The sequence below is a fragment of the Dermacentor andersoni genome, chromosome 5 (genome assembly GCF_023375885.2).
Source record: "Dermacentor andersoni chromosome 5, qqDerAnde1_hic_scaffold, whole genome shotgun sequence".
Classification (NCBI taxonomy): domain Eukaryota; kingdom Metazoa; phylum Arthropoda; class Arachnida; order Ixodida; family Ixodidae; genus Dermacentor; species Dermacentor andersoni.
In genome coordinates, this window is record NC_092818.1 from 35,963,719 (window position 1) to 36,107,897 (window position 144,179).

General features: G+C 45.5%; 1 protein-coding gene across 1 annotated transcript; it reads right to left on the reverse strand.

The window, feature by feature from the left end:
- Window positions 1-51,051: 51,051 nt before the first annotated feature.
- On the reverse strand, window positions 51,052-118,617 carry LOC126519921 (uncharacterized). The gene is made up of 3 exons (XM_072288304.1): window positions 117,976-118,617; window positions 52,235-52,345; window positions 51,052-51,960 (listed from the first exon to the last, which is right to left on the reverse strand). The coding sequence occupies exons 1-3, from the start codon at window positions 118,615-118,617 to the stop codon at window positions 51,052-51,054; spliced, it is 1,662 nt and encodes a 553-aa protein (XP_072144405.1).
- Between the last annotated feature and the right edge of the window lie 25,562 nt (window positions 118,618-144,179).

A 144,179-nucleotide genomic window follows, 5' to 3' on the forward strand; every position in this document is an offset into this window, starting at 1 on the left:
TCCTTGATTCGTATATCAGATTGGATTGGAAAAACTTTAATAGAAGTCCTGCAGGACGCACGTCAGCGCGCAGTGGGCGTCTCCCACGCAGGGACCGACAGGGAGTACCTGGCGGCCGCTGCGCGAGCCTGCTGGACGGCCCATTGCTGATCTTCTAGGAGCGGACTTCGTATCGTCCTCTCCCACTTGTCGGAGGTAGAGTCGGGCGGAGCGTTTCTGCACTCCCAGAGCACGTGTGCGAGTGTCGCCGTGACCCCGCACGAGGGGCACGCATTGTCTGGGTAGACGTCCGGGTAGATGATGTGTAAGGTGGCGGGGTTCGGATAGGTATCTGTCTGTAATAAGCGTAGCGTAAGCGCCTGTGGCCTGTTTAGTTTGGGGTGCGGGGGCGGAAAGAGACGTCGTCCCAAGTAAAAGTGTTTGGTTATTTCATTGTAGGTTACTGGGGCGTCCCTGTTCGCCTCCAACTCATCGAGACGTGGTTGCCCGGGGGTGACGGCGCGGTCGGTAAGCGCGCGCGCAGCGTCGTGGGCTGTCTCGTTGAGGTTGGGCGGGGCGCCCGGGATCCGACCCAGGTGGGCGGGAAACCAGACGACGGTGTGGTGTTTGAGGGTGCTTGGATCAGCGCCGCGGAGAATGCGTAACGCCTTGACGGAGACGACTCCTCTCTCGAACGCTTTGATGGCCGGTCTCGAGTCGCTGAATATTGTTGTTCGCTTATCGTCGAGCATTGCCAGGGCTATGGCCACTTGCTCCGCCACCTCGGGATCACGTGTGCGTACCGTTGCGGCGTTTAAAGTCCGTTGCGAGGACGAGACGGCTACCGCGGCGTAGGCTCGGTTGCACCGGTAGGCGGCGGCGTCCACGAAAGCGACGTCGTCGGCTTTCTCGTTTATTCGTTTGAGGAACGCGGTGGCCCGGGCTAGGCGCCTGCCTCGATTGTGTTCCGGATGGACGTTTCGCGGAATGGGTGCGATTGTGATCAGGTCGCGGAGCTCGCGGGGAACCGGCGTAAGCTCCGGGGGATCCTGGGTGTTCGGTGGAAAGTACCCCAGTTCGCGCAAGATGTGACGGCCAGTCTTCGTCATCGTCAGACGTATCATCTGCGCTCTCTCCTGAGCCTCAGCGATCTCTTCGAGGGTATTGTGCACACCGAGCTCGAGGAGTCGAAACGTCGGCGTCGTGATCGGGAGCCCAAGGGCCCGCTTCACTGCCTTTCGTATGAGTACATTGAGCTTGTCACGCTCCGATTGTTTCCACTTATGCATTGCTGCGACGTAGGTGAAGTGGCATAGGACGAACGCGTGTACGAGACGCAGCAGATTGTCTTCTTTGAGGCCGTGGTGACGGTTGTATTGCGTTGTCCGTCTTTGTCGTCAGCTTGTGGACCGTTTGGATGTTTGATCCGCCCGCCTCGATAATCATTCCCAGTACTCGGATGGAATCGACCCTGGGGATTGGGCGACCGTCTCTGGTATATCAGATGCAAATGATGCACTATTTTCCGCGCCATCGTCGTGCTTGGATTGCTATATTCTTTTCCAGCGCAAGCCCGCCTTATAATAAGTTATATTCGTGACTCACTCTTTTGGAACAGCCTTGTTCTTCACATCACTACGACTTGACAGTGTAGACGTGCTACATCTTCAATGAGTGAATACTGAGAAATCCAATAGGATTTTTGTTGCATGTACGTTTATTCATTTATACAAATAATCTAATATTCACATCTGACTTCTTAATCTAAGAAGTTGTAAATGACAGCAACCTGGACACTCACAGAACGTCTCGAGAATAAAGAAAATTTAAATGCTTATTAATCTGCTTTCGCCTGATGGCAAGAAAGAAAATTTCAATAAAAATATCCTTAGCATAAATAAAAGCCTGTCTACTTGAAAACGGTTGATCTCACTTACTCCTTTGTAAGCTGATACCCAGTTGGTTTTTCGTATTGTGGGTCCTTGGTGTACGTGCAACCTTCGAACAAAGGGTCATTCCAAATTTTTCATTTCGGGAAGTCGTCTTACCATCCTGTCCTTCACTCCGATTCACAACCATGCAAAAGACAAAAGTTCTCCCTGAGTAGCGTCGTTAGTCGAAGCACACTAGGCACCGTAACTCACCTAGCCTCTGTCGCTCTCATTTAGGCTTGGATAGAAAATGTATCTTTTAAATAGAGGCATCAGGAATCCGAAAAAAGCTGCCCTCGAATAGCGCAGCTAGGTTGCTTTAATTTTATGCTGCTTCCTGTGAGAGATGAGGGAGGCCACCGACAAAAAAGATGTGCACCATACTAAAGAAAAGGGAGCTAATGGAAGTGCGAAAGGCAAGGAGTTTAACTATGGACGTGCCCGACTGGCTACCGTATATGTGGGGAGAGAAAAACTAGGGTAATTTAGCGGTGAATGCATGAGAAATGAAGTAAGCATTAAGTCGCCCCTCTGTGAGTTCCCGGATCCATGATTTATGCCAAGTTTGCTGAATTACAGTGTTGTTCAGTACCTCACTCGACACACGTCCTGCTTCTTCTAGGAGCGAAGTGTAACCGATGGCGGGGTCTGGAGCGTACCACCATATATATGTCCCACCTCCCCTTTACCTCTCACACGTGACCAGCTTGCCAAATCGCAGACGCTTACACTGTTTGCACTGTAACAATCCTAATGCTACGTATTAAAATATAAATAGAGAAATAAGGGAAAAGAACGAAGAGATAGCGAGAGTGAAGCCTGCAATAAACACAGTGCAGGCACTTTCAAGAAGCACAGTTGGTGTTTTGTGGCCTTGTGAATGGAATAATGCTTCGACCAAGTTCCCAGGATATTTTTCTCCAATAGTGGTCTGCCTTCGGACTGGGTAATAGTTGCTCACGGAGCAAAGCGCTGAGTGCGGAAGTGGCAGAAAACTGACAGAGAAGTGACCGAGAAGTGGCATGCGCGCTGCTGGACATTTCTAGAAAATTGTATATGTGACGCCCAGCCATATGCAACACAACAGCACTGTTTTGCGATGGCAGATTTCACGTGAGAGAGAGCAAGATTATGGAGATGAAGAGGCGCTATTTTCTGCTGCAATTTAGGATTAAATAAATGAGTGGTCGAATTCATTAAAAAAATGAGAACCGAACGTCGGTGGAAGCACGTCTCCGTTCATTGGGAAAGGAGCGAGGTACCAAAAGAGAAAAAAAATAAAGTCCAGTTGGCAGGGGAAGTCGCAGTTAATGGTCGAGAGAATATAAACGGGAATTTCCGAAACCAGTTTCATTTTAGTGTAGATGTGTGATGTAGCGAGTAAATGATTCGAGTCACCACCCAGCATGAGTCCTTTGCGGTAGTATAAGCACCCACCGTTCTTGTTAATTAACGTTTACCAAATACCTATCTTGGGAATTACTTATCCATTGGCCGTACCTCGCCGCGTATCCCTTCGTGAAAGGTTCTGTCAACTAAAGCTGCGCTGTCACGACAACTTAGGACCATACTGTGACCCTTGCGGTTATGGTTGCCATACTCGTGACCCGTGCGTTAGCGGGAATACTATAAATATCGGTTTACTGCACAGGTTAGCGAAGAGACAGTTTAGAACAGAGTTTTTCGCCTTACATCCGCTCAACGCAAGCACCTTTGCAGTATGTTGGACGCTGTCCCTTCAAGAGATAAGAGAGATATAGCTCAGCGAGCCAGCAGACCAGCATGCCCAGTGGGCTAACGTAGACTACAGTGCGCATGCGTGGTACAACATGCGCAGTGGCGTCTACGCTCGCCCGCTGGCCTGCTGTACCCGGTGGCTTAAAGACGCGAACATAAGAGCGCAAGAGCGCGTTAGAAGACAGGGTGCCACCTTGGGCATCATGTCAGACATATCCAAGCCAACAATCTATTAGCAACCATGCTGTCGTTTCTATGCAAGGAGGTTGTATACTTTAACTTCTGGAGCGCCAGTCCCAGCCGCCGCCTGCGGGAGTGCATGAAGCCGCCGGCGACCATATTCCTAGAAGAAAATGAGCGCGGCTCCACCATAGAGACCTCTCCACTGGAGCCCACTTGGACACCGCCATACTGCGCCGCTAGCGACGTCTGACGGCGATGCCATCTTGGGCTCTTTACTCTCCAGTCTTTCCGTCCAGTCACGCACGCTCAACGCAACGTGTGTCTCCAACCTCTCGTTTTCGGTCTATGTAAGCCTCGCGGAAACGTTGGCTTGGTTAATTTGCGCATCTCTTGGGCCTAGATCACTGACACAAAGGCTAGCATCGCCAGTGTTTCGCGTGTTCTGGTGTGGGTGCACGTACGGTGCGCGCTCTACGTGCGCGCTCACGTTCCAGATGGCGTCTTCATCCGCACAGTCGGCGATGCCTTGCGCTGGTGCGTCTAGGGAACCCATTGACTTGGGAGATAAGACCACTCACTATGTTACCGATTTATTTCACTGGTTTGATGTTCACGACAGCGTCGTATTGACAATTCTCCAAGCGAGTACGATGAAATGGCATGCTCGCACTCTGTAAATGTCTCATTACAAATTCAACATTGCGCCAGGACAGTTAGCCAAATCCCGCTACTTCGACGCTGTATAGCCGTCCGGTGGCACAAGAAAGTTTTCTGCTAGCTCTGGTAAATCTTGATGCGCAATAGCGCCGTAATTCCAAGGCGAGCGCTCGCTGTCTTCCATGAGATTAGTTCGGTCTACCGTTACGACGCAGTGCTTCGTGTGTTTTCGTACGCGGTCAAAATTGGTGGTTTATTGAAGCTAATGAAAGAAAGCTCACCTTTGACTCGCAGCGATCTGCTCCAGCATGAGACCGAGATATCCCGTCAGATTTTGCTCTCCTGCCGGCGTCGAATTGCTGCTCTACGGTGCAACGATTTGGATCGCGTTGGCCGAGCTCACAGCTTGATTAGGGGAGGTAGGCGACAGCCCAGAATCGTGATCGATAAGCTCAATCGCGATAGACGGATCGTGAATGAATGTGTCCGTGCAAGAGCGATAGAGTTGCAATCATTATGTCACGATTTATGACACAGTTGTAACCTATCGTTGCTGTTATTGCCTTCATCACTTCTCACCATTTGTTATGTGCAATTAATGAATGCAAATTGTTATCCATCGAAGAAAACCAGCAAGCCTAGCTTAAGCTTCATTTTGTTCTGGCTTTATTTGTATATGCCGGCAGTTATGACCATCCTGGCCTGGTAAAGATATAGCCAGAGGACATGCGAGAGTGGCCTGCTGTGAGAGCCCCCGATATAATTTTTTATCTATTAAATTCCAAGCCATGCAACCTGCAGGCTGTAAGGAGTTAGAAATCACTGGAGTCATACAACTATTTCCAGGGTGGACGGGTTGGAAAACTGTTCATACTCCGCATTGACCTAGAGCTCAGCTATGTAAAAGGGGAAGTGTCTCCATCGCAACCTATCAGTGGCACACCCCGTAATGCATGGGTTTGTGCAAAAAAAAAAGTGGGGAGGCAATCACAGCTGGCTGCAAATGTATGGCTGGCCGAGGTAAAGTCTGCAGCCACGTTGTAGCCATTTTATGGAAAACTGATGTGGTAGTTTGTCAAGGGTGGACAACCAAGACATGCACTGACCAAACCGCAGCCTGCAACTCAGGCACAAAGTGAAATTTTCAGCCTGCTGTGCTTGAAGATATAGACATTCATCTTGAGCAAGGTATTGTGGATCCTCAGTCTGCGGGGTGTTGAAGGCCAACTGTCGTGCCACCATTAGAAGACATACGAAATCTGCATTAAGAGTTGCCATTTTCCGACCGTTTCACCATTCCTGGTAGGTATTACAGATGCTACCGTACTGTCATATAGCAAACTACAGGCGGGAATATATAGAATCAATGACTGGCAGCACTTTGAATTCATGGAGGATGGGCATGGACAAAAGATTATGCCGTCAGCCATATTACTGTGATCAGCAGTGATATGAAAGTAGTAATCTGCTTATAAATTATTAAGAGCTTGCTGTGCACTTATACTCGTACTTACCGTAAACGTGTTGACATTTTGTAATGCAGGTGTTTATTGTAAACGCGATTATGAAGAAAGAAGGTGAACAGCTCAAGTTATTTTGTTACACAAGCAGCGATAAAAACGCAGTATCTCGATGAAGCACTGCAAAGTGTCTGCGATTTGCCACCTTCATCATAAGATAACTTGTAGTAAGCATGGATTACATTTTTAATGCGCAGGAGGACACTTGCTATCTCAGTGCTCTAGAAGTTTTGTTAAAGCAACAGAGGTATTGAATATGTCTTGTGCGCTGTGTGATACAACGTTTCTGTTTTACTGAGAACAATATTTTGGAAAAACGAGTGTAATGGCCCTGGTGTAGTTACTGGAATATATAATTTGAAATGGTCATCTTTTAATTGAGGGCACTGCTAGCAGTACAGCTACAATTTCTGTCTTTCAACAGCAGCAATATCTTAAAGCATAGAGCTGTGCAAACAACTGCTACCTTATAGTAGCATACCTTAATAAAAATCAAACTTGTAGAGCATCTAGGAGCCGTCGCTCTGCAATAAACTTTCAACAATGTTGTACGATATCCTTCCTAAATTAAAATTACCTAAAATTGTGTCATGCCTTTGTATTGTTGATTGTTTATCTGCATAGCATAGTACATTTGCCTAACTCACTAGTTCGTGTAGTGGTGCTGACAGAACGATGTTGGTTGGTTATATAATACCGTTATCTTTCACTATGTATTCATGCAAGTACACTCCTATATGAGACACTGAACGCGCCTCCAAGGCAACAGCATCTTACAGCGGATATTCTTGTGGACAAGGCGCATGGTGACCACAAAAAAAATTAAATTAAATTATGGCGTTTTACGTGCCAAAACCACTTTCTGATTATGAGGCACGCCGTAGTGGAGGACTCCGGAAATTTTTACCACCTGGGGTTCTTTAACGTGCACCTAAATCTAAGTACACGGGTGTTTTCGCATTTCGCCCCCATCGAAATACGGCCGCCGTGGCCGGGATTCATTCCCACAACCTCGTGCTCAGCAGCCCAACACCATAGCCACTGAGCAACTACGGCGGGTCAAGGTGACCACATAGGAGACAATGTTCCAAATGGCTGTGTATTGTGCTGTACATATTATGATAAGCATGTATCCTGATCTACAGCAGCTGCTGCTGCTCTCAGCTTGAACACTACCAACCAGATTTCTGAGCTGTGGATGTTTTCTCGCAGACTGCGCCTGACTGCGTCAAATGTGGTCAAAGTGCCAAAAAGGGAAACCACCGCAGGAAAAAAAAAGCTCCAAGACGAATGCTTTCCCCAGTGTTCTCTGGCAGCGCAGCCACAAAACATGGCAAACAAATGGAGGCAGTTGCCCATGTTCAATTCTCGAAGAAAAGAAGGTTTTCTTTTTTTTAGTTAGAGAACTAGGCACGTCAGTACACCAACAGCTTCCGTAGATTTCGGCTAGTCCTGATCGCATGATTTACCATCCAAATGCCATTGTTGAAATAAAATGTCCATATGTGCGTGACATCACACAGCTAATTAGGCATGGAAAGTACGATGTCAGGCTTAGCCAGGACGTGGCATTTTTCCTGGCAGAAAATGGGCCAAATGGCTATTACAGCCAGGTGCAATTTCAGTTGCTATGCACTGAGAAGCCACTTTGCTTTTTTTATGCATGGAGCGCTCAAAGTGATTTGCTAATTGACGTCCCTTTTGACCCTGCCTACATAGCCAGAAATATGCCACGGCTCAAGAAATTCTACGTCGCTGAATTGCTTCCACGCATGGTAGACATGCACAATAATGGAAATCTAGATGTACCTAACCAGTACTCAACAATTAGTCAAACGTAAACCATGAAAAATAATGAATATGTGTGTAAGTACTTTTTAATACTGCACTGGAGTACATGAAAAAGAGCATGGGGCATTGGCCATGTTGCGAATGATACAGCCATGGAGATTTGCAATCCATTTGCACTGTGCTCTTCTATCTCATTCAACACTTCAACTGCACCACAGAGTGCAAGAGCAGGATGCAATGGCATAAAGTAAAACCAATACAAGCAAGTCTGTCTATTTTCCTAAGCACTTGGCTTCTTGATCAATTCGGACTTCATGTTGTAGAGTCCTGCACATACAGATACAATTAAAACTTCTTTCTGGGCGAGTTGGTGCATACTTGACATAAAAATTGTAGCAGAGCCATCACATGCATCCATAAAGTAACAAAGACGAGACACACAGAGCTTGTGTCTCGTCATTGTTACTTTGTGGCTGCATGTGTTGGCGCTGTTACAATTTTTATCACAAATACCATGTTGCTAATGGTTTTCATTGACCATATCGGAGGTGCTTGCTTAAAGATCTTGTAAGTCTTAATCCTGGTGATTGCACGTTCGACATGAATTCTAACAAATGCAATGCGCCTTGAGCTCGTCACCTCTTTGTCACTCAGTTGTGCTTTTCCTGCTATGGTAATGCAGAAGTTAGCACTTATGCAACATGCCCAAGGATCAGTGTTCTCTATTTTTTTTATAATCAGTGTATGTTAGTTTTACACATGCGCTCGTTTTTATACAAGAGTGATCTTGCAGAAAGGGGCCCGCAGACTCAGAAGCATGAGGAAGCCCTACTATTGTTTCCTTCTCTCTGCATAGTGTCTCTCGAGTAATAAGTAAACCCTCCATCTTTCCTTCGAGGTAGCACATGTAGTGTAGCTTCAGAGTCGTCTTTCACTCCTCCTTTCTAGAAAAGCCTGAGCTCATTTTTAAAATGCTGTCGGGCAAGAGGCTACAACTTCTTAGTCTCAGCAATGTGGATGTCATAGTGTCACTATTTTCACATACATGCCAGGCAGCCTTAATTCAGAGAGAAAACTAAACACGTTCTGCTTTCTCTGCTCATGAAGTGATGTTTCATCATTACTTTTCAAATAAACAAGTGGTTGTTGTCTGCATCCAGGTGACCAGCTTAAACGAAACTGAAGATGAATCGACATTTAACAGTCGCTCAGCCTTCCTAGAGAAATTTCTCGTCCCGATATGTCACAACCAGTACGGCCAGCGACACATACATTACATAGATGTCAAAATATGGAACTCGTTTCCTGCAAACATTAGGCAGTCCGTAAATTTTAATACTATTGTAACATAATTCGCTCTTTCTGATCAAAACTGATTAGACTTTCCCAAAAGTTATGATGTCAACAACTGGATACAGCGTTGATGTTATGCTTTCTTGTTCTTTCTATGTATGTGTTTATGGATGTATAGTAACGTGAGTGTAAATGCCGGTGTACCCTTGTTCTTACTCGACACACCGTGCATCAAACGCATATACAGCATATCAGTGTACATTCATGCTGCGCTGAGTGAATAATAATTACCTGTTACCGTTCTGCAAGCAGATAAAGCCACAAATCTTCAACCAATTCTTTTCTGTAACGGTTTCATGTATTCTTATCGCAAGCATCTATGTGTGCGCGCTGCCGCGGGAAGCAGGTCATGAGTCTGGTCTCGGATGCGTGCTGCCTCACTGGTAGTATGGGGCTCCTGTCGTGGGCCGCAATTAGCAGTTTGGCCTGCAACTAAACCTTTTCGTTTCTGGGTGCCGATGGCTGTGTCGTCGGCATGTGGGGAATGGCGCGCGCCCTATTAAGTGGGGGCCATGGCTTTTTCGCTCCTGTGGTGGTATGTATCTTAGTTTATTGGTTTTTGTTTGGTTGCATTTCCTTCTTTTCTTTTTCTTTGTTTGTTTGATCCAAAACAAGAAACGATTGTGCCCGTGTCTGAATCGTTTGCTTTTCTTTGTATACCTGCATAGATCCATAACTAGCCTATGCCTAAGGATCGAGATGTTGTCGCATACCAGGTTTGGTTATATGAATTAAGTTACTATTGTCGTTTTGCCATGATGACACACAAAAAGGGAATTTAAGTGTCAAAGCTAAAATATTCGGGAAAATCTTAAGAGCCACTTCTATTCCTTTAAAGGTTTGAATAAAATGGTCCCACACCCTCAATATGTATATTACTTAAGTAGGCAGGGTAGAGACGGCGAGAAAAAAATTGGAATTTTTCCTGAACCTCCAGGCTTCAGTGATTGCTTAAACACATGGAATGCCTTATGTTATATACAAGGCTTAGACCTATTGAAATTTAGTGGCATGTCTACTGGTACCAATATACCACATGCTGTAATTGTGGTGTTACATATTGTGCCAACGCAGAAGCTAAAAATAAATTTCTTCACATCTTTTTACTAAAACCTTAAGCAGCACAACAATAAAGCATGTAAAAGGTACAAAACAAGCCAAATACATTATAATATATAGGTAAGCCTCAGTTTCCTTGGGCACTAAGGCTGCAGCTGCTTCGTGCAATTGCAGTAAAACATGTATAGGTATAGTATTAAAGCTGCAACAATTCACGTCAAGAGTTCTGAAAAAAAAACGACAGATCAGGTTATCATTATAAGGTACAGTACTTGCGATTTCAGATGGTAAAGGACCCTGAAGCAAAGAAAACATGCCCCTAGCTTTTTGAGCCGTCTTTGTTAGGTCGCACCTAAACCGGCAATGCCTTGCACTTCTACTTACTATCACTCCTTCATTCCATCCAGCAAAGCACTATAGCTCTAATTAACAGCACAGAACAACAGTGATGAATAAGAGCCCCCATAACTTTTGGAAATGCCCGTGTGTTCAATCGAACGCCTTCGAGTTGCATCTCATCTGTGAGCTCGAAACCCCTGTCTGCCATGACAACATCGCCATGCACCAGGTAGTCGCTGATGTCACTGCTGTTAGCCAATAAATTCGTCCGACGGACGCCCTCCTTAAGCTTTGGACACAGACATTATAGACCCATTTGTGGCAATCGCTACAAGAAAGTTCACGGTGTTATGTGCTATGTAGCTGCTGAATGTTTGTGCCCTCGCCATCAGCTTTCTGGGGCGCTGCAAAAACACCTCTGTGCAATCGAAAATGCATGTGGTGTCCTCATGCTTATTTTCGATGAAGGAATCTAGCATGCTGTTTTGAATGTGGGATTTTGGGAGCCAGATGACAACCTTCTTCGGGATCTTGCAGAACAGGCTGAGTATGTACGACACGCGGTTGCCAACACTCGACACAGAGGTTTGGAAAATTCGTGCAAAGTTACCATACAACAGCTGAAGAGGAAGCCTCATGGGGCACATTAATAACTGGGCAGCACGTGTGAGAACACTTAGTTTCTTTGCCAGGATAGAAACTGCTCTCATAATTCTGTCGAACAGTCTGGGATTGACCAGTGTAAAATAATATGTTGTCCCTTTTTAGTGATTCAGCAAATGATTTTTCTTTGAACCAAATGGGGAGATGCTGGACATATGTGTGGTCCTCATATGAATCGTCCTCCCACTGTGTCCGCCAGCCGCATATTTTCACCAGTGGGCAGTGTACATAAGCTTCAGAACCCCGCAGGCTCATTATGTTGAGTACACGGTTAGTACGAACCACATAAGTAGGCATCAACTCCAAAATTTAAAGATATTTGTCACCATAGAGTAGGTTTTGCTAGGATGCAGATTTTACTCTCAGTGGATATTGACACGTGTATTTATATTTGTCGGGCGACCAGGTTTCACCGCCTAACAAATCTTATCGCACAGCGCGGGACGCGCTTGCACGTATCCGAAGTTTCTGGAAAGCTATCGATGCTTCTATCCGCAGTCTGTTGTTGCCGAACCTTGTGTTATCTGATTTATTCGCCTGACGCGAATGATGTAGAACTTTATGGAAGGCACGCGGGTCCCAACGATTAGTTTGGAACATTCGACGATGTGTATAAAAGCCGACGCGCTTGAACCGTTGATCAGATTTTCGACGATCGCCGACCGTGTTCGCCGCTATCGTTGTGCTATAAGTGTAGCCTGTTTTGTGGGCACAGGTTCGCCCAATAAAAGTTAGTTTTGTCTATCACAGTATTGCTACTGTGTTCTTAACGTCACCACCACGTGACATCTGGTGGAGGTGCTTTTGGTCCATGTACCGGACGCCCCCGACAAGCCGTGATCCAAGCCCGGAACGCAAAGACAACACCAACGCAGTCCCGGACCATCGAGCAAGCCGCCGTCTTCAACAACTGCCCCCGGAGCACGGACTTTTGCCTGAGACGACCAGAAAGATTGCCACCAAGTCCACCCCAATGGCAGCCCCGGCATCGCCCATCGTGCTACAGCAGCCCAGGGAGCCTCCGACGTTCCGTGGTTCAACTTTCGAGGACCCGGAAGGCTGGCTTGAGACGTACGAGAGAGTCGCTACGTTTAACAACTGGAACAGCGACGACAAACTGCGATATGTCTTCTTCGCATTGGAAGACGCGGCCAGGACGTGGTTCGAGAACCGAGAAGCCACCCTAACGACCTGGGAACTTTTCCGAAGCGGCTTCCTGCAGACATTTGCAAGCGTCGTACGCCGAGACCGAGCCCAAGCGCTATTGGAAACCCGGGTGCAGCTACCTAATGAGACGACCGCGATCTACATGGAAGAAATGAGCCGTCTCTTCCGCCACGCCGACCCTGAAATGCCCGAGGAGAAGAAAGTCCGCCTGCTGATGCGTGGTGTGAAGGAGAAACTTTTTGCCGGAATGGTACGAAGCCCACCGAAGACCGTCGACGAGTTTCTTCACGAGGCCACCAGCATCGAGAAGACACTCGAGATGCGAAACCGGCAATTCGACCGCCGCACGACCTCGACAAACTACGCCGCAGTTCAGTCACTGGCCGCCGACGACCTACGCGAGACTATCCGAGCTGTCGTGCGGGAGGAGCTACAAAAGCTGTTCCCATCATCACAGCCTCAAGTGGCTTCGATTGCCGACGCCATGCGTGAGGAGCTCCAACAATGACTTGGGAGTAGCCCCTGAATCGCCGCAGAGTGAGCCGCAAGCGATGACCTACGCCGCCGTCTCGCGCCGTGAAGGACCCCCTCCGCGACCGCGCCAGGGCCCTGTCACGCCACAGTTTCGTCGCCCGCCGCCGCCGCCGCCATCACGACCACCCGTCACCCAGAGCACCTACGTGAGGAAGACGGACATCTGGCGTGCTCCTGACCACCGCCCGCTCTGCTACCACTGCGGAGAAGCGGGTCACGTCTACCGACGATGTCCGTACCGGGAGATGGGACTGCGAGGTTTCGCCGTCAACGCGCCGCGTCCACAGCTTGGCGAGCGCCCACGTGACATCGCCGATTACCTCGCCGCTACTCAGTGGAGCCCTCGACGGCCTTCCCGTTCGCCATCACCAGGCCGCTACCTGTCGCCGCAGCGCCGACCATACACTGGCCCAGCCCGGGGCCGGTCAGCGTGCCCATATCCGGAAAACTAAAAGCAGCAACCGATGGAGGTGCGGTTGCTGTTCGTCGAACTGACGAAGATCCTCCGCCGCCGATGAAGACGACGACGAAACGATCTCGACGACATAACAACGACACGCCGCCGTCCCGACGAAGTCAGGAAGGCGAGACTACACCGACGAACGACGACTTGACGACGCGACGTTCCAACTTCAGTACAACACGACGCAGCCGTGATCCGACGCCACGACCTAACTGCAACGCCAGACAAAGAACCACCGACCTCGACGTGCTTCTCGACGGCCACGCAGTCACTGCCTTAGTCGACACAGGGGCTGATTACTCCGTCATGAGTGGACACATCGCCGCCCAGTTGAAGAAAGTTAAGACTACGTGGGAAGGCCCTCAAATTCGAACCGCTGGAGGACACCTCATCACGCCGTCTGGAGTCTGCACGGCAAGAATTAACGTTCATGACCGGACTTACCCTGCCACCTTCGTTATCCTCCAACAGTGTTCACGAGAAGTCATTCTCGGCATGGACTTCCTGAACCAACACGGCGCAATCATCGACCTGAAGTCGAAGTCAATAACGTTGTCGGAAGATCAAGCGATACCGCCGAAGAGCCCTCGTAGTCACCACGCCTTCAGGGTGCTCGAAGATCAAGTGAGCATCCCGCCTCGTTCCAGCATTGTCATTTCGGTCGGCCCCGAAACACCCGTTGACGTCGAAGGCGTCATCGAAGGCGACCAACGTCTACTGCTCGACCGTGAAATTTGCGTCGCAAGAGGGATCGCTCGACTGCACGGAGGAAACACGAAGGTGTTGCTGACAAACTTCAGCCAGGAGTTCAAGCACATCAACAAGGGCACGACGATCGCATACATCGAGGAATTTCAGGAAACCAGCGATGCGTTTGTCCTCTCGGATTCTGTTGCATCTACCCCGACGACCGTAGTTCCCGAGCCAGACTTCGACATAAATACAAGTCTCCCCGTGATTAAGAAGCAACAGCTCAGAAGTCTGCTTCGACGATACAAAGACTGCTTTTCGACGTCATCGAGGATTCGACAAACCCCAGTCGCAAAGCATCGCATAATAACCGAAGAGTGCACTCGACCACACCGCCAGAACCCTTACCGAGTTTCGACGCGAGAACGCGAAGCTATAAGACACCAAGTCGACAAAATGCTGCGCGACGACATCATCCAGAAGCTCGAAAAGCCCGTGGGCGTCTCCAGTTGTTTTAGTGAAGAAAAAGGACGGAACCCTACGTTTCTGCGTCGATTATCGTCGATTGAACAAAATCACGAAGAAAGACGTATACCCCCTCCCACGGATAGACGACGCATTGGTTCGGCTCTGCAATGCTAAATACTTCTCATCGATGGACCTCAAGTCTGGCTACTGGCAAATAGAGGTCGACGAAAGGGATCGCGAAAAGACCGCCTGCATCACGCCAGACGGCCTCTACGAGTTCAAGGTTATGCCATTCGGACTGTGTTCGGCGCCAGCAACGTTCCAGCGCGTCATGGAAACAGTATTAGCAGGACTGAAGTGGCAGACCTGTCTCGTTTACTTGGATGACGTCGTCGTCTTCGCCGGCAATTTCGACGATCACCTCCAGCGGCTTGCCACAGTACTAGAAGCCATGAAGTCGTCAGGGCTTACTCTGAAGCCGGAAAAATGCCGCTTCGCTTACGAGGAGCTTCTGTTCCTAGGCCACGTAATCAGCAAATCTGGTGTCCGTCCAGACCCGCAAAAGACAGCTGCAATCGCACAGTTTTCGCAACCCATCAAAAAGAAGGCAGTGCGTAGGTTCCTTGGCATGTGTGCCTACTATAGGCGCTTTGTCAAGGACTTTTCACGCATCGCAGAGCCGCTAACACATCTAACGAAATGTGATGTCGAGTTCAAGTGGAAAACACCGCAGGCCGACGCATTTGAAGAACTCAAACGACGCATGCAGTCGCCGCCGGTACTTGCGCACTTCGACGAGTACGCCGATACAGAAATCCATACTGACGCCAGTAGCCTAGGCCGCGGTGCCGTTCTAGTCCAGAGGAGAAACGGAGTCGAACAGGTGATAGCTTACGCTAGCCGGTCGCTGTCAAAAGCGGAAGGCAACGATTCTACGACCGAAAAGGAATGTCTCGCCATCGTTTGGGCTACAGCTACATTTCGCCCTTATCTTTATGGCAGGCCATTCAAAGTTGTCAGTGACCATCACGCGTTGTGTTGGCTAGCGAATATAAAGGATCCTTCAGGACGACTCGCGCGGTGGAGCCTCAGACTACAAGTATCCGACATCACTGTCACCTACAAGTCCGGACGAAAACACTCCGATGCCGATTGCCTATCACGCGCCCCCATTGACCCGCCGCCGCAAGACGACGAGAATGACGACGCCTTCCTCGGAATGATAAGCGCGGAAGACTTCGCTGCACAGCAACGGGCAGACGCGGAGCTAAAAGGCCTCGTCGAATATTTGGAAGGGCACACCGACGTTGTCCCCAGGGCATTTAAGCGCGGATTATCTTCCTTCACGCTTCAAAACAATCTACTCGTGAAGAAGAACTTCTCCCCAGTCCGCGCCAACTACCTTCTTGTTGTCCCGTCAGGACTTCGTCCAGAAGTATTGCACGCCCTACATGACGATCCGACCGCTGGACACCTAGGATTTTCCCGGACACTATCAAGGATACAAGAAAAGTATCATTGGCCGCACCTGACCGCCGACGTCGCCCGTTATGTCAGAACATGCCGAGACTGTCAGCGACGCAAGACACCGCCGACAAGGCCAGCCAGATTACTACAGCCAAACGAGCCTCCTTGCCGACCATTCCAGCAGATTGGGATAGACTTGTTGGGACCATTTCCGCCGTCAACAACCGGAAATAAGTGGATCGTTGTGTCGACGGACTACCTCACCCGCTTCGCTGAAACTAAAGCACTGCCGATAGGTAGCGCAGCCGAAGTGGAGCAATTCTTTGTCGAAAACACCCTGCTGCGACATGGTGCCCCAGAAGTCCTCATCACCGACAGAGGAACGGCCTTTACAGCGGAGCTCACCCAAGCTATTCTGAACTACAGTCAGACAAGGCACAGGAGGACAACAGCCTACCACCCGCAGACGAATGGTCTTACGGAGCGGCTGAATAAGACCCTTGCCGACATGCTAGCGATGTACGTCGACGTCGAACACAAGACGTGGGATGCCGTCCTGCCGTACGTAACATTCGCTTACAACACGGCGGTGCAAGAAACAACACAGATCACGCCGTTTAAGCTGGTTTACGGCAGGAATCCGACGACGACGCTCGACGCCATGCTGCCCCACGTCACTGACGAGGAAAATCTCGACGTCGCTAGCTATCTCCAGCGCGCCGAAGAAGCCCGACAGCTCGCCCGCCTGCGGATCAAGAACCAGCAGAGGACCGACAGCCGACACTACAACCTCCGACGACGCTTTGTCGAGTACCAGCCCGGTGACCGTGTTTGGGTTTGGACCCCTATACGGCGACGAGGACTGAGCGAGAAGCTTTTGCGCGCTATTCTGGGCCGTACATGATCATCCGACGTATTGGTGCACTGGACTACGAGGTCGTGCCAGACGGCATTTCGCTGTCACAGCGGCGCCGCTCACGACCTGAAATTGTCCACGTTGTGTGGCTCAAGCCGTACCACCAGCGTTGACGAACTTTGGGACTTCGCGTAACTAACCTTTGGACTTCATTTCTTTTCGCTGTTTTGTTACTTATGTTTAATAAGTGTCCCTTTGTGTTTCGCTCTTTGTAGCATCGGGACGATGCTTTTTAAGAGGGGGGTATTGACACGTGTATTTATATTTATCGGGTGACCAGGTTTCACCGCCTAACAAATCTTATCGCACAGCGCGGGACGCGCTTGCACGTATCCGAAGTTTCTGGAAAGTTATCGATGCTTCTATCCGCAGTCTGTTGTTGCCGAACCTTGTGTTATCTGATTTATTCACCTGACGCGAATGATGTAGAAGTTTATGGAAGGCACGCGGGTCCCAACGATTAGTCTGGAACATTCGACGATTGTGTATAAAAGCCGACGCGCTTGAACCGCTGATCAGATTTTCGACGATCGCCGACCGTGTTCGCCGCAATGATTGTGGTATAAGTGTAGCCTGTTTTGTGGGCACAGGTTCGCCCAATAGAAGTTAGTTTTGTCTATCACAGTATTGCTACTGTGTTCTTAACGTCACCACCACGTGCCAATATCACACCATTATGTGTCTGCAGATAAGAGACACTTCACGCTTATGCGCAAGCATGGTTGTTTTGCACCTGGAGTAGAAGGCAAGGTACAAAAGCTTGTTCCTGGCGCAGCAATGTCTGCATGTGCTGTTTGCTTATGCCTAGAAGTACAGCTAGGCCCGTGTTTAGAGGAAGCAATACATCTTTGTGCCAGTATCAAACTTACCGCCATAGCAAGCTTGCAAGTGTATGCCTGCAGCTTATGACACAGGCTTCTCTACCTCCGTACTTTATGTCTATACATTGCTTAGGCGCTCCTTGATCCAACCAGAGCTGGAGCCCTCTGAAACTGCTGGTCGCGCACTTGTGTGTTCCCTTATAACAATGGAAAAATGTACAAGGTAAACCATTCTTAAAGGAAACACAGAGTGCAAGCGTAAACTCGGTGGACAGCCACACGCTGGCGCCGCGATCAAAACTCGCACAAAGACTGAGAAATACAGATAGCTCATCCTGTGCGCTCTCTCCTAGTGGGTACGTTGTTGTTAGCATCACCGAACCAAACAACACTCTGAAATGCGAATTGTGTGAAGCAACAGCTTCAGAGTCTGTGCAAATTATTTTGCTTCGCAACGACTTACGCACACAAAGTACAGCAATGACTACTTTAAAACATCGATGGTATAAAAATAAACTAACTGATCAGCCTATTGTGGCCCTTGCTCACGTTTTGAAAGGATATATTCCTGAGCTTCCGATTTAGTTTTTGCATTCCTACAATGTAAACATAAATCTTGCCACAAGTAATCACAATCGTGCATTTTCAGAATGCTTTCTGACCACAGTTGCTTACACACCTGACCTCCTGACGCTGTTATATCTAGTGTATTGCCCGTTCTACGAAGACGGAGGTGTTCATTTTGCTGAAGGCTATAAAAATTGCATATGGCAGGTGATTGCGGTAGGCGCTGGTCTTTGGTGCCAGCATCGACTGGAATAACCTGCCTACATTAGAGCTCCTGCATCCTTCAAATGTACAATTGCAGACATTTTGTAATAAGTGTACCTGCTACATTACTTTTCTATTGTTTACCTGCTTTCTTTACTTCTCTACTGTTGAACACGTTCCCACTACTCTATAACTCTTTGCGCCCTTGAGAGTACCAGAAAAAATAATTACGTAGACATACCGGTGCTGCAGCATTTCGACTTGCATTCCATTCCTGCTGCTCACCACATGTGTGCTGCAAGTCTTGCTACTCACTCCCAGTGTCCTGCTCCCCAGAATTACTGCATGTCTAGCTGCTCCCTGCCGGTGTCCTGCTCCCCGGAAGGAGCAGCGTGAATTGCCTCATGATTCTGCAGTAAAATCACTAGAGCGATTTTTATTGCAGTGCTCCCGCTTGAACGTGGTGCTTCAGTTACAAATATAGCACATTTAGTGCTAAATACGTAGACGTGTGCCCACCTTTATGGGATGAAGCTGTACTACGGCCTTGGCAGCAGTGATTACAGCATTTTCATCTTGTTCCTGAAACAAGTATATTCAGACGTGGCATACACACTTTGTGTGTGTGTGTGTGTATGTGTGCGCGTGCAAGAAAAGTAAGACATTCAAAGATCGAAAGGACAAGGGAGGTCTCTAATAATGCTAAAGAATATATCGAAGCGCTGAACCGCAGTGGTGAGGGCAGTTATTTGTAAGTGGAACCTCGTGGCCAGCGAAGCTTGCTGCGTCGCACGCACCAAAGTACAGTGTACGCCGCAGTACCTGTGCGATAAGTAGCAACTGCACAATTATCTTATCAGCCATCGGCACGGTTGCATGAGCGGCAGCTTTTTAATCACCGCCTCCGTGTCGCAGTTAGCTCTTTGGAGATAGGAAATACAATTGAAAACGCGGGAGTGCAGTGCAGTGTAGTGAAGGGATCGTTCTATTAGACGCTAACCCCTACGTTGGTTTATTCGCAGTAGCTCTGCGCTAGTCACTAGCACGAAAGTAGCCTTCCCTCTTAAGAGCAATGTGTTCTCTTGAACCTCGAGGATGCATACCTTCATAGAAGCGGCAGCACAGAGCAGACGCAAACCTTCGCTGGAGGCGTCCTCCTGTAAACGCGCGATAAGAAAACGTTACCTCGCGAAATTACGCTGTTTCAGGAATTGCACAGCTCTCGAGTAGCAGAAAAATGAGTTCAACATTTTCCCCGGAAGCGTCTTCCAGAAAATCGGCATCCCCAGTGTCGAGATGGAGACTGCATGCTAGCGAGGTCGGTGGTAGGTTCTCGGCAGTCCCAAGAAAAAGCGCCGCCAAATACTGAAGTTTCGGTCGAGAAGGAGTCTTATTATACCTTTTTCTCCGGCTGTTGACGATCGTACTTTACTAGAAGTCGTTGTCCTTTAAGCACTTGTAACGAATAATTTTGTATCATTCCGTAGGAGACGTTTCGGTACCCATATATACAGGCTTTACCTTTCTCTCGTATCCGAGGCGAAGCATAGGCACGGGGTTTTGGTCGCTGCGCTTACCGTCAACAAAATGCAAAGAACACACACGTGACGATAACGAAGGGACGAAATCTTTTCTATTCACTGCTGTGATCCACTGTCTCTTTAAATCCGCATCAGCGGGAAACCCATGGGACAAATAGATGTTGCAGCCGCACTACTCTTGCACCACATTGTGCGCGCCGCACAGCTGTTTTCTTGGAGTATTCCTCTTCTTTTGATTGTTTCTACAACCGTAAACAGCGCAGTGATGCCCTGTTGAAAAACTGTTCATAAACGAAATTCCCAAACTCGTTAGTAAGCACAACACAGCGCCCGTATCGCACACGATAACAACACCTAACCAAGCAATTCGCTCATGTAACAGCCCAGAGGCCTATTACTATCGTTGCCAGGAGACAATTACCGGCTCCCGAGTAGCTGGTTTGAGGTTACCGTTGGAAATGTGCAATGTAAAAAAGATTGCCTTACTTTACAGAAAATCTGCTGGTAATTTGTGACAGAAAACTCTTCTGTAAATCAAGAACGGTCATTTCCGTAGAACGGACAACTGTAAAAGAGAGACCGTAATAAAAGATACGAGTGCTTCTGTATCTACAAAACGGAAGACTCTGTAGTATAAGAATCTGTACTATAACCGTTAAAGTACAGTGCTTCTCGTATTCAGAAAACGGAACACACTGTATGCTGAATTTGTACTATAACCGTTAAAATACAGGTGCTTGCCGTATTCCGAAAACGAAAGACTCCGTATGCTGAATCTGTACTATATCCGTTAAAGTACAGGTGCTTCCCGTATTTCCTCTTGCAGATCATATGCATTGTTCGCTGAATGTGCCATCGGGGACAAAATTGCCCAGGTCGTGCGACAGTCGACCGAATTTTATGGTGCACTATTTGATGGAATCAGCCGAGCTAACATCTGCGTTCGGAATGTGCATACGTGACCCACTGTTTTCAGAGGTCTTGAACAGAAATGCAATTTGGCCAATGCTCGCACTTCCAGGGTACTTTTGTCCACGATAGTACATCTCCTTTAATGCAAATGTCATGAAGGCCGCTCATAGCCGAAGCTGCAGGTCACCATTGAGAAAATTGTCTTGCCAATACACAGACATGGCTGAAGAGATAAAACACTTTGCACTTTGTGATATGAATGCATTGTACAGCACATATATAAAAAGGTGCAACATTTCAGTCCTCAAGGTCTTTGATCACAGAAGCAACTTTATCTTCTTCAATCACATTCTTGTACCTTTTCCTGGTGAAAGTTGTTCTTGACCCCAAACGCTTGCAAGGATAAACTTGCTGCTGCTAGGAGAAACAAATAGTATTCGTGAATATCCATCCTAAAGAAAGCGCCAAAAAAGTATAATCACAGAAAACGACAAAGCAGTAATCTCTGTGTTAGAAAAACATGTAAGCAGACCAACATTGTTGGAACAAGGGATGTTGCTGTAGCCAACATTTTGACATAGGTGGTTGTCATCAGGGTAGCAAATGGTTTCCTTGGCTGTGTTGTTTTGGACTGTGCATATCTCACTGGCCCCTAGCCTCGCTGGGGGAGAAGAAACTGTTGCATATAATAGGTCAAGAGAAGCCAAAGTGTTAAAATAAAGGAAGGAAGGGTGTGCTCAGCAGTGGTGATTGTGATGGAGCGGGTATGAGCACTGCTGTCAGTACTTGCTAAGAGTAGGGGTGACCAAAACAGAAAACGATGTACACATGTAAGCAGTCATTAATGCAGTAGACATTATCGTCCCAGAAGACAAAATAGGTATCAAGATAAACAGTTTGCACTTTTGGAAAAGGAAACGAAGAATTAAGGAAAATAAATTTTGTACCAAGATGCATCTGGTTAAGATCACTGTATATGGTAAATGAAGGCACATTATGAACACATATTTTGTTGAAAGCCGATTAGGAAAGATATATTAACCAAATATAAAACATAGGGACAATAAAATAAAACTGGGTATGACCATAAAAGAGTAAAGAACGGCCTTTGTAAAAACGGGGATGGACAATATGATAACCAAGTGCAAGACTGCAAAACGACGAGCGCTGCTTGTATTCATGCTGCTGTTGACGGCTTCAAATTCTGTCTTCCTGTGGAACCCTTGTCTTACTTGAACAAGGAAATGGGTAATTTCTTAAACAAGTCAGTTCAAATGCAGTTCAAAGCTTCAGCATTATTATAATGAAAGAAAATATTATGGGCAGTTCTCTTGGGTGTGCTTTCATTCACCAGTCATTTCCACCGGTGTAAGCTCAAAATTTAATGGGCTAAATGGAACTTAGCTCTTGGCAAACCATTATCTGGTCTTTTTTTCAACACAGATGCCTGCACATTATAAGTGTTGGCAGGAGCGCTAGCGAACTACATTATACTTGTTGCCACAACCAAAGTGAAACTCGGTAACAGTGAGTGAAAAAAAACCATCATTCCACAATACTTATTGAAGTCGTCTGGAAAAGTTGCTTAAGTTATTGTACACCCCCACCCCACCTTAGACACAATTATACACCACACTGACTCTCATGGTGTCAACCATGCTATTATAACACCAAGCATCAAGTGAGGAGAATTAGGGGATAGGAGGGCACAATTCTTTTTGTTGGAACATGAAATGTGCGTTACATTATTGCTACTTTCCAACTAACAAAGGAGCAGCAGCTTTGTGAGAGAGTGAACAATGCATACGAAGGCTAATGCCATTCTGTGCAGCAGCATGTTGCTGATGACGTGTTGTGCGCACAAATGCACTCTTTCACACAAAATGACATCCTGCAGTGAAACCTTGCACCAACATCAGAGTTTTAAAAACACTACAGTGAAAAGCGAAGTACTAAATTTGTTGAAAAAACTAAAAATGATCCGATTATTCATTATCCTTACTGTTCGTTAAAGATTCACAGACTGTTCCCTACGGGTGCTGTAAACAGGCACCCTGCTTTTACAGTCATAGCAACAAGAATCTGTGGCACAGACAAGAAGAAATGCTCATGAAGTTTATGCAAGAGTATACCCTACAAATTACACCCCATTTCACATTCCTATGTGGTAGAAGAGGAAGACGAAAAAAACTATATTCTCGTGGAGGATGCATACCCCAGAATATAAGAAACAAGTGTACCCTAACCATTGCTGTTGCCGATGCCTATGCACTAGCAGTTACACATAATATGGCAGTTACAATTGTTTTTCCACAAGCACTGCAAGCTGCTGCCAGTTTACCAGTACACAGCTGTAATAAATTTAGGGCAAGTTAAAGCTCTATGATAGATTCATCTCATATGACACAATTGGAATGCAATATTCTGCAAATAAGTGAAGCGCGATGTGCCATCCCATAAAATGAAACACCCTTGAAGAATCTAAGTCACCATCTGCACTCTTAGGCAAAGTTACACTCTTTGGAGTGCCCCTTCTGCCACACAATAATAATCGTTATCTGCCTTGAAGCGTTTCCTTTCTTGAAAACCAGGAATGCTATCATGCTGATAACGTGCTTGCTGTTCGTTACTGGAAAGTACCGGGCTCGCTGCGTTAAAGAAAGGAAACACTTCAAGGCAGATGACGATTATCATTGGGCGGCAGAAGGGGCACTCCAAAGGGTGTAACTTTGCCTAACAGTGGGGGCAGTGACGAGGTAAAAGAATGTGTTCTGTGTTGTGTTGTGCACTTGTATAACCTAAAGCTGTGGAGAATGCATTTAGTATCAGCTGTGAAGGTTTCTAATTTTAATTGCACACAGTAAAAACATCCATGCAGTTTTGCAAAACGCAAACCCCCTACCATCTTGTTGTTCAACGGTGATGACACATAGGGCCATAACATGTACGTTATGGGTTTCGTTCCCAAACAATCAAAGTGAATAGCACCACCCTAAGTGTTATGTGCCTTCTGTCTCCCATTTTTTGTCAAAAATTGTTAGTGTCAAATGCTGCGATCGGCAGAGAAACGGATTTCTGGAGCAATATAAAGTATTAAGAACTGTGATCTCAGTTCTTTCACTGCTGTTTAAGCATTGTCGGGTCAAAGTAAAAAAAAATGAGGAATAAATACAAGATGTATATTTCACGTCACAACCCTCATGAGGCATTTAGTAGTCTGGATTATAAAAGATTCCAGATTTACAATGCAGGACAGATATTATCCCACTGAAAGAATGACATCATATGAGCCAAATGATTCTGCATTTGGTTCTATATTTATTTGTATTTAGTTCAGTTGGAATGCGTGTGCATTGTCAGCGATATCGCTTGACATGATTTAGATTGACTGTTTTCCCGATTTAGGCAAATTCGTATTCGCAAATAAGCTTGTATGACACCAAGAACTTGCTTAGCAGGAGTATTTCTAACATTTGCAAGACATGAGGCTCGTGAATGCATATCTAAGCCGCCCTCTAATCTCATCAGCAAGTTTCTGGAACTCATGTACAAGGTTTCTTATGATGAATGTAAAGTTGCTTGCACGGGAGAAATAGGGAATTTAAACAGGTGAATTATGCAGCATAAGAATGGTGTCAGCAAGAAGCAAGCCACAAGAAGCACTGTCGCCCAATGTGCATAGACTATAAAACGCAAGAATTATTTGGGATGATTTAAAATTCTGGCATTCGAATGAAATGCCTTTTAATCTATATATAAACTTTGATTATTCCCTCTACTACCCCTACCTTCACCAGAGACATTCATAATCATTATCATGTCTATGCCACATCATCCTAACCAATATTCAAGCCTTCATAAGCTGCTTTTTTTTTACTGCTAATTCTCTGCGGGAAAGAGGTGTCCGTGTGAAGACCATATGTTATACTTATTACCCATTTTGTGATAAATGATAACGGAAAAACTTCACACCAAAAACGCATTGAGCTTGAGCAAGTTCTATGTTTGAAGCTGTTGATTCTTTTTCCCCTTTGCCATGTTTGACTCACCTGGTTAGCTAAGTAGACAGAAAAGCTGCAGGAGTAAGGTGGGGGTGCCAAATTAGACTTGTGCCACGGGGGCCTTTTCACGGTCACTGGAGGAACTGCCTGTGGCCTCGGCATCTTCCTTGAGGGCCATGGCCATGTCTAAGAAACCTTGCCTCTACAGGCTGCACAAAGCAGGATAATTTTGTGAGCTAAGTCTTTTTCTTGAAAGAACCCATTTAAGTTGTATTCGTGGCTTTGCACCACAAAACTGACACATGACTGGCCACTCGAGACACTTCACGTGTATTTCCAGGCTTATTCTATGGAAAAACACTTTTATGTAGCACACAATGAGTAACAGTAACAGAAATGTGTATCGGGAGGCTTTCATATTGCTCTACAACTTTTCATTGACACTTTTAATTTAATTATTCTAGATGTTTATAAACTAATTAAGAATTATGTAATCAGGCAGAATGCAAAAAATAATCCAAGTATCTCCAAGCGGTGACAACATTACCTTCATTCTGTCTAGTTACAACGCATTTACATATTTCTAAATCTTAGTGCATGATAGATAGGACACCCTGTCGATCAAAAAACAATATTACAATCTTCATATACATCTCTTGCGTATTACTGGTGGCGGTACAAGCAGCTTTGAAGCAAAATTGTTCTGCATCAAGAGCGTGTAATCTAGAAAATCAGGCAAAAGGTCAAGTTGTGTTAACTATACAGATGCTTAACTAAGAAGCTGCAGGAAAAGGAAAGAAGACACAACAGGTAATAAACAGTGCAAAATTTGAAAATCTCAACTGAACAAGAAATCAGTTTTTGAAAACGCAGGATAATGCCACCAGCTTACGCCGAGTACACCCTTGCTATGTACGCCAAGTAAAGTCGCTGCCGCAATGCTTGGTCACCATATGAACGTAACAATCAACAACTTTGTGTAGAATATTGGCCTTTGAAGATTCTAGATCTGAAATCCTCAACTTCTTCTGGCGTTTAGTATGTCGAGCTCAATCTGCATTCTCAAAAGCTGACTCTCAGCCATAATTTCTCTAAACGCAACATCAGCTAAAGTGTCAAGATAGGGTTGACCTGTAGATAAAATGGAAAATCCATGGCGAACATCATGAACACTCTTACATGTTAACCAGAGGGTTCACTCATGCAGCGATCAAAATATGTGATGCAGACACATGATATATTGAAGCGGGTTTTGTGAAGTGTTTCATGCTTTCAAGGCTTCTTCTCCAGTTATGAAAGCTGTCTCCACTAGCTAAATAAGCGATGAGAATAAAAAAAGAACTTCAACATGCTCACAATACGTTGGCCATTTGGAAGTAACCAGCAGTCTTTTTGGGCTTCTAGGTTGCCTGGTGCAAATCTACTATGCCACAGTACTTGCGTTACCCAGTACCAGCCACTTTAAAATGCAATGTGGTCAGAGCCCTTTCCCTCTGTTTTTCTGCTTTGGAAACAGTTTACCATGTGTTCAGTAGGTGCCGAGAAAGGGGAAAGAAAACACTGTGCACCACTGATTTCTAATATGTTTTGCTGGATGCAGCACACCATACCGGATGCAGGTGAAGCCAGTGGAAATGCGGTGTCATGCAGTCGCTTGCCCTGGAAGCAGGGCATACGGTAGACTAACGAGTGCGTGCGATAAGATAATATTGCTGCCGGAAAAATTTTCTTTGTCGTTTTTCACATTTTGTGAAGTCTCTACATGTCTGGTAAGCATATTTATGACAATCTGAATTCGTATACAATAGTGTTCTCTTACATCAAGTTTTTTCTCATTTACCAGTGTTTTCATTGCACGCCACTTATGGTAGCGACACTGTGGACGCTGCAATGGAAAAATTCTGGACACCTCGAAACACTGCTTGGGTAGTTTATGGCACATCAGGCAGGCATGTTAGGCAAGAAATGCCACACACCCGTGCAAACGAAGTGCTGCTGCAAAGTTGTGAAGCACCAACTTCAGGGACAAGGTTGGCTTCAGTCGAGGGCGCTCGATGTGCTGTCCATCGCCTGTAGTAGAGATCAGTGGTGTGGACCCTTTTATACTGGCTTTCTTTTCTGGTTGGAACCTTGGCAACAACTTCCACCATGCTTTTTTGAACGTGTAACATGTGCAGAGAAAGTCACATCACTGTGCGTCGATTGTATGGCTTTATTGTTCTACACATTCTATCAAATCATAAAAAAACAGTTCACACATTTTTACTACTGTATATAGACAGTCTAGTTGCTAGACACGCGAAACATTACGACCCCTTTGACAAAATGCAACAATAGAAGCATACACCGTAAAGCTACACTAAAATTTAAATTGACGTGAAACCGTATGAGCTTACAGTGCCGTGAAAGAAATGCCGTGATAATCTTCCACATTTGCTGAGGGCAGGAGCAATGGCCAATAGCATGTGGTTGAAGCTACATAAATACTCAGTTTTCACACAGCCTAATTGTTCAGCAAGTAATAAAGAGGTACGCTGTGCGTCTCTGCATGACCAATAACATCTGACTACTTGACACTGCACTAAGGCTGCTGCTTGGTACTGTTCGGCAGTTCGGCTTTGGTTTTCTGATATACAGAACTGTTTAGGTACCAGTAGTTTACTTTGCGATAAAATTGAACTTGGAGCACTGGTCATTTGCACATAAATAATGCGACAGCAAATATACCACAAGGATAGGAATATGGGTCTCTGAGAAAAAGTTCATACACATTATGATTATAATGTGATGTGATGCCACAATGAAACAGAAAACAACGCAAAGAAGTGGACGGCACTTCCATGCCACCAAGGTTATTGGACAGACAGTACTTGAGAAGTGCCCGCAACACAGCCAAATCAGGCAAAGCCGCATTTCTTTCCGTTCAACACAATGCGTTGGCAGGCTAGTTGGTGTGAATCCATACATACTTTGTTTAGCACAAAATAAAGGACACAAGAAAGACGACAGCACAAGGCACTACTCTCAGCAGACATCCCTTTATTGCGTTACTCCTTTATAGATAGCAGCATCTAGAAGAACATGCGCAGTGAGCACCATGTGTAGGAATCACCAACATCTGATCAAAAGAGCGCACTCATGCGACGGAATTCCAAAAAACCATACTGAGCACTGCACAAGGTTAAAGAAGGCACACTAATGCACTGTGACTGAATGATGAATGCTTCGGACAACCCTCGGGCGGTGGTATCACAGCACTTTTTCAAAATCGTAGTATCAGAAATCATGGCTGTGCACTTCCATATTTCAGAATGGTGAGCCAAATGGGAACCTGTGCATGTTGGTATGCATCGCTAATGTTCGCAATGTTTCGCGATACTACGATATTGAAAAACAGCCGTGATACCACCGCCCGAGAGTTATCGGAAGCTTTCTTCCTACAGTGATTGGGGTCACAGTGCATTAGTGTGCCTTCCTTAACCTTGTACAGTGCTCAATATGTTTTTTTTATGGATTCTGTCGCACGAGTGTGCTCAAGTGATCGGATGTTGGTGGTTCCTGCACATGGTGTTCAATGGTGTTCACAGCGCATGTCCATCTAGATTCTGCAGTCTATAAAGGAGTTACGCAATAAAGTGATGTCAGTTGAGAGTAGCATCTTGTGCTGTCTTCTTTCTTGTGTCCGATGTTTTGCGTTAAAAAGGTAATTATGTATTCCTTGTGTGTGTTTGAAGACAACTCCACACACAGCAGCGATTCCAGTATTGCTGCCCAGTGGTTTACCTCGCCGCAGTTTGAAGTGCCACAAAATATAAGGAGAGAAAACCGCATTATAGTCTTGTTGCAAACAAGAATATAACGTGAAGTGCATTCTGAGGCCAGAAACTATAAAAAAAATTTCATGATGCACCAATGTGCAAGGTTTTATACAAAGTCAAGTACATTTAGTGCAAATATCACGCAACGATGGTACACAATGGTGGTAATCGTTAATAATATAAAAGGCGCCTTAATGTTACAACAAAAGTTTACATAATAATAGCCCTGAAAGTTTTCACATGCGGGGGCACCACTTGGTTAAAGAATAGTGATGTAATGTCTTATGTGTACAAGTATTACCCATGTATTTCTGCCATTGCCATTGTCCAAATGGCAGAAATGAATGGGTAATACTTGTATACATAGATATTACATCACTATTGTTTAACCAAGTGGTTAAACTATGTCTGCCTCCTACGAGATTAGAAATAAAGCACAAATTATATATAGTCACCTTAACAGTAACAACTCATTTTCACTTCACAGTAAGTACACGCCTGTTGACGCCAGCCTCCCCCAATGCTAAACTGTGCTGCATGCTTTATAGAGAAATTATAGTGGTATCACTTACCTCTGAAACTCTTCAGGACTGCAGCATTGTAGAATACATCTACAAATGTCCCATTTCGTGTATAACAGCCTGAATTGCTTGCACATCTTACCAAGCGCAAATTAAGATTACTTCTCCTTGTTTAGCATTTTTCCTGCTAGACCACAATCCAATGACATCAATATAATATATTACCTCAAAGAGCCTAATTTGGCTCATGGATTAACACCTTCGCATACTGCCACAGCTGCACTCTGTCATAAACGTTGCAATCATGAAGGACTGCTTGTCCACCAGCACTCCAATGTCACTAACAGTGATCACCTACACAGCTGAGTAGATGGTCACGATTTAGGTAGCAAATAGCCAAGAGAAAAAAAATTCACTCACTTTGAGAGCGACAGTACTGCGATAACTTGAGAGAAATGGACCCATTGCAGGCAGCAGACCCCTTCTCAGCTTCTGCGGAACAACAGAAACTTGCCTTTCAGTAAAAAAAGGATTAAATAGTAATGATAAGTTACCTTGTTTTTTCTGAGTATCAATACAATCTGACTATCCTGCACATCCACTTTCCCCTTTAGTAATACAACTGAATTATTCGTAAAATAGAGTCTATGATGATACCATTCGCTTCTCTTGTATGTCCAAAATTTTGCACTGATACACCGTTTACTGCTTGCTTACTGACACGAATGCCTTGACTGCCCAGACATCATTCGAAGAAACACGTCTTGCTGCACCGCAAAACGTTGCACCAAGGAAACACGGCAGAGCAGCCAGAGCGAAGAATTTTTTTATCTGGTCACAATTAAAACGTGCACCCAAGCAAGAAAGTAACGATCACAGGCAGTGAGCCACTGCTATTGCCTCGAACGTTTATTTCCATATTCTAAGAGAAGTCCTGGTATCGGATACAGTATGCTCTCAAACCAATACAAGCGTTAATACAAGTGCGCAACTAAACGCAGTTTTATTCTATGCTTTTGACGAGAGTGAGAAAAAGGTTATAAGTACCACACGGAAATTGCGATCGAGCCGATCGCGCTACCACTGGAATCGATCCCTAAGGCGTTGCATAGTGGTCTTTTGCAACAAGATTTCTGTTCGCGACGCCGGCTTACCACACATAATTTTAACACCTACGTTATGCAAACCAAATAAGATTAAAATGGGCTTACCTCATGAGCAAGTTACGAGCGCGCGTAGACTGTTGAACACACGTTGAGAGCAAGCAGGCTATCCGTGTCCAAGCGCATACGTGCACACAAACACAGGACAACTTCTTCGATGCCGCAGCGTGCAGAGTTTTGTGAACGATCCAGCGCAAATATCCCCGCGCGATGACGGCAAATTACGAGCGCACAAGGGTACACCACACAGCGACAAATTCGGAACTTTGCCAATTCGAACGTGCCGAGACCCAAGCAGCGTAACCATCCATTGTTTCTGTTCTTCGCTCCCGATGCGTCAATCTCTCTTCCTTGGGGTCTTGCTTCACTCTTGAGTACAAATCAAGAGATATTTACGGCAAATTAACAACTTTTACAACACGACACGATAAATGACGGCTGACCACACATGTGCTGCTCCGTCGGCCACTCCTTACGGAAGCGTAAGGTCCCTCTATAATTTTAAAGGTAGCGCCATCTGCCGCGCGCGCCACCTAGGAAGTTCCTGTAGCAGACAGTGCCCACGTTAAACCGCAGCGCTCCGGCATTCATGAGGTGAAAAAATATCTGCATACGCGCGGAAATAAAACCTACTGGTGCCTGACTGTGGAGAAAAACGAAAGAAGGACCCGAACTGCTAAATTTAATCCTTTAAATTCAAATGAGCGCTGAAAGAAAAACGATCAAGAGAGCGCAATGAGCGGTCGATCGCCTCGATTCCCCATGTTTACATTTCGTTCGTTTGCGCTCTTATAAAATTACATCTTCACAGCATAAATTATCTGCATATATTTAAGAAGAGCGTGAAGTGCTGATTTACTTCCATTTCATAAAATATTCAAAGTACTTGACGGGGAACAACACGGAGTCAGAGCCGAAGACAACGCGAGACATGTTTCGTATGTGTTTCGTGTCTATCCGCGCGAGCCTTGGTGATTGCTTGCGCTTAATTCCGTTTGCTATGCGACTTCTTTTGCTTCTATGTGTGCTGCGTACACATAGCGGTTACTTTGAACGAAGAATGCGTGTAAAAAAGAAGGCTGACAGTCGCTTGGACTGAAACTTTCGACTAACGTCGCTGAAACGTGCGATCCTCACGGCGACTGAACAACATCCTGTGTGTGAGTGGAAACGAGTGCGCCAACAGTCTTCTTGCCGCAGAGTGTGTCTGTCGTGTAGCGATTACTCGGCGACTGTTGTGCTTTGTGGTTCAGTGTTACGAGCCAGTGCAACAGTCGTGACATTCTAAAGCGGCGGCATGGATCGTGTCAGCGAGTCTCATCGATCGTGTTCGGGCTGCCAGCGCAATCTAATCTCGCGGCACGCCAACATCGAGCGTAGTGTGTGCGCGTGTGTGAATGCGGTTGACTGTTCTTGTGAACCGCGCGACGTCGCCAAGTAAAGTTGAATCATGACGGGGATTGTTGTGCTTATACCTTTTCGGCTTGCCTTTGCACTTCCGTGCACCGCTAAAGCCCCTTGAGAATTAGAGGGACCTTACATGATACGCACGCGAATTGGCCTAGCTATTACTGCATTTTGTTTTGCTGGCAATCTGTGTATCGCTTCTGACGTATTTCTTATGTTATGTTGCAGTTGCGCGTTTTTCATCAGTAAAATGGCATCGCCGATTACTGAAACGTCTTTGAGTGTAAGGGAAACTTGAAGGAACCAGCTCATAGCTCTATGTAATGTACTTTTTTATGTTGTATACTTTATTTTTTGATGGCCAGTAGCAGTGGCTATGCAGTATTTGTCTTTAAAAGCAGAGTAATGCAGGCACTTTGGAATATATTTATTCACATATGCAATGCACAAAATGTGATTAGGATATACTTGCAAGTGAACAAAAAAATACGAAATGATGCTGACACAGAACAGTAAGGATGATTAAAATAAGTATTACAATGCAAAAACAAAACAGCCAGACGGTTACAGCGTTAAAGAAAATGCCATATATTTTACACATCAGACTTTCTACCAATCATTCCAAATATAGTGAAGAATCAGGGGGTGGGAGGGGTGGATTACCTAATGCTATTTGCAGCAACATGCATTCCAATGCTTCGGCTGCCACATTTCTGTGAGCTTTGCATTTTTGTCAGAAGCAGATGGTTTTTTTTTCACGAGAATTGAGATTCTAGTTCTTAAAAATGTGGCAAGGAGTGTGTCTGAAACGCAGTGGCATGTAGGAAAGCAGTTACCTAAGTACAGTGGACATTGAATGGTGCTCTGAAGCTTAGATGCCGACACTCTGTTTGTAATCAGGCCATCCTCATTTAAGCGCACGTAACTTTCTGCAGTCTCTAATAACTGCAAGACAGCTGGCGATGGAAATGTTAGTGCCGGCTTCTCTTTGTTGTAGCACTTCAGCATAGTGAGCTTGTTGCGCTCAGCTGAGCTTGTGATTGCTTCAGTGCAGGCTTGGCAGGAGTTTGCCTTCTTCACTTGCGCGACAACATAACCAGCAAGGTACTCCAAGGATTCATGTTCTAAAACTTCAATATCAAGGAGGTCAGATGGGCGAACAACATACATTTTGCTTTCATCTGATTTGTTGTCGGCCAGACCAGTTAAGAGAAAGCAGTCCTCTTCGGTGTAGCTGCCGTCCTTACTTGGCCGCAGAAACTGTGCCATCGTTGCAGCACGAAGTGAACACTTGAATTCAAGTACACGGGGCACAGGGTTCTTGCACCTTAGTGTCGAGAAAAGATTCTCTAGGGCATCTTGGCCAAGCCTGCTCAGGAGCAGGAACTTGAAGTTGTACTTTTCAAGAAACAGCGCCTGCAGTAACAACACAGATGTTGTCGCTAGTATGACACCAGTCTGCAGTGGCTTCCAGACGGCTCTTTTTCCATCACCAATGGAAATTTGACCAAAAAGTGCTATTGTTTCTTCAAGAAAATGAAGGGCTTTTCCGTACTCAACATCATCAAAATGGCTCAAAGCAAGTTTTGTTGTTCTGGAAGTCATGAGTCGGAACCATCGAAACATCATCTCCAGAAACCATGCAGTTGTTAAGGCTGATTTATCTAATGTTCCGTTATGTACAAGCAAGCGTAATGCAGCAGCAGTGTCACTGTTGATGAGGCTGAAGGCAGGCCCCACCTTCATTTTGTCATAATGACTGGGGTCAATTGAAGAAGGCTTCAGATGGGGTGCTAGCTTTAACTCTGCATTGTTGTCGATCTCAACCAGCTTCTTGATGGGCTCGATGGATACTTCATTTCCTGGCAGGTTGTGTTTTTGCACCACTTCTTCGGACAGATATATCTTCTGGCCCCTGGTTAAGTGACTCCTCAAGTTTTTAAGGAGATGAGGAACGTCAGCCATGAAAAAAAGCTGCCTGGATGCATCACATGGGTGGGGACAAAAGGTTTTAGGTTTGCTGTGCTTGCCTACAACTATACCAAACAATTTCCAGATGGCTTGGTTCCCCCCTCCCATGTCTGTCACTACGACATCTACTTTCAGAGAAATTGCCTGACATGCTTTTATGATGATAATGATTATATCCTTAACTGTTTTGGCATGGAATGAGTTCCCAGTTAAATGGTAAGCAACTGTCTGCTTCCAGCGGGTTGTTATGCCACCGAGCATAAATACCAGTCCATGGGTGGCCAAACAGTCAAGTGGCAGTGTTGCGTCTGCAAGCGGTATAGTTGGGGCTCCGAGCACTGTACCTGAAGATGAGCTGTATACTAATCCTGGTGAAAGCTGCATCTCATTGAGCATTAAAGTGGCGTGCCGCTCTTCAGGTGACATGAGGCTGACCTGTGCAGAGGAAAGGTTTAGTTAGGTGATGCAAACAGCGCTGCTGTGTAAACAAGACAGGCCAATGGGTTCGGGCATCTGCCTATGTACTTACCTTTATTGCGAGGGACTCCATGATTTCCTGCAGCAAACCTGGTGCAAACTTGTACCCTTCCAAGTGGCGATGTAGGGTCCGTTCTGCTGACAAAAGTTGTCCAAGCTCCTTGACTGCGTCATAGCCACGTGCTCCACAGGAAAGTCTCACTTTCAACGCCTTTATAATGGTCTTCTTCGTCCATCTAGTTCCCTTCATTGTTGTCATCTTCAGGCATTTAACTTGATCTTCATTCAAGAACCTTTTCAGGCCTGATACAAGGCGCTTACTTGCAGTTAGCGCCTGCAGCCGCTGCTTCTGAGCAAGCCGAAGCTTCCGTTGTGTTGCCTGAAGTTTAGCTTCAAGCTGTGTTATCCTCTCCTGTAGAGCTGCTTGTATCGATTTGCCTGTAAGAGTGCACCGAGATTTGGTCCAAAGGAGTTGTAAATGTTAAAAAGGCAATAACAGGGGCTAGTTTGTGTTTTATAGTGGACATGTGACACTAACTGATACAGAGAACACTTGTACAGAATAGTCTGCTTGCTGTTCCGTGTATGTGTTTTCTGTATCAGTTAGCACCATGTCTCCGCTAGTTGTAAATAGCATTTTTAAAAATACATTGTTGACAGCAAATGGACTGCTGAAAGAAGACAGGTTGAACACAGGAACATCTCGAACAAACACAGGGAGATGTGACATTCACGAATGTTTCTTCTCCCTTGCTTTCTTCATGCAGTTCATTTGTTTTCATTTTGCACCAATTGTCTGCAAATCAATGCTGTTAAGATGTATTGCTATTTGCAAAAACGGGCAGTCAACCCATATATGGCATGGACACTTGCCGTAGAAAGGTTGTGTCAGCTTGCACAGGTGCAAAGAAACACTGGCTGCTGACGCACTACAAAAATGAAACAAACAGGTTTAACTCACCAGCTTCTGTATTTTCTGGCTGGAATGTGACAGCCATCTGCGAACTTGATTGCACGTTTGGAAAATCTGTGTGGAAAACATGGCAACATGACAACCCGTAATGCAGAGAAGCATTATTCTCGCACATAGGCTGCTACACGCTTTGGCCCATACAAGATCTCTGCCTGTGAGCTTGAATAAGCTATATATGTACATCTTCATGAAATATACGGAAGCAAGTTGGAACCATACATGGGGACAGAAAAATATTTACAAGTACAATACATAAAACTTACTTATCTCTGTGCTGCGTGTGCCACATGTCTCGTCTGCATCTGTGTTGCCTGTGCCACATGTCTCGTCTGCATGTGAACACACAAAGAGCATGAAGACACTAAGTACAAGCAGGTCGAGAGGAAGGAGTTCAAAGACGAGAGAAACTTACCATTGTCAGTGTCCACTGGCTCAGGTACGACATCCACCGTTTTGTTTTTCTTGACTATGGTGGCATCTGCGCAGGATACATGAGCACCATGACAAGTGGTAACTAAAGCATGGTCTTCATTGCTATAATCCAATTTGGCTTGCAGGCTGTGAATCCCATTCAAAAACATTTCTTCTAGTTAACACTATGAACATACCGGTAGTGTCTTCTGTAGTTCTTTTAAAGGGTGGCTTTCGTGGCTTTGCGGTAGCTCGATGCAAAAAGATGCTTGGCGTTGCAAACGGCCTTAGCTTTTTTTCACCAGTATTCTTGGGAATAATTGGCTCGAACTGGTCTTCCGTGAAGTGGTCCTGCAGCAGAGTTGGAAATTACTTTTTAGGCATATTGTAAATCGCAGCAAACAGCGCGCGCACAAACACAGGAAAGGCTAAAAGCAGAATTCGCTGATGAAATTTATGAATTTTAATCGCACGTAACGCAATGCGGATATTTGTCAGCGAGTTAATGCGCTTCTGCCCTGCTATTGCATGCTAAGTCAACAGGTTAATAATGCACTGAAATCAATAATCTCGACAAACTTCGGCCGTCAATACTCATGCGCGCGAGTGAAATATTATCACAGCTCAACACACGCATGTGTATACTTTCTATCGCACCTTCGTATCGTTCTAGGTTGCTTTCCTCGCATAGTCATGCACTTACCGACGGTTCAAAGACATTGCGTCCAATTCTATGCAACCACATTTATCTTCTTGTTTGGTTCTGTTTGCCGCGCGGGATGCAAAATAAATTCTTGCCGCCCTTTGTCTGATCTCGGCACCCGCCCGTACAGTAACACGGTATTCAGGCCCTTCGCATGCAAGGTCATACTGAGCTATTCAGCGGGCTCATGACGAACTAAAATGAATAATCTCCACAAACTCCGGCGATCAACATTCATGCGCGCGAGTGGAATACTATCACAGCTCAACACACGCACGTGTATACTTTCTATCGCACCTTCGTATCGTTCTAGGTTACTTACCTCGCATAGTTGTGCAGTTACCAATGGTTTGAAGTCCTTCCGTCCAATTCTGTGTAGCCATACTTTTCTTCTTGTTTGGTTCTGTTTGCCGCGCGGGATGCAAAATAATTTCTTGCCGTCCTCCGTCCGGTTTCGGCACCCAACCGCGCAGCAACAAGGCATTTCGGCCCTCCCGCAACGAAAGTATCGCAGCAATGTGCATAGCGCAACTAAGCGCAACTAAAGCCCCTAAGCGCAACAGGCGAAACACGCCCTCTGTACGCGGCGCGCAGGAACTTTCATGGCGGCAAAGGGGCGGAGCAAGGTCACATGTCACCGATCAGCCTATCGCTGGCGTCGTCGGCTGGATCAAAGCCTGTCTGTACTTTGGAATCATTGAGGGGCTTTACGGAAGCGCAGCGCACGCTGCCCCCTGGTGCCGCACTCTGTGAGCGCGGAGAACAAAACAGAATTGGTTTCGTTTTCGCATTTGTGCTGTAGTTGGTGGAACTGCAAAATAATCGCTTGGCAATTAATTGAATTCTAAAAGAGGAGAACGCTTTCTCTCCTACAAGTTAGTGCGTTTTATACAAAGGGAGAGAGAATGCAAGAAGCAGAAAGGTAGGGAGGTCAAGCAAACCATTCGCTACTGGGGATAGCAAACCCCTGTGCTGCAATGAAGTGCAAAACAGTGCACTGCGATGCGTCCATAAGCTCTAGTATAGTGATAATTTGGGCTGGTTGGTGCATGTAATGAACGGGTAAATAATGAGTTGTGTCATAACATTTACACATGTATAAAGCACATGGAACTAATGGTGTTGCATTCTAGGTCAAAAAGAAATAAAGCTTTAATCGGTACAACTCGGCACTGGGCATTCTTTCTTTCCGTCTTTTTTTTTTCTTCTTTTTGACAGTACACACAGTACTAGCACGGTAATAGATCCTTCATCTTCAGTCACCTTCCAGTAGTTTGCACACATGTCGGTGCATGTTCGCGTTCGTTATTACGCCGTACAAGAACAAGCACGCTTACCGGTCTTGTTTCAAGATGAAGTGCCAAATGTTTGCGATTACATCTTACCGCAAGAATTAACACATGCACAGTGAAGATTATGCGTAATCGATTTGTCTCAATGAATGGACAGAGACGAGATATTTTGTAAATATTATGGGAATGAGTTAAACCAACTATATACTGCAGTTCAGCAATGCCATTTGACACTTGGGCTAATTGCTTGCCGCATTCGAAAATTTCATCTGACCGTTGTACTTGGATCTATGGGCCACCAGTCCCCTTCAAGACCATTTTTTGCCAAATCTAAACGCAGTTACGGTCATTATACCGCTCCCTGCGTTTCGGTACTGATTTATAGTGCGCACTATTTTTGGCGTAAAGAGCACCAATGTCATTCCCAGTGCACCAGCACCTGAGTGCCGCAAACTTGTTTACATATGCACGTATGTCCACGGCTCTTCATTCACTTAAACATATATGCTGTGTTATTAGCTACAAAGCGCGTAATTTGAGAACATTGCGAGAACACGCAAATATTTGCGCATATGATCAGCGTTACAAGGCCCATATGCGCGGAAAACTGCGACCGGTATAGAAGATGCGTATATATATTTATACGATCTGTTATTGCAGCTTTTGGTAGAAGGCTAGCTCTCACATTTTGTACGGATCTTCATAATGCGTACAGTTTGCATGTTGAATAAAATATTGTTAGCTGAAACTTTATGAGTACGAGCGCTCATTCAGACAGCTTAAATTTTCTCACAATAATACGGATGTTGGCATAACAAAAATACGGAATTCTGTCTGTTCCGTCCAAAACAAGTTTATAGCCGTTATATGATTACAGTGAAAATGTCCGAAAAGCTTAAAGCGGAGAGCACTTTCCGTATATTAACGGCAGATTTTGCTGCACTTTTGAAATATGACATAGTTTCCATATTTTTACCTGCAGTTCTCCGTATAATGACGGAAATCCTGCGTATATTGAGGGAAATTTTTTACAGTGTGTATATATGGCCGCGGTGTACGCGCGTCGCTCCCTGCACTTGTGGTTCCGCGATGAAAACTGAAATTAAAGCCGTTTAAGGAGTATTTAAGAAGGAGTCACGAAGTGTATTATAAATATCAGGCCTGCCGTTGTGCGTCACTGTTGTATAACAAATGTGTCGTGCTTGTAGGTGCATTGTGTTTAATAAGTTGCGAGAACTGAAAAACAGTCATAACTTTTCTTCTGATCAGTCAGTAACCTGCCGCTTGCATCGGCAGTGTGAAGTCCTTTCGTCGATACGTGGTACTGGCCCGTATTGGTAGCGACAACACCTCGAAATATACTATCCTTAGGCTATTTCTTAAAAATCGCCGTTTGTTTAACCTTTTACTGCACCGTGTGGCGTTTACGCAACATTTTGATGAAAGCCGTTAAAACAGAAGCAAAGTCCGTTTGGGGATGCCTGTGCACGTTGTTGGATTTCCGCAACATTCGTCTAAAAAACGCGCTACCTTGTGCTGCAATCTGTGCTCGACCAAAAGAAATGTGGCGGAGTTTGCGCGCGCTCGCGAGCAGTGGTACAGGTAAGGTTTGCCAATTGTAAATGTATTTCTCCATAAAACAAAGCGCAAAAAAATTCTTACGCTATGTTCCACATCCTCCCGACTCTGTAGATTAAAAAAAAACATTGTTATCTCGCAATAGCTTCCTTCTGGCGACGGGACGTTGCTATGTTGCGCAAATACAACGTGCACATGGTTTATTTTCTTCGAAAACGTGAAATGGCTCCCACATTATATGGTGGAGCAATTAATCCTGTTAGTATAGGCAGCGACCTTTCCAGGAGTGACGACAACCACGAGTGTAAGTCCGTTTCTATTCTGTACGTGTGCAAGAAGTCTTCAGATCGAATTTCCTTTTTTTTTTCAAGAGGATTTGGTTCATCCGGACGCTGTCCTGTCGCATCGTCACGGGCACAGGCTTATGTATGCGCTTGTATGTTTTAAATTTTCAGTATGACGCGAAAACACTGCAATTATTTCCTGGCTGAACGGGAATCTGCATGAAGTACTGCACGATGTGTGTGAACCAACTGTGCTGCACAAGCAAGTGAAATCGCTTCTTCTTGTTCCACACTAAATGATAGGTGCGCCAATGATTGTCACGTGCAAATAAACATCTCAGTATGAATTGCACTAAGTCAGTATTTCTCCTTTACATTCTTCTTTACCCTGCACGTTGCTGCAAGTACGCAACATACCTTTTTCTGTAGATTCAAACCACAATGATTCCCTAAAGTTCGCTTCCATGGGAGCACAGCTACTGTTATGCTTCCTTACAACTCCATGAATATTATTCTGAGGAAACAAAAAATTGCGCAGTAAAAGGTTAAATGAGCGTTCAAGTCGCTGATGATGAAGCTGCCCTTGCAAAAAATGTTCTTGGAAAGCCATTGGTTTTCCATCGATATTTCATTGTACCATCAACAGAAAAATTGTGGAAATTCCTTTGGTATTTCATGGAGGATTTGTTGGAGTCATGTAAAAGTGGCCACCGTGAATCCATCGTATATCCATTGGAGTATTACTGTGTTGTTTTACCATGTGGTCTTCATTGCATTTTTATTGCGTTGTTTTTTCATGGGATTTTCACTGTACTATTCTTTCACTGGGTTGTCGTTGTATTGCACTGTATCTTCATAAAGTTGGCATTGCATTTAGTCCTCAATGCAATCGCTTCATGTAAGATAATGCTTACTGAGGATGAATATCAGATGCAGCCAACAGTAAGAAACAAGAAGGCATATGAGAAGGCATGGTCTTCATTTTATTTATCGCGAAAGAAGCAAGGATGGACTGTTATATGTACGGAACACTGGCTCCCAAACACTGAGTCTGTGTGTCCTGAAGGACATGAGTAAATGAAACAATGTGCAGCTTTAGCAAATTAAATTAGTAGGCAATAATGCTTATTTAACCGACAATAAATATTTACTACAGGCTTTCATGTTTAATCAGGTACTACTGATGTTCTGTATAAGGAGCTATACCAACAGTATAATGAGTCATGGCAAATGTGGCAAGAGCTTTGCACCAGCTGCTAGACAGAAAGTACACATCTAAATGAGCTTCTATGCAGATTAAACTCGTTTCATGCTCGAAATATTCTGTAATATTCTTGTGTTATCCTTCAATAAATGATTATTACAAATAGCATTACTTTTTAAATTATCTGATGGGCACAATGCAAGGCTTGAAAATAGAATATCAAAACATTGCAACTGCAATGCAATACTTTCTGTCACTGTTTCATTGGTTTAAGAGAACACATTCAGCATTTCTACAGTAGGTGCAGCCTGCTGCATACACATCACAGCATTGCTGGTCAGACATGCGGCAAATGGACTAAATCGGCTCCATATTTCAACGTGACTGTCACCTCAATGTGATGGGGCTTTTACTCTTTGTGCATTCACTAAGGTCCTGCTAGAGTGGGCCTTTCATGAAACATATACGTATTTGATACTTCGTAATTGCAAAAAGCGCTAAGTTAATCCAAGTCGTGAAAAATATTGCAGGCTTTTCTTAGGAAAAAAAAGGACTATAACATAGGTAGCACATAGCAATTGGCCGAGCATGTTTTAAAATGTGCAATCAGAAACAGCTGGTGCGGAAGTGGACCTAAGAATATATGTGTGCTATGTGGCCAGCTGTTACCTTGAAGCAGCACACTTAGATCTGACACTGCCACTACTGTTTTATTGCTCAAAGACCCCTCTTTTGTAATATCTCTTCAGAAGTGCGCATGCTCTGATGGCAGTGAAGCGTGTCAAATGTCAGTGTAAAACACAGAAAAAAAGCACATATAAACATTACATGTTTACATTTCCACTCTATGAATAATCGAAGTCCAAGATACCGGTGTGCTTTTTGAGAGAATGTTACCGAGGGGAACTGATACACCTATCTTTCCATTTGTCAATTCCTATTGCTTCAAGAATTACCTTGTTTTTTTTGGCACTCTCTGCACACAACTTCCGTATCTTTCAGGATGGGTTTGCAGCCACAATGCTTGCAATGAAACGCTAAATGATCTGAATTTTTAGCCCTGTAGTTATAATTGTGCTTAGTAAGACTCGTATTCAAGGACCGGCCCGTCTGCCGAATGTATATGCTGTTACAGGACAGAGGGATCTTTAACGCACTATCTCTGGACAACTAGCTTAGGGCTTTCGGTGGTTTATTGCACATGGACTTGTCCTTTTCGTTGCGCCATTCACCTTTTTGCACAGGCTCGACAATCCAAAGGTGCAGAAAACACCACATCAACGCCGGGCATTTGACCTATCTTTCGCAGATTGTGGGAACCACCTTGTCTTGACAGTCCCTGTGAGTGCGTGTGGATTCACTCGCCTTTTTGTCTTCAATAGCAAGCATTCTGCAACTCATATCATTAGCTTTGATGGATACCCGGACCTCCTGAGGCAGGTTACCTGGTTCCCTAAGCTTGTTTCACATTTCTGGTGGTATGTTTATTGCAGAGCGTTAAGAAAGCAAGAGCGGACAATTGCCCTCTTCACAAGGTCTGAAGGGGCCGAGTGGTAGGCAAGGACAGCTTTGTTGCTCCTTCACTCATAAGACCAACATATTGCTACGGAACAGCCGCCACAGTGTGGCTGCACTGAGGACGACGAATACGACGTGTGTGCCGGCTTGATATAGCGTCGCCATTTTGGCCTCCGTTAGCTTCCCCAGTAAATAAATTGTAAATAGTATTCGGCTTCAGCAACACGTAACATTATTTGGTGGAGGTGGACGTTCCCCGTACCCGTCATGGAGCTTCGCAGCGGTCGCAACAGCGACAATGCAACTTCGGCTCCTGCTGGCGGCACTTCATCTACGCAAGCGTCTCCGCCTGTAGCCCCGACCTACGTCGCCGTTTCCCCACCTCGGGATCCTGGTGTTTTCAATGGAGTCGGCAGTCCTGATGTTGACGACTGGATCCGCTTATACGAACGTGTCAGCACCAGTGACAGTTGGGATCGGACTATTATGCTTGCCAACGTTCATTTCTACCTCGGCGGATCTCCACTGGCGTGGTTCCAGACTCACGAAGAGGAGATCTCAAGCTGGGATCTCTTCAAAGAAAGCTCCGCGACCCTTTTGGCAATCCGTTTGGTCTACAAGTCAATGCCAAAAAAGCCCTTGCCACACGGGTACAGTCGTCGACCGAGTCCTACGTGTCGTACATTCTCGACGTCTTGGCCCTTTGTGCCAAGGCTGACCCGAACATGTATGAGGACGATAAGGTTAATCACGTCCTCAAAGGCATTGCTGACGACGCGTTCAATTTACTGGTGTTTACGAACGTCACCAGCATCGATACCATCCTCAAGGAGTGCCGCCCTCTCGAGCATGCTAAAAGCCGCCGGGTGTCGCACCACATCACGCGCCTTCCCAACACAGCTGCTACGTCATCCTGTGACGACCTCTTCTACCAGCCGCCGCGATGTGACAACTTGACCCGCATCATTCGTCGTGAAGTCGAAGCGGCACAACCGGCGGCCCCTTCATTCCCGTTACCTGATCATTCTCCGGTGACAATCTTCTTGATCCAGTCCGTCGTCCGTCAAGAGTTGTCCAACGTCGGCCTGCAATCCATTCGTTCCTTGCGCTTGGAACCTTTTTCTCCCCGCACGTCACCACGCTGCTCTTACTCGTTTTATGGACAGCGCAACCCCTCCGAATGGCGAACCGTGGAAAAGCCGATCTGTTTTAACTGCCGACACATTGGACATGTCGCTCGCCACTGCCGCAGCCGCGGGACTTCTCCGACGGGCTATTCTCCTGATTGCCACCCTCGCCCCTCTAGCGCGTCCTTTTCCTTCGCTCCTTCTATGCCCACCCCATCATCTGACCCTGCGACACCTTTAACACGAGCCCGCTACACCCGCTCGCCTTCTCCCTCCAGCCGCCAATCTCGCTCGCCCCCGTCACGCCATGCTCCTTCTGCGACCTACTCGCCGCACCCCCGACGAGAAAACTAAACAGTGCAGCTTCTGGAGGTGAAGCTGCAATCACGACATTGACACGAAATCCTGGCTTCACCTTACGCACGAACAAGAATCGTTTCGACGTTCTCATTGACAATGTTCCTGTGTGCGCGTTGATTGACACCTGGGCGCATGTGTCAATTAAGAATGCTGCTCTTCGCCGTCGGCTCAAGAAGGGTCTGACGCCTGCCCCGAACCGAGTTGTACAAGTCGCCGACGGAGGGACTGTCGCTATTGTTGGAATGTGTTCTGCCCGACTCACCATTGCTGAGAGACACACCATCGTTCTCTTCACCGTCATCGAGCATTGCCCTCACGAACTCATTCTTGGTCTGGACTTCCTTGCCAATCATTCTGCCCTCATTGACTGTTCGGCCGGCTCACTTCACCTTGACTTGCCTCTTCTTGCCGACCCTGTGGACCCACCTCCAAGCCATTTGAGCTGAACGGATTTCATTCGCCTACCGCCCCACTTTGTGACACACGTCGACTTCTCCTCACCAGCTGTACATGACGGCCATTACGTGGCCGTACCAATTCCGGCCGCTATGCTTACACATGGTGTTACCGTGCCGCACACTGTGCTGAAAATTACTGGCAACCGCACCTGCCTTCCCCTTGTCAATTTCGCGCTAACCGCACAAGCTACTAAAGACAGAAGAGTGAGCCGATCCACTCGCTGTCACAAGGACGGTCAAGACAACGCAGTCGTACACACAATTTTCCACAATCTGCGAAAGATGGGTCAAAGGGCCGGCGTTGATGTAGTGTTTTACGCACCTGTGCTGTTGTCGATCCTGTGCAAAAATGGGGAAAAAAAGGAAGGAGTCCCTTTCACATCAACCATCAAAAGCCCTACGTCACATGTGAAGTGAGAGTGGTTTATAAGATCCTTCTGTCCTGTAACAAGGTATACGCTGGGCAGACAGGCAGGTGCTTGAATATACGAGGCTAACTTGACCACAATTATCACTGCACGGCTGAAGATACAAGTCATTTAGCCCTTCATTGCAAGGATTGCGGCTGCAAACCCGTCCTGAAAGATACGGAAGTTGTGTGCAGAGAACACAAAAAAACAAGGGACAGCTCTTGCCACAAAGAGCGACTTGCCGTGGAACTCAGCATCAGTAAAGACGGGGTGCAAAAGTGCCCCGGCAAATTTTCCATGCCCACTGCTACTGTCACAGGCCTGGCTCAGCTGATCACGAATGCTCTTATCAATCAGCGTCCCGCCGCCAATGTCAACTTGTACACCGAAAATTAAGTGACACTTTAGAAGCTAACTTTTGATCACGCAGAGCCTAAAAGTGAATAATTTATCATCAAATGGACAAGCCATAAATGACAGGAGAGCAAACCTAAGTATCTCGCAGCATCGTTGCATGATTTGTATTGCAGAGGCATTTCTTTGACAGTTACTTGCAGTTACTGACACTGCAGCATATGTGCAGTGTGAACTAAATTGTTGAAACATATTGTTCAGAGGTGGCCTTGTTAGTTGCTGGCTGGTTGTTCATCGATACAGGAGCTGTTGTGAGCGAGGGTGCTCTCGTACACGATCATTATTAATGACTGCTAAATAGCAAAAGTAACTGCAACTTTCCTGTGACGGCTTGGTACCTGCCACCATGCGGGCCAGATATCAATTTTAGTCATATTCACACATCGCAAGATCAACTGCAAATCATTAAGTGATCCACACAGATCCCTTTCCCCATCTCAAGTGATTCCAAGGGCCAGGAATTAGGAAAACACTGATATAATTTTGCTTTGCCCACGAAATTCCTTCAAATGCACTATATTGCCAAAAAAGAAAAAAAAAGAACGGGTAATAACTGGCAGCACACAATAAGCGTACCTCTGTGCAAGCAATTACTGGTTCTTCTGGCTTGCTCTCAACGTTGTTGAGGATATTTCGTAGCCTCTTCGCCCTCTTGCCAGCTTCTGCATAATAAGAAAGCAATACAACCTCTGAATAAAAGTGTATAAGTACTTCAACCATTTCAGCGAAAAGCCCCAAATGCCTATTCTTTATGCAGCGAAGTATCTCCCACGTAATAATAAACTTTGCGACACTTCGGTTCTTTTTGTGCATCAGTCACTGATGCGTGATTTGGTGAGCCTGGCATTTAACATGAGTCGGGTGCGTGACACTTTGGGATAGCTGAGTGAAGCCGAGAAGTTTTCTTATAAAGTGTTGGAGGTCTTCCCACATGCTGCACAGATAAATTTTAAATTTAAGAATAGGCATGTATAGTCAAAAAATTAAAACAAAAAATTCACAGGTGAAAAGCAGCAAAAGGAATGCAAAAATCGGTATTCAATATTCCTAATTAATTCTTGTACGGATTCAAGACCAACAGGCGCAAACACTGCTGCAGTGTGTTTTCTTCCCAGAGTTATGGAGTTCCTTCCATAAGCCATGTTAACAATGTTTCTGTGTGACTGAATGAATTCGTTGAATATTTTTATTGTTCGCTGCATATGTTTTAGATATATTGAAACAGCAAGAATCATACTATTTTACCAACAGTTTTTCACATAACATTTAAGAAAGAACTTCAAAAGAAAGTGCCTGATATTATGACATCTTTATGACAAGGCACTTTTCTGTATGTAGAACATAAAAGAAATTTGGGTGAGTCCTCCGAACGGAAAAATAACCCAGGTTTGGTGGAAAGGTTGCATATTTTCTTTTTTTTTTCGGCGCGAAGGCATATATTTATATTAACACCAGATGTATTTTCTGTGTGTGATACGCCACAGCTTTCCGAGCAAAATCTTGTTTTCTAAGATATCCAGAGTACGCAAATTATTTTTTAGAAATAATTTTGCCACATGAAAAAGATATGCAGGGCTGGGATAGAACCTGGTGGCGGGATCACATGCGCTTTGGGCAATTTTTTTCTACTTTTTTTTACAATACGGTGGCATTCGATTCGCGAACGATCAACCAGCCTGTTTTATAGGGCCATCCGCCTTTATTAGACATGACACCATATCGGCCACAGCATTTCTGCATGATTATTTTATGACGATACAAGAAAAAGACTGTCCGAAAACTTTGTATTCATATAAACGGCTCTGGCATGGGCCCTGCCTCAACGGTAACACTTAAAACAGGGTCAAGCACCAAGTCAAACATTCAATATCTGTGATTTTAGTAGCCAAAGCCACGAATTCATTACAATGCACGCCGAAGTGCATGACTGAATTAAAGTTGACCATGACCACGATCTTTATTAAGCACCCACGTCCAAGCACGATCGTTTTTTTTTTTTTTCATTTGGCCCCATCGAAATCCGGCTGCCGCGGTCGGCATTCCACCCGTGACCTCAAAGACACTAGCGCAACACAAACCTAGCGCAACGGGTGGGGAAAAGCATGAGCACACAGGAACAGGTGCCCTTGTTTTAAGAGGTTCCGTGTATTTCAGTTCTTAAGTCGTTCGATCGCGATAAACTTGCCTACCCTGCCGTACAGATGAATAGGCCAGGATGCTAAATACACAGACGACATGAACCCACCATGGCGCTGGATCGACCGAATGCACATCCATGATCGAACACCCTACACATGCACCCCGGTCCGGCCCGGCACAAAATGTTTTGACACCGGCGCTGTGCACCGCGCGTGAATCAGACATTCAGCTCGGAGGGGTCGTGACTGAATCAGGTCGTACGAGCGCCGCAGGCGCAAGTCTGCCCGACGTACACCCAGCAACGAAAAAAGTGCCCCGCGACTTCTACAACAGCAGTCAGAACATTTCTTATCAGTTATAGAAACAATACGAGAAACGGGCTTACCGTAGGGTCAGCCGGCTCTTCATTCTTCCTGCACGCTTCCACGCAACGCAGTCGGTGGCTGCCATAGGCTACCCAAGCACCGCGAGCGGCGCCACTGCTCCTGACGAGTAGCGCCATTTCTGGCAGAAAAATCAAAACTGGGAATATCCACTGCACATTTCTGCTGCGCCGCGCTGCAGCTGATCGCTTTTTGTGCACTTGCGGGGCTCTCTCCTCGCGTTGCACGTGCGGCGCGTCACAATGTATCGCCTTCAATGCGCCTTCAAAAAGATCGGCCAGCTGGACAGCTATTTCAGGAAAGCCAACTTGTTAAAAGGAGAAAAGCTCGTCAGTCACGTATACTCGGTGGAGCAGACAATCAACGGCAACGATGCACAGCTCAATGCGAAATGCATTTTTCAAGTCAGCGACAACATCGTGTACGACGTGTACCTCGAGGTGAGTGTCATTCTGTCACTTGTTAAAAATACTGATTGTCTATGCACACTACGAAATGGAGCCCCGCCCTGTCGATGTTCTTCTTTGTCGAATATGAAGCATATAATTTAGTTGTTTTGATATGGCATCCTTACTGTGGCGACGTGGTCGTTTTTTTTTAATATATATTTTCAGCTACTGGGTGATTAGACCAATAATTCATAATTAATCATCCCCAGAAATTAAAGAAGAAAGTCCTGCACCGCACGCAAATGCGGAGGGCATGGGTTCGGTCCCCAATAGCGACGTGGTTGTTTTTTCTTCTACTTTCTATTAATTAGTTTTCAGATACTAAGTGATTAGATCAATAATAGATCAATAATCGTCCCCAGAAATAAAACATCTCTTGTGCTTGCCTAGACTTCGATGACTGTGGGCTTTCTGAACATGCACCATTACTAAACATTTTAGATGTTTTCTGGCCTGTAACAGTTTAGTTAACTTTTTTTCATTTCTTAACACACAACGTGTCACACCTTGAAGTTGTAATTTGGTATTTTTGAGCAAAAAATCTGTTTGCCTCTTGTCTGATCCTCCATACCAGGCCAGGACGCCAGCACTCCCAAAACAATATCCGCTGACCCAAATGCTGTTTTCAACTATCCGGAGATAATGTGCCCTCTGAAGGAGATTTTGGAGCTCCAGAACAGAGCACATGAAGATCCTATTTGTGCGGATGTGCTGAATAACATTATTGAGCAAATATCGGAAAAATTGGAAATGGAAATTTTAGACGAAATGTTCCAACTAATGAGCCATCGACCTGTGTACAGGTACCTGGATGATCTGGAAAATAATAGCACACAATTCAAAAACTTTTTCACCGAAATTGGCGATGAAAAGGCCACAATGTACTCTACAAAAGTAGTTCTTAAAGAAACACCAACTGAATTGTGCTTTCGACCCATATCCAGGCGAACTGCTCACGGTATGGAACCAAACTAAAAATGATAGCCAACAGATCTCATATACATTTCATGGCGTCATGTTGCAATTTTGACAATTTGCAGATGGCATGAGGAACGACAAGCTCGAATCAGCAGCACCAGAGCACATGCCATCCGCACAAAAAAGGATGAAGGACTAGAGAGAGCTGCCGAACAGCTTTGCAGGAGGTCGTCATACACGAGTGCTGCAATGCGTTATGGGATGTTTTGCAGCGACGTATAACTTTATTTAAATGAAACATGCAGTGCTTAGTCACATAGTTACGACACTGGTCTCACTTGCGCCATAGCAAGCTTGAATGCAAACCCTTTGTTCATAACTCCTTTGAACTAAAAATTAATAAGCCAAAATGTTTTACCAGGCATCAAGACAGAAGCCCCAGCACGAGAAGAGCTCCAACAAAAGCTTGGTATCCGCATAGTGCAGGTGACTTTGCTTACTATTTTACATTGCATGAGGTGCTTCTTGCATGCCTAGTTTTCTATCTGTTGCCCATTTCAATTCAAACACTAATTCTAATTATTCATTTTCTAGGCAGGACTCATCGTGCTTCCAGAGCAGCCGTGGTCGTGCTGCAGCCCAGATGGCCTTGCGAAAATGGGCGGTGAAACTGTGCTTATCGAAATTAAGTACACATACAAGTACAAACAGGAACCTCTCATCAAATACGAAGAAAGACTAAGCTTGCTTCCCTATTTAGAGTTCAGCGGGTGCCTGATTATTCTCAAAACGACGCACAGCTATTATACACAAATTCAAGTACAAATGTACGTCCTGAATTTGCACAGGGCTCTTCTTTATGTGTACAGTACCAAGCACTCTGTAATAGTGCATGTAAATCGGGACGATGCTTTTCTTTGGGACCTTATACCCCAGTTGGAACGTTCTTATTTCAAATTTTTTATTGCATCATTGTTATAAGTTTCTGTGCTTTCTTTCCTGAACTGGTGCATGATATCTTTTTGAAATTGGACTTGCGCATTTGTATAAATTAAATTCTTTTGTATATTTGATTTCACAATTATCCTGTAGTCAAACCAACTTTTGCATCTAGCATTTAAGCATGAGGTTATATGCGCATTTGAGCGGTGTACTAGCCCCATTAAACAATACCTCGCGAAATCACGTCTGTGTGTCTGTGTACTCTGAAATGGCAAAAAAGATGGTTGGCAGTAACATGGGACGCCCCACAAGCCCCGTGGGTGTTTGTATAGGAAACAGCCACCTTCCAAGGCAGGGATGTATCGCTTAACCACTGCACCACTCCGCTATGAGGGGCATGATGTTTTCACACGATCTGTGAGACTAAAGCAGAGAATGGATGGAGACGTATGCGTTGCCTTACAACTATGCTAATGCTTTCGCGTTCATACACGTAAGCAGCTTTAAGTGCCTATCATTTTTTTATTTATTTGTGGCTTTAGCTGCCTTACGGCTTCAAGCACTGATTCGTTTTTTGTCGTCTGTGTTGTAATACTGATCTCATTTAGCTGTGGTATGGTTATTTTATAAGTTCAAATGCAAATCAATCACCCGTACAGTCTGTCAAAGATCCTGTCGAGTATTTGCTTGCCTATTGGAGACAGCTTTGTCTGCCATCTGCCACGAAGGGTAACTCTCACAAGCCTGCATTGCTAATGATTAATATTTATTATCATGTACTTTCATTTTGTATGTTGGGCTGCTGGTGCAAACTTTGCACATCATAATTTGCATTCAATAAACAAGAGCTAAATGCTGTGTTATAATTCGGATACCATGCGTTGGCTTGTATTCAGTGCTTCCATTTTAGCATTTTGCTGCTTTGTAAGCAAGACAAGAAGGCAAATGCATGCATCTGCAGCGACAAAACACAAGGTGACAATTGTATAACCTCTTGCCACTAAATTAATTTCAGCAAAGAACACTTACTTCTGCAATTATTGTAGACATTTATTCATTAACCAATACATAATTGCACTTGTCAAGTCACTTTGACGCTAACATGACACTGCAGAAAATGAATGCAAGCAAATAAACCAATTTACCGACATCACGGAAAGCAAAGCACTTATTTCTTGAAAATGGGTGCCTGCATGTTCACAAGGGAGGCACATACTGAAACGACTTTGTTCATGTGTGGGACCAGGCTTAGCGGTACTCTGTTCCTTAGAATATGATAAATCTTCAACTTTTGGATTACTCTTTCTACTTGGATGCGCACAGAAGCAATCTTGTATGTAATCTCCATGTCGTGTGCAGACAGTTTACCGCCTCCTGAATTAAAAGGCGGCATGAGCAGCACCGCACCACTCCCCTCTACAGTTGTTCGGATGCTTGAAAATCCTTTGTCACTTAAAATGAAGTCCCCTGGTTTGAGAAGCTGCAGGAAGCCAGCGTCTTGTGTTATGAACGAATCAGTGTGTCGTCCTCCGTATACCTTGGATATGAAACTTATCACGCCATTAGGAATTATACCTACTAAGACCTTCAGTGTGTATCCTCCTTTGTATTGTGAATACAGCATGTGCTGACAATCAGGATTTGAGGGTGTGTTTGTGCGGATCTCTGTGCAGTCTATTATTAAGGTGCAATTTGGATAGTTCTCTTTCAATGGGTCAGGCAAAGAAAGCTTGATTATTTCCCGAGAAGGCATGAAGACCCAGTTCTTCAGGGCAATGCTCAGAATACCAAGCGTTTGCCTAAACACCGTTGATGCTGTTGTGGCTGTAACACTAAATACTGCTCCTAGGGCACTGTACGTTATACCAAGATGCAGCTTGGCCAGGAACAAGCACAGCTTGTCTTCACTTGACATCGCATTGCACCTGTACCTTGGTGATGGCAACATGTTCAAAAGAAGGGAGACGACTTGCAGGGTCACACCACACAAATCTTGCAGTGCCTCTTGCTTTCCCTTTAGAGACTCAAAGCCCCGAAATCCACAGTCTCGCTTCCAATTCCCATCCGTGCTTGCAACCTTCAGGATGAAAAAAACAGCATGATGAAATAAAAATGAGAAATAGGTACGAGAAATAAGAAGTGAAAAAATTTATTTGCACTCAAGTGCAAATAAATTCATTCATTCTGGAAATAAGTAACACCACTATAAAATGAGTGTTAGGCAGGACTAACAAAATGAAGTCTGCCCAGTAATGCACGTAATTACTGTTAAATAAGAATTTGAATACTACTAGCAAGACATCGTGACAATTCAGCACAGCAGATAATGACCAACATCATTATTTTCCAACCTTGTGACTCATTTCTGTGTGCACAACTTGAGTAGACGCCTCCGTTCCGTTTGTCGCTGAGAGAAGTATGGACAGCCTTGCCGGAGTCGTGAATCCCTCTGTTTGGCATGTCTGAAAAAAAGGGACACAGACATTGTTGGGGTATTCAGACAGCTTTTTGGTGCTTCATTAAGTAACTCGAAGACCAGTATTAAAATCAAATGTGTCCTTACAGCGTCTTTCCTTCGAGCACAATTACTTTCTTCTGCTGCATCATGCACCAACGGATTTGAATCAGGGAGGCCGTTATGCGAAGGACTAGCTGAGCATGTTTTCACAGATGCATCACTGAAATCCGTTATAGGAGGCACATCATCCAGAATGGAGGTTTCTGAATCCTGCATTGTTTCTCCATCAGCTGTGCTTTGGGATAGATCCTCATCTCCTGCATGAAGCTTCCGAGATGAGACTGCCCTGTTGAAACGTGTTTGCCACCTGCATTTAACAAACGCCAAGATCAATGCCAATCTTGTACAGGCTCCAACCAAACCTGTAATGAAATAAAAGCACCGAGTGCTTGTCCATGCAGCCTTTGCACCACGCATGCAAACTTTTCATGAATCAGGCAAGTGTGACGACATATCTATTAGAAAACAAACTGCTATAGTTTCGATTAAGAGCTTCACATTTTCGCTTTCCTACCTTTGCGCCCTGTTCCTGTCAGGTGCCTTTTTTCTGCAGACGTGCGGAAAAATGGACGGGATGTAGGATGGGTGCTGTTTAATGTCGCTCTTGCAGTTGCCCACGAAATGAGTGCTGCAAATTCGTGTATGCTATTTGGGCAACCACGGAGTTCCATCGGGACTGTGTAAGAAAGAACCGCAATTGCTTGTTAGCCGCCATGGCACACGCAAGCGCATACACACATACCCGCGCACACGCTCGTAGACCGAAGAGAATCACACAAACTCGGAAAATGGCAACTGGAAGAACCCACGTGTTCCTCAAGCATAGCACGTATTAAGTGCCAGTGAGATTCGCAGTCCTAAATATCGCCTTAATAAAGCCACAATAACAAAGCAAACGATAAATTTTGCTGAAAGGAAGAGACGTTCATTCCGACTCGATAAAGCTACTTTCCCGACGCCTAAATTTCGAGCGCCGAACATTTCAAAACGTGCGTAGCTTAGTTTGATTAAAGGAACCCGGCAACGCTTACCGCGCGACCACTTTGCTTGGGAACTTTGAAACAACGAAGTCTAACAAACACTAGGAATGAAAATGCAAAGTTGTTGCACCACACCGCCGTAGGTGCGCTTTCACAACACTAGCGATGCGAGAAGACAACGAGCATGCCATTACTGTCGTTGCGTGCATGCGCTGCGTTGCAAACCAAAGCGAAGAAGTGAAACGGTCGAAACATCTTTCAGCTAGGACTTACTTTATTCTCCTTACGGCGGTGATCAATGCTTGTCGCCTTTCTTTCTCATACGACCTGCCCGGGAATCAATACAGTTTCACAGGATCAGCGCGTTCCTTGGTGTTGTCTGCACTGTTGTGGCAGTCCACAACACAGCAGTACTTCGGACCGCGCTTTCGCTTCGGCGGGGCTACTTTTGCCATTGCGTAAACGCAACTTCGCGCAACAAGCCTTTTGACAACGTACCCAGCTAATGGAGCGACACCCCGGTGCCTCGTCTCGACTGAATAGCGCGGGCGCGCACGTGCAGTGGCCGCCTGCAAAATGGTTGTGCCTGCAGATGCGCGGGCGCCATCTATCCCTAGATTCGCACGGCTCGCCCGCTGGAGCAGCTGCGCGCACTCTCGTCGCGTGCCCTAACTTGAGCTTGGGTTCCCTATACTTCCGCTTCAGCCAACGTACGGACGGGTACATTCAACTTTTCGTCTCCTACGCTCTTCGAAAAATGCCTCTTGTCGCGCATTTAACAGCAGATGACAACGCAGACACATGCTTACAGCTCACGACACACACAACCCCCACACCGAGACTCCTAAACAAAGTAAAATGGCAACAAATACGCCAAACGAGCAAACAAGCAAAAAAAAAAATTACCGACGATTACGTAACTTCCTAATGCGAAATTTGAGCGCAGCAAATAAGCTGTTTCACCTTTTCGATAGATTGAGGCAAAGAAATCGAGCAACACATGTATGCGCTATCACAGAATTTTTTTTTTTATTTTTCACACGTATTCCTTTAACAAAGACTCCACTAACAGTTCTTGACAGTCATGAAGGAAGCTTTGTGGTCGGAGAAATAGACTGATATATGTTCGACTTGGTACACCAATGCTTGATTCTCAAAGACGAGATCTATACAAGTGCCTCGCGAGGTTGTCACAGCCGTGGGACGCGTTACGAGCGAGAGGAACGGGATGTTCTCCCGCATAAGTGTTAGGAAATTGCTGTTTGTCTTTATGTCAAGCCGCCACCGATCTGGCTCTCTGATTGCCACCGCACAGGGCGAACGGCAGCGGCAATTTCGGCTCGGGCGGTGCACATATACAGATCCGCCGCCACCGATCTGGCTCTCTGATTGCCACCGCACAGGGGTTGCATTGGAGGAGGAGCGAAGAAAGGAATTAAGTTCGAGCCGGCGCTTTGACAACCGGAGACTCGCAGGAAGAGGGGGGAGGGGGGCGGCGTGTACACCCAGCGGCAAACGATGGGGGCAGAAGCGCGCGCAGCAAGCGGACAACACGATAAAGGGAGGAGGGAAGAGATAGCACCGACTGACTGACACCTCCTCTTTCTGCATGGCGGCGACGGTGTTCTATGCAGTCACGTTATCTTGACTCTCTAGCGGCGTCAGCGGCATCCAGCGGTAACAGTCGGTCGCTGCTAGCGCTGGGGGGATGAAAGGGGGGCGGAGCTGGTTACGAGGCCGACGACAACGCCGACGACGACGCGAAACCCAGGAACGGACGCCAAAGAGCTGCGCTCTAAAAAAGTACCAGTGTTGCTTGTTAACTTCTTAATGTTCCGCTAGGTTTGGTGAAAAACTCAAAATTATGTCATTCGGGAAAAGCTCCTGTATTTTTTTTTTTGCAAAGCTGTCAGCTATACACACAGAGTAATAGAATAAAGTACGTCGTTGCGCAATTGGCAATTGTTAGCGTTGAAACAAGGCTTTAGTATCAACGGCAATGTTGAGGCATAGCCTTCGAGATCTCCTCAGTTACGTCACGTCGTTGCGATCCCGAAGGCCACAGTTTCATCAAGTTGGTCACGGAGCCAATGGAGCAACTGGCCGCGATTCACCACTGGTTTGGCTCATTCACTAAGTGCTTGATTTTTCAGTCACGCGAAGGCAGTAGCAAAGCTAAGCTGCCTAAGCAATGCGCTGAAGGTTATTATACGCGGCAACGATGGCGCGAGAAGAGGTGAACGGCATCAATCGACAAATCTTGTGTTGTGGCGACGGGAAGGTCACCCTTGCTGATGCGAACATGAGTCTGCATGAGTCGCGTCTCGGTCGCGATTTATAGATGAATAAATCACGCAAACAAGGTGACTATTTGTCTTCGCCCTGTTTCAAAGATTTTTGGTGGTGATAATTATCATCATCATCATCATCATCATTGTAGTATGTCGCATAACCTCTGCAATGTAATAGTGTAAATTAACGCGAGGTTGCCTTTCCGCTGGCTGTGTACCGGTGTGGTAGTCTGCGTTGCACGTAGTAGACGTTTTGGTAAGCACCAATAGAATCCGTACCCCGACGTACCGATAGGCTCAAAACAAAAGTTCAAAAACCAGTTACCTGTCAGTATTCTGGATGCTTCTGCATGCATTGAGAAAGGCATGAAGGTACGTCGACGACACAGTCGCTCCTTTTCCAGCCAGTTTCGGTTTCAAGGAGCCTGTCAAGGCGAACAAATTTTTTTGCGAAGCTCCCACATGAAATCCGCTATTCAATATTTGATCGTTGGTTAGGTAGTATCGAGCACGGGTACCAAAGTACTCATTTCCTGTAGCCACCTATTGCTGATAATAAGAAAGTTAATTACCGTAACTTCGCTAATTACGCACGTAAGTGCGGCAATCGCTCTGTACCCAGAGGCCGCCATTCTGTACACTCGTATGCCGTGATTTATATTTTGCCATTTTGAAAATTTGGTACAGCTAAAAAAAAACATCTTGTACTTCGCACAGTGGGATGAACCTCTTCCCTCCTTGGTAGTACAATGTTCAAGGTGTACAATGCAACACTTGCACTCAGTTCTTTTCAGGTCTTCCATTGCAGTTATAGCATGCATTGCAATAACCGCAATAATTAACATAAGGTGAACCACTCCGGAGATTGCGCATTTGTGGCTGCAGCGGGTCGATACGGAAAGAGTGAATTATTTTGCACTGGACATTATTCTGCACTTGAACATACAACTGCCTGTGAAACAATTTTCTTTAATAATTCGTTCAAGTTCTGGCTAGCTTAATTACGCCGTTTCAGGATGTAGCCTAAACTGAGGAATTTCAGTGTTTTTTTCGTGTAAATCGTATGTCGCCTGATTAACTCGGTCCAGTTGTTGGCACTTCACAATAGAGAATCAACATTATTTCATCAATAAAAAAATTTTGTGCAGTTATCAATAAACATATTGGTAAACTATCATTGCGCTGCCTCAATGAATGTCGTAAATTTGTGGAGTTTCTGTTTAATCTATGATAGTACAACAAATCAACAATGGAAATGCAAGAACCATGTTTCTAAGGGATGTTAGGTTGTAATGAGCGTTTTTGATTTAAACGTAGTTAACAAGCGAAAAAATCTATGGGCACTTTGCTGAGCTAACCGGCGATAGCCGAAATCCTATCTATCACTGCCTCTCTTGCTATTGTCTGAATTGTTCAGCCAACGGACGCCACCGTGGCTACGAGCATGGGATTCAATCACAGCCATATGGCTGCAAGATTGGTCGCCAATGTGCGCGCACCCCCACGTGCCCACTCTCACAGCGCTACTGGGATGGCACCGCCTCTCCTTGCTCCCTTCGCCGGTGATCACACCTTTCCTGCGTCTACCACAGACTGCGCCAGGACACTCATGAGCCACTAAAAGCTTACGCCTTAATACAAAGGTATGTCTCATTTTGTCCTGCGTTTCAGTTTTAACGGAAGACTCAGTGAAATAAAACTTACAATAAAGCTAAGGCGATAATCTACACACAGCCGTAAGTCCACATGCGCCCTGATCAGAGTGGCCTGCCAAAGTTAGTCATGTGTTACCTAGCAGCTCAAGTAATCTTAACTTTCATTTCCGCGTCCATTGTGCCTACGTCAGTGAGGAAAACGAGAAGTGCGAAGGCCGACAAATTGAAGGGGGCGGGAGAAGGCTGTAGCGAAGTGGTTAGCGTGTCCAGCTCTCAAACGTAGAACGCTGCGGATACAGGGGCTCGAATCACGTGGCTTGTTTGCGAAAACACTTTTCTGTGCTCTGTAATGATGACGAAGCTAAGAATGAGGCGGCGGCTTGACGACAATGGTCTCTGTCGGAGTAAGAGAATAAGCGAGCATGCAAAGTCGCTTCTAAAGCCGAAAGTATATTCACAGAAAATACAGAAAACTCATATTGACAAAAAAGTGATGAATAACGAGCGCGGTTGTTGAGCGAGGTTGCAGACCGATAATGTCACTAAAGACAGGGTAGCGCTCCTATCTCGGTAATTAGAGGTAATTAGAGGGAATGTACACCCGTGAACAAACGTATGCGGCCCACACTGTCGCCGCGAAAGCTAAATTTCATTGTAATTACCATGCATAAAGTAAAATTTGTGACTACACTGGTATGTTCGCAATACCACGTTTGGACTGCCGAACTCAATATTCAAGTTGCTTTCACAGGCAGATGAAAAAAATGGCTTTAGTGTGCAATCTCTGGTCCGTATACTTATGCTCACGGGTGTACATCAACAGCATGTCAACTAGCGGGCAAGTGATACTTCATTAAGGGCGTTGCGTGTTTGTGTTGCGTGTAGCACGAGGGAGTAGTGTAAGAGATGACACTGAAGAGAAAGCGGTGAGGCGAAATCCGCGAAATGTAGTGAAGGATAGCCACATTGAACGTCAGCGCCATGTTGAAGAAAACCTGGGACTTCACTTGCTCAGGTTGCCAGAAAGGCTTGAGTGGTAGCATACCGTTGGGCGTATTGGTAACAACAGCGATAGACACACACTTTGCGAAAACGAAAAGAGGAGTACGGCGGAGTCAGTTGAAAGTTATATTATTGAGAGAACCCGTATGGTGTATAAGAGAGTGAAGAAGACAATCAGGTTAGATGGACGGCCTTTTCAAGCTAAATAGAATAAGCCAACTCAAATGAATCAGTGTGGTCATACTTGTGTGACACACCTTGGTTGCCTGTCAATAGGACATCATGCAGTTACGGCGATGACAGTTTGCACTGGCTGCTTGAGAATGAAAACGAGCGCATCAGAGACGTCCGAGGGACGTCTCTACGGTACAAGATCACATCCTGAAAAAAAGCTTGCGAACAGGGACATCAGAAAATCGAGTAGTACGGCCCTTGTTGATTTGGTTCAGCATGAATTCAGCGTTTTATTCAGCATTTATCTCTGGTAAAATGAGTTCAAGGTGTGTTTATTTGCATTACAATGGCGGGCGTAACCAGGCAAAAAGTGAAAGCATTAGATGGTGCCTGAGTACTCAGTGTAGATTGCGTACGACATTGATAAAAAGAATACAACGTTTTCGGAGAATATAATTCGAAAACAAGTTCACTTATTATTACAGTGCAGTAAAAAGCAAGTGGCTCCAGACCTGTGGATGACGCAAATAATGAACACAAAAAAAACGTGTTGTAGGTCTGTAGTAAACTGGATAGTCCACTCGCGTCTTGGCAACGGGATACAAGTAACTCCTGAAGGTGGAAAGTCTAGTGGCCAAATCGGAGAGTTGGCTCTTGCAGAGATGAAACCCCGCAAAGGACGCGATAACGCCACGGCGACACGCGACATTACGCCAACAAATAAAGCCATTTTTAAAGCAAGGCTTTTTTTTGCCTCTTCCTTCAGCTTTTCCACTGCTGCTCTTGCTGCCTTGCACGCCTTGTTGGGGGGCGGCGAGTGCAAATACAAGGACGGAACGGGTCAGAGAGGAATAGCTGCGCGAGAAACTCGTTTGGAGCTTTTCATCACATCACATGTGGACAGTGTTCTCTGGAGCTCCCTGGGCGTCGTTACACTGGCCTCTTTACAGCTGTAATTGTCTGTGACCCCCCGCAAATGCATTACAGAAACAGCAGCGCTTACCGGTCTACTAACGAGCAAGTCCTGAAGAGAGGTAAGTAGAATGGTAGAGAGGGAGCAAGCAAATAAGGCAGAGATTAGGCAGCGAATGGGTAAAACCGGCGCAATTGCGAAACAAGTGAATAACAGGCTTGCAACTTTTCGATCACAGATCCCTTACAGGGGGGATGGTCATGACAGGGAAAAGGCTATGTTAAGGAAACGAAGTTAAGGAAACGCTACTACTATAGACACGGCAACAGTTGCGGGTAAAATGCAAGGTAAGGTACTGTACGTTTCCGCTATTTATCAAAAACAAACACCATGCAGATTCGTCAAGTGGACGATTGACGCAAGGCGTGTAGATGCAAAGCCACAATAAATCACCGTAGGGTCTACGCAACACTAAGGAAACGCTCGCACGTCAAATCAACGTTTCTGTGCCCGCCGCGGTAGCTGTGCGTCTATGGCACCGCTCGACGTCGTGGTTTGGATCCCTGCCACGGGAGCTGGATTTCGACGGGAGCGAAATAGAAAAACAGTCGTCCACATAGATTTAGGTGCACGTAAAAGAACACCAGGGTGTGAAAATTATTCGGGAGTCCGCCACTACGTCGTTCCTCATAATCTTATTATGGTTTTAGCACGTAGGGCCTCATAGTTCTGCGAACGCGTCTTCCGCGATGCGATATGCAGTGTGAAGCAATGACAATGCTCAACCCTCCCAATATTTAAAAACAATGGCGCATGTCTCGCTGTATGTTGTGTACTATGCAAACAAAAAGCAGTGGTGCATGCATGGTAACATTGGCCATCAACCCGCTACTCTCGTATTGCACTAATTGATGATGAAATTATACATTCGCAGTCAGCAATACCACTAACTATCATCAATCAAAGCAAGCAACACAAAACCTTCGCTTACATCGATTGCCACAGTGCGTGGGATCCGCATAATTTTTTAGGCTGTGAATTTGTGTGCTTAAGATTGCCGCTCATTAATAGAATATTCTCACTCGCAGTGAGCAAAAGCAGCTGTAGTGTCCACGGTAGGAGGGCTTCAATTCCATAGCCATAACATCCTTACCAACTTCCGTAGGATTTGTAGTCGTCAAAATGGCATATAAGTGACAGGGAAATCAGCAAGTTGATGAATGGCAAGATGACAGTAGCTTGCAAAAGACCTCAGGAAAATAAAATAACTTTTTGAGCAGCATGGTCAGGGGCCCGTGCTCTGGTTTAAACGTCTAATAAAAATCGCCCAAATGTGAACAGAGGCCGACAAAACTGCAGGTATTTTGGGAAAAGTGAAGCCAGTGGAAATCTCAGGACAGTACTCGCCTAATTGTAAAATATTACTTCAAGATTAAAAACCATAATATGGGTAGCCGAAATTCCGGACGAATTGGCTGTTGAAGGAGTTCAGCCGAAACCTGATGATTCGAAATAAGGCGAGAATGTTAGCAAGTGTCGTAGAGAGGTCAAGTAGGCCCTGTGGCCGACGCCAGCGCCAGGCAAATGTCAGGCGACTGCACATATACGCGAGATGCCTGGTCGTCAGTCGTTACAGGGTGATTCATGTATAAATTTTAGGCGCGGCCTACGTCACATTAGATACAATGCACTCCACCCTCATTCTTCGACGGCTCGTACAGATTCTCACGCCATGACTATGCAAACAAAATTGTCTCACCCACCGACTGTCACCTTCTTCCAAGTGCCAACATTCCTTACCCGCGTTGTTGCTTAGTGGATGTAGCGTCGGACTGCTGAGCACGAGGCTGCGAAATCCTAGCTTAGCCACGGCAGCCGTATTTTGATGGGGCGAATTGCGAAAACACCCGTGTACTTAGATTTAGGTGGACGTTAAGGGCCCCAGCTGGTTCAAATTATAACGGAATCCCCCACTGCCGAGTGCCGGATAATCAGATCGTGGTTTTGGCACGTAAAACCCCATAATTTATTATTTACCATTCCTTAAGGATGTCCTATAGCAGAGGAGAATTATTAGTAGAGTTTGCAGAACAGAATAATATGCGGATAATGAATACCTTTTTCCGCAAGCGGGTTAGTCGAAAGTGGACGTGGAGGCGCCCGAATGGTGAGACTAGAAATGAAATCGACTTCATACTCTGCGCGAACCCTGGCATCATGCAAGATGTAGACGTGCTCGGCAAGGTACGCTGCAGTGACCATAGGATGGTAAGAACTCGAATTAGCCTAGACTTGAGGAGGGAACGGAAGAAACTGGTACACAAGAAGCCAATCAAAGAGTTAGCGGTTAGAGGGAAATCAGAGGAATTCCGGATCAAGCTACAGGACAGGTATTCGGCTTTAACTCAGGAAGAGGACCTTAGTGTTGAAGCAATGAACTACAATCTCATGGGCATCATTAAGGAGCGCGCAATAGAAGTCGGTGGTAACGCCGTTAGACAGGAAACCAGTAAGCTATCGCAGGAGACGAAAGATCTGATCAAGAAACGCCAATGTATGAAAGCCTCTAACCCTACAGCTAGAATAGAACTGGCGGAACTTTCTAAGTTAATCAACAAGCGTAAGACAGCGGACATCAGGAACTATAATATGCATAGAATTGAACAGGCTCTCAGGAACGGAGGAAGCCTAAAAACAGTGAAGAAGAAACTAGGAATAGGCAAGAATCAGATGTGTGCGTTAAGAGACAAAGCCGGCAATATCGTTACTAATATGGATGATATAGTTCAAGTGGCTGAGGAGTTCTATAGAGATTTATACAGTACCAGTGGCACCCACGACGATAGTGGAAGAGAGAATAGCCTAGAGGAATTCGAAATCCCACAGGTAACGCCAGAAGAAGTAACAAAAAGCCTTAGGAGCTATGCGAAGGGGGAAGGCAGCTGGGGAGGATCAGGTAACAGCAGATTTGTAGAAGGATGGTGGTCAGATTGTTCTAGAGAAACTGGCCACCCTGTATACGCAATGCCTCATAACCTCGAGCGTACCGGAATCTTGGAAGAACGCTAACATAATCCTAATCCATAAGAAAGGGGACGCCAAAGACTTGAAAAATTATAGACCGATCAGTTTACTGTCCGTTGCCTACAATGTATTTACTAAGGTAATCGCAAATAGAATCAGGAACACCTTAGACTTCTGTCAACCAAAGGACCAGGCAGGATTCCGTAAAGGCTACTCAACAATAAACCATATTCACACTATCAATCAAGTGATAGAGAAATGTGCAGAATATAACCAACCCTTATATATAGCTTTCATTGATTACGAGAAAGCGTTTGATTCAGTCGAAACCTCAGCAGTCATGGAGGCATTACGGAATGAGGGTGTAGATGAGCCATATGTAAAAATACTGGAAGATATCTATAGCGGCTCCACAGCCACCGTAGTCCTCCACAAAGAAAGCAACAAAATCCCTATAAAGAAAGGCGTCAGACAGGGAGATACGATATCTCCAATGCTATTCACAGCATGTTTACAGGAGGTATTCAGAGGCCTGGAGTGGGAAGAATTGGGCATAAAAGTTGATGGAGAATACCTTAGCAACTTGCGATTCGCTGATGATATTGCCTTGCTTAGTAACTCAGGAGACCAATTGCAATGCATGCTCACTGACCTGGAGAGGCAAAGCAGAAGGGTGGGTCTGAAAATTAATCTGCAGAAAACTAAAGTATTGTTTAACAGTCTCGGAAGAGAACAGCAGTTTACGATAGGTAGCGAAGCACTGGAAGTGGTAAGGGAATACATCTACTTAGGGCAAGTAGTGACCACGGATCCGGATCATGAGACTGAAATAGCCAGAAGAATAAGAATGGGTTGGGGTGCGTTTGGCAGGCATTCTCAAATCATGAACAGCAGGTTGCCACTATCCCTCAAAAGGAAAGTGTATAACAGCTGTGTGTTACCAGTACTCACATATGCGGCAGAAAGCTGAAGGCTTACGAAAAGGGTTCTGCTGAAATTGAGGACGACGCAATGAGCTATGGAAAGAAGAATGATGGGTGTAACGTTAAGGGATAAGAAAAGAGCAGATTGGGTGAGGCAACAAACGCGGGTAAACGACATCTTAGTTGAAATCAAGAAAAAGAAATGGGCATGGGCCGGACATGTAATGAGGAGGGAAGATAACCGATGGTCAATAAGGGTTATTGACTGGATTCCAAGGGAAGGGAAGCGTAGCAGGGGGCGGCAGAAAGTTAGGTGGGCGGATGACATTAAGACGTTTGCAGGGACAACATGGCCACAATTATCACATGACCGGGGTAGTTGGAGAAGTATGGGAGAGGCCTTTGCCCTGCAGTGGGCGTAACTAGGCTGATGATGATGATGAAGGATGTCCTTGGGAGTCGCACAACCCTTGAATACAAAGAAGTGTCAGGAGTTGTGTTCGAGGTCCTTCAGTATGTGGGTAGCCATTTTGGCGTTCGATATCAGCTAATCAATATTGCGGCTATAGTATCTGTGCGGAAAGGAAACATGGTAGACAATATGGATAACAGACAAACCCCGCAGATATTACTGCACAGTAATCTGAAGTATTGGTCTTGTTTCACGCATGTGGATAACCATGACAGGACAGCACTTTCACAACTAACTGGAAGTAGTGTATAAGTCATGCCCAAACTTGTAGGTGGTCCGGTGGCCAGCAATCGGGATGTAATATTGTGAGCAGCTTCGGCCATTGAAGTGTCGTGCTTTTTGGCTCAAGGTGCAAAACCATCTTATCCATGTATTCATTTAAATAGATATGCACATGTCGATCTGCAGCTGCTGCTGTAGCCCATGAGTGCAAATAGCAAAGTCACTAAAGAAACAATTAGGGGCGCCTTAACGAAATCGATAAGTCAAAATCAAAAGCCGTCCACGACGGCGTTTCTCGTAGACGCTGTGCGATTTTCGGACGTTTAAAGTATGTGCCGACTGAAGAAAGGCTGTTGCGGGGTGCTTCCGATTACCCTAGCTTGTTTACTGCTTAGTATCAAAAAACAGGAAAAGAAAACCATGTCAAAATCCCCGAATTAATTGTCGCTCGTTGCGACTAAACGCTTTTAGGATGATGAGTCATTTCCAGGCGGCGAGCGGCTACCTTTATCAAGAACACTGATTACGCCGGCAGGACAAACATCATAGAGAAATTCAATGCGCAGGGATAGCTTCTAATTATTTTATTTTTGTTTTGTAGACGTCACCACGCGTCACCGCGGGAAGATTGAAAAGTTCAAGGTCAGTACGCCACGTGGCGGTACTGACGCGAATTAAACCCTCGTGTCCACAAATGCTGGACAGGGGCGAGGCCATGACCCACAACATAAACGACAAGATCGAGGAGCCCCCAGAAATGCAAACTCAGTGAATATATGGCTGCAGCAGCATGGCGTGTCATCTGAATGGTCATATCAAGTGTGATCAAGTGTCAACTGTCCAAAAAGTGGGCTTGGCATCATTCATGCTGAAGCTTATGAATGCATCACTTTATGCAGCTTACTAAAGAGACCAAATGTTTGTGCAACTTTATTGAACTTGCTGCTTATTTGTGTGCATAGCCCACATTATCGTGTTGTGTATAAAACTGCACCTAATCGTTCCTGATGTTTAGTATTTCTTTTGCATAAGTTGCTTACCTGCAAGTTTAATTTTATTTTTGCTTTGTACACAGTACATTTATCAATTTTTTTCATTTTGGTTTCATTCTTTGAAAACTATTTCCTATGCTGTACCCCTTATTGAAATATTTTTTTCTGTTTGTGCAACAATCTCGTGCAGTTTTCTGTGCATATTGGAACTTAAGTTTAGTGGACTATATATGTCACAGGTCTAAGCACGTAGTGTGCACACAATTGTTAATCATTAATATATCTACAGGTACTTGTGTATTCCCATAGTAACAGCCACTGGCAAATACACATTTCATGGGCTTGAAATCTTAAAAATTATAATGAAGGTCAGTATAGCCTATGCTGCATTTAGTTCAGTAGTAACTAGGCGCAGACTGATTTGGATATCTCGTGACCTACAGAGGATGCCCTTTTTGTTGCATTAAAAATGAGGGCTCGTCCAGATGCCTTGCTATAATGTGGTATGCCTCATTGATTTCACTTGTAAACTTTTACGCTGGATGAAAAACAGATGAACGATTGTAATCTAACATGAAGCCTTGTCCTGGAAATGTACGGCGAAGTTGGACGACCATACTGGTCATTTGAATGAAATATCGTGATCTCTTATAGACATGATAAGGTACCGGCCAATTTGCCCTATGTATGCTTGACCACAAGTTGAAAGGGGTACAGTACACTGCCTGTGACACATACTGGACAAATTTGGTGGTATGTTTCACCGGGCAAGCCTCCCTTGCCTGCTTGCCTTTCTCAATTCACTTGCACACTGCTGTACATATGCTGCATACTTTCTTTTACACTGATTATATGGGCACCCTGAGAAGAAAGGCTTGCTTAAAGATACCACTTTAATTTGCCATGTGTCATTCAGGGGTAGTGTAGTGTATTCCTGTGATCATGTGTGTATTTGGCCAAATGTGCATGCAGCAGACTGGCCGGTGCCTAAACACGTGCCTAAGAAAGCACCATAATTCACTCACTAGACCAGTATGTTCGTCTCACTTGACCATGCACCGATGGGACTGGGGCTGCGTGCCAGATTTAGACTGTTCATCTGTTTTGTTCACCTACGGCAACCAATTGACCAACAATATTGCTAAGGAATGCCACATAAAAAGACTGCATCACAATCTGTTTACTGAATTGTCCGCAACCTCCGTTGTAAGAAATTTGTTTGTTCGAACCAGTTCCAGGCACCTTATTTCTTCTCAGATGTTCTGCTTGACTTACAGAGCAGGTATGCAATCAATTTGCAAAGTTCTGTAATTCCTGACCATAGTTTTTGTTTTCTGTTTTTGAGACGCTATGTTGGAGGAAGGACACATTTTTAATTAAAACTTAATTACCTTTTTAATTACAATAGGGAATTCTTATCATTGCGTTTAGGATACACACAGTACGTACCCCTACTAGATAAAAAACTAAATGTTTCGATAACTTACAACGCACAAATATGCTGTGACCATTGTATCTGGCCGTGACATTGTGACTATGTTCCAAATACCGCGATTTGGCAGTTATCCAATACAATTTACGAAAACAACTAGTAACATTATTGGTTCCCATGCAGCGGGTACTTACATGCATCATGATTATTGTTCAATCTCAAGCTCTCTGTGAGAAATTTATTATTCGCATATTAAGCATAGCACATACTAACTATGGCTAACAGTGGTTGGAATAATAATTTTGTCTACCGCTCAACAACAGAAGCCAGTAGGTCATTCCCTTCTTTTCAACAAAAAAATATTGCTGTGCATAGTGTGACGTCTGTATAGAACTCTTAGCTCATGGATATTCTTACTAGCCTATGCTATAAATGGGAATGTGTTGTCATTGCAAGATGAGATTGATGTGTGACTCGGCTGTTGTCGTTTGGCGATACCTTTTGTTATTAGCAATGATATTCTAGTGCCAGGCACATTGGCCCAGTGCTAATGTCACAGAATCTTCGGAAAGTGAAAATATTCTCAAAAGTGATGCTCAAAAGCACTGCCCTTGTTTGGCAGAGTGCTGAGGGAGGTGGGGTGCTCTGCCACTTTTTTGTAATAATATTTTTTGCTATACTGGAATTAAACTTAGCATAGTGCAACACCTATATAGATGATTGTTTCATATTTGTGCCTGTTAATACATTGTGTGTGAATGTTCATTACACCTTTTGAAAATTAATTTCAATTGTATTTTCCAGGGATCCATCGTCGCCGATTACTAGACGGACCGAATGAGGCTAAAAACTAGCCTTACCTAGCTATTTTCCTGGGAAGTGAAATAGCAGGCGATCATAAAAGAAGTGACTTGCAACATGTGAGCAGTAGCCAAAGCTCCATACAGGTCATGCTGGTTGTGGAATTTTAAGACAAACCGCAACATTCATTTGTTTACTTATTCATTTATATTTATTTATTCAGATCTCAAGAATGCTTTACAAGCTTCCAGCAAGGAATCAGGTAAAAAAAAAATATTGTTGCATCAATGTAAACATGTTAATTCACGTAGCACAGGACGGTGATGAAACGTTTTAGGCAACTAGTCTGCTTTTGATACGAATTAACGAAACCTGCAAAATTTGGAGAAACAGCTGTAAGAATAACAAATCTTACTCATCAGTAAAAAAATTAGATCACATTTCTGTTGGACCTAATACAATAATTTATTCTCGCAAACTTGACATACCATATGCTGGTCTAATATCCAAGCCCTGATTTGTGAGTAGATGTGCAAAACTCTCGAACATTGCAACAATTTCATGTAGTCTGTAAATTCATATAACAAACTTGTTGACTTTAGACAAAGCAGACGGAGTTGCACAACTGTGGTATCAGTTTCTGGCACAGAGACATGGATTATTCAGCTTCGTAGTGTTATTTTTCATAAACCTGACAACTAGTTCTTCCTGAAACGAGTAGAATTTAACTTTCTCAGGTGTCACAAACTTAATTCAAATTAGACGTGTGGTTGTCTCCAAAGTATTTTTGTATTTTGGAAGTGTTTGAGTAAGAAAATTCTCAGAATTAACGGAATTGTGCAAGTTCTTTTTTTAAGTAATCTACAGTTGCAAACTGAGTGCGTTGTTTTCCTTCAAGTTTTGCTATCTTGAACAATTTTTACTAATAATTGGTGCCAATAATGTAAAAACTGGTTTTTAAATTTTTATTGTACCAATCACCATCAACTTTGGTCCCATAGTTGCCGAGAAAAACGATTTTGCTGTTCATGTTCATTACGTAGGAGCTCCCGAGAGAAATATATTTAAGGCGTTGCGTGTGTCGGTCTGGTTTGGATTCCTCACCATAATTTTAGAGTACTGGATCTGATCTCAAAATTCCTTCCCTTAAAACCAAATTCAAGATTTTGAACTTTGCTCGATATATGTTGTACTTCTCTATGAAGACCACTGTTTGCCACATTTTTGCAAGGTCTGCCAGCGTTAAGTTTACACATAAACATATACTAAAATGCTGTTCGGTTTCTTCAGGCTGCCACAGCATTGCAGTGCACATTCATATAAGTCTGTTTTCAGGCTTCAGTATCCAACCGTTTAATGTGCACTGCTGGAACACGCAGTACTTTTGCTGTTTTAATAGTAAGGTTTCTTGTCCTAGCTAAACCTGTTATTGCAAGGTGTCAACCGCAATCAAGTCTGCCACTGATTTGTTTACCTCATGTTTCGTGCGGTTGCACAACCAGCTTGACCGGAGAAGCATGTTGGCAGCTGCAGTTCCGATGTTGCAAGTTGTAGTCTGAAGCTTGTATGTAACATATATGAAGCATGTATCTAGTTTGAATGCAATAAACATTTAAAACTGCCTACTTTGTGGTTATATCACCAATTTTTTGCCACTGCATTTACTGTAGCCTTATTGCCTACAGTACAGCTTTCTAGAGCTTTGGTAAATTGAAAGCATTTTACGCACATCAGTCTAGCTTATATAGGCATTTGCCTGTGGGTCTCGAAAGCAAGTGCATAGAAATATTTCATAGAAATTTGTCTTTAGCATCTGTAAAGAAATTCCATAGACATGTTCTATAGAGATCTGTCTTTAGCACCTTCAAAGCAACTCCATAGAAACATTCTATAGAAATGTGTCTTTAGCATCTCTAAAGCAACTCTATAGAAATGTTCTATAGAAATTTGTCTTTAGCTTCTCTAAATCAACTAGATAGAAATATCCTACACAAATTTGTGTTTAGTATCTCTAAAGCAGCTCGATAGAAATGTTCTATAGAAATTTCTCTTTAGGACCTTAAATGCAACTACACAGAAATGTTCTATAGAAATGTGTCTTTAGAGTTCCTATAGCAATGCGGTGGCCAAATAATTTTGGGACTGTATAGGAAAATTTTATAGGCAAGCAATAAAAACAAAATAGAATTGTATCGAAAAAATTGAAGACTTTCTAAAAAATCCTCATTAAAATTTTTGCAAGGGCATGCCGGGCACCAAGAGCAAAGGCGGAGAAGTTGAGGTGAACGAAGTGTCATGCATGCCGGAAACAGTACAGGCGCAGACGTAGGACGTAGGCAAGACGCAGGGAGCAAGCAGGAGAAATGGTTTGCCTCGTCGCCAGTTTGTAGTAGCTTCGACGGGGTGGCCGGACGTGGTACCTACGGCATGAGGGCTAAAGGCCTGTCGCGAAGCGCCGCAAAAGAAAAGCCAAACTGCTCGAGTTGGGGACCGAACAAAGAATGAGTTTATTCCAGCGAGGGGAAACGCAGCAGGTACACTTACCGCGTTTGGCACTGAGTGGCGCCCTGATGTTACGATCCAAAACCGAAACTGGAAGCCGACACAGGATATCACAGCTTCCAAGAAATGTGCAGTATGTGTGCAATAGGTTTATTTATAACTGAATAAACAACCTATGTGGAAAAGCGAATAAACAGCAAAGCTAAATCAAGCTGTAAGCGCGGGCAAATTTACCTACTGCGTTGCACAGCATAGTCCACATAGAGCTAAGGAGGAATGACGTGTTTGTTTATTTAATAATTTATTAGGTGTCTACTTGTCTTCTAAAAGCCATTAAAGCAGGGATAATACACCGACGTAATTAGTAATTACAGTAGTTTTTCTGTAGAGCACATGCAATAAAAATAACATCTTCTGCAAGAAAGTTGCAGTCCAGAACGATATGAACAGACATAAACCCGGAAAGCGTCACGTCCAAAAAGAGCATCAGGAACATTCAAAGTATGTTTCTTTCTTTTTGACAGGGAATATGATGGCCCAATGTAAATAGTTTTCATGGTATACTCCTACTCGGGCTCCTTCGGGGATCTTTGAATAAGGTTTGGATAAGGACAGGAAAAGGTTGACCACAAATATTCCTGTTTCCCGACAAATGCCGTCTAAGCGAAATCCTGGTGGAGTGATGAGACAACCTTAACGCTCCCAAAAACAAAACTTTGCCCGTCTTTTACATTGCTGTCGTGAAGCCACACACTGTTTTGATAGTCTCACATTCTCCAAGTATAAAAGAGTCAAAATGTGAGAGTGGCAGCTCGCCGCACAAGGCGTCTACGTCAGAGTTTACCAAAAAGGCTGCTGTCGAAAGTGGTAATGCCTGCTAGAAAAGGCCATTGCTGTTAATTCATGAAGTGCACTTTCTAACTTGAGTTTTAGACATTTCTAAGTTCTGCCTTCCAACACAACTTTCAATAAAGTAAAGCATTATTTACAGCCCACTGCGTATGTGCACAAAATTTGTTGCGGAATTCTAAAGTGTGAGATCCACAATTACTATGGAAAATATTCTGTGAGTGGATGGTTTTTGTTTGGTTTCTCGCGATATTTCAATAGGGTATGACGCATTCTTATCAAGAAATACGATATAGTTTTTATCATTGCTTTCTGCTGTGAAATGACGCTTAGGCACCTGCACTTATCGCATCTATCTCTTTCGTCACCAGGCAGAATTGGAGAGCCCAGAGACTGAGGAGCAAAGAAATTTGCGGTATTAACGTGCTGCTGAATTGGGCCTATACCGTCGAGCGATGTGAAATACCACATTGACGAGACATTCTTGCACAGTAAGCTGACTCCAGATTATCATGCCGTATTTATGGCACTGATTCTTTCTATTTTGGCATTTGATTACTGCACCTTCAATCACAAAAGTCTCGACACGCTTACTATTGCGGCCCTAATTTCTTTATGCAGCGCTACTTTGTCGTGGAACTTCGCAAACCGCCATTGCGTGAGCCCTTGCTCGCATTCTTTATGAGCCGGAATATTTAAGGCATTCAAGAAAATTACCACCGTTGCTTCTGAACATTACATCTATTATAAAAAATTATTTCTGCGGTAGCAGAGGTAACCACAGAGGTTGGATAAACCGCCTTTATTCATGGCGCGACATCGCATGCGCTTTGCCCTAGCGGATTAGTCACAAAACAATTTTGAACGGACTTGCGCGCGGCGACGCGGCTTGATATCGGAGAAAAGTCCAGTGGAAAAAAAATTGCACGGGCGCGCCCTGGAGCGAACACTCCTCCCATGGACTGCGCTCGAAATCCACTTTTTGTAGCTCTACGTCGGCGCGATGCCGAAAACATGCGTGGCCTAAATCTGCAACTCCACTCTAAAACTCAGGACTTCGGTCCTGAGGTCAGGACTTCGTCCGGCAGCACTTTGCAGTAGGTAGTTGCCGCCTTGCATTGGTAGCTAGCAAATTTATCGATAAGCCCCTGCGTCACACTGGGGCGACAAGGGTGCCATGAAGAATTACCTTGAGGAGGAGAGCGAAGGAATGAATGACTTTTACAGGGACATAAATTGTGCCAGCGAAACCCAACCTGCTGCTAGACCAACCTTTCGCAAGAGCGTGTAGAAAATTGACTTGTAGTACATGTAGGGAATTCTCTACATGTCCTACAAGTCAATGTTCTCCATGTCCTTCATGCAGACAACATTGCTCGACTAAATTAAGGACAACAGAAGGCGAACTTCATCCAGCTAAGCAACAACACCCAGAAAAGCACGACGAATGCACTCATAGAAGACGTTTAGAAGTTACGAATATGTTTATCATCTCGGATTGTGCGGCAGCTATTTTAGCCAGCCTACAACATCAACCCAAACCTTCATATGCGTGAACGTCAACAGCCCCGAGGTCTCCCACAACAGTATAGAGACTGCTTCTGGGCGTCTGTAAACATTGCACATTAGCTAAGAAATCCGTTCGACCAGCCCACCAAAGCCGGTACTGTGTTTTGACACGAGAATGAGAGGCCACAAAAAGGCAAGTAGTTGAAAGACAGGAAATGAAGCCATTCAGATGCCTTTGAACTTTCCGTGTATTGCCAGTAAAGAAAAGGATGGAGCCCTGCAAGTTTTGCTTTATTATAAATGACTGAAAGAGTTCACAAAGCAGGACGTATACCCCATCGCACCCTGAGAAGACACATAGAAGCGGCTCTGTAATGTTCAGTACTTTTCCTCGAAGATTCTTGAAACGGAGTGCTGGCAAAATGAAGCCGGTGAGATCAGTCGAAAGGAGACTGCAATTATCACGCCGTACAACCTCTGAAGTTTAAAGTCATCTCGTTCACATTACGAAACTTTCCAGCGCGTCATGCACACAATTTGGCCTAACTTGAAGTGGTAGATCTGCCTTGCACACTTGGATGGCGTCCTCGTTTTGACACAAGTGCCGACGAGCAGATAAGAGCCCTTGGAACAGTACTAGAGGTCTTCGAGTCATCCGGACTTGACCTAAAGTCGGCAACTTCAACCTTGCACAGGAATAGCAGCTCTTCGCAAGGCACGCCATCAGCAAGTTTGAATACCACCTCAACACGCAGGAGACAAATGTTATTGTCAATTCCCAGTAACGCGCACGGAAGAAAACTGTGCATAGATTCCGTGGCCTCTGCGCGTGTTAAAGAAGCTTGTCAATAGCTTTCCCCCATTACCCATCCATTGACCTCCTCACTAAGCATGTCGCACTCGGGCTGTTTCCACCAAGTAAAAAATTATGTTCGTCAGCTTCACTTTGGGCTATTATTTGTTGTGTCTGCTCACGCACTCATACATCTCTGGCCACTCGCAACGTCGGCACCATCAACGTCGCAGGAGGTTCCTGGATCACGCAGATGCGTGAGTACGCCAGTCGATGCAGTCGACACAGAGGTTGCCGAACCAGGCGCCGTCTTTTAGGCACCACTGCTAAGCTCCCTTCTTTGTCGTTACCCAGAATTCCCACCAAAAGTTATAAAGAGGAAATCCGAAGCACAAAAGTAGGTACAACTATTTACATGTTGAAAAGTTAGTGATAATTGCGCAGGCTGGTACAAAGGTTCCGGTCCACTAGGCAGTCTGCCACTTCCTCTTCGTCTCTCTCTCGCTACACAGTCCTGTCCAAAGGCACCACATTATAATGGTTGAACTTGGCAAGTAGTTGGCTTTAGGAACGTTCCAAAATTTTTCTCGTTTTGCAGCATGCTTTAAATGTGGAATAAAAATATGTCCTTGGTTGCTGTTATTCAGTTTGCACAAGTGCGCATGTTCACAAAGGCGCGGGCAATCCTCCACATAGTATGATAACTTCGCTTTTAAGTGTAAATGTTTCATTTATTAATGAAAAGGTTAAGGCGTATCGTAAACCATAAAACTTGCATTGAGAGTGTTATAGTAACATTATGGATGTTGTCTTTAAGGGATATCAGCTTGTCACGAATGAGAGTACATTTTGTGTTTGCATCATAAAGATGGAAGAATTACATAACCTCGACAGAAAAGGTTGAATCATCCCCAATCAGTGTTGGAGAATTCACTCAGACGTAACCAAAAATTGTTTCTTTCTATTTTGCTGTTTTATTCTGCTCGCATATGAATGACAAATATCACTTTTCTGTCTTTTGCGCAAAGACAGAAAAGCGATACCGATATTGACAAGGACAGATATTGTGACCTTCATGCCAAGCAGGAGAGTTAAAGATACGCTGTTTTGCTCTGTGGATAATAAAAAGTAAAAAATGGTATTTTCACCTGTGGAAGCACACACCACATAGGGCAAATCAAATGACGACAGTACGTTAAATATTTCTTGACATTCACGCTTCGTTGAGCTACATAGGGGCCTGCATAATTACCCTTCAATAGCCGGATAATTGAAATCGTCAGCTAAAGATATTGAAGATGGGTGCTTGTTTTCCACAGAAGTTATAGTTATTCAGGTACTCTGGAATTTCGTTAGATGAATTAGGCTGGCGATAACGAACCCCAATTACCCATGTGGCTCGTCGCGAAAAATAAAGGGCTGCTTACAAAACTTCGAGCCATCAATAAGTATCCCCAGGAGTTATGTTCTTTAACTGCAATTACCAACTGCCACCTCGCGATATTTTCCTATCTCTTCTCAATCGTCAGAAGACATCGACAAAAACGACAATAGAAAAGAGACAATAAAATCAAATAAATGAATTGTAGCGTGTGAGGTCGCTTTAAGTAACCTTCTGCACACTCGCCAATGTTGTTTTCAATAACATTAGGGCAGCCATTGACCGCATTCAGCACAGTGAACACGAAGTACCACGACTACGAAGTTACGTGTCCCCATGTGTGCCCACTTTAGCATTGCAATTGGAATATTTTAGAATCGACAACTTAACCCTATGAAAGAGTGATCGATCAGAAGCGTCAAACACCTTGAAAGGATAAAAGATTGTTCTACCAAGGGCAACATCTGCATCACGGCATCTGCTCGTTGCGGTGAAGATATCGGGTTAGGGTGTGTTGTTTCTCAGCCTAATTACGTAGAAGGCTGAACCAGCCAGGGGCACATCTGTCCAGGCCGCACATAAAAGGCGATATATAAAACTAATAAGCGACACTGTTGCGCATGTTGCTTTTGTCGCTGCAAAGCCATTTTCCCAGGTATTACTTAGAAACTTTTGGTATGATACTTTATTCGCAGAAGGAAATGGAAGTCAAACTTAGCGCAACGGGAAAAGAAAAATTATCCGCAGATGATGCGAAGCATTGTTAAAATCAAAATATACCGGTTAGGTTCGTCTTAGGCATGGAACACATTTCTACATTTTTACGGGAACCACGCGCGTAACAAGTGCTAAGGGAGTCCGGAGGGAGACTTCCTGTTCTCCATGTGACTACAGTTTATAAATTCTTAGAAGAACATAGAAAACCCAAAGCAATTTATTCGTTCTTAGAAACTTTTTCGGCGTTTCCAACAAATATATTTCTTTTCGTGACAATACAGTCATATCAATCTAAATTCAATGACATAGAGATGCTGAAGATGTGGCCTCTAAAGTCTTACACAGTACCAACGCCTTCATTATATTTCCCCTTTCATTGTAAGGTACATATTAAATGGTTGTGATGGCCGTAGGAAATAAAGCACTGCTAAGTGAGTTAGGTTAGGAAAATCTTTAATCGGTCAACTTGGGGTCAGAAGACAAGTAACATACAAGTTAGAGCAATAACGGCGAGCAGGGTTGTGAAGCATCAAAATGTGATCAGCAGGCCAAAGGTCGCGGCTAATTACGCATCACTCCTGACACGTTGACACATCACTCCTGACACATTGCAGCACACATTGTGATTAGACTAAGACTAATTCATTATAGAATTTGCGACAACGTTCGAGCAGGTTCCGATACACGGAGCTTGGTAACCTTGCGTCGACTATTGGAATTTGAACACTTTTGAACAAGCTACAGGCATAGGCGGCGATGGCGTGGAGGTAGAGCATCCGCCACGCGTGCGAAAGTACCGTGATTCAAAAACATCCACCTGTTCATAACATTGTATAAGCCGGCCTGAAGTGCGGCCTCACCTCGGTGACCAGAACTGGTACCGCACTCTTTCAGTAGAGCAGGACAGGTCACACTGGTGCAGTACTTGGCCACAACCTCCTACACGAATACAACAATCAAACCCCCGCCCTCAGTCCTCAGCAGCTGCGAAGCAACTGACCACGGCGGCGGTCAGAAACGTGACGCAGCAGAGAGTGCTAAGAATCTCTGGATCCGGACAGGCCGCCATTGTAATCTGAATATGGCAACGTTTAACGCTAGAACGTTATCTAGTATGGCGAGTCTAGCAGTGCCATTGCAGGTATTAGTGGTCAATAAATGGGATATAATAGGGCTCAGTGAGCTTAGGAGGACAAATGAAGCATGTACAGCGCTAAAACGCGGGCACGTCCTGTGCTACCACGGGTAAGCGGAGACACGAGAACTAGGAGTCAGATTGCTGATTAATAAGAATATAGCTTTTTTTAGAAATAGCAGGGGAGAGCTATTAGTAAAGTTTGCAGAACGGAATAATTTGCGGATAATTAATTTCTTACGCAAGCGGGATAACTGAAATTGGACGTGGAGGACCTCGAATGGCAAGACTAGAAATGAAATAGACTTCATGTTCTGCCCTAACCTTGGCATAATACAATATTTGGACGTGCTCGGCAAGGTGCGCTGCATCATAGGATGGTACGATCTCGAACTAGCCTAGACGTAAGTAGGAAACGCAAGAAACGGGTACATAAGAAGCTGACCAATGAATTAGCGGTAAGAAGTAAAATAGAAGAATTCCGGATCTAGCTAGAGAACAGGTATTCGGCTTTAACTCAGGAAGAGGACCTTCGTGTTGAAGCAATGAACGACAATATTGTGGGCATCATTAAGAAGTGTGCAATATAGGTCTGTGGTACCTTTGTTAGACAGGATACCGGTAAGCTATCACAGCAGACGAAAGATGTGATTAAGAAAGGCCAATGTATGAATGCTTCTAACCCTAAAGCTTGAATAGAAGTGGCAAAACTTTCCATGCTACTCAACACGCGTAAGATAACTAACACAAGGAAGTATAATTTGGATAGAATTGAGCATGCTCTGAGGAATGGAAGCCTAAAAGCAGTGAAAAAGAAACTAGGAATAGGCAAGAATCACATGTATGCGTTAGGAGACAAAGCCGGCAATATCATTACTAATATGGATAAGATAGTTCAAGTGGCTGAGGAGTTCTTTAGAAATTTATGGTGTACCAGTGGCACCCAGGACAATAATGGAAGAGGCAATAGTCTACAGGAATATGATATCCCGCAAGTAACGCCTGAATAAGTAAAGAAAGATTTGGGAGCTATGCATAGAGGGAAGGCAGCTGGGGAGGATCAGGTGACAGCAGATTTCTTGACGTATGGTGGGCAGATTGTTCTAAAAAAACTGGCTACCCTTATACGCAATGCCTCATGACCTCAAGTGTACCGGAATCTTGGAAGAACGCCAGCATAATCTTAATCCATAAGAAAGGGGATTCCGAAGAATTGAAAAATCATAGACCGATCAGCTTACTGTCCATTGCCTGCAAAGTGTTTACTAAGGTAATCGCCAACAGAACCAGGAACACCTTACGTTTCTGTTAACCAAAGGACCAGGCAGGATTTCGTAAAGGCTACTCAACAACAGACGATATTCACACTATCAATCAGGTGATAGAGAAATGTGCGAAATATAGCCAACCTTTATATATAGCTTTCATTGATTGCGAGGAAGCGTTTCATTTAGTAGAAACCACAGCAGTCACGCTGGCATTACAGACTCAGGGTGTAAGCAAGCCGTATGTAAAAATACTGAAAGATATTTATAGCGGCTCCACAGCCACCGTAGTCCTCCATAAAGAAAGCAACAAAATCCCAATAACGAATGACGTCAGGCAGGGAGATACGATCTCTCCAATGCTATTCGCAGCTTGTTTACAGGAGGTATTCAGAGACCTGGATTTGGAAGAATCGGGTGAAAGAGTTGATGGAAACACCTTAGTAACCTGTAATTCGCTGATATTGCCTTGCTAGGTAACTCAGAGGAACAATTGCAATGCATGCTCAACGACCTGGACAGGCAAGGTGGAAGGGTGGGTCTAAAAATTTAAGCTGCATAAAACTAATTAATGTTTAGTGTCTCGGAATAGAACAGCAGTTTACAATAAGTAGCAAGGCACTGGAAGTAATAAGCGAAAACATCTACTTAGGGCAGATAGTGACGCAGCTCCGTATCATCAGACTGCAGTAATCAGAAGAATAAGTATGGGCTGGGGTGCGTTCGACAGGCATTCGCAGATCATGAACAGTAGGTTGCCACTATCCCTCAAGAGAAAAGTGTGTAACAGCTGTGCCTTACCAGTATTCACCTAAGGGGAAGAATAGGTATGACGTCAGTACCGTTTTCTCGGCCCCACGCAAGTTGTCTAACATGTGCCCTTTGATAAATAGGAGACTTGAACAGGAAGGCAAAAAAAGAAAAGATGATTGCGGAGTAAAACATGTGTCCCCTTTAGTGCCTTGCAACACGGGTATAGTTTACCAGATTCCACTCGAGTGTGGGAAAGCTTACATTGGACAGAGTGGCAGGTGCATTAACATCAGACTAAAAGAACACAAACATTCACTAAACAACCCCAATGCGTCACATTTAGCGGCACATTGTTTCGAGTGTGGTTGCAAACCTTTCTTTGAAGACACAAAAATTCTTTCTAAACACAGATGCCAAACCACGCGGGAAATTATCGAGGCATTCCACATAAAAAGATTAGGAGACACTTGCGTCAGTCATGCTTCGTTGTCTCTGTTAGATTGCGAATTTCAGTACCTTCGCAATACATGTACTAATCTGTAGTAATTTTTGTTTCTTTGACTTCTATACCTCCTGATATGTTAAACTGATGCCTTTTACCTTGTCATGTTCTTTTGCTACGGTTTTTGCAATCACCTATATATGTTCTTCGTTTCAATAAATATTTAGTTGAGAGTTAGCGCTCGTCCTGTCTGCTCCTTTCTGTGTCCGTGTTTCACTTCGCGCTAGAAGCCATAATCATGTTAAGGGGAAGAAACCAGGAGGCTTGCGAAAAGTGTTCTACTTAAATTTTTGGCGACACAATGAGCTAAGGAAATAAGAATGATGGGTGCAATGTTAAGGGGAGATAAGAAGTGAGTCCCCGGATGGGTGTCTGCGTCAGCAGACGTTTGGTGCGTGGCGACACCACGTGACCGAGCACACGACGGCCGGACCTTCCCGCGTGTAGCCGTGCGCGGCTTAGCCATGTCCGGGAAAAGGGGGATCCTAGGGGTTCAGAATTCAGAATCCACTTTATTTCCAACACAGTAGTTGGGGGCCCCCAGGCAAAAAGCTCTCGCAGACAGCTTGTCGGGACCTGGGGGCCTACAGAGAGCAGCAAGCAGTGGATTTCACAAATTCGAACTATTGTAAATACATACAGACATTATAAAGCAGAAATAAACTTGTTTCATACAGATGCAGCATACAGGTGGACACTATCACAGAATCATAAACAGTGCAGGAAATATAGCAGCCAGGGGAAAAGAGAAAAAAGTCCATTGCTTCATCAGGTAATCACGCACCTCCGATTTAAACGTGCCGAGTGGGGCACTGAAATTAGTGTGAGCTTTTAAGAGGTTGTATAGTGTTGGTATGCAGTAATCCTGCCTAGATCTACCGTAATTTGTACGTGTGCGCGGCACTGGTATTAGCCTGTTACGTATGCCGTAGTCATACGGGGAATGTCCTGTATTGTGTGGGAGTTTTTTTTACATATAAAGAGATAGTTTATACTCATATAACTTAGACGCTTTAAGCATATTATGTTTAATGAATAGGGGACCAGTGGGGAATAGGCTGGGGTGTTCATTAGAGTTCACAAAGATTCTTAATACCTTCTTTTGGAGCCGCTCCAGTTTGTTATAGTTCATGGTTGTTGTAGTGCCCCAAACTAAAGTGCAATAAGAAAGACGCGAGTAAAAATTAGCATAATATATAGCCTTTTTTGTCTCATTGGAATTAATTCCTTCAGTCTGTAGAGGCAACCAACTGGTTTGCCTAATTCAATCGTGAGCTAAGTAACGTGCATGTTCCAAGACATTGTTTCTTTGAACCAAACCCCCCAAAATTTTTCAGATGCAACACGTTGCAGGGCCATTCCTTCAAAGTTTAGGCTGGGTTCGATATCGCTTTGTTTGTTAGAGGTTTAAACATAATATATTTAGTTTTTTTTAATATTTAGGGTTAATCTGTTAGAATTCATCCACTGTTCAAGCTTAATGAGGTAATTGTTTATCGTTGTGTTTAGGTGGGATAAAGTTGGTGCGGAAAAGAAAATATTAGTATCAGCAGCATGCACGACCAGTTTGGGAGAATTAGGCACATCACATAAGTCATTGATATAAAGTATAAACAATAATAAGGGCCCTAGAATCAACCCCTGAGGCACTCCATATTTTACCACAGTAGTCGGAATTGACAAGCCATCGACTTTCACACGGTGTTTTCTATTGTAAAGATAGTTCTTTATGAGATCATGGGCGACGCCACGTATGCCGTAGTCATGCAGTTTTGACAGCAGAATATTATGCTTTACACAATCAAATGCTTTTCTTAAATCAATGAACAATCTCACAGTAAAAAGCCTATTTTCTGTGTTGCTAAGAATCTCATTCTTGATTAGTAATAACGCCATTTCAGTAGATTTCCCTTTCTGGAAGCCGTCTTGTGAATCATTCACAGCGCGCTATTTAGTGAGAAAGTTTTTGAGCCGAGTATGAATGACATTCTCGAAAACTTTGGACAAGATGGGCAGGACCGATATTGGTCGGTAGTTTGCTAAATCACTGATGGCTCCACCTTTGTGAACAGGGGTTATACGTGCCAGTTTAAGGTCAGAAGGGAATATACCAGTGTCTAACATTTGAATAATTATGAATGTCAGCGGTAAGGCTATAATAGACGCCACATGCTTAATGGCGACAGCGCTCATACCATCCAACCCGGCGGCGACGTTGTTTCTAGTTATGGTAATGAAATTTGTGACTTCTTGTGCAGTAACCGGAGAGTGAATAATTGAATTAGCCAGTTTTGTACGTGCAAACTGTGGCGTTTTAGTACAATCACTATGGCTATTCGGAGACAAGTAGTCACCAACGTTGCAAAAAACAAATCGTTCATTTCTCTTAGGGCGTCTCCATCCGTCTTGCCTTCAGAAAAAGCTGCAATATTAATTGAGCGCTGAACCTTAGAGTTATTGGAGCAATTATTGATTTACTGCCATGATTTTCTTGGACTGTTGTATATATTAGCAAACCAGGACTGATAGAAGGAGATGTTTGCCTTTTTTTAAATGAGGTTTAATTTTTTACGATATGACTTGAATTCTGTGAGCAAGGCAGCATCCCGTGATTGACCGAATCTATAGTACATTTTGTTTTTGGCTTCTATTCTTTTATGCAAGCTGTTTGCAATCGAAGGCTTGCGTATTCTTTTGCTTCGTTTTTTGTTATGTATCAAAGGGAAATGTTTTTCATAGCAGGCTATGATTTTCTTGAGAAAGATACGGTAGGCCTGATCGGGATCAGTCTCGGTGTAGACATTGTCGCATGCTACAGTTTAGTATCAGAGTAAAAATTCTTGAGCGAAGCGGAGTTAATGTGGTGATAACTTGGGTCGTTATTTTTGTGCTTTTTGGGAGCTACTGGTATAAACATGAAAATCGGGAAATCATCACTCATATCAAGGGAAAAGACCTGTTTTTACAGCACCTGTAGCGTCTCTTGTAGGGCTCCTTGATGGGTGGCTGGCGTCATTGCCGAAAGCTACAATTCTTCTATGGATAGCTCCTTTCCTCCACTACGTGATCGCGCTGAGAAAAGAGGGCGCTCCGATCAAGTCTTCAGTTTTTCGGACGCCAAGTCCACAACCTCCCACGTTTCCATGCAGTTATTTCAGAAAAACCCGACAAACCAGTGCGCACCAATTCACCGTTCCTTGTATCAAAGATTTTGACTGATGTTTTTGGTCCCGGTTATAAGACGACGAGGATGGGAAGTGGTGATATCCTCCTGGAGCTCAGTGATAAGAATCAATACGGGAAACTGCCGAAACTAGTGTCATTTGGGGAAACCCAACTAACAGTAATTCCGCACTGTACTATGAACACCACCCGCGGCGTTGTGTCGGATGATGACTCGTTTTTATGATGTACTGCTCTTTATGATGTACATGGGCAGTATGGAGAGGCCGCTATAAAGAAGTAATATCGGGTTTAATCTCTCATTCAAACAGGCGGGTACAGTAGTAGAGCCGCAGCTCCCAGGTTTATTTTATGCGGACGTGATTGTGTTGCTAGGTAACAAGCAAAGGGATTGGCAACGTCTGGCTAATATCTCTGGATAGGAAGGCAACAATTTAGGTTTGAAATTTAGTGTTAGAAAATCAGGTGTTATGGTATTCAATGAAAACAGTGAACAGACACTGGAGATAGAAGGCCAGGAAATACCTCGGATACGAGAATATAAATACCTTGGTATATGGATAAACGAAGAGCAATAGATATCTGAAAACACAGAAAAGAACAATAACAGTGAAGGTGAAGAGAAATTAGGCCATAATGAAGCACAGAGCGCTATGGGGATACAATAGGTGCGACGTCCTCCGAGGTATGTGGAAAGGTGTCATGGTTCCAGGACTTACTTTTCGAAATGCGGTTGTTTGCATTAAATCAGGGGTACAATCAGGACTCGACAGAAACCAAAGCTCAGTGGGTCACCTCGCATTTGGCACTCACGGGAAGACTACAAATGAAGCTGTGCAGGGTAATATGAGCTGGACTAGTTTTGAAGTGAGGGAAGCTCGCTGCAAAGAAGGGCTGAGGAATATGGAAGAAAGTTAATGGGCTGGGAGTGTGTTCAGGTATCTGTACAGGAAAAACATTCATTCACAGTGGGGGAAAATAACAAAGAGCTTATCAGCAAGCATGGGGCCTGTACGATGGGCAACACAGCAACAAAGAAGGTCAAGCGGAAAGTCAGAGGCTGAAATAATCTCATGGGTGGCGGCAATGGAAAAGAAACCTGCCATGAGCAGCTACTTAATAGGAAAAAACGATATCAGGAAAGAAACAACTTATGATAACTCAAAGGAAAGCTTATTACTTTTCGAAGCGTGATCGGCATTTCTTTGAACACGCCCCTATAAAGCGAGGTATAACAAGGAAGAAGCATGTTCTTGCTGCGGTAAAGCCAGGGAAACTATGGAGCATGTTTTATTAGTATGTGAAGACGTCTACCCAGCGATCGATTTAGGCACCACTGGCCTCCTTGAAGCCCTTGGGTTCAGCGGCAGTAGTGGTAAAGTTAAGATGTCCGCAATATACATTAATAAGAGGCGATTAGAGGATTGGTGGAAGAAACGAAGGGAAATGACAAAAGAGACGTGCAAAAGCACAGCGCGCCATAGGGGACCGAAAAATTTGGGTGTGGTAGTTCATAGCGTTTTTTTTATTGTTTAACCTACGTAGGACATTAGGCAGCATAATAGGAAGATCTTGGTGGCGCAACCCACCACCCCGTTCCAAAGGGGACGCTTATAACATCCATCCATCCATCGACTTGCTGGAGCTCACTGAGGCTGAACTCTTGGCGAGCTTCAGTGAACAGGATGTTATCAATGTCCAAAGAATAAGGATGAGGCGAGCTGGCAAAGAAATCCAAACCAAGCACTTGATAATAACCTTCTGTTCAAGTGTCCTGCTCGAGTCAATCGAGGCAGGGTACATCAAGCTCCATGTTAGGCAATACGTGCCCAATCCCGTCATATGTTTCAAATGCCAACGTTTCGGCCACAGTTCGCAGAGCTGTCGAGGCCGCCAAACTAAACTTGTGCGAAATGCAGTGCCCATGAACACACCTCCGAATCTTGCGAGAACACTCTCCGCTGTGCAAACTGTGATGGGGAGCACGCCGCGTACTCGCGGTCGCGCCCATCCTGGAAAAAAGATAAGGAAATTGTGACAGTTTAAGTAAAAGAGAACAAGTTTCATGGAGGCACGCAGGAGGGTTTCGTGCCAGCCAAAGTACACCTTTGCCTATGTGACGCGTCAGGGGGCAGTGACTCAACGGCTTCCGGCGGCTGTCCGATCCACAAGCAGTTAGTCGGCAGTTACGCCATATGCCCCCGCGGTAGTTGCAGCTAGCTCTGCTCTGCCAACTAAGAAGAAGGGGCCATCCACCTCCGGTGAAGTGGCCTCAAAGGCCTCGTCTAACGTGCCGTGGCCTTCACGTCAAACAAAGCGCTCGGAAGAGCGCGTGTCCAGCGCATCGCCAGAGGTGTGGGCCCATGAGCTAATCCTCATCTGTTAAACACGCAGCACTAAACACAAGTAACATAATGGATACACAAATACTACAATGGAATGTTAGAAGAGTTCTTCATATCCTTGACAATATTAGAGAATTCCTACACAAACCTAACCCAAAGTTGCTGTGTGTTCAGGAGGCGCATCTACACCATCCTCCACAAGGACCCTGATGAGGCTAACACCTCGGGCGGCGTTGTAGCAATCCTCGTAGCCAAGTCTGTAGCTTGTCGCCACGTAGCCTTACAGACACGCCTCGAGGCAGTGTCAAATAAAGAGGTTCCTTGCAATAAGTTGGTAATTGTGTGTACCATATATTCCCCAAGATATCACCTCCGAAAAGCCGATTTCTATAACCTCATAAAACAGCTCCCGAAAGCCTACATACTTGTGGGTTATTTTAACGCCCACAGCACGTTGGGGGAGACGCGTGCTGCGACGCAAGAAGCCGACTCATTGAAAACTTTAGGCTGACCTCTAGTGCCTGCCTGTTGATTAAGAAGGAATCAGCATATTACATCATTCACCATAATTAATATTCATCCATAGACCTAGCAATAGGCTCCGCTTCCCTTCTCGCTCATCTGGAATGGAATGTGATGAATAATCCATTTGGAAGTGACCACTTCCCTATAACTTTAAACTCAATAACGCGGCATGAAAGCCCTCTTCGTATTCCCATTTGGAAATCAGCATCGGCTGACTGGGAGCATTTTAAAGCGACTACTCATTTATCACCCGAATTGATAAACAATCTTAGTATAGATGATGCTGTCGCATATTTTACCGCTTTTAATTGTGATGTTGCTGAAAAGCTTCTCTCGCAAACGAATGGTGGTTCACCTAAAAGACGTGTTCCCTGGTGGAATGATTACTGTTGAAATGCGCTAAAGCGGCAGAATAAGGCATGCGAAATATTGCGCAGATCGCCGAATACAGAAAATCTAATTGAATATAAACACATAAAATGGCAGGGAAGGCGGATACGACGTCAGGCGAGGAGAGAAAGCTCGGCGAGGTTCCTTAATTTCAGGTATACCTTCGTACACACAGGAGGCGAAAGTTTCGAATGGTAAAAGGAAGGTAAAAGGGCAGCAAATAAATTAGTTGCCTCTGGTGAACGATCAAGGGAATACCCTAGAAGAACACCAGACACCCTAGGGGACCACTTTGAGCATGTGTCAAGCTCAATCCACTACTCAAAATTCTTCAAGCACAGCCAAATAGAAGAACGTAAGGCATTTGAGCGGATATCCCCGCCAAACGCACCATACAACCATCCTTTCTGCCCTGCCGATCTGAGAGATGCCTTGGTCGTATGCAATACCTCTGCACTGGGACCTGATAGAATAACGTACCAGATGATGCAGAACGTACACACTGACACACAACTGTCGCCACTTGCACTTTTTAACACTATTTCGGCTGCTGGATATCTTCCACCTGCATGAAAAGAAGCGATCATGGTCCCCGTTTTGAAGCAAGGTAAAAATCCTTAGTCAGCGGGAAGCTACCGCCCGATGGCTCTCAAGAGTTGCCTTTGTAAGCTGTTTGAGAAAATGATTAACCGGCGACTCATACCTATCCTTGAAATGAACAAAATAATTAATCCCTACCAGTGTGACTTCAGAGACGGTCGGTCCACAACCGACCATCTCGCGAGCATTGAGGGGGATATTCGTGACGCGTTTGTACACAAACAGTTTTTCTTATCGATATTGCTCGATATGGAGAACGCGTACGACAAAACGTGGCGATACGGGATCTTGCGAGACTTGTCGGGAATGGGCATCCGTGGCAATATGCTAAACCTGATAGAAAGGTATCTGTCCAATCATACCTTCCGCGTGAAAGTGGGGAATGTACTATCACGTCTATTTATAAAGGAAGCCGGTGTAACCCAGGGAGGTGTGCTCAGCTGGCATTCTTTATAGTTAAGATGAACACACTCCGCGCTTCATTACTGCAAGCTATATTTTATTCCGTCTACGTAGATGACATACAAATAGGTTTGAAATCTTGTAACCTTACAGTGTGGGAAAGACATGTACAGTAGGGATTGAACAAGATATCTAAGTGGGCAGACTGAAATGGGTTTAAAATCAACCCCCACAAAAGTTCGTGTGTTCTATTTACAAGAAAGAGAGGCCTGGTTCGAGACACATGTATGGAACTGTGTGGACAAGAAATACCTGTAAACAAAGTACACAAATTTCTAGGTTTTATACTCGACTCTAAGCTTACTTTTATCCCACACATAACATATCTCATAGCTAAATGTATAAAAACAAAGAACTTACTCAAAATACTATCACACACAACATGGGGTACCGACAGGAAGTGTATAATAAATATTTATAAGAGCCGAGCTCATTCAATCACTGTTAGACTATGGCGCTATAGCATACAACTCTGCCGCCCCGAGCGCACTAAAGATGCTGGATCCCGTCCAGCACCTGGGGTATCCGTCTGGCCAAAGGCACATTCAGATCTAGCCCCATTGAAAGCTCATATGTAGAAACGAATGAGTGGTCACTCAATTTGCGGAGATCTTACGCCAGCTTTACATATTTCCTTAAAGTGCACTCTAATCCTGAACATCCGTGTTGTAAAACTATTAACGATTCGACCTGTACTTCACTTTTCCGTAATCGACCCTCTGTGAGACAGCCTTTCTCACTCCGTGTGAGGGAGGTTAGAGTGGAAATGGAGTGCCACTCTTCGCGTACCGCTTAATGCCACCAGCGAAGCAGCTACCGCCTTGAGAGGGACAGGTGATATAATGTGATATATCTTTTGTAAGCGTTACAAAATACGCACCAGAGCTCGAAATACGAATGAATTTCCATGAACTCCAACTGAAGTACTGTTCGGAATTCTGCACCGATGCGTCAAAATCTTATGTTGGTGTGTCTTACGCGGCTGTTGAACCCTTTTTCTCTGATGCAGGTGTGCTGAACCCACATACAAGCGTCTTTGCTGTAGAAGCCTACGCAGTACTGTCTGCGGTAAAACACACAAAGAAAATAAAACTAGAGAAAACGACAATATTCACGGGCTCGTTAAGTGCTGAAAAAGCATTAATGTCCTTAAGACAACACAAAAATAATATTTTCATTGACCTTTACTCTCTCGTGTGCAATATTTATTCGTCTCCTAGACATGTGACAGTATGCTGGGTCCCTGGTCATAGATACATCGAAGGTAATGTGCTGGCCGACCAAATGGCCACATTGGTTACACCTCAAGCTGGTAATTCCACCACTGCTATTCCGGCCACAGACTTGAAGCCTGTTTCGCGAACGAAATTGCGAAGCTTCTGGCAACGCATGTGGGACAATGAAACAAATAACGAGCTGCCTTTGATTAAGCCAAGGATAGGTTTCTGGCCCCCCGTTACAAAAACAAGACGGATTGATGTCCTATTCTGTAGACTCAGAATAGGACACACATATGGTACTCACAATTTTCTGCTTACTGGCAACAAACCTCCTAACTGTGGTAGATGTGGTGAACGGCTCACCGTCCTCCACGTCCTCGTAGAGTGTCGGGAAACCGAAAGAGAAAGAAGGAAACATTTTCCTCTAGCATACCGGTATTCTTTCCCTCTCCATCCCGGTATGTTTCTTGTTAAGGAACTCCTTTTTACCCCGAAAGCTCTCCGAGGTTTCCCGAATGTTGTGGTTTTACATGTTCATAGCCCAATAGTATCGCAGCGCATCCTCTCGCTAGAGGATTCTACTGTGATACTAGTCCTTGTACAGCACACGTCTTCAGGTCCTTGCGCTTCAAGAACTCTGTTAGGACAGTAGTGCTTTTTCGAATTTTTATCCAAATGACCAATATAACCACATTGTAACTCCTTTACAATGCACCTTTCGCGTCCTTGGCACGTTTCATAGTCATTGTCATAGGTTTATTACATGTAGCTCTTACACACTTTACAGCGATCGTCTTTTAGGCCTATATACAGCCCTGTAACATTCATGGCTCGTAATGTATCGCCTCACTTTGCTCTAATTCCAATGGGCTTGGCGCTCTTTGGCCAAACCTGGCCCTTGCGCCACAAGACACCACAAATCATCATCATCATCATCATCATAAGAAAAGAGCAGATTGGGTGAGGGAACAAACCCGCGTTAATGACATCTTAGTTTAAATCAAGAAAAAGAAATGGGCACGGGCACGACATGTAATGAGCAGCGAAGAGCACCGATGGTCATTAAGGGTTACGGACTGCATTCCAAGAGAAGGGAAGCATAGCAGGGGGCCACAATTAACACATGACCGTGGTAGTTGGAGAAGTATGGGAGAGGCCTTTGCCCTGCATTGGGCGTAGCCAGTAAACTTAGGTGAGCTGTCGTACAGACTGCGGCCTATTTAAAATTTGCCCGTTGCTGGGCATAGTTGAATCCATCATCCATCATGATGGTGGAATATGGTAATGGGTGGCATGCTGGATGAAGGGTTGCATGGTGGGTGGCGGACATAATGGTGGGTGTTGGATGGCACGATTGGTGCTGGGCAGCACGGTCGGTGCTGGGTGGCACGGTGGGTGCTGGGTGACACAGTGGGCACTGGGCGGCATGTTGGATATTATCGTGGGCACAGCATGTCAAAGGCAAGTTGTGTGATGAATTGAAGGAGCAGCCAGTGCTCTTCCGAAGCTCATGACAGGCAATCTTCAGGTGATGAGTCTTGTGATGTTTATAGTATATATCTACATGTTGCCAAGTATGCAGCTATTTTCATGCCATAAAGAATCAATACGTAAAGCACCATGCTATGTTCCATATCATCACACTTTATTGAAAAAGAAAGCATAATTAGACTTATAGAGCATTTAATTTTGCACTTGCTTGCCCCGGCTACCGGCTTCTGTAAAAAAACACTGAAGGTGCTTCCGCAAAGAAGCAAGGTGGTTCTCCGGAGGTTGTGTTGGCGTCCACATTTAGTGGTCGCTTATGTATTTCTCCAGGCGGTCTAAATTAAGAGCGCAATAAATATACAAGTAAATTGTTTTTGTAATGATTTCTAGCAATAAGTGAAGGAAAGAAATTGCTGCAATCACTTCAAGTGAAAGATCGATTGAACAAAAGTTTCAGATCACAAACTGCATCAAATGCTAGACGCAAGCATGATACCCAGTGCGCAAGCAGCGCATGGTTAGTGGCAGTGAGAATGCATACACGTATATCACATTGTTTTGCAGATTTACATGGGCTTTCCTTATGTCTTTTCCCAAAGCCTCCCTCTTCTCATTGGTAGGCTGGCTTTACTGAAAAGTACATTGTGGCCCATGTGAGATGGCATTGAGATTTCAGAAGTCGCCATTGAAATATGATTGACATTTCGTTGGGCTAATGTATTTTTATGCATATATTGAAATTGCTTTGCTATTCACATTTGCATGCCCCGGCGCCTGCTCATAACTTTCACAAACAAAAGCAAAGGAGAGACTGATCAATTTGAAATACCTTTATTTACACTAAAGATGCGTGCCATTGAAACATTATTACAGTACAGAAGGCACCACTACATCGAACCTGGAAACATAGGCTAGTACCTACAGCACTCTTAACAGTGTAAATACATCTGAAAAAAACCTATACATATGCATTCAATCAAAACGATCATTGTGGTCTTCACCTGCGACTTAAGTTTATGACTAGAAGACGAAGCAACTCAAAAGGCAGGGCTTCAGCATACCCTTTTAGCAACCAACTTTGAACACATCAACACTTGAAGCTGCTTGCGTGTGGTGAATACACACAAGACATCTGAATACTTTACATCAAAATGTTTCGCACACTAACCCATCACAGGAACAGTTACGGCTGACTGTGAGAATGCAAAATAACAGACTTGAAACAAATGGCTTCACGTAAATATATACAAGCTTTAGCAGACGTCTTTCACCGCGATTAAAATTGAATGAAGTACCAAAGTAGACTTGTCTGAACTTTTTGTCTTCCAGATGTATATATTTTCATGTTGCCCAGTTATTTTACAAAATAACATCACTAAACTTAGCTATTATTTGACGAGACATCATTTAGAAAGCTTTCGGGCATGGTGAACACCTGAATCATGTTTCTGACGAGCGAGGTTTGCAAGAACAGTACACCATTTATGTTAAATTGAGGTACAGAAGAGCTTTTTGGTGGTATTTCCTCAATTTAGTGAGCTCATGTTCAGTTATTTTTTTTGGACATGCACAAAGCTTATTAGAGCTCTTTTTGGGCCCTTTTTCACTATACCCAGCAACTAAGTGGTACCTCAGTCAATAAAGAGATCAGGCTAGCCTAATGCCTTGAACGATAAGAGAAAAAAATAATTATTCAGCACAGACAATTGGCGGTAACACACGGCTAACACAATTCCAAAGAGCCAAATAGATGGTCACCTGCACTTGCAGTATCAAGTACCCAAGAAATAGTAATAAAGGATGGGAAAAAGTTTCAATGACTGGACAGCCAGATTGGTGAGACATTGAAAAACGCAAGTAAATGCGTATGAGAAAAACCAATGACCTCAATTGCACAGGTGAAATGTTATTAAAATGCTACCAGAATTTTATAGCATGAAATTCATAAACGTTGCATGAAAATTGGGACAAAGCAGTAACAAAGACGGAGGGAGATACAGCACCCGTGTTAAAAAATTGCAAGTGATATTCATGCATATTTAAGCTCAATACAATTTTTTCTCCAATATATGCAAAAATACTGACGGCACAAAAGAAGGTTCCTGCGCCTGGAGAATGCAGCACAGTACAAAGCAGCGTCATGAGAAGCGAAAACTAGAGCTTAGTATGTTTAAAAAGTACGAATACTTGCATACCTACAAGCATGTGACATGTCATGCCTTGAATGGATGAAATTCATAAATCTTACACAAATGAAGTTACCACCACTCTTATTGGCTTCCTCCGGGGACTCCTTGAAGTTGAACTAGAAAAATGCACATCAGTGTTAAAAACAGAGAAGATAAGACCCTGTAGCATTCTTCCTGAAGTAAACAGCGCAAATACTTCATGTATCAATTCGATAAACACTTCGCCAATTCAGTGTACATTTATATTTGAGAACCACCCAAACAGAGACGAGAAGGATGAGTTAAGGTAGAAACACACATGAACGCTGACTCAACTAGAAGTTTATTCGTGAACACTACGATTTTAAACACATTGGCCAACTTCACAAAGAAAAGGTCATGGATGTGCAGCAGAAACAGCCCGGCACAACAAAAAAAGACCGAAAGACATGTCCTGTAGGACAAACATGTGCGGCAAAATCAAGAAACACATGAAAACTGAAAGGTTTGTCCTGTAAGTCATATTAACGAGAAATACTGCAGCAACTCTTTCCCACTAAGGGTCACAGAAATATTTCTTATGAATTTTTCTTCGTGATCAATAAATAATTATTCCATAAGTCCTCTTGTGTTCTGGTCTTTGTGATGAAACAACCGTTCTTTCTGCTCTATACCTCAACACCAGAGGAGTTCCAGGAGCAATATTTCTTGATCACAAACGAAACAAATGCATAACCAAGTTATCTGTTGCCCTTAGTGGGAAAGACTTGCAGTTCTCAAGAGTATTTCGCGTTGGGTAGTATCAGTCATCGGACAAATATTTCGCTTTTTCGAAAGATTTGTCCGATAGTTGTCGTTTTTCACGCACGTTTATTCTACATGACATGGCTTTTTTCATATTTTTTCTTGTCGCTCGTAGCTGTTTCTGCCACGCATGCACGGCTCATTACCTTCGTCAAGTTGACCAGCGTCTTTATTACCTCTGTCATCAAAAGTAAACTTTTAGATGAGCTTGGGCTCGTGTGTGCTCCTACCTATTACGTCGTCCGCCTATGTTCGCGCTGCTGTTTCCAGTACACACGTATCCCCTGGTTAGGCTGGTAAACATTCTCGGAAGCAAAAGGAAATACCTCCCCTCAAAAGGTAGCCCATCCTTCACTACTAAAAGCCAGAGCAAATCGAAAGTAAGCCTTCAAAATGTCCATGCGGCAGTCAGTACACCACAGAGCAGCACAAAAAATAGTTGAAGATCCCCCTTGATGGAGAGTGGCAACAGAGGGGCGCGCTTGCTAGTGAATAAGCCACATATTGACACGTGTACATATCTTTATCGGGCGACCACGTTTGGCCGCCTAACAAATGTTATCGTGCAGCACAGGACGCGCCTGCATGTAAAAGAAGTTTCTGGAATCTTATCGATGGTTCCGTCCACTGTCTTTCACCGCAACATGTGTAATCTGATTGCATGTATGCGTGACGCGGATAGTGTAGAACTTTGTGGAAGACACGCGGGTCCCATCGGTTAATCTGGAACATTCGACGGCTGATCTATAAAAGCCGACGCGCTTGACCCGCTGATAAGATTTTCGACGATCGCCGAGCGTGTTCGCCGCTATCGTTGTGCTATAAGTGTAGCCTGTTTTGTGGGCACAGGTTCGCCCAATAAAAGTTAGTTTTGTCATTCACAGTATTGCTACTGCTTTATTCAACATCACCACCACGTGACATCTGTTGGAGGTGCTTTTGGTTCATGTACCGGACGCCCCCGACAAGCCGAGATCCAAGCCCGGAACGCAAAATCACCAACGTAGTCCCGGACCATCGAGCAAGCCGCCGTCTTCTACAACTGCCCCCGGAGCACGGACTTTTGCCTGAGACGACCAGGAAGATCCCCACAAAGTCCACCCCAATGGCAGCCCCGGCATCACCTATCGTGCTGCAGCAGCCCAGGGAGCCTCCGACGTTCCGTGGTTCAACGTTCGAGGACCTGGAAAGCTGGCTTGAGGCATACGAGAGGGTCGCTGCTTTTAACAACTGGAACAGCGACGACAAACTGCGACATGTCTTCTTCGCATTGGAAGACGGTGCCAGGACGTCGTTCGAGAACCGAGAAGCCACCTTAACGACCTGGGAGCTGTTCCGAAGCGGCTTCCTGCAGATATTCGCAAGCGTCGTACGCCGAGAACGAGCCCAAGCGCTATTAGAATCCCGGGTGCAACTACCAAATGAGACCATAGTGATTTTTACCGAAGAAATGAGCCGCCTATTCCGCCACGCCAACCCGGAAATGTCCGAGGAGAAGAAAGTGCGCCTACTGATGCGTGGTTTAAAGGAGGAACTTTTCGCCGGAATGGTACGGAGCCCACCGCAGACCGTCGAGGAGTTTCTTCGCGAAGCCACCAGCATCGAGAAGACACTGGAAATGCGGAACCGGCAATTCAACCGCCGCTCTAACTCGACAAACTACGCCGGAATTCAGTCACTGGCCACCGACGACCTGGGCGAGACTATCCGAGCGGTCGTGCGGGAGGAGCTGCAAAAGCTGTTCCCCTCATCACAGCCTCAAGTGGCGTCGATTGCCAACGCCGTACATGAGGAGGTCCAACAACAACTCAGAGTAGCCCTGAATTGCCGCAACCTCAGCCGCAAGCGATGACATACGCCGCTGTAGCCCGCCGTCACGTACCCCCTCCGCGTCCACGCCAAGGCCCAGTGACGACACAGTTCCGTCGTCCACCACCACCCCGCCGCCAGCACGCCAAGCCGTCCCCTCAAGCAGCGTTCCAAGGAAGACTGACGTTTGGCGCGCCCCCGACCACCGTCCGCTTTGCTATCACTGCGGAGAAGCCGGGCACATCTACCGCCGATGCCCATACCGGGATATGGGACTCCGAGGGTTCGCGGTTAAAGGCCGCGACTACAAATTGGCGAACGACCTCACGATATCGCCGACTACCTCGCCGCCACTCAGTTCAACCCTCGACGACCATCCCGTTCGCCGTCACCAGGCCACTACTTGTCACCGCAGTGCCAACCATACACCGGCCCAGCCCGGGGCCGCTCTGCGAGCCCATATCCGGAAAACTAAAAGCAGCAACCGATGGAGGGGCGGTTGCTGTTCGTCGTACTGACGAAGATCCTCCGCCGCCGACGAAGACGACGAAGAGACCATCTCGACGACATAATAACGACACGCCGCCGTCCCGACGAAGTCAGGAAGCCAAGACTACACTGACGAAACACGACTTGACGACGCACCGTTCCAGCTTTAGTTCAACACGACGCAGCCGTGATCCGACGCCAAGACGTAACTGCAACCCCAGATAAAGAACCACCGACCTCGACGGGCTTCTCGACGGCCACGCAGTTACCGCCTTAGTGGACACAGGGGCCGATTACTCCGTAATGAGTGGACACATCGCCGGCCATTTGAAAAAAGTTAAAACTGCATGGGAAGGCCCTCAAATTCGAACCGCTGGAGGACACCTCATTACGCCGACTGGAGTCTGCACGGCAAGAATTACCGTTCATGACCGGACTTACCGTGCTACCTTCGTTATCCTCCAACAGTGTTCACAAGACGTCATTCTCGGCATGGACTTCCTGAACCAGCACGGCGCAATCATCGACCTGAAGTCAAAGTCAATAACGCTGTCGGAAGATGATCAAGCGATACCGCCGGAGAGCCCTCGTAGTCACCACGCCTTGAGGGTGCTCGAAGATCAAGTGAGCATCCCGCCTTGCTCCAGCATTTTCATTTCGGTCGGCACCGAAACACCCGCTGACGTAGAAGGCGTCATCGAAGGCGACCAACGTCTACTGCTCGACCGTGAAATTTGCGTCGCAAGAGGGATCGCTCAACTGCATGGAGGGAAAACTGAAGTGTTGCTGACAAACTTCAGCCAGGAGTTCAAGCACATCAACAAGGGCACGACGATCGCATACATCGAGGAAATTCAGGAAACCAGCGACACGTTTGTCCTCTCAGATTCTGTAGCATCTACCCCGACGACCGTAGTTCCCGAGCCAGACTTCGACATAAATCCAAGTCTCCCCGTGATTAAGAAGCAACAGCTCAGAAGTCTGCTTCGACGATACAAAGACTGCTTTTCGACGTCATCGAGGATTCGACAAACCCCAGTCGCAAAGCATCGCATAATAACCGAAGAGTGCGCTCGACCACTCCGCCAGAGCCCTTACCGAGTTTCGACGCCAGAACGCGAAGCTATAAGACACCAACTCGACGAAATGCTGCGCGACGACATCATCCAGCCGTCGAAAAGCCCGTGGGCCTCTCCAGTAGTTTTAGTTAAGAAAAAAGACGGAACCCTACGTTTTTGCGTCGATTATGGTCGATTGAACAAAATCACGAAGAAAGACGTATACCCCTCCCACGGATAGACGACGCATTGGATCGGCTCTGCAATGCTAAATACTTCTCATCGATGGACCTCAAGTCTGGCTACTGGCAAATAGAAGGCCGCCTTCATCACGTCAGACGGCCTCTACAAGTTCAAGGTTATGCCATTCGGACTGTGCTCGGCGCCTGCAACGTTCCAGCGCGTCATCGACACGGTATTAGCAGGATTGAAGTGGCAGACCTGTCTCGTTTACTTGGATGACGTCGTCGTCTTCGCCGGAAATTTCGACGATCACCTCAAGCGGCTTGCGACAGTACTAGAAGCCATCAAGTCGTCAGGGCTTACTCTGAAGCCGGAAAAATGCCGCTTCGCTTACGATGAGCTTCTGTTCCTAGGCCACGTAATGAGCAAATCTGGTGTCCGTCCAGACCCGCAAAAGACAGCTGCAATCGCACAGTTCTCGCAACCCATCGACAAGAAGGCAGTGCGTACATTCCTTGGCATGTGTGCCTACTACAGGCGCTTTGTCAAGGACTTTTCACGCATCGCCGAGCCGTTGACACGTCTGTTGTTGAGTTCAAGTGGGAAACGCCGCAGGCCGACGCATTTGAAGAACTCAAACGACGCATGCAGTCGTCGCCGGTACTTGCGCACTTCGACGAGTACGCCGATACAGAAATCCACACTGACGGCAGTAGGCTAGGGCTCGGTGCCGTTCCAGTCCAGAGGAGAAACGGAGTCGAACAGGTGATAGCTTACGCTAGCCGGTCGCTGTCAAAAGCGGAAGGCAACTATTCTACGACCGAAAAGGAATGCCTCGCCATCGTTTGGGCTACAGCTAAATTTCGCCCTTATCTTTATGGCAGGCCATTCAAAGTCGTCAGTGACCATCACGCGTTGTGTTGGCTAGCGAATATAAAGGATCCTTCAGGACGACTAGCGCGGTGGAGCCTCAGACTACAAGAATACGACATCACTGTCACCTCCAAGTCCGGACGAAAACACTCCGATGCCGATTGCCTTTCACGCGCCCCCATTGACCCGCCGCCGCAAGACGACGAGAATGACGGCGCCTTCGTTGGAATGATAAGCGCGGAACACTTCGCTGCACAGCAATGGGCAGACGCGGAGCTAAAAGGCCTCGTCGAATATTTGGAAGGGCACACCGACGTTGTCCTCGGGGCATTTAAGCGTGGATTATCTTCATTCACGCTTCAAAACAATCTACTCGTGAAGAAGAACTTTTCAGCAGTCCGCGCCAACTACCTTCTTGTTGTCCCGTCAGACTTCGTCCAGAAGTATTGCACGCCCTGCATGACGATCCGACCGCTGGACACCTAAGATTTTCCCGGACACTATCGAGGATACAAGAAAAGTATTATTGGCCGCACCTGACCGCCGACGTCGCCCGTTATGTCAGAACATGCCGAGACTGTCAGTGACGCAAGACACCGCCGACAAGGCCAGCCGGATTACTACAGCCAATCGAGCCTCCTTGCCGACCATTCCGGCAGATCGGGATGGACTTGCTGGGACCCTTTCCGACGTCAACAACCGGAAATAAGTGGATCGTCGTGGCGACGGACTACCTCACCCGCTTCGCTGAAACTAAAGCACTGCCGAAAGGTAGCGCAGCCGAAGTGGCGAAATTTTTCGTCGAGAACATCCTGCTGCGACATGGGGCCCCAGCAATCCTCATCACCGACAGAGGAACGGCTTTTACAGCGGAGCTCACCCAAGCCATTCTGAAATACAGTCAAACAAGCCACAGGAGGACAACGGCCTACCATCAGCAGACGAATGGTCTTACGGAGCGGCTGAATAAGACCCTCGCCGACATGCTAGCGATGTACGTCGACGTCGAACACAAGACGTGGGATGCCGTCCTGCCGTACGTAACATTCGCTTACAACACGGCGGTGCAAGAAACAACACAGATCACGCCGTTCAAGTTGGCTTACGGCAGGAACCCGACGACGACGCGCGACGCCATGTTGCCACACGTCACTGACGAAGAGAATCTTGACGTCGCTACCTATCTCCAGCGCGCCGAAGAAGCCCAACAAATCGCCCGCCTACGGATCAAAAACCAGCAGCGTACCGACAGCCAACACTATAACCTCCGACGACGCTTCGTCGAATACCAGCCCGGCGACCGTGTTTGGGTATGGACTCCGATACGCCGACGAGGACTGAGTAAGAAACTACTGCGACGTTATTTCGGACCCTACAAGGTCATCCGACGTATTGGCGCACTGGACTATGAGGTTGTGCCAGACAGCATTTCGCATTCACAGCGGCGCCGCGCACGCCCTGAAGTGGTCCACGTGGTGCGTCTTAAACCGTTTTACGGACGCTAACGAACTTCCCTTATTTTGTTGTTTTCTTTGCTACGAGTGCCTATTTATTACTTTCGTTTGTTTGCAGCATCGTGTCGATGCTTTTTAAGAGGGGGGTAATGACACGTGTACTCATCTTTATCGGGCGACCACGTTTGGCCGCCTAACAAATGTTATCGTGCAGCGCAGGACGCGCCTGCATGTAAAAGAAGTTTCTGAAATGTTATCGATGGTTCCGTCCACTGTCTTTCACCGCAACTTGTGTAATCTGATCGCATGAATGCACGACGCGGATAGTGTAGAACTTTGTGAAAGACACGCGGGTCCCATCGGTTATTCTTTATGGCAGGCCATTCAAGTCCTTCGTGGTCGCCCGATAAAGATAAGTACACGTGTCAATATCAACGGGTGTCTCTTGCACGACGCCCAGCTGCTCTTGACGTAGAACACTTTAGCATCTGGGAATTTGCTGCATGCGCAACCTGGGAGAACGGAATGTGGACAGAAAATGAGATTGCGCGGATTCAGAATCTGCCACACACTGCACATAACTACGCACAAAATAGAAGTACACACTATGCCTGCAAGTAAAAATTTACGACTCTTTACGAGTGCTTTCTAGAAAAGGAAGAAATGGGTTGCTGCGGTAAATGTTAGCTAAGACACGCACAGGGATGTTTCACAGCGGGGAGAAATATTCCCGGCTCTCTTAAAGAACCAACGACCACGCGACAGTGCCTAGCCGATACCAAGCAGATATCGAATTTTTGGGTGGACGTCCAGCAGCAGGAATGGCCTAAAGATACGCCGACAGCGATGCGAGCGTGAGCGTGCATGTACGAGTGAGAACATGCACCGCTTCTTTGAAGCTAGCCGCTCCGGCGTGTCTCCGATCATAATGATGATGATGTGTGGTGTTTTATGGCGCAAGGGCCAGGTTTGACCAAAGAGCGCCATGACATGTGGTAATGTTCACGATGTATTGTGGATGACATGCACAATGAACTCATCATGGTAGATGTGATATGGCTGTAAAAGGGCCTAAAGACTTACGCTGTAAGTGGAGTGGAATATATAGGTGGTAAAATAATGACGGTGACTAGGATGTGATGTGGGCTATGGCAATGGGCTTTCATTAAAAGATGATGCAATAAAACCATAACACTGACACCAGAGTTTCAAGAGAGCCCTTGAAGACAGGGCTGTTAGTCGTTTGCATAAAAGTTGCCTGGCCAGATGATTTTCAGGGTGTCCGTTGCGGCTAAATACTCTAAGACTGTTTGCAGATTAAAAAGAGGTTCATCGCTAAGAAAAAATGCAGGGTTAAGGGGTAAATTCTCGCGATATGCAGCAGGGAAATACTTTTTCCTGTCTGTTTCTATTGGTGGGCACTGAATGAGAGCATGGAGGACAGTGAGATTATTGCCGCACTTAACCCAAGTTGGAGGATCGCCCCCAGTGAATAGATGAGAGTGGGTGCCGTATGTGTGGCCTATCCTTAATCGGCAAAGAAGTACTTCCTTGTACCGTGCTGTTTTGTAACTTATCCAATTTCGCAATTTTGGTTTTATAATGTGTAACTTAGTCAATGTTTGTGTATCCCACTCTTCTTGCCAGTGATTCCTCAATTTACGGCGCAGAAAGGGCTTTAGGTCTGTGGCAGGAATGGGAATATTTCCATCTGTGTTGCTAAAACTCACTGATGTAGCGTTTTTGTCAGCAGCTACGTTGCCTTTTATGCCTTTATGACCAGGTACCCAGCATAGTATAATCGCTTGGTTGCACATATATGCGGAGCATAACAAGCTATACAGCTCATTAAAAACCGAGTTGTTATGCTTTCGTAAGCTAATTAGGGCTCTCGCTACACTTAATGAGTCAGTGAAGACAATAGCCTTAGCGATATTTCTGAGCCGTATGTGCTGAATAGCCTTAAGAATAGCGTATGCTTCCGCTGTAAAGATACTGGTGTATGGATTTAGTGGTCCAGATGTTGAAAGTGAGGGTCCCAGAGCTGCGTAAGCAACACCAGCCGGAGACTTCGAAGCATCTGTGTAAAATTCATCACATGAGTACTTTTCCTTGAGTTCCAGAAAATGCGAATATACGTGTGCCTCCGGGGCTCGTTTCGATATTTCTAAGAAAGAGATCTCACATTGGATAGTCAGCCACTACCAAGGCGGTGGAAGCCGTGTAGGAGCTATTAGGACATTGTGTAAAAGTGGGACCCCTGTTCTTTCTGATAGTGCTTCCAATCGGAGGGACAGAGGAGGCCTAGTGGCTGGGCGGTTGCGAAACAGCCTAGCAGTGGACAAGTCGCATATAGTGGAATGACAAGGATGTTTAACATCTGACCTAACTTTAAGGGCGTAGGAGAAAGTTAAATATGTCCTGTGGTAGTGCAATGACCATTTGTTTGATTCGACGTAGAGGCTGTGCACAGGGCTAGTCCTAAAGGCGCCTGTAGCAAGGCGGATACCTAAGTGGTGAATAGGATCAAGCATTTTCAGAGCATTAGGTCCGGCAGAATTATAGACTATTGCTCCGTAGTCAAGGCGTGTTAATACTAGACTTTTGTAGAGCTTTAAAAGGCACCGCCTGTCGCTTCCCCAAGATGTACGTGACAAGAGCTTCAGCAAGTTCATTGACTTGAGGCACTTTGACTTCAGATACTTCAAGTGTGGTACAAAAGTCAGCTTACTGTCTAAAAGGATTCCTAGAAATTTGTGTTCATGGCTCACAGATAGCCGTTCTCCATTTAGATCTATTGCGGGGTCCGCCATTATGTCTCTTTTATTAGAAAATAGGACTCACGTACATTTTTGTGGGTTTAGCTTGAAACCGTTTTTGTCCGCCCACATACATAATTCATTTATGCAAAGCTGTACTTGCCGCTCGCAGATACTTAGGTTACATGATTTGAAACCTATCTGGATGTCATCCACATACACCGAATAAAACATAGTATGTGGTATGGCAGTCTGGATCGAATTCATTTTGGCTATAAAAAGAGTGCAGCTTAGCACACCACCTTGTGGAACACCAGCCTGTTGCGTAAATGGACGAGACAGAACGTTACCAACTCTAACACGGAACGTGCGATTGGAGAGGTAACTCTGAATCACAATCAGCAAGTTGCCTCGAACTCCCATTTCAGACAGGTCACGGAGAATTCCATAGCGCCAGGTTGTGTCGTTTGCCTTTTCCATATCTAAAAATACTGATAGAAAAAATTGTTTGTGGACAAAGGCATCTCGGATATTTGTCTCGATGCGGACAAGGTGATCTGTTGTGGATGTACCCTCCCTAAAACCGCATTGAAAGGGATCGAGTATCTTGTTGCTTTCAAGAATATGGATGAGGCGACGGTTAATCATTTTCTCAAATAATTTGCATAGACAACTTGTCAGAGCTATAGGCCTATAACTGTTCGGCGAGGAAGAGTCCTTGCCCTCTTTGAGAATGGGGATTACGATTGCTTCTTTCCAGGCAGATGGAATGTAGCCGGCAGAGAACATTGAATTGAAGAGTGACAGTAGTGTATTTTGAGTTTCAGGGTGTAAGTGTCTGATCATCTCATACAATATTCTGTCACCTCGTGGAGCAGATTTGTTGCAACTGTTGAGTGAGGCCTGGAACTCAGCCATTCCAAATGGACGATTGTATGCTTCAGTGGATGTGCCTTTCCGACTCAAATGCAGCTGTTCTGCTAGTCGCTGGTATTTTAGGAATGTATCTGTATAATGAGATGTGCTGGAAATGTGCTCGAAATGTGCTCCTAGACAATCAGCTTGTTCCTCAAGAGAGTCTGCTTTTGTGTTTACTAATGGTAGAGGATGAGTTTCGCGGCCTTTTAATTTGTTTACCCTGTTCCAGGCTTTTCTTTCGTCTGTATCAGAATTAATGTCGGAAATATATTTTTGCCTGCTATCCCTTTTGGCACGGCGGCGCGTTCTTCTGCCTTCTGATTTTATTTTCTTATGACTGATAAGGTTTTCGATAGTCGGAGAGTCACGGAGCTGATTCCAAGCCTTTTTCTGTTTCTTTCGTGCTTCCTTACATTCATCATTCCACCAGGGAACACGTCGTTTATTAGGCGATGCATTTGTTTGCGGGATACATATTGACGCTACGTCGAGAATAAATGCGGTTAGATATGACACTGCGTCGTCAATACTACGCGCACGAATATCAGCCCAGGTCATATATGTCAGTTCTCCGTATCGCTGCCAGTTCACTGAGTCAACTTTCCACTGGGGTATATGTGGAGAACATTCGTCCCGTTTCCTTAAGTTTAGAACAATCGGGAAATGATCACTCCCGTGTGGGTCCTCATGTACGTTCCACTCCAAGTACGGCACGACTGTACTTGAAACGATGGATAAATCTAGATAAAAATGCCTTGTGCGCAACGCTGTAAAAAGTTGGCTCTGTCTTATTTAGCAAGCATGCACCCGTACTGAAGAGGAAGTTTTCACTGAGACGCCCTCTGGCATCACAGCTAGAGTCGCCCCGCAAGGTATGGTGGGCATTCAAGTCTCCAACGACAATGTATGGTTCCGGAAGTTGCGCAATAAAGCTTTCAAATTCAGTTTTGGAGAGTTGATAGTTTGTAGGAATGTATAAGGGTGCAATTGTCAGCAGCTTACTAAAAAGCACTGCTCTTACAGCAACGTCCTCTAGGGGCGTTTTAACCTGTAACTGCCGGCAAGCAACACTCTTATCTACTATTACTGCCACACCGACCGACGAGGCATGGGCCTCATTTCGGTCTTTTCGGAAAATGGCATACAGTCGGAGGAAGTTTGTTTGCGAAAGTTTAAGATGTGTTTCTTGGACACACAGCACCTTTGGGGTGTACTTATGTAAAAGTTCCTTAATATCGTCTAGGTTGTGGAGTAAACCCCTCACATTCAACAGTAATATCTGCGTGTCCATATTATATATGTTTTGTGCTGTGTGTCTAAGAGATATAGATTAGATTAGCTCACGAGGCCTTTCCAGGCCCCGTGATACGGAATTTTTCTTTCTTCCCGGTGCGCTCGAGAGAGCCGCGCCGTTGCTTGGGCGTCTGAGACGCCGGAGTGTTATTTCTTGTGTCTATCGCTTCGTCTGAGGCTGTAGATAGTGCCCGCGGAGCGGGCACGTTCGCGGGAGTGGTGGGCCGATCTGCCCGAGCAGTGGCCCTGGGTTCAACAGGCCCGAGGGTCTGCTGTTCGTCCTTTGAAGGGGCCTGAACAGCGCTGGCTGTTCCGGCCGGGGGGCTAGTGGCGTGACCGCCGTCACACTCCGTGTGACTTGGGCGGCCGCCGAATGATGTAGCGCTGCCCCCCGGCGCGCCACATCGGTGTAAGACGGACTAGATTGGTTCATCGAGAAGCGCTTGCGCGCCTCTTGGAAGGAAAAGTTCAGTTTGATTTTGATTTCGATTATTTGTTTTTCTTTTTTCCACGATGGGCAAGAACGGGAGTACGCTGGGTGATCCCCGTCACAGTTAGCCCAATGGGTGGTGGAAGTGCAAGTGTCAGATGAGTGCTCGTTTGATGCACATTTTGCGCAAGTAATGCGCCCTCGGCAGCTTTGTGAGCTGTGCCCGAACCGCTGACATTTGAAGCATCGCCGTGGGTTAGGAATGTATGGCCTTACACGGAGTTTGCAGTATCCTGTTTCTATTGAGTCTGGTAAGTTGCTAGTTCCAAAAATTAAGATTATGTGTTTTGTGGGGATTTCCTTGCCGTCCCGCCTAATCGTTATTCTCTGGACCTTTACTACATTTTGATCTTGCCATCCCTCAAGTAGCACACTTTCACTAAGATCGAGCAGGTCATCTTCAGAGACGACACCGCGGACAGTGTTCAAAGATCTGTGTGGGCCTACTGAAACTGGAATGTCCCCAAAAGAAATTAGTTTTGACAATTTACTGTACTGTGTCTTGTCACGAAGTTCAAGAAGAAGATCGCCGCTTCCCATTTTAGTTACTTTGTAACCTGGGCCAATGGAGTTTGCCAATGATTTTGCCACAACAAAAGGAGATATTGTTCGGGCTGTCTTGCTTTCATGTTGACTGTGAATGACATGGTATTTTGGGAATGTTTCTTTGCGACTCATGAAGAAGTTGAAGGAATCTTCGGTGTGCCCCCTCTTGAAGGAGCGATCAGGGAGTGGAGGGAAATTTGATTCCATAAGTAATAATAATATTCGGCAGGGATGGCCGCCACCCACCATGGAGCCCAACCAGGGGACGACACAGGACGGGAAGTATCCAGTTCTGCGCACGCCAGTGGTACATCCCCACTATAACCAAATACCTATGGGCGTCTTGCGCTGGAGTTTGAGGTATAGTAGTGGCGCCTGGTGGCGGCGCGGGAAACGACATCTGGGTCGTACCAGCTTGGGTCGTACTGAAGCCTGGCTGTGGCGAAGCACGTTTCTAGGCCGAGTTTTGCGTCGATTCGCACTTTTTTCTGCCCTGTTGCGAATGCGAAAAGGCTCGTCACTTCTCACAGACCACGTCGACCACGCTGCGAGCTCGCCGCAGCCTATAGTTAAGGAAAACGGACTCTCCGTGTGCCGTGGAACGTAATGCTGGGAGCAGAAGGAATCGGTGAGGCCGATCCGAAGAGACCTAGCCCAGCCTCGAAAAGGCGTCACCGTCATTACTTCAGCGTCGTGGGCTGCCATGAACAAGGAGGCCTGAATCCCAACATCAGATTCTGCCATTTTCCTTCAAGGCCTCACGAAGTGGAGCGTCGGGCGCGCTGCATAGCTGCAGTTCGTCGCGCTGAGTAAGCGAAACTTCGCGCCATGCTGGCTGCTTCGCCTGTCTTGAAGCTTGCTTGATTATCTGCGTTCTAATGTTCGGTCTTTTGCGCCTACAGTCCCGACAGCAGACCGACATAGCAGCAGGCATGGCTGGTAATTCACGATTCGAGACCCGGCCACAGCGAATATTAACATCTCGACCGATGCGACGTGGTGAAGTGACCAGGTGTGTGCAAATGAGCACAAATGGTCGGGCTCATTCGATGACCATTCACTACTCCACTACGAGCAGCACAGGTTAAGAGAGTTAAATGCGCTCATCCTTGATCTCAAGCCAGCACGTTGAGGCAGCGCAGCAAGGCAGTATTGATTGCAGCACATCGATGTTCGAGCGCTGTCATTAAAACCTACATCAAGCGAGCAGCGCACGAGCTCGCGCTGCAGCGCGATTCGCAAGACGTGCGAGCTCATATGCATTGCATCAGTTATTACCAGTTACTAAAAGGGACAGATGGCCACTACTACAAAGCAGGCATAACTACTTGTTTAGCGGCACGCAGTCAACAAAGATTGCAGGAGGCCCGCCGTTTCGCGGCATGTCGAAAGACCGCTGCCGTCGCGGCGCGTATGATTGTGCGCTCAAACAGTTCGTACATCGCGGCGCGTACCGTCGAGTTCTCGAGCAGTTCCGTACACATGATGCCTGCTTATCGCTGCTGTGGATTAATTTATAGCAAGCATTTCCTCGCGTTTGTGCGCCTGAATCTAGCAGCTAGCGTGCAAACCTTACCTGAAGTTCCACTTCGTACGCGACTCGCTTCACTTGCGATTGACACGGTGCTAAAACTTCGCCGCCTAATTCTTGAACGGCGTACACGTATTCGGCACTGCATAATTTCTTGCCTTTACGCAGCGTGCCACCCCTGAAAAAATCTTCGGCACCCGATATTCGCTGCAGGCCATGAAACAACACAACCGAAAGTGGCGGTTCCATATTGTAAACGTGCTTTCCGAAGCAGACGACCGAGCTTGGTACGACCCATTTCAGCATAGAGGGCGCTTTTTAGCTTCCTTTTCGCAGCGCCCCCTGGGCAGTGCAAGAGCCCCATACCCGAGGTTGGGCATAATGCACAAGGTTAACACTTGCCGCCGGGAAACTAGGAAGTGAGGAGAAGTGATGAGAAGACAGGAAAGATGAAAAAGACGAGAGAGAAAGACGAAGATTGGAGAGGACGACAGGAGAACACGACTGCCGATTTCCCCCGGGTGGGTCAGTCCGGGTGTGCCGTCTACGTGAAGCCGAGGCCAAAGGGGTGTGTTGCCACCGCCGAGGGGCCGTAAAGGTCCAAACACCCAGCATTGGCTCAACCCCCAGGATCCCCTTTTCCCCGGACACGGCTATGCAGCGCACGGCTACACGCGGGAGGGTCCAACCCCCATGTACTCGGGTACGTGGTGTCGCAACACACCAAACGCCTGCTTGCGCAGACGCCCCTGCGGGGTGTCTCCGATCATCCCACGCGATTTGTGTGCAGAACGTCGCGTACAAGCCCTTGCGCGTTTTGCGCGGTAGCGTCTTCGCAGTGAGCTAGCTTCATGCACACATCATTCTTCACCACGCAAACGGTGCTCGAGGCGACAATGCGCCGAGTCGCGCTCCTTTCGCTTCTGCAAGCGACGCACATTCGGATCGGTTCAGCTCAAAGAGGCAGCGGAGAACGGTGGCATGCTTCGGTTATCGCCAATTAGTTCGGCAGCAGTGCGCGCACAGCACGGATCTGATCGCCATTCATTCTTTGCCTTCGCAGGTGAGGAATTTTGTGCCACAGATTTTGTAAATCCTTGTAGTGCACTGCTAACAATCTACTGCTGTTGCCTGTGCTGTATTGTGCATGTGGTTTCATGTCTAATGGCGGGAAAATATAGTGGAAAGAGCACTGTAAAAGGGGGCGGCGTGGCTTCGGAACACGACACGACAAAAGATTTGCGTGAGGTGACAAGGGCTCTCTAGAACTTGAGGCGTGATTTCCGAGAATAAATGCGGGAGCTTAAGAAAAGTGTGTCTTACTGCACTGATATTTGCAATGATGTCAAATATACTACTAAGGAGATTAAAAACTTGAGGCTTGAAATGCAGGAATTGCGCAACAGAAAACTGAACTGAAAGGCGAAAACGTCCGATTATCACAAAGATGTGAAGAGCTCGAGCAATACCAGCGCCTCAACAACCTCGAGATTAAGGGCGTCCCGGATGGAAAGGACCAGCTGGCAATAATAAGCAAAATAGGCGAAAGTGTAGGGGTAACCATTGACACCATGGTTCACATCGACACGGGTCACTATGTGCGTACATTCAATGCTGATGTCAAGAACATAGTTGTTTGCTTTGTCAGATGAAATCAGCGGAATGAGCTGTTATCAAAGTGCAGAAAAAAGAAGATAGACAGCTCTATGCTTGGTCTTGAAGGAACAACCCCGGTTTTTGTGAATGAACACTTGACTCCAAAAAACAAGGCACTGCTTTCAGATGCGATTAAAAGGAAAAAGGCTGCCAAATGGAAATTCGCCTGGATGACTGGAGGCAAGGTGCTTGTACGTAAAGATGAAGACTCCGATATATTTCACATTGCTCATGAAGGAGACTTAGATAAAATCAATTGTTGAAGACTAAATTGAATGTGATTTAATTGCCTTTCCTGTTCATGACGATGAACCCAGAGGAGAACAGCAGATACTACACAGTTGACGCTTTTAATCGCGAGTTTTCTTGTGGAAAGTTTTTTTCTGCATTACATGCAAACTGTAGAAGCATTCGACCAAAGGCAGACATTTCTGTTTTTTTGCATTCGCTATCAGCTGACTTCGATATTCTAACCTTTACTGAAACATGGCTTTCAGATAATGACACAAAACCAAACTTTCCAGGCTATCGGTCTGAACATCTTTGTCGTAGGCAAAAAAAGGGTGGAGGGCTGGCTATCTACATTAAGAATACCTTTTCTTATCAACTGTATAGTGATTTCTCGTTAATGAGTGCCGATTTTGAACTTTTGTGCTTGCATATCGACAAAATAGTGGTGGTCGCTCTCTACCGCCCTCCGCTAGGGCACAAAGGTCGTTTCGTAGAGTTTGTGGACTTACAGTTGGCTTCCCCTGTCTTTTCAAACGCATCTTGCATTATTATGGGGGACATAAATATCGACTTAAGTTCCAATGATGCTTACGTAGAAAATTTTTAGACACTGTTATCTACGTATGGTTTCAGAAACCATATAAATAAACCTACAAGACTTACAAAACAAACTGCCACTGTTTTGGATGTTTGCATAACAAACTTCAGTCCACGAGAAATCTCGAGCAGAATATTTTCATATGCTCTTAGTGATCATCTGCCAGTTCTTTTGCTTTATTCCATCACTAAGCACTATGACAAGCCCTAAATTAACAGAGAAGGCAGACGAGCCATAAACCTTATAAGACAAAAAGAATTTTTCCACTTGGTCAGTCTGATTGACTGGAGTGAGGTTTACAATGACGAAAACGCAGACAGTGCTTGTGAGAAATTCTTTTCTTTACTACACGCTTCATACAATGCGGCATTTCCTGTATTACAGCCGACCGATCGTAATAGAAGAAAACATAAGAAACCTTGGATTAATTCAGAGCTTTATCACCGTATCAAAATAACAAATAAGTTATTCCATGATTTTATCCGTTCACGGGATCCAACTACATTCACAGAGTTTAGGAAGTATCGGAATGCTTTAACGACTGAGTTAAGAAAAGCAAAACAGTACTACTACCAGAATCTTTTTGAGAGCATATATAATAATCATCGACGAATATGGGAGGTTGTAAACTCGCTCACTTCAAGAACAAAAGCTAGGGATAGGATTACGCAGCTCGTAGTTGATGGCAAAACACTCATCGGTGAACGACTAGCTAATACAATGAACAAACATTTTGTGGATGCTGGCTCCTACAATACCATGAGCGAAACTATCTGCGACGGCAGTATGCCACTAGACACCATATTGAATCACTCTACTTTCCTGAAACCTACTGATCCTAGTGAAATTTCAAGTGTAATTGGCACTAATACATCTCTAGGGGTGGATGGACTTCGTCCAAATGAAATAAAATTAATATCGCCTTTAATATGTGAAGTTCTTAGCTACATAATTAACCTCACTCTAACAGGCGTATTTCCTAAGCTATTAAAAATTGCCAAAGTCACCGCAATTTTCAAAGGTGATACAAACAATTTATCTAACTACCGACCTATTTCCGTACTTCCTACAATATCTAAAATATTTGAATGCGTCATTCATGAGAGGCTAGTTTCATTTTTTGAAAGGCATCAGGTGATAACTCAATGTCAATATGGCTTTCGCAAGCATCGATCGACAGAACACGCTCTCGTACACATCAAAGACAGGATAATTGAAAACATGGAATGTAGAAAATATACACTAGGTTTGTTTTTAGACATTCAGAAACCTTTTGATACCATACAGTTCGATTAATTACTTAACAAATTATCAAGATACGGTATCCGAAGTATTGTACTAGATCTTCCAGATGGTTATCTGAATGATCGTTATCAGTTGGTGAAAATTAATGATGCAGTATCAACACTCGCGAAGCTAAAACAAGGAGTACCACAAGGATCAATATTGGGCCCATTACTATTTCTTGCCTATATCAATGACATTGTCAAAATTGATAGTTCTGCTGAAACCATAATGTATGCTGATGATACCAATGTCTTTTTCTCTTCGCATAACCTACTGACACTTGAATCCTCTGTAAATGACTAGCTTGTGCATCTCTCAAACTGGTTAAGCAGAAACAAGTTAAGATTAAATGCCTCAAAAACAACATATGTCGTATTTGGTCCTCCCAACAAACCTCTACACCACAAACTTAACGTGAAATTTGAAAACACCTTTATAAAACAAGTTCAGACACAAAAATTTCTCGGGGTTTGGTTTCAGGAAGGCTTGAGCTGGTCAGTGCACGTTTGAAAAAAATAATAAATATGGGGTTTTATGTGCCAAAACCACTTTCTGATTATGAGGCACGCCGTAGTGGGGGACTCCGGAAATTTTGACCACCTGGGGTTCTTTAACGTGCACCTAAATATAAGTACACGGGTGTTTTCGCATTTCGCCCCCATCGAAATGCGGCCGCCATGGCCGGGATTCGATCCCGCGACCTCGTGCTCAGCAGCCTAACACCATAGCCACTGAGCAACCACGGCGGGTGTGCGTTAGAAACCTAAGTGTAGATATTGCCAGCACACTTGGATGTCTATACAGGATATCTGCGCTCATACCGCTCTGGCTAAAAAACGAACATTTATTATTAACTTTTTTATTCCAAATTAACCTATGGCTTGATGGTTTGGGGCACTACTACGCAATACAATTATACTAAACTTATTACTTTGCATAAGAAAATTCTGCGCTGTTTTGAATCTTATTGTGGTAATGCACAGGACTTGAGAACCGCTCCTCTGTTTAAGAAACACGGCCTCCTAAAGGCAGACCAGTTATATTATTTCAAAGCGCTGCAAGTAATCGATCAGAAGAAACTATATGGAAATATGGACTCTGAAAATGCTGAACACCTTTTGAGGCACCGAAAACACAGAACACCAAAACTCCGTACAAATTATGGAAGGAAAACAATGGCGTATCAAATACCTGCGATATTAAACAAATTTGAAGGTAAGCTAAACTTTGAATGCAAATTAAAAGCATTTAAAAGCCAATTTAGGGAGCTATTGTTATCTTGCCAATCTAACTATAGCCAAAATTGAAGTGTTTTTTTTCATATTTTACTGTCTTCTCACGAAGGATACATAAAACTCTATATAACACAAAATAACTCTAAAAATTGCTCTTATCTTACTTTTGTGTCGTTTCAAGCAACATTATACAGTTTCACTGACAATTATATTTTATTTGTATGTTTTTGTACAACAGCTGTTTTGTGCTGATTCATTCAAGTAAATTTCTTAGCGTCCTATTATGTATGATTTGTTATGTGTCATTTGTGTACAACAGTATATGCAATACGTTTGTGTACAGGTGTCAAATGCTGCGTTTCTTTTACTTTATTTCCTTTGTTTCTAAGATTTGTGTTGTATCTGTAACCGCTGTAGACTGTTTAGGGTCAGAGGCCTCGTCAGGTTCCATCAGCCTTTAGCTTCTGTCCTTGCATCAGGCTCTATTTTCGTCTGATGCTGAAATAAAAGAAATAAAAAATAAAATAAAATTGTACAGTACGCCTTCAACAGAAACGTGCCGCTCTATATAAAGATGCTTACTGCGGTAGTTTTGGCGGTGATAGGCGATAAGGTGAGCCCGTCGGCGGCTGTGTTTTTTGCCGACGTCGTCAACGCACCTCTGTTCATTTACGCTGTGTATCCGTGTACAGTCACCGCGTGGAAACTGCGACTTACCGGTTGGCAGTTCTCCGCAAATCCCAAAGAAGCGGAATATATTTTGCGGTGCGCTACATCATTAGGCGCAAACCTAAATCGAGGCGCGCTTAACCGCTATGGCACCAAAGGTGATCACACTAACCGTATGGTATACGATGAGCCACTATGGATTTAAAAAAATAATTATGATGGCCTACGTGCGATAGCAACGATCTGATTATAAGGCAGGTCGTAGTTGGGGACTCTATTAATTTTGGCTTCCTGTAAATATTTATGTGCATACAATGCACAATGCACGAGCGTTTTTGCATTCCGCTCCTTTGGAATGCGACTGCTGCGGGGATCGTATCCACGACCTCAAGCCCCATATGGCCACGGCGGCCGCCATAGTTACGAAATGCCTAAGCGCGAAGTGCAACACTGCCCTCCAGTACGAGTTTGGTACAAGCGTAGCAGAACTGCACACCTGTTGCACAATTATTTGTCGCGGTTCGCCTAAGCTCGTCGTGCCTACCTAAATACCTTGAAAGGCAGTGCGCCTCTCACGTATCGGAACGCGATAATAAGCGCTTAGACGGCCCACGTGAGCCCCGATGAAAGATGGCATGGCCACTGTACAAAATTATTACTGCTCAGAGAAGCTGATCCTTATGTTCCAAATGTGTTCGCTCATGCCAATTAAGGAAAGGTCATTAGACAGGAACAAATGAAGCAATGCAATTTTACGCACGTGGGGCACCGCTGCCTCGTCGCCTGCCATTGTTTCAAACGATGTGGCGGCGGCAGCGAGCGTTAGTATCGCGCGCTTTCGCTCCGTGGCGTACGGTTTGCTTGAACAAAGTGAACGGTGTGCTTAACATCTCACGCTTGTCAATGCCAAAATAGAAAAAAAGGCTACGTGCCCAAGAAATCGAGATTACTTACCTATCTGCAGAAGTTCGGCTGCGACTGTTTCGGGCTGCGTTCTCACCAACATGCATCATGGCCTGTGCCGCGCAACACATCAAAACAGCCAGGCTCGCACATCAGTCGAAGACTAGTAGCTCGGTTAGCCAACGACTTCGGCTTCAACGGATGAACGTCCCACTTATCGTCGTTAAAGCATTTCACTAAAGTGTGCATCATGATGTCCGAAAAGAAAAAAATACTTTCATCAAAAAGCACGAGGCGTGAACCACTACACAACTGAAACCATCTAATTGAGTCCGAACGCTACTAGAATAGTTTATAGCACCATTGCAGATGACGAGGTGACAAGAGGGGTATGATAAGTGTCCGTTACCTGTATTTCTTTCATTTCCCGTTAGTGTTCTTCTATTTAACTGAACATACAGGACCTGTCCAGCAGGGTTCGAAGACAAGAGGACGATAGTTCGGCGAGGCTCAAATAAATCGCATGCTTCTTTTAAAGCGAGAGTCGGGAGCAGCCGTAGATGCAGCGATTAGCTGGGATACTGTTTCGGCTGTTTCTGAATCAGAAGCTCTTTGAAGTCAATAGTGATAGCGGCTGCACGCTGCGCTCTCAAAGCGTGTTCGTTGTTTGATCTTCAGTACCACGGCCGTTGGATAAAAAAAGCTATATTTACTTTCCGGACAGCGGGTGCATCGCAGGAAATTCGAAGATCTCTCACGTGTATGTTTGCTGCGTCTGCGCCGCTTGCATCCTCCGGTTCCCACAGCGCGTCGCATGCTCGAAGGTAGCGTCGTCGCCTGTCGGCGCCCGTCTTATCGCCAGCCGCGCTGCCGCCGTGTCTACATTTGGGGAACTCCACATGCGCGTAGTCACCATGTTTGCTAGTGAACTTCGCATTCTTCTGCTCCCCGAAACGTGCTCATTTTGGATCGTACCAATTGCAATGTCATCTAGTGCATATTAAAACGAAGATGGCATTTGTACACCGGCGAAGAAATAAATCGTTATGAACTTGGGCGGTCATGAAGCTAGTCTAACGCTGCAGTTTTTACAGAGCGAAAGCGGCTGCGAAAGTGGGGCGGTTCCGGAGATGGGCGCTTGAAAGCGCCAGCTTTAGCGACAGCACGAAGAAGTGGCACGCTGCGCACGGGCCAATCATTTCAGAAGTTACTGGCTTTCGAACGAGAGGAACATGTGCGCGTTCATGCCCTAATGGTTAGAGCACCGGGCTCGACAGCCGACGTTCGATGCCACCCCATCGGTCACACATTATTTTCTTATTATGAAAACGACGCGAAAGAAGAACCTACCTGCCGCAAAGTGACAGGAATGAGGTTGGAACGCTTCGCCTTAAATTTTAGGAATGTCTTCATATGCGAGTCCTAATTATTATATACTGGACTCAACTGCTACACAACAAAAAAACAACTACAAAAAATCAAGACAAGTTGCCCAATAATTTTTTATTGAGAACACTCAACGGTAATATTGGTGTGCAGAGAGAGAGAGAGAAGTTTAATGATATGAAATGCTGAGAGGTCGGCCTGAGGTATATTCCTCTAGCCAGCTACTCGGCATTGGGGGAAGGGGAAGAGGGAAAGAAAGAGGGAAGAGGTGCATGATGGGTGACGATGACGATAGAAGGAAGATGTAGAACATATCGCAAGCAATTTGGCATGCTCAAAGTCTGCAATCCAAGCCCGTTGTTTTTAAAAAGTTCAGTAATGCCTGAATGGCCTTGAAACTCGATTGAGAATCTGGCCAAGGGCCTAAAATAACGTCCTCCGACAACGGTGCGCTGTCGAGACGCGTAAGGTCGTTGTCCAACCTTTCACGCTCTTCCACGTACTTAGGGCAGTCACAAAGCACATGACCTATAGTCTCAGTCACATTGCACACCTCACAGTGTGGAGACTCGGCGCGTCGCATGAGGTGCACGTATCCGCGCGTAAACGCTACCCCCAGTCTTAGTCTGTGCAGAAGACTGGCACAGCTTCGTTGAATTTTCGGTGGTAGCCTAAAAGTCATGGCAGGGTCCAATCTCTGGAGTCGTCTGTGGCGATTATCCGGACTGTCCCAGTGCTGTGCTGTCAATTTTCGGATGACACTGGAGAGGAGACAGTTGGCGTCCGCTCTTGAAAAAGGAATTGAAAGCAGTGACTCTCGTTCTTCGAGCGCTTTCTTCGCTTCGGCGTCGGCCAGTTCGTTGCCCTGTATACCACAGTGACTGGGAATCCACTGAAATGTGATGTGGTGGCCGTTTTCTTGTGCTAAAGTGTAGAGCTCAGCAGTTTGAAGAGCCAACACTCTGTAAGCGCTTTCTTTCAACACCACTCTAAGTAGTTGAAGAGCCGATTTTGCGTCGCTGAAGACTGTCCATATTTGAGGAGGCTGTCGCGAAATATATTGAACGGCCTCTCTGATTGCCACTAGTTCCGTAGATGTTGAAGTCGTCTTGTTATGCAGACGAAACCGTCGAATGACTTGATGCGCAGGCACGACGAAAGCCGCACCAGACGCATACGACGATACCGATCCGTCTGTATACACGCTCACCGAGGAGTCATATTCTTTCGATATATATTCAAGTGATAAATGTCTGAGGCCGACGGTAGGTATTCGCGATTTTTTAGAAATTCCCGGAATAGGTATTTGGACATTACCCATGGGGCATATGTGGAAGGTCAGCCGGGGCAAAGTATGCTGGTATGGCAGATTCTTGCCATTTAACGGCTCTTGAAAAAGTGGAGTCCGGCCGTATATCGGGTAATGTCGATAAGGGGTGGCGTCCATGACGACAAAGCAGTCGCAGGAATACTCGAAGAGGTTCGCATCGTAGATAGACAGGTAAAGGGGTGACGCGAGCCTCCTCAATTGTTCCGTGGGTTGAAGTGCAACGTGGAACACCGAGACATGTTTTCAGTATCTGTGCCTGGGCACTTTCCAGCGTGCGTAAACATGACGGGCTCATACCTGATAAAACTGGCAGGCTATACCTGATGTATCCGACGTAGAGAGCCTGGTACAGCCGGAGTAGCGAACGCTCAGATGGACCCCACTTCATACCGGCCAGAAAGCGAAAAACTTGAGCAAGCCCAGTTAATTTTTTCTTTAACATTGCCACATGTTTCGACCATGAAACACCGCGGTCAATGACAACGCCGAGGTACTTGTGGTGGGTGACATATGGGATGGCATTTCCATTGATCATAATTGGATACCAACACATAAGCTTCCGTGTGAACGCTATCGCAGCGCACTTGTCTGGGGCCAGTTGCAGTCCTTGGCACTGCAGGTACTGAGACGTTAAAGAAACAGCACGCTGCAATCTGGCACGAATTTGCGGTCGCGTGACTGCGGATGCCCATATGCATATGTCGTCTGCGTAAGTACTGATGTGTACTGTATCAGGAATTATTTCCGCAAGGCCAATAAGGGCAACATTGAAAAGAGTCGGGCTGAGAACTCCTCCTTGAGGCACTCCACGGACCACAGCGTGTCTTGTCGTTTCGCCATCATTCGTGGACATGAAGACAGTACGACCATTTAGGTAATTATCAATCCACATGTAGAGACGGCCGCCGATGCCTAAATTACTGAGGCATCAAGAATGGCTTCGTGCAGTACATTGTCATAGGCTCCTTTTATGTCTAAGAAAACTGCTCCTACAAGGCGGTGTCGCTTCTTTTCGTGTTCGATCGTGGACACGAGATCAATGACCCCATCTATTGCAGACCGGCCACGTCTAAATCCGGTCATCATTTCAGGATAAAGCTCATTCTTTTCCATGAACCATTCTAATCTAGTGAGCACCATCCGTTCCATCACCTTACCGACACAGCTAGCTAAAGCTACTGGCCGGTAAGATGACATTTCGTAAGGCGATTTTCCTGGCTTTAGGAGGGCGACCAAACGGCTGGTTTTCCACTGCTTCGGGACTGTACTGGATGACCACGTGGCGTTATAGAATGACAGCAGGACTTTCCGACCTTCCATCCCAAGGTGGCACAAAGCAGTATACGAAATACCGTCAGGTCCAGGGGCAGAAGATCGTCTCGACGCAGCAAGTGCAGCTTCCAATTCCGGCATCGTGAAAGGAAGGTCAAGACGATCATCTTTAGGAGGTAGCACGGGTCGATCCAATGTTGGACATGCTGAAGCATCGGTACGGGTGACTCTCTTACAGAAGTCTTCGGCAACCTGCACTTCCGTCAGAGATTGGTGAAGTGCTAGAGCACGGAAAGGATGTTTTTGCTGAGGAGGGGCACGAAGGCTTCGTACTATCTGCCAGATCCTAGAAAGTGGCTTTCGAGGATCTAGAGACGAACACAAGGTCCTCCACCGTTGTTTTCCCATTTTTTGAAGGTGACGCCGTATTTTTCGTTGAGCTCGTCGACATAAAGCAAGGTCTAATGACGATTGAGTTCTCCTAACCTTCCTTTCCGCTCTCCGACGGATCGCTCGGAGCCGTTCATATTCAATATCAATCGCCGTTCTGGATGTAGGTGCACTGATGAACTTAGTTGTCTTCTGCACTGATGATACAATAATGTCTTCTATATCAGATGGTGAAGTGATGTCTCCACAGTACTCGTCGACAGATGTAGTGAATGTGGACCAATCAGTGCAGCGTACAGCAGATGCAGTTGATTGCACAAACCACTTCATCTGCACATATGTTGGTATATGATCGCTCCCATGCGTTTCTATGTCCAAGCACCAGTTGACTAAGGGCAGGAGGCTCTGAGATACAATAGTGAGGTCTAAGCAACTTCCGTAGGTAGTGCCGCGGATGTAAGTTGGAGATCCATCGTTGATGACAGCCAGACCTTCAGTGTCTATGAAGTCCATCAAGTGCCTACCCCGACAGTTCATTGCGGCACTTCCCCAGTAAGGATGATGAGCGTTGAAGTCTCCAATAACAACATGAGGGCCTGGGGAACTTTGTAATACAGTGGATAGATAAGAGAGTTCAAGTCTTTGTCTAGGAGGTATGTAGGCGCCGATGATCGAAAACACATGTAGTTTATGTTTTAGTGTCACACACACATATTCATTGCTGTCATGTGGAGCGATCGTGTTCCGCACAAACGTCATGTCACTGCGTATACACATTAACACTTTGCTCTTGTGTCGATCTTCACGTGACCAGAGCTTAACGTATCTGGAAAGGCGAAATTCCGACGTGAGATTTGGCTCGCATATCACGATCACTGGGAAGCGGTATTTGAAGACTCGTTGCCTAAAGTCAGACATGCGGCCGCATAAACCTCGAGCATTCCATTGCATTATAACAGAATGATGCATCTTTTGTTCCAATGTCCAGTGTTTTATCGTGAGAGCCATGATTAACACCCTTATTTTAGAGCCGCTAATAGCGGCTCCATAGCATCTAACGCCTTCACGACCGATAGTGCAGTTGGCGTTGCCATTTCGGAGAGTAATATACGCATAGTGTTTACTAGCTGTTTGAGCATGTCTATCACCTTTTCATTTCCAAGCCTTTCATTACCCTCCCGGCACTTGGGGAGAGCCGAAGGAGTATCTCCTCCGGAAGCCCTTAGTGGTAGCGAAGGCCACTGAATAGCCGAAGAGGTTGGACGCACGTAGGATGATGCCTCATTGCTTGACGGGCGCGGTGGTACTGGGGGATGCGCATCTTGTGTGTCGCGGCCGTGCACTCTCTGTGGCACGTTTTGCATCCAAGTACTCAAAGGAAGTGCCTCTTGCCCTCCGGGCTTGCTCTGGGAGCGGCGACGCCTTTGCCGCAACCGGCGCCTTTTCTTGCGGACGGAATCGGCAGCCTCCTTGTGCGTGGAGTTCTCTCTCACCATTTTTCTCAGGATTTGCCTCTCCTCTGCCATTTTGGGGCAGTCCTTGGATGTCGCTTCATGGGCTCCGGAGCAATTTGCACATTTCATGGCGTCAGTCTCACAGGAGTCTACATGATGTGCACCACCACATCTTCGGCAAGACGTAGGATTCTTACACACCGCACTCACGTGGCCCAGTTTGAAGCACTTGTGACACTGTAACGGTCGTGGTACATATGGACGCACTGAGTGCCTCACATAACCTACTTTGACCGATGCTGGCAAAGAGTCTGACTCGAACACCAACTTGATGCACCGGGAGCGGCCGAATCGGTGGATGTCGAGGATTCGCACTGTCGACGATAAAAGAGATCGCAGGTCTTCATCCTTTATGTCAATGTCCACATCTGATATCACACCAGAGCAGGTATCTTTGCCGTACGCTAGGAATGAGCGAACTGGGATGTTACCAACCACTTGAATGCCTTTCAAAGCCTCCAATACTGCCTGAGAGTTAACGTCCACCGTCAGAATGTTCTTCCGAGAATTAATGCGGATCTCTCTCACATGTCCTGAGGCTATTCGATCGAAGTATTTGGTCAGCGATTGTCTGTTCAACGAATTGATATTCGAACCTTCCGTAGTTGGGGTGCAGCCCACGGAGAAGACCCGTTCGTCACATCTGCTTTTATGAGTAGAATCACTGCCTGCTGACGTCCGGCGAAGCTTGCGCTTCAAGTGGCGCGATTGGACTAGCGTGTAATCACTGTCCGATTCCATCTCTGCCGCTGTTGAGCTGTCAGATGAATCGGGAAGCCTATAGTCGGTGATGTCGCGGTTTCCCACGGACAGGGCTACCGCCGCGGGACTCGCCTTGCCATGAGGGCGCGGAGGTCCTCCGTCCTCCATTCCGGAGGATGACGTCTTCGAGGAAGCTCCTGATATGCAGAAGTCGCACAACTTTGAAGAACCACAGAACAAGGTCTACCGTTCCGCACTTCTTCGTCGTCGTCTTTCCTATTGGTGTGCAAGTGTTGAGGGAACTCAATTGCTTTTGAAGATTTGTTGAAGTCCGCTGTTTCAACAAATCCCCAACAATATATCAATGGTGAATCAACAGTCATTTTTGTACGGGCACTAAGTTTCTGAATGCCCCTCTTATATCAGGCATATACACTAAAAAGGCACATCCTGCGTTTAATATGTTCACAAGTGACACTGAAATTAACTCAGTCCCGGTACAATTGCACAGCCTTTCAGCTGTGTGCTTAAAGGCATCATGTCTGCTAATGAAGGCACTCTGCACCAATTGATCACTGTACGAAATGCCTTGCAGTTGGATTAGCAATGTTTTTTTTTTCCTGCTTACTGCAATAAATTTTCACGGCATCACTGTATTTGATCATAGTGACGCTACATAATGGATGACCAAAGAATTCACATTTAGCGTTCCAGGTCGGGCGTCTTCCAGCTCATTTTGAATCTGAAAAAAGATGTCAGTATTCAAACGTGAAACCACGATGCTGCAAAAGCAACAATCAAAAGTGCTACATGGACCAATATGCTGACCTAAATCGACGGACACAAATGACTAGTCATTGAATACACTAAAGTGTGGCTGGTCTTGTCAATGGCAGTGTAAGCTTGTCAAATAATTTATTTCACATTCCTCTACTTATTCTAAAAATTATTTCCACGCATCTACTTAACTGTTATGGCCACATATTAAAGGCAGCTCCTTCATATAGAACCATGGTGTTGTATTTTTTTACTCCCCTTCTACCTGATGCTACTCAAGTTTTGCTTGCTCTCAAAGAAATAATTTCACCGAACTGCTCTATCCACAAAGCATTATTCCAAGCATGTGGCAAAGTGTCCTTACTTAGTACCCAACGATGCGCTCCCCTTTAATTCTGTTCTCTCTGTAGTGCTCGGATTCAAAGCAAAACTAGCTTTTCGACATAACTAGCTACTTCTATGGTCACAAGAAACTTTGCCAATTATTGATGTTTATGTTACCGATAACGTATACATGCGTCCTCGAAACACAGTGGGACGACAAGGCAGATATGCCAGGCACCTCGTTCCTTTACTGATTTTAAAACTCTGTTAAATCAATCAGTTACTGAAGTGCGAAAAGCTACAATTTCACCAAATTAGTTATTTTGAATGGTTTATCCTAGTAAAGTAGGACCCGGAGTGCCATCAAATCTGCCTCTCCGTGAATGCAAAGAGCGCCAACGCGAAGCCATTTGCGCGAAGCACTCGATGGCGTCGAACGGAGAAGATGAAAAAAGAAAGTTGAATGCGCGCGAACTGGTTGTAAAACAAAACACACGCGGTTGGCGAGGCGTATAACTCGAGGATTTCACAGCACTCTGTAGCACCACCCCTATTGTATCTCACGTATCGCATATAATCGCATGTACACACTTGAAATTCTTTATTATTATTGCGGGACAGCCTCTGTGTTTTCCGGTCGCGCGAACGTCGGCCGCACGGCGCGTCAGCGGCCTCGGATACACGCGGAGTCACTTGATCCTGAAGGAAACAGCGCAACGGAATACGTATTCGCCGTTCCCACCGCCCCTGGTTGCTACAAGCCCGCTCACACGCCTTGTACTAGACCGCGTGGCGCAAACGAATTAGCTTCGATTACAGTACGGATAGCATGGTTTCACGTCGCATTGTTTTCCGGTAATTAATAAGGCTAACTCAATCGGTGCTCGAACACCGTATTAGAAATCATGGCGTACAACATGTCCTGTTTTAGATGGCACCACATAACTGCCTTAGTCACTCCAAGCGGCGGAGCGTAAAGTTAAACCAGTAAAAACTCCATATTATATGCCACAAATCTAGTGCTGTACAACGAATTCTCGCAACGGAAGGATAGTACTAGGAATGAGAACTAGAAAAGAGGCGCGCGGAAGACACGCACAGACACTGAACTCATTTCAGAGCTTCCGTTCAACGCGTCGCAATGGACGAACAAGAGGAATTCGAAACACTCACTCACCTTTGATGTCGCTGAGTTGGAGGCGATCATGGTGATCTTGGAGGCAACAAGCCCACAAAAAGCCAGCAACACGCAGAAATATTCCCAAAAAGTCACAGCGAAGCACACAAAGAACACAGAAAACGCAGGAAGCTCTCAAGGAAACGGCGTGCACGAACTCGCAGAAATGCGCCAATCATCTACAGCGCAAACGCACAATCATACACGTACACTCATACAAATGCACGCGTATATTATCACAAATTCTACCATTTGATAACAAATTTTGTAATATCATGTTATTGCTGAACAATTGCTGCCATTTTCAAGTGTATGAATGTTTTTTTGCTTGACTTTTTTGATGAACTACTTTCTTTACCGCAGTAACGCAGTGCACTGGCCGGAGCTAATGGGAGGCGTGGGAAAAGGCGCCAAATTCAAACGTCGGAAACGCCGCGCCAATGTGTGCGCGCACAGTTTTCATCGTTCGGATTTAAAAAAAAGTAATGCGTGCCGCAACCATGCGAACTGAACTATTGACCAGAAAAGTACAGAAATGTCGCTGTTTGTGCTTCATATTTCGACGTCATGGCAAACTGCAGGCGGTCTTCTCATTCTTTAAACATTTGTGCGTGTGCTTCTGCGCTGTGCGATTTGTCACCGAGAACGTATAGCAGCGCTGATTGTGCTTGGCGGCCAAGCAGATTCCCAGCACATTCGCCAGCACCCCGTCTATGTCACAGAAAAGAATTTGGCCTCCATGTGAAATATGAGCACCATGTCATACATATCAGCCAACCTTTTCGTTTCGTTCTGTTGCGCGCTAACGGTGTAACATCTAAGCCAAACGCACTCTGTAAAAACGATGTTCACTGCTTTCTTCGCCGCAACCGCCGTGGTGGCGTAGTGGCTGAGGTGTTGTGCTACTAACCCGAGTGCTTGGGATCTAATGCCGGCCGCGGCGGCTGCATTTCGATGGGGATGAAATGCAAAACGCCCGTGTACTGTGCGTTCGGTGCAGGTTAAAAAACCCCAGAGGGTCAAAATAAATATGGAGTTTCTTACTACGGTGTGGCTCATAATCAAAGGGTGGTTTTAGCACGTGAAATCCCAGACTTCAATTTTGTAAACTTTCTCCGCCACCTTGACCATATGTAACATGGAGGCATGCAATGCCGTTTCCTAACACACAACCAGGGCACTGGCCCCTTATAATGGATGCCGATGGAAATGCAGGATGCGTCCAATTTGTCTCACTGCTTGTAGAGACGTTTTTCTTCTCAAACTGCTTATATATATATATAATATATATATATATATATATATATATATATATATATATATATATATATATATATGTATGTATGTATGTATACATATACAGGGTCTTTCTGCTAACTTTAGGCCGAGTGTAAACTCTATGCACTCTATGACGACGCGACTAAATGCATGTTGCTCACTTTTGTATGTGGCGTGTAGTGCCATTTTTGTATTTTGCTTACTTAGCTAATTAGTCCAGGATGGTTAACCAACTTCTGAAGCAAGTAAGTCGGGAAAGAAATTCCAATTAGAAAGCTTCAGAGGAGTTGGCAACACGTCCGAATAAACAGTTTCTGTATTTTTATCTATCCAGCTCCATTGCATTGCCATATTTTTAAACTGTGGCTGAAATTAGCTGGGACACCCGGCAAAGAAAACGTGTGTCAATGAGTTTTTCGAGGAGTGCATCAACGTTTCAAATACCTTGCAGCAGCTATAGATGCCTCTATCATGAAGGCATACATATATATATTGTAGCCTGTTTTGTGGGCACAGGTTCGCCCAATAAAAGCTAGTTTTGTCTTTCACAGTACTGCTACTGTGTTCTTTAACGTCACTACCACGTGATATCTGGTGGAGGTGCTAGTGCGTTCATGCACCGAACGCCCCCACAAAGCCGCGATCCAAGCCCGAAGCCCGAGGACAAAACTAACATCGCCCAAGACCAGCGTGCTAGCCGCAGACTGCAAGGACTGCCCCCAGAGCACGGACTTCTACCTGAGTCGACAACGAAGATCGTGGTTGAAACAACCCCAATGGCTGCCCCAGTGTCCCCCGTTATCCTACAACAACCTCGGGACCCACCGACCTTCCATGGAGCAGCGTCTGAAGACCCAGAATCCTGGCTGGGGACCTACGAACAAATCGCGACTTTGAACAACTGGGACTCCAACGACAAGCTGCGGCATGTTTACTTTGCCTTAGAAGATGCCGCGAGAACGTGGTTTGAGAACCGGGAGTCGACCTTGATGACATGGGACCTCTTCCGTACCGGCTTCCTGCGCACCTTTACGAGCGTCGTGCGCAAGGAAAGGGCCGAAGCCATGCTGGACGCCCGAGTGCAGCTGCCTAACGAGAATGTTGCCATCTTCACGGAAGAAATGAACCGTCTGTTCCGCCATGCCGACCCGGATATGCCAGAGGAGAAGAAAGTCCGCCTTCTCATGCGTGTTGTGAAGGAAGAACTTTTCGGTGCAATGATACGAAGCCCGCCGAAGACCGTAGAAGAGTTCCTTCGCGAGGCCACCAGCATCGAGAAGACACTCGAAATGCGGAACCGGCAATTCAACTGCCGTACAAGCTCTACCCACTACGCAGGAATTCAATCACTGGCCACGGACGATCTGCACGAGACCATCAGGGCCATAGTGCGCGAAGAACTGCGCAAGGTCTTGCCTTCGTCATAGCCTCAAGTGGCCTCGATCGCCGACATCGTGAAAGAAGAGGTGCACCGATCGCTTGGAGTTCCTGAGGTGCAACCAGAATCACCACAGCCCCAGCCGGAAGCGATGACCTACGCCGCCGTCGCACGCCGTGAAGGCCCCCCTCCGCGACCGCGCCAGGGCCCTGTGACGCCGCAATTCCGTCGTCCGCCGCCACCGCCTCCAACACGCCCACCCGTCGTCCAGCGCACCTACGCGAGGAAGACGGACATTTGGCGAGCCCCCGACCACCGCCCGCTCTCCTATCACTGCGGAGAAGCCGGCCATGTGTATCGCCGATGCCCATACCGGGAGATGGGACTGCGAGGTTTCGCAGTCCCATCTAGCCTACGAGCTCAAGGTCATGCCATTTGGACTGTGCTCGGCGCCTGCAACGTTCCAGCTCGTGATGGACACGGTTTTAGTAGGATTGAAGTGGCAGACCTGCGTCGTTTACTTGGATGACGTCGTTGTATTCGCCGAAAATTTCGACGATCACCTTACGCGGCTTGCCACAGTACTAGAGGCCATCAAGTCATCAGGACTCACTCTGAAGCCAGAAAAGTGCCGCTTCGCTTACGATGAGCTTCTGTTCCTAGGCCACGTCATCAGCAAGTCTGGAGTCCGCCCTGACCCGCAGAAGACAGCTGCCATCGCAATGTTTCCGCAGCCCACCGACAAGAAGGCAGTGCGTAGATTTCTTGGCATGTGTGCCTACTACAGGCGAGTGTCAAGGACTTTTCGCGCATCGCTGAGCCGCTGACACCGCTAACTAAATGTGACGTCGAGTTCAAGTGGGAAACGCCGCAGGCCAACGCATTTCAAGAACTAAAACGACGTATGCAGTCGCCGCCCGTACTTGCGCACTTCGACGAGCACGCCGATACCGAAATCCACACTGACGCCAGTAGCCTAGGCCTCGGTGCCGTCTTAGTCCAGAGAAAAGATGGACATGAACACGTGATAGCTTACGCTAGCCGGTCGTTGTCAAAAGCGGAAGGCAATTATTCTACAACCGAAAAGGAATGCCTCGCCATCGTTTGGGCTACAGCGAAATTTCGCCCTTACCTATATGGCAGGCCATTCAAAGTGGTCAGCGACCATCACGCGTTGTGTTGGCTAGCTAACTGAAAGGACCCTTCAGGACGGCTGGCACCGTGGAGCCTCAGACTACAAGAATACGACATCACTGTAACATACAAGTCTAGAAGTTTTCGCACCGTAGCTGGACCACAAGGTTGCCGGAATAGGCCGTGCCTTGTATATGTGTACTGTGACACTGTGTTTCTTTCTACAAGTTGCCGCTCTTCTGTCTTCCTTTTGGTCCCCTTCTCTATTGTGCCCCCCGCCACCTGATTCAACTTGCCCTCTCTCCCGCTACAACGGCAGCCCACGCACTGGTGCTGCGGAGCGACCGCTTTCTCCCTCCTTGCCTCGGGTGCACGGGAACCAAGCTGCCGCTACATCCCGCCCCCCTCACTCTCCATCTTACGTCTCCCTCCTCCTGTGTGCTTTTTTCTTTTTCTTTCCGTTTTCTTTCTTTTTCTTTTTTTTTCGTCACTGACCTCCTTGCTCTACATACATGTGACTCCGCCTTCCTCTTGCCCTGTATAGCTACCAAAGGCCGCTGTAAATCTGCCAAGGCGCCGAAAATCAATCACTGTCACAACTGTTCCTCTCGGTTTGATGTTGTAAGAACGACCGGGCACCCGGTCTGGTGTCTTCACTACCAGGGCCGAACTGCCATGTTTTTGTAAACCCTGAAGATCGGTCCACCGAACGAAACTGTCGAAATTGAAATACTTGTTCTGTTTACCTTGTAGCACCACGCAAGTTCTTTACGTTTGAAAGGTAGCCTGAAGAATCCCCCTTTGCCTACTATATATATATATATATATATATATATATATATATATATACGTGCAGGACGTTTCACGTAACTTATACCACGGACGTATCTACTCGGTGGACAGGGTTCACTGTCCACATGCCCACTCGTTAGATACGTCTATGGTTCAAGTAACGTGAAACAACGCCTCTGTATATGCAATGGCGATCAAGTGATCAGTAAAGCAACATATATGTGCAAAAGATGCACACATACATTTGTGCGTGCGTTTTTCACATATACTACGAAACTCAATGGTGCTCGAGACTCAATGTTATTCAACAATAAGTCAGCAGCATTTAGTCGACGACTTTATTGTAGAAAACTACTCAACATGGCTCAATAATACTCAATAATATTCAACAAAACATCAAACGAATTTAGTCAACGGTTTTATTGTTGGAAACTACTCAACATTGGCTCAATACTATTCAACAATATATCAACAAAACTTAGTAAACGACTTTATTGTTGGAAACTACTCAACAATGGCTCAATAATACTCGATGTTATTCAACAATATATAAACAGAATTCAGTCAAAAACTTTTTTGTTGTGAACTAACCAACAACTTTACTGTGTAATTATTGCTCGCTGGTTTCAATTATCGTTGAGGTATTGTTGAAAGGCTACTGAGTCAACAATTCATCAACAATACGCCAAAAACATGTCAACAGTCATTTTCATAAGGGTAGTCTTGCGGCACATTTTCTCCATTCGGTGTTGCTGCGTAGTTTCCTAGTATTAGCGGTGAGAATTAGGAGTGGCGCCCTCTCGCGAGTGACGTCATGGCCAGGACGCCGCTCGCTCCGGCTCTCTCGGCTCCCGCGCACGCTCGTTCCCTTCGTATATGCTTGGCGTATGGGTGGCTCGAGCGGTACGTATTGAAGAATACGTCGGCTTCTTTCAGCTGCCATGCCTTAACCACAGTTTCTTCTTCAAAAGCGCGTGAGTCGAGAAACTTTGCGGCTTGAATATCGCAAGCTATGTAACGTTAAAGGGGTCTACTGGTTTTGCAATGCACATATGCGCCGTGTCTATCCGCAAATTTTGCGTAAAAAGAATGTCTGCAAATTCAACACGAGAAGTCGTGTATGATGCCTCGCTAAACATTTAACATTTTCTTAGTATTTAGCTATGAGAGACATTGCATTTTACATGGAAGAAAAATCTTGGTAATTGGCGTCAGCATGTTATCCGATGTTAGAAAGACACTGCCCAGCGAAGCTGTCATAATGATTCTTATTACTCTGGTGTGTTGTTATATTCAAATATGGCCATTCATTAATGCTTTAAAAAATAGGCACGCATTTCTTATGAAACAGTTTGCTGCTACTTTCATCCTCCTCTGAAACAGGCCTCCAAAAAACAAATTGCTCATGGTTGCTAACATGACGGCACGTCATGTAGAGTATTTACATAGGTAATTCACAAACACCATAGTAGCAATCACCTGAGAGAAAAGTCTCGTTGTTAAGATCGAGAGCCAATCAATTGAAAGTGATGAAATGTTTCATAGTGGCCCTCAGTAGCCTTTATCGAGAATACGGCACACCCCTGATCACGTAACGGTAGCAATCAACTGTCGGTATGGCGAGGCACGCTATGCTATGTTCGCGAAACCCAGCAGTGCACTACAACTTCGAATTGAAACCATAAAGCATTTTTTTACAGCGCCAACTGGAATGGCTAAAGTATTCTCGAGCTACTACAGCGCAGCTTAGATTGGCTAGAAAAGGAAAATTCAAGCACCTTCTGTCTCACCATGTCTCGATCCAGTGTTCTTTAATTATACAAACGGATGACTATTCGCTTCGTCGGTACATAAAAGAGAACCTTGCCCAACTGCAGGCTAAATAAAGTTTGCTCCAATCCAATCGCAAACATTCATAAAGAAAGCACCACAAGCCTTGCATATATTTTCACTTGATTTCTGACCCTCCAGCGTGGAATTTCGATTTCTTCAATATGTCCCATACTACTAATGATTGACGCTTCGACTTCTTTCTGGCTGCAGCCGTGTGGTCCAACAGGCATACTTCACTAAAACAATTGGGCCGAGCAGCAGTGGCGTAGCAACAGGGGGGGGCCGGGCGGCCGTGGGCCCCGGGTGCACGGAGCCAGTAGGGGGGGGGGGGGTGTCATATACGTCTGAAGACACCCGAAAATTGTCGATATCCTCGCCTTCCTCGACTACACCCGGGGGGCGGGGGAGGGGGGGTGACAGAAGAGCTAAGGGCCCCGGGTGCCAGACGGCCTAGCTACGCCACTGCCGAGCAGCCTGTGCCAGTTAGCCAAACAGATTCGTCATGTATATTCCTCAAGCAACAAGCACCAGTAAATTTCTCATGTGAGTTGAACGTGTATCACGGAAAAGGAAATATATATTGGTGCATTCCTATTTGTATTCTGTAAATAGCTGTAAGCCTTCACTAACCTTACTTCAAATTTCCACCGCTTAATGTAAACACGGGAGGAACCGCCTAATGTTGACAAGCAGTTAAAGAAGTAAGTGGTGATTGTAGAATCTAAACTCCAGTATTAGTTAAGTCCCCGTGTTGCTGCCGAGCGTTTCTGTGAAGAAATGCAAAAATTCGATATTACACCATGAACTACTCGTCGTGAGCAAACCTGTTTTAGCGGATTAAAATCAACGTAACTGTTGTAGAAGTCGTATATAGCCAGCGTTTGTGACATACGTGTTGCACCGCAGCAGGTATGTATCATAACTGGATTCCTGCATGCTATGTTTTGGCGATTGTCCATCCGCGCATGAAAAAACCGCAATGGGCTGGTCTGCGCTCCTTCGGCTGGCGCTGTAGCGTTGCCTTTGAGAGCTGCATTGTTGTCTAAGGGATTAGCTCTTTGAATAAATGTTCGCAAAGGAAGACGTCGTAAAAATATATTTGAGACGACCCCCATAAGTATACAAGCAGAGAGAACGAGGGCGAACAAACGAAGACACCGCAGAAAGCGCCCGGACAACGCCCGGACAACGCCCGAACTGTAGCAGACGACAGGCGCGAGTCCTTGCCCTGACGTCACGCGAGCGGCGCTCGCAGCGCCCCTGTAGTTCGTTCTCGGGGCTAATAGCGTTGGTGCTTATGAGGTCGCAGCAATGCAAAACGACAAATCGGCTGTATTACCATCCTTCAGCTATGCCTTATTTTCGGAGTTCTCATTAAAGTGGCGTTTCACGCATATTGCGTTTAGTGTTATTTCTCGATGACAACACTTTTCAAAACGGTAATAGCATTCGCGGACAAGGGCAGTATTTTTCCGAGTGACACCAGGAGCCGGGCAATACGTTCCTTCATCGAGTTCTTAGGTGAACTCTAGCTGATACTTTAGGAGGTATGTCGTAGTTATCGTCCGATGGGTGCCTCAACTACGTTGCATACTTTATTAGTCGTCGTCGCCCATGGGCTCGGGCGAAAGCGTTTGTGAATCCCAGGTGACAGGAAAAGAAGCGAAAGTGGCTGGAGCTCGCAGTAGTCACTCTGGAGCTGCTTGCTCTGCGATGTAGTGAATCGCCGGGCCAGGCAGAGCCCAACCACGAGCACCGACTCGAAGATATTTATCAGTGTTGCCTGTTGCAGTGAGGCAGTGGATAGCGCACTCAGATACGAAGCGGTAGCAGTGGCTTTAGGGCACAGGATTACATCGTCATGATGACCACATATTTTTACTTAGGTGAATATGTAATTTGTGTGCGTTTTTTCTGCCACGGCTTTCTGATGACGGCGGTGCCACACAATGAGCCAAGTAATGATCTCGCAATACTATTTTGATATTTGTACAGAGCACAGCGGTGTCTGCTCCGCATGGCCTACGTGGTGCCTGCGACGTGCACTGTAACGTAGTCTACCGCGGCAGCTGAAGCGAGGGGGGAGGGGGGGGGGCATGACTAGCCCTTTCACCACTACGGCACAAAAGATTAGGGCAGTTACTTGTCCTCTCTGCTTCTCCACAGTGTAGCTTCAAGCGCACCAGCGGATACAGAAATAGAGAGAAAGCCGGATATCATTGTCTTAAATAAATTCTGAATGAATGAATGAATAACGAGTTACATATTTAGGGGACCAGCAAAAACAACTTCACTCATAAAAAATATTATGGGGTTTTACTTGCCAAAACCAATTTCTGTTAATCAGACACGCAGTATTGGGGGACTCCGTAAATGTGGACCACCTGAAGTTCTTTAACGTGCACCTAAATCAACGTACACGGGTGTTTTCGCATTTCGTCCCCACCGAAATGCGGCCACCGTGGCTGGGGTTCGTTCCCGTGACTTCGTGTTTAGCACCACAATGCTCCACTCATAGTTGAAGCATTTGAAAACTTTTTATTACATGTCATCCGTGAGAGAACTACGTTTATTAGTGAGTTCATTCTATTTCTTGGTAAAAAAAGAAGTCTTTCTGTGCACCTTCAAGAAATATATGAACGCGTGTATCGTTGAGCTCTACAGCTTTCATGATTCATGATACACCATACTCGACGGTGTATTGTGCACTGGTTAGGGACCTTCCTCGTCGTTTTGTGGAATATATATAGGGAAAGAAATAAGCTTTGACAGCACACATCACGCGAAGGCAATATTTTGTAACATGGAAATGTTTTGTGCCGGGCCCACAATCAACTTCCTGTAACGAATGTGACGTACAATATTTATTCTTTAATGAAAGGCATGACGATGCCATATAACACAACGAGCGCCGACAGTGAGCACTTGGGTACGATAAGCGCAGTGGAGGCTCTAACGCGCAAACCACGCAGTTTACGTAAATGGCTTGTGTTACGCGGCGGACTATCCTGTGACGCTTCGTCGCCTGTGCAGTGCAGCTTCTCTGTGCATCAGCAGTGCTTACATGCCGCCTACTGCTTCGATTGACATGACACAAACCAATAAAAGTGCTGCGCTAAGCGGGACAGAAAGGCAACGACGTTGACGGGCGAATCTCGCTTTGGTCCCGCAAGAGACATGGCAGCGTGAAGCAGAACGCCTTCGCAACGCACGCTGCGAACTCTGCCATTAGCATTCATGAAGCTGAGTGCGTCGGAACTCAACTAGCTGCAGAAGACACTACGAAGCCAAGCCAAAATGCTCGTACCTTCGCCGAAGCTACTCTGTTGCCGGATGCCGCACGCCGAGAAAACTTGCAACATAGTTGCCGACCCGCAAATCGTGCGCCTTTCGTTGCAGCGGACCACGACTTTACGAATCAATAACAATCCCTCTAGTTTCGCTTGTACGGTTTGCGAATGCCTGTGGTTTGTGGCGGATTTGTCCAGTGCTCCGGCACGTGCAATGCAGTGTCTCCTGGGGATATTTACTGGTCGCGATTCGTTCGACAACTTTTGATTCCGTGGAAATTGTCGAAAGTCCCTGAGGGGAAGTATGGGTGCCACTGTTGGCTACTTGCAACTTAATTCTTCAAGTAGAATAAACATGCAAGAGCTTCTATGAAGACACGCTTCACTTTCGTTTTCTACCGATGCCCATGGAAGAGGGATATACCATATTTTTTTTTTCCATCTTAGGCGTTCATTTTGGTATGGAGTTTCAAAGAGTATGTTTGATTTTACACTCATGTAACTTAGTATTCCAACTGGAACCGGGATAGCTATGTTATAGAAAGTCTATTTTATTATGGCATGGTCTTCATATTTGTCGTCCTCTTTAAGTATGCTAGGACCTCAATCAAGCGCCTTACTTCTTAGAGAACTGCCACTTTCCTACACAGCACAATCGGTTTCCTCGAATTAAAACATTATAAAGGTGCAGCGCAAATACATAAGGCAGCGTAAGAGAGACCACGAAGAAACACAATGGTTATTTTCAACTGCGGTAGATTGCTACTTAGGCTGGCATTATATGGGCGGCCAGGAATAACAAAATCAAAGGAAGAAAACTTATATAATACGAAATGTAAGGGGAGGGGGGAATGACACAAGTGAAACGCTTCCATGTACAGACGTTCCTTAACTACACGTGCATTGTATAATAAAGATGTATCAAGGATAATTAACGGCTGTCCGCACGTTATCAAAGGCGTGTTACAGGATGTTTCTAAATAATATCGTGCATACCACCCTCTATCGACGTTTAACTCTGGAGTGGCAATTTGAGAATAAAATATGGAAATGGAGTCAAATACGCAAGGATTGCGATATTACGTAGGCTGTTGAGCATAGTGGCTTGCTATACTCTGACGCCAGTTTAAATTAGCGAACGTTGATGCTGATAATCTTGTTGAGTTTGAGAAAGTAGGGGAGTGTGGTGAAGGTTTCGTTATACTTACAATGTATTTATAAGGTGTTGTAACGTCATTACCGCCGAATGATTGGAACGCAAGAAGGACAGATGATTAGGAGGAGGTATGACCACACGCAATGTCCACGACTGGACATAGGCAGCTCAATTTCGATGTATGGCTTGTAGTCTTATGGTAAAATTCGGAAAGCCAAATAACGAAGTCACCTTCGGTACATTTTGACTGCACTTTTATGGGGACAATTTTAGTCAAAGGACTATATATCACTGTAATAGCAGCAGTTATTTTAAATAAAACTTACAGAAATTTTCTGTACCATACACGACATTTTCTGTGAACGTTCTATAACAGAAACATGTTAAAAGAAAAACCGAAATGTTCTCCTCTTCTTGATTTCCAGCCGATAAGTCGAGTCAGAACTAGAACGTAACCGCTCCATATTATTGTCTCTGCATCAAAAACTACAAAATACAATTTTAGAGTTTTTTTCTCCATATACGCTGTTTTTTTTGCATCCATACACGTGCTGTTTGCGGTACTGTTCTGATGGTCCGTGCCATAATCAAGATGACTGCTCTTCTGCTCTTCTTTTTCTTCTTTGGTCAATCGTAAGAAGTTAGTGGTTTTCAAGTACAATACAAACAGTGCACGATCATTTCATTTACCCAAAATTTTCCGCGCGTTCATGCCGTAGAACCGAACTGCAATGTAGCCTGCAAAGAAAATTCAGGCGGGCAGTCACAAAATTTAGGAACTACGTGTTCTGGCATTTCAGCGTACGTTGCGCTTTGTGAGGCAACGTGGGATTTTGGTATTCCATTTAGCTTTAGTTTTTTCTTATAACACAAGGGGTAGCTAGTGGGCTCAATCAATATATTATTGCCTATTCGTGATTTTCTGAATGTACTTTTTGCTGTGGCTGCTAGAAAGAAAAAGGAAAGCGTTTGTGAGTTATCAACAAAGCTCACTCAGTGACGTTAGTTCTTAGCTACGATCAAATGTTTTGTTTAATGAAGTGACCGGAAGGTGTGATTTTTTTCTGTTGTGTAATATTTAATTTGTCTTGATATTCGCATATGAACCCGCTTTATATGCGGTCGCATGGCGTCCAGTAGTGATTTCGTTGCTTCATTAGCTGCAGTGTTTTAGTGTGTCACCGTAGGGAAATTATTTTGCCTGTTCACTGACAACGTCGTTTCAATTTTCAAAATAGTTAATGGGAATGCTACACTGCGTAGCTTCGGGCGCATTTTAAACGCACACCTGCGCATTTTAAAAGCACAGCGCTGAAGGTACTAGTACCCTAGCCACATAGATATGCTGTCAACATGCTCATGGCCACAAAGAATCGCTTGTATGTCCTCTGCTATAGCCTCACTTCCCCATTCTCACGAAAAATAACTAAATGTGTAAATAACGGGCTGCAGAAGCGTGAAAGAAACGGTCATAACTTGCACGTAACTGCAGCAAAACATTCAGAGAAGAAACCAGAAAGGCAGCATGTGCCATTGTTTCGCGTGTCAAATACTATACAGTTAATGAGCCCCTCACCAGGTCGGGCAATTTTGAGATGACAAGCGCAGAGCATACAGTGCGCGATAACAAGCGTGTCTGCAAGGCATTACATCGCTACGTGCCGCGGAAAGATCTGAAATTTGAATCCGAACGCCGTTTCGCTCTTTACTCGCGGCCGCTTCGCTCCAAGCCGGACGGTGACGTAATCGTGCCCCTGCGCCTCCTATGTAATCGTGTCCGCAATGTGACGTCGCTCGTGGTGACACGTGACTTCGATAATCACTCAAGACAACATCTTTTATCTGTGTGATCTGTTGCCTGAATTGAAGAATTGAAGTTTACCGAAATAATGAAACATACAGACAGAATGTCTGCCTGTTTTTTGTGTTTTACTTCGCACCTAAGCAAAAGAGAGGTACTTCCGCTTCGTCTGCTTGTTCCCATGGTCGTGTGGTCACGGGCGCAGGCCCGAAACTATGCCATTTTCTACCGTGTCCCGGCGCGTGATCACGCTAGGCGGTCCACTTGTTCTACCGCAGAACTCGTGTCATGCTAGTCATGTATTCTTGTGCACAGCGCGCAAAATCGTGCGCTGCGCGATAGAGACAACAGCTCGCGCTCGACGCCATCGGCGGAAGTGCGCAGCGCCCCAAAAAAAGCACGAAGCAAAAAAAAAAAAATATGCGGGGACTGTGACGTATGCGTCACACGATCATTGAGGTCCGCTATGGGAGAACGCAGGCAAATAATTTTACTTGCGTAGGCTAGACACGGTGAGTGGAGAGAGCGTCTTACTTGCAAGTGGAACACGCCTGCTGAAGTCATGGGTTTGCGACACTGAAATATTTCTATCTCGGCTATTATTGAGTATTGACTATTAATTAATCTACCGCACAAAACTTGTGCGGCAGAACGCTGCCTACAGGTCACGTAACTGCTTCCAACATATAGCCAAAATTTGCTCTGGGGCCTGGAAAGAGACCCCTTAACGTGATGTGCCCACCACTTTGAATTATCAGGACTATGTTCTACCTTGTGCCATTCTGCTGGACATTGTTACAAACATTGGTGACGTGTTGATTCGTTTGCGTCGTAGGTACGGTGTACTCGAAGGTGTACTCGGTGTACGGTGTACTCTGCTGTACAACGTTACTGAAGACTAGACGCAGAACAGACAACACACGGAATTACAAGTGACTCAATTAGGATTACGAGGGGCTCCCGATAAATATAGTTTTACCTTTCACGTGCAGTGCTCCTGCGCGGCATTTTCAGCACTGATAGTAGAGGTGGCACAAAAAACTCGCTGATAGCAAAGGAATCCTTAGAGAAAGAGCTCCTGTGTTAAATTGTATGGGCTCCTCCATCCAAAGAGTGAAGACGTTAGCATGTTTAAGCACTCTGCGCAACCTGTATCCACCCAGCGTGGACGCGTGTCGCGCAGCTGCCGTGACGCTGGGAAGCCTGCATGCCTGTCTTGTTGCCTGCTACGTGTTTTTACCGCACATACCCTGCGTTGCGAGGAAGGAAACTTCCCTTTCGGTATTATGTTTAAATTCCATAACAAAGCCAGGTTCGCGTTTATGCAGAGGATATACCGCGTTCTCTGTCTTCTATTGCGATAGCAATTATATGGACACTCCAGGCGCATTTTATTACGGTAACAATTATAAGGACATTCCAGGCACATTTCTGCCCTCACTTTCAGCGTATTCGTGAGGTTCCGTACGAGTGAATGCGTGTGAAGGTGAGCCAGTAAACGCGGTTAATTCTCGCGTGCTCGAGCGAGGAACACAGCTCGGATGCATGCCCTCTCCTAAGGTGCACGAGGCAATGGGGTTCAGGCGAGGGAGGTGGGGCATTCTCCGCCGGCTGCCACGACGTCTCGATGTCTTCCTTGCCCGCCGCTCCGTACAGAGTGGAGACATTGCGGCATCTACCATGGCGTTGGCCACGCGAATCGTGGACTCCGTAGTAGACGTCTTTAGGCTGTTTCACATGGCGCGATTTTCAGTCAGCGACACAACATATTTCGTTGCTCAGCGACAGCCGCGACGCCGTGGGCGACTGGATTCCAATATATTGGTGGCGCTTGCGCTGAGTCGCAGCGATCGACGCGATGTGGGAGGGGCAATTTGTCACAAAACACAGCGCCGTCAAAATAGGCGCTTTCCTGTTTTACAGCGCGTTGGTAGCTCTGTGGAGCAATGTCGGCCGCCAGTTTTAGTTATGTTTTAATGGGGCGAACAAGCCAGCGCCTGCGCCTTAGAAGCTTCATCAACAATTTTTTTTCTTCCGCTTACACAATTCGTTTAAAAGGAGACTCTGCCTGCTATCCAGATTGGGAGAGGAGGAGGAAAAAGGTTTATTGAGCTCTAGAAAATTTAATGAATTTCGCGGAGTCAGATGGTGTCTTCCATCTTCTTAGCAATGGCCGTCTGCCCCTAGTCCATGGCTCCGCTGGATGCCGCTGCCAGCTGGGCCCGCACTCATCCGCAATCTCAGTGACGAGCTAGTCGCAGAACTAACCTACTTCCTCAATAAGCACTGGGCAGCGGCGACAGAACGAGGATTGGAAACATGCAGAGATCGGGAGAAGGACGCCGCTTCAACACAAGGCGCGTACCCACTCTATCGCCCCCGTCGTCAACCTCTTCCTCGCTACAAATTGTGCCAGCTGCTTATACATGCACACTCAATAGTAGCTTGTTCATCTGCAAAAGCAAAAACTCATTCAGAAAGAAAGTTTTGACTTCCTTAGTAATAACGAAACTAGAGTCTACTAAATGGAACCTTGCCACCCATGCCACACAAGCCGCACGCTCATACTTTCGGTGTTGTGCAGCGTCGCACTCACCGCATCTGTAAGCTGTCGTAAAGTCCCAATGCTTTTAAACGTCAAAGAAATATTGTACTTACTGTATTATCGGATATTAACAGGAAAATTTAAATATCGCTGCGACGGAAATTGCGCTGCCGCAAACGCACGTGAAAGCTGTCAGTGAAAATGGCTCTGGGACTTGCGCCGCAGAACAGTTTTTTCGCCCCAATCGCGCGATGTGAAACAGCCTTTCAACAGACGCCGTAGGGACCGGTTGCCGGCGCTCGAGTGTCTTGAAAGCCATCTGCAAAGTGGCTAAAATGCGCGCCTGAGCGGGCCTCATCTACAAAACGATCTGTTATTTTTACAGAGTGCGCGCTGTGCCGGTAGCTTTGTATGCGCGTTTCGACAATTCGTTGGTGTTGAAGCGTCATATACATGGAGTTCAATATCGCGGCTGCTGCCGTGATTCCTAATTCCAGTGTTTTCACAGACAGCTTCCGCTGTCATTGAGCGAGATGTGTTCATGTTTACCTGTGCACGGGTGACACATTGCTGGTTAATTTAGTTAAAGCACGTTGACGGGCTAGTTGGTTTGGTAAGTGCGACTGAACAAGGACTTAGAAAGAAGTAGCCACGCAAGGTCAGCGGTGTTATTGCGTGTCTGTTTCTTTCTACGTCCCCATCGAGTCACGCTTACATGTTCTTTCGTTGTTAATTTCCTTAGTAAACGAATGTTTCCAAAATTATACGCCCTATAAAACAACTATCCTTACTTCGTACAGCTATCTACTAATTTGCTATCACAATTGGTGGTTCGCTTTTCGGGTGTGTTCACCATTTCCTGGGCGCGCTGATACCATGGTTGTTAATTCAGCTACTAAGCGAATGTTTCCAAGTTTATACTCCCCATAAATCTACTATCTTACATCGTGTAGCTGTCTGTAAATTTCCTATCGCAATCGATGCTTCACTTTTCGGCCGAAACTACGACTTTCTTGTTTTGTTCGAAAATAAAGAAAGCGCGTGGAGCACATAGCACAATTCGGAATTTTGATATGGATTACATGAAGAAGTGGACTTGAGCGAAAGATTGCAATGTTCCGCTAGCTAACGAAATTTGTTCAATAAAAGCCTAATTATTATTCTAGTAAAAGTTATGTACAAATTCTGAAATTGCGGCCACCAAGTAATCAAGACATTGCGTCACACTGACCGGCTTTAATTGCTAATTTCAAAATGTGCTCTCATGTGAATCGCCAGATTATTTAGGTAGAGTTAAAAATAGGAAGCCATGAGAGAATGTGCCTATTCGTTTTTGATATCACATTCTACACTCCAAAAACAAAGAGTGTTCCGGGCATTCTCTTCGAGGGAGTATGTGCTTGTCTCATATTTCACTCTCTTTGCAAGACCAGATCGACCCTCTTTGTGAGAGAGTAGGATAACTCCTCCTGACAGTTTTGTTGCTCCACCGCAAGGTAGTGCTAGTACTCTTTCGCAGAGTGCTAATACTCTCCCCACAGGGGTGATAGTACTCCCCGAGACCGAGTACTTCTACTTCACCAAGCCGAGTGTTTCTACTCCCCCAAATAGGGTGCTTGCACAGCTTCACAACAGTGCTAGTACACTTCCCAATAGTGTAAAAGCAGGATGTAGATCCATAGTCACGTTAGAAAGTTTTCGCAATACTTACATGCGGGGAATATTTCATTCCTTGACATGTAAGTATTGCGCACTTATGCTTGGTGAATTGGATGTAATCTATAGTTGGCGAGTAACTCAAATGAAACGTTTTCTCTCTTAAAAGATCAAAGTCTTTATCGATCAGTCACAAGAGAAACTGAATAGTAATTTGAGAAACATACCGACAAAAACATAAAATCAGATTAGAATAATGCCCATGAATGCAATACTTCTGAATGCAATACTTCTGAAGAGCAGATTGTACAATTACAAGATCAATTATTGTGACTATTGTGACTAAAGTCATCATCAGCCTGGTTACGCCCACTGCAGGGCAAAGGCCTCTCCCATACTTCTCCAACAACCCCGGTCATGTATTAATTGTGGCCATGTCGTTCCTGCAAACTTCTTTATCTCATCCGCCCACCTAACTTTCTGCCGCCCCCTGCTACGCTTCCCTTCCCTTGCAATCCAGTCCGTAACCCTTAATGACCATCGGTTATCTTCCCTCCTCATTACGTGTCCTGCCCATGCCCATTTCTTTTCTTGATTTCAACTAAGATGTCATTAACTCGCGTTTGTTCCCTCACCCAATCTGCTCTTTTCTTATCCCTTAACGTTACACCCATCATCCTTCTTTCCATAGCTCTTTGCGTCGTCCTCAATTTGAGTAGAACCCTTTTCGTAAGCCTCCAGGTTTCTGCCCCATAGGTGAGCATTGGTAAGACACAGCTATCATACACTTTTCTCTTGAGGGATAATGGCAACCTGCTGTTCAAGGTCTGAGAATGCCTGCCAAACGCACCCCAGCCCATTCTTATTCTTCTGATTATTTCCGTCTCATGATCCGAATCGGCCGTCACTACCTGCCCTAAGTAGATGTATTCCCTTACCACTTCCAGTGCCTCGCTACCTATTGTAAATTGCTGTTCTCTTCCGAGACTGGTAAACATTACTTCAGTTTTCTGCAGATTAAGTTTTAGACCCACTCTTCTGCTTTGCCTCTCCAGGTTAGTGAGCATGCACTGCAATTGGTCCCCTGAGTTACTAAGCAAGGCAATAACATCAGCGAATCGCAAGTTACTAAGGTATTCTCCATTAACTTTTATTCCCGATTCTTCCCAACCCAGGTCTCTGAATACCTCCTGTAAACACGCTGTGAATAGCATTGGAAAGATCGTATCTGCCTGCCTGACGCCTTTCTTTATTGGGATTTTGTTGCTTTCTTTATGGAGGACTATGGTGGATGTAGAGCCGCTATAGATATGTTTCAGTATTTTTACATACGGCTCGTCTACACCCTGATACCGTAATGCCTCCATGACTGCTGAGGTTTCGACAGAATCAAACGCTTTCTCGTAATCAATGAAAGCTATATATAAGCGTTGGTTAAAATCCGCAAATTTCTCTTTCACCTGATTGATAGTGTGAATGTGATCTATTGTTGAGTAGCCGTTACGGAATCCTGCCTGGTCCTTTGCTTGACAGAAGTCTAAGGTGCTCCTGATTCTATTTGCGATTACCTTAGTAAATAGTTTGTAGGCAACGGACAGTAAGCTGATCGGTCTATAATTTTTCAAGTCTTTGGCGTCCCCTTTCTTATGGATTAGGATTATGTTAGCGTTCTTCCAAGATTCCGGTACGCTCGACGTCATAGGGCATTGCGTATAGAGGGTGGCCAGTTTCTCTAGAACAATTCGTCCACCATCCTTCAACAAATCTGCTGTTATCTGATCCTCCCCAGCTGCCTTCCCCCTTTGCATATCTCCCAAGGCTTTCTTTACTTCTTCCGGCGTTACCTTTGGGATTTCGAATTCGTCTTGACAATTTTCTCTTCCATTATCGTCGTGGGTGTCACTGGTACTGTATAAATCTCTATAGAACTCCTCAGCCACTTGAACTATCTCATCCCTATTAGTAATGATATTACCGGCTTTGTCTCTTAACGCACACATCTGATTCTTGCCTATTCCTAGTTTCTTCTTCACTGCTTTTAGGCTTCCTCCGTTCCTGAGAGCATGTTCGATTCTATCCATATGATACTTCCTCATGTCAGCTGTCTTACGCTTGTTGATTAGCTTCGAAAGTTCTGCCAGTTCTATTCTAGCTGTAGGGTTAGAGGCGTTCATACATTGGCATTTCTTGATCAGGTGTTTCGTCTCCTGCGATAGTTTACTGGTATCCTGCCTAACGGAGTTACCGCTGACTTCCGTTGCACACTCCTCAATGATGCCCACAAGATTGTCGTTCATTGCTTCAACACTAAGGTCCTCTTCCTGAGTTAAAGCCGAATATCTGCTCTGTAGCTTGATCTGAAATTCCTCTATTTCCCTCTTACCGCTAACTCATTGATCGGCTTCTTATGTACTAGTTTCTTCCGTTCCCTCCTCAGGTCTAGGCTAATTCGAGTTCTTACCATCCTGTGGTCACTGCAGCGCACCTTGCCGAGCACGTCCACATCTTGTATGATTCCAGGGTTAGCACAGAGTATGAAGTCTATTTCATTTCTAGTCTAGCCGTTAGGGCTCCTCCACGTCCACTTCCGGCTATACCGCTTGCTAAGAAGGTATTCATCATCCGCATATAATTCTGTTCCGCAAACTCTACTAATAACTCTCCCCTGCTATTCCTAGTGCCTATGCCATATTCCCCCACTGCCTTGTCTCCAGCCTGCTTCTTGCCTACCTTGGCATTAAAGTCGCCCACTAGTATAGCGTATTTAGTTTTCACTCTACCCATCGCCGATTCCACGTCTTCATTGAAGCTTTCGACTTCCTGGTCATCATGACCGGATGTAGGGGCGTAGACCTGTACAACCTTCATTTTGTATCTCTTATTAAGTTTCACAACAAGACCTGCCACCCTCTCGTTAATGCTATAGAATTCCTGTATGTTACCAGTTATATTCTTATTATTCAGGAATCCGACTCCTAGTTCTCTTCTCTCCGCTAAGCCTCGGTAGCACCGAGGCTTAGTGCGGGCACCGGAATTAAAACGGACCTCTTGCACGCGAGGCGGGTATTCTACCGCTGCGACCCCACCGCTGCATGCTAACTAAAATATAGCATGCCTTTAGATGTGAACCAAAATCAGATCTGACGAATATGATGCATCAAAGTCGACATAGGCATAAGTACAGGCAGGGAAGTCCACCTAAAAGACAAACAAAGAAGCAAATCATTCATTTAGAAAGGCCCATCAAAAAGGCCCATCAAAATCAACGTGCATGTAAGGGATATGTATCCGTTACATGCACGTTGATTTTGCATGTGACTGTGCATATACTTCCACAATGAACCAACTACCTGAAACCAAAGGTTTTTTTCCTTCTGAAGTGGTTAAGAGGCGCTCAAGTAAGAAAAATTTTCGCACATCACTGAATCTTCGTTTCAAAACATGTACAAATGTGTCTGGGAAAATTAAAGCATCGCCTCACCGCGAACTCCATTTTAGGTCCGGAAATGTATTATGTGCAAAAATGCTTTAATTTTATTTTGCCTAATAAAAATTACGTCTTCACAAGCCATGAAACTAAGGGGCTTTTGCTTAACACCATATGGTAACATCCGCCAATTGATGAACAAGTGTTCTATTAAGGCGCACTCAGTTCTTTCCACAGAACGTATCTCTACCTCCACTAGCATACTTGGTTTGCAAGCAGTCTGATTTACCCAAATAGAAATATCAAACACCTGCCAGAAGCTATCATATGACTATTTCACAGAAGGAGAAACCACGATTTTTCATTTTTTAAAAATAATTTTCAATTCCGAATGACCCTCCGGCTTCTATGACATAAGGTGTGCACCATGGTGTACGCAGTTAAAGGTCTTAATTGCTCCTTGCTTTCGCTTCTGAAGGCATGGGCGGTTCTGATGAACTGGTTTCGTGAGCATTCATGTAAACAATAGTCACTACTTAAATGTGGAATTCTCGTCCCCCAATGCTTCCCCTTTCTGGAACCTAAAAGGAAGCCATACCAGGGTGTCTACCAAGTTGACATATCCAAATTCTCTGATTTTTGAAGGCTTTCCCTGAGTGCCGCAGAACTATGTTTTATATCAAGAGAGGCTGAAACTATGTAGCCCGATGCTGTCACTCTCTTGTAAGCATATGAAAACAAATAAAGAAACAACTTAATCCAGTTTAAATACTAAGGAATAGTGTTTATGTTATTCAAAAAGATATTAGAAGGAAGAGGTTAATAAAATGCACAGCAAATGATATGTCTTCGAAAAAAATCGCAAATCGAGTCGGACATTCTCAAGTACAAATAAGAAGCAGATGCGTAGAGAAGCAAATATTTTCGAATGTGAGCAATTTCTATCAACTCATAGGAAGCTCAGCGGTATGAGACCCGAACTTAGTCACAATTGAGATTCTCTCTCAACAACTCGTAAGTCAACCTCAACTGCCCTGACATACGCTCAGCCCACGCACAACATGTCAGTGTTGTGTTTCACTGCTTTAAAGAGTTTATTTTGGTTTGTATACGGGGGGACACCTGACTCGGCATCAGCCAACACTTTGTTTTTTTAGCTCAAGCTCCTTCAAAACGGCGGCAGCACGCTTCCTCTCCCGTTCATTCCTAAATGCGTAGCTCCTTTTTGTTCTTATCCTCCTTCCGACACTCGTTCGCCCCACGGATCATTTGAAGCATCTTCCTGGTCAGTTGCACAGTCCACGTCCGATTTTTCGAACTCCCTAGGAACCACGAAAACATCCGCAAAATCGACCAGTTGGAAAAAATAAATGCACGTCATTTACTGCCCTTAAGGGCTTAGAGCGTCACAGGCACATTCGAAAACGCTCTGAAGGCCTGTTGGTACACGTATTAGGCATATCAGTGCTCGTACTGTTATAGGAAATACCGGGTGCACTCATGTATAATTAAGGAATACATACAGTGTCCTATGAGTTTAGCCCCTTCCCACGCTTGTTATGCTTCACTGCAAGACTTTTACACATGCTTCACTAATAACATTTCTCTACAGAGGTGAAGCTGACTTTGGGGAACCGGCTTTATGCAACGCACCGTGCTTTCCAAGCTTCTAAGCCAATCACGAGGACCACACAGGTGGAGTCAGTGCCATTGCTGACCACAGCAAATTCTTTCGATAAAAAACACAGCACCCAGAAGGTTAAGAATGGACGTCCAAGCAGCTAGGTCTAGCGTTGCCGCAGTGGTGGCTACGGCTGCCAGCGGATCTGCGTCCGCGAGTCCCGGTTCGAGGCGGCGAGGTAATCAAAACGGAAGCGGTGGTGGCTTTGGTTAATTCCGTTTCGGACCTGCGGTCACGGCAAGAAGCGTTGGAAAGTCGGACGGCGCAGGGTTCTTGCGTCCGCAATTTCAGACCTTCGTGGTGGTACCGTGAAGCTGTCCAAATTATCGGACATCCTGAAAGTCGGTCCTTGACTGTACATTGGCAACTCCGCCAGCTGAAGACAGCGCATCAAAGGCGATTCATTACGATTCATGTCTGTTACTGGAGCCAGCATTACTGCGACTTTCGAGCCTTTCAATAAAATTACAGTTCATTTTCCCTGATAGAGGCACAAATTCCCTGAGTTTACTATTTCTTCCAGATTATTCAAATTCCGAAGACTTCCCGCTTTTCCCGGTTTTCCCGGTTGGTAGACACCCTGCATACTTCTAAAATTAGCTGTAAAAATAGATAAAAGGAAAGACATGAAAATCTACCTGCTTCATGTCAGCACTTAAAATAAAGAATGACCGTAGTTTGTATTTGCACGCATGCATTCACGTGCTGCTAAATGTAAACTGTTAAAGCTGTCAAATGTATGTAAGCACCGAACTAAGCATGAGCTGTTGCTTTTTAAAGTGAATACAGGCACCGTGCTCATTGCAAACATGTAGCATGTCACTAAGCCAATATGCAATTTCATTGTACCACTATTTTTTTATCACATGGACATGACTGTTGATAGGCAAAACAAAAAGCAGTCACTGCTCACAAAACTAATCAGCTTTTTGTAAATACATTTCTAAGTTGTCAATTACATTTGCTCCTATGTGTTTCTCTCCACGAAGCATCTTGACTTTCCCATCAGAGAAATTACATAAATATACCATGTTGAGATGACTGCCTAGAGCAGGCGAGAATTTTCGTCCTGGTGTGACATACTGTATACTGAAAGTTCTGTTGACATTTAGTCAAATGGTACACCCAATATACCCACATTCTACTTTTCTCGCCCAAAGTGCATGAAAATGTATTTCGATTCTTTGGCGCATGCTCCTCTGCACTACGTGGAGTTGCGCTGGGCTGGCTTTGACATCCTTGTGTTCTTGCAGCTGCCTTCTTTCGGTATATAAAGCGCGTTCCTGAAAAATATCGTGTGCAAAAGTCAGCACGTGGACATGCTGTAAAACAACATCAAGACGTTCAAGAAGGTCACTGCACTAAAAGAAACCCTTAGCTCTTATTCTTCCTACTAAAACGCATACCAAACATCTAAATGACTGCAACCGTCAACTGCGAATCTAACTTCAAATTTCAGATTTAAACAAAAAATGACTGAC

What these genes read in the sequence shown, in the direction of transcription:
- LOC126519921 (XM_072288304.1), bottom strand. Translation starts at nt 118,617, where the DNA reads ATGGAGGACGGAGGACCTCCGCGCCCTCATGGCAAGGCGAGTCCCGCG. An exon ending in CTTTGCCAGCATCGGTCAAA is followed by an intron (nt 52,346 to 117,975) that starts GTAGGTTATGTG and finishes CCTTTTTTTCAG; the next exon opens with ACATGCCAAACAGAGGGATT. An exon ending in ACACAGAAATGAGTCACAAG is followed by an intron (nt 51,961 to 52,234) that starts GTTGGAAAATAA and finishes TTCATCCTGAAG; the next exon opens with GTTGCAAGCACGGATGGGAA.